General features: G+C 39.7%; 1 protein-coding gene across 1 annotated transcript; it reads left to right on the forward strand.

Annotated features, from left to right (window-relative positions):
• Positions 1-99620: 99620 nt before the first annotated feature.
• On the forward strand, positions 99621-100025 carry LOC309387419 (large ribosomal subunit protein eL32-like; the record flags this gene model as incomplete). The annotated part of the gene is made up of 1 exon (XM_081943897.1): positions 99621-100025. The coding sequence occupies one exon, from the start codon at positions 99621-99623 to the stop codon at positions 100023-100025; it is 405 nt and encodes a 134-aa protein (XP_081800023.1).
• Positions 100026-144179: the final 44154 nt, after the last annotated feature.

Below are 144179 nucleotides of genomic sequence, written 5' to 3' on the forward strand. Positions count from 1 at the left end.
ACCTATCTCAGTGTATTCCTTCTAATCCATGGGTGAAATGCTACCAGTTCGGACTGGTTCATCTGAACCTGTAGTAAAAAAAATGCTACTGGTTCAGGTGGACCAGTATTTCCGACGATCAGCTGTGTTGTGCGATTTATATTAGCTAGAAAGCAGGATTTCCTGCTTTCTAGCTAATCTAAATTGTATGGCACAGTGGATTTCCTCCCCTCGCTATTAACTTACCTTTGCAGGTGCACTTGGTAGCAGGCTCCACCCACACGCCTGGATGTCAACTCGTCCCTTTTTGATGCTCTGTGCATGCACCGAAAATACTGTGCATGCACAGAGATGGTGTGTGCGAGCAAAGCGAGTAGCAAAGCTAATTTTACCCCTGGTCTAATCCATTCTTATCTAGTTGACTAACCAGGAGGTACTTTGTCTAACATTTTGATGAAATAAAGATATATTATTCTATTCCCATAGTCTATAATAAAATGAATCAGTAGAAGAGAAAGAGAAACAGAAAAGACAGAGATACAGTGATAGAACCAGAGAGTCTAGAAAGACTTCTTCCTGACAAATCTATGGTAGTGCCCATAATCATCACATTGTTTCAAGGTACTGCCTGTCTGCAACCTATTGTTAATTTTCTAGTTTTAAAATGTGTATGTATCAGTATCATTTGATTGGTATGTAATTCCATTGATCTTTTTCTCTTTTGCCAAACTTCAGGTTTTTATTTTACTAGGATTTCTCATGGATAACACATAAAGCTCAGCCAGATGACCAACAGATTCCTTTATTTCTCTAGAAAAACAATCTCATCCTGAAGATTTAAATTCCTTGACAATTATAAAAAAATATTTGCTGGCTATGTTACTCTCAGTCTCAAGATCCAGTTGTATCTCTGTTCTTCATAGTTATCTGTTCTGACACACACACCCCACACACGCCTGTGAATAAACCAGAACACGGGCTTGGCTGTTTGCCACTGTTTAATTACTGAGATAACGAATCCTTTGACTGAGAGCCCAGACAACTCACGTTCAAATGAAGCAACACAGATAGTCCAAACGAATAGTCACAGCTAGAATACACAGATAGATTTTCTTAACTGCTAATTTGAATGGTTGTTTCCTGCAAATGTCCCCTCCCAACGCCTCACTTATCATCTCTCTTGGGAGGGGCCAATCCACAACCATCTGTGCTTAATCATCTTCTGTGAGTCTGCCTATGGAGTTGCTGCTTCCGTTTCTCAGCCCTTCTAAATCTAGCATCAGGGACAAACTGCCTTTAATCCTTTCCACTGCTCCATGCCTCAGGCACCTCCTGATGGCCAACCAGCCTCTCTGGTCCCTGCTCTGAGTCTGAATCCTGCACAGGGTCCTCCACATCATCCAGGGCAGACTCATATGGTTCCTCGCTGTCCGAGTCCATCAGCAGCTCAACTGGATCCTGCTGGGCCACAACAATTATCTAATGAATATATGCCCTCTAACTAAATGAAACCCAGGCAAATAACAAATGAGTAGCTCTACTTTTTCATTGTTACATTTTGCTGTATTTATAGAGCAATTAGTATGATTCTTCTCTTTCCTTTCCTTTGAACATTTCCAAGGAAACCTTTTCTATATTCGTTTTGTTGCACTCCTCACCAACTGCACCTCATTTCAAACCTTAGCTTGTTCCTAACCTGTCCTTTATACTTCTTGTGTTTGTCCTTTTTTGTCTTCATTGAGCTCTTTTGCAAATCCATTTTTTTTTCTCAGCTGGAACTCTGAGTGAATATTCTTTATTGGGTTTCCCATCCATCTTGAACACCTTTTCCCATTAGCTTCCCCTGCCATGGAACCCTACTTTATCTTTGGATCTAACTTTATTAGAAATTATTTTTGGAGACTACCCTACTCATACGGCTACTGTCCGTTTTTACAATACAATACAATAGCAGAGTTGGAAGGGACCTTGGAGGTCTTCTAGTCCAACCCCCTGCCTAGGCAGGAAACCCTATACCGTTTCAGACAGATGGCTATCCAACATCTTCTTAAAGACTTCCAGTGTTGGGGCATTCACAACTTCTGGAGGCAAGCTGTTCCACTGATTAATTGTTCTAACTGTCAGGAAGTTTCTCCTCAGTTCTAAGTTGCTTCTCTCCTTGATTAGTTTCCATCCATTGCTTCTTGTTCTACCCTCAGGTGCCTTGGAGAATAGTTTGACTCCCTCTTCTTTGTGGCAACCCCTGAGATATTGGAACACTGCTATCATGTCTCCCCTAGTCCTTCTTTCTATTAAACTAGACATACCCAGTTTCTGCAACCGTTCTTCATATGTTTTAGTCTCCAGTCCCCTAATCGTCTTTGTTGCTCTTCTCTGCACTCTTTCTAGAGTCTCCACATCTTTTCTACATCGTGGTGACCAAAACTGAATGCAGTATTCCAAGTGTTGTTTTGTTTCCTTTAACATTAATACAACCAGCTGTACATTCTTATTTTTCCCAAAATTTGTGTCTCTGTGTGTTTGTGTGTTCAGTGTTTAATATGAAGCTAAAACTGTGCTTCTATCTCCCACTCAACACACATTTGGAAGTGGTATATATGTTTTTTTTTGAAAGACTCCTTTGTTGAGTGTTACTGAGCATGTGTGATGCTTTTACATTCATGGGAAGAATTTTGACAAATCTGATAATAAAGTCTCTGATCTTTTGTTTGCTTTTAAAATTGAAGATTCATGAAGAGTGGCAGCAACAGAGTTTGAATCTGAAGCTTCTTTCCTATTTTCTCTCAATGATTTCTCACATAGATAAACACTATATTTAGTCTCCACCATTCTGTAATCCCCAGAAAATCTAATTATTTGGCTTGGGTTTTTAAAACATGTTTTGAGTTAATTTAAAATCTGATATGCTTCTAAATTCTTAGTGAATTCCAAAAACTAGAATTCACGGAGTTATTTTTGATTGGCCCATATTCATTCAAAATGATGTTGATGTTGATTATCATCACCATCATCATTCATTGCCATGGCCACCACCACCACCACCACCATCATCATCTATTCCTTCAAATATTTATGTCCATGCCTATTGAGAACATAATTGACAAAATCATTGAGAATCATTCTCAGTGATTTTCACAGACATAGGCACTTTTTCTATAAATTCAGCCTTCTTCCTACATATCCAGCAGTTTTTTTCATTTGTATCCATTAGTCCTCTGGTCCATTAGTCTTCATTGCTTTCTTATCTATCAGCAAAAAAAGAGTAGATTACCTCATTACTGTTCAAACTTTATCTGTATCTTCAATTAATGTTCTTAAAATAATTACATTTGTTGTGTTTAGGTTCTAATTAAAACCAATTACCAAAACTAGAAGTCAAATAAGATAACATACACTTGTGATAGATTGCTGGGTGAGAACAACGTGATATGTTTCCATTAATGCTAAGTGATCAAAGCATGGATGATGGAGATCTATAAGGATGTGTGAGATTTACAGACATACTGTTATTTACGAATGTCGTTTTACAGTCTAAGCTTACACACGTCACTGTAGGAAAGGCTATTATATATTTGGCACATCCTAAGAAATGAAAGTGGTAAAGGTGCAAAATTGGGTGGAATAGCAAAAATCTAGCCAGGAGAGAAATACTTCAAAGAGACTGCAAGAGATTAGAAGCACTGTCAAGGAATAGCCAAGAAATTCAACTTCAAAGAAATACACAGGAATATTAAATCTGTCCATGGGAGGGAAGAATGTGTGCACAGCTATTAGATAATTGGCAATTTTGATAGAAAGACTAAATAGTAAATTACAGTTTGATTTTTTTCAGACATGCCAGGGATTTGGCAATCTCTAGAATTTCAGTTTAAATGAGAAACAAATCTTGTATTTCACTTCAAGATAGGGTGTTTCCTTCTAAGCCCTCTGAAAATCTAAGCCCTCTGACAACAATATAAATATCTTGTGACCATGGGATATTCTGACATAGAGTAGTTATATCTTGAGTGAAAAATACCCTATTCTCTCCTTCATGTTTTCACTACACCCAATAAATATTAAGATTACTTAATTTGATTCATAGATATCCAATTCACAGATCACAACCACTGTTCAGTATTGTCATGACCCTGAATATTACTATGGAAAAATTCTGATTTTTTAAAAAAATAACAATAGTAAAAACAATCTTAATATTGCTGCACTAGCAAATATTTCAATGAAATTTGTAGCAGTCATAACTACTATGGTGGGAAATGTGTCTGCCAATTATCAGACAGAAAGACTAAGGATGTTTACAAATGAGAGGACATGTCCATAAGGCAAGATTATGCCTCCCTCTGACTAAAACAAAGTTGGTTCTTGGGCTTTGAGGCAAAAGTATAAGGGATTAACTTCACAAAATAAATTGGAAGCTAGCAAATATCACTAATTTATTAATGGGCTAACTAACAACATTCACAAGCACATTCACACAGTCACTTAAAATAAGGGACATAGAAACAGTAGAGTAAATGAGTGTCTTTTCTTGTGAGACCAGTCTATCAGGACAACCTGGTCTACCCAAATATGGGACAAAGCATACTGCTTCCAGAGTAGTATGCTCCATTCCATATTTGGGTAGACCAGGTTGCCCTGATAGACTGGTCTTACCAGAAAAACACTAAATCTCTCCACTGGTATAACCAACAAAGTGAGGAGAGCCCATGGCTTAGAGGTTAATACATCTATCTAATATGCAAGTAGCTTGGGTTCGAATCCCAGAAGGGTATGGCTAGCTGATGAGAGCTAAATAGCTTGAAATAGATCTATAATAGTCTCCCTTGATTTCTTTATCGATAAATATAAATTCAACGAAAAAGTAGAGTGAATGGTAAAAATATTTTCCATAAGCCAAATCCATGACTAGTTTCCAAGTCACTGTAACTAGATCAATCAGTTGCAATCATTCTAAAGGTTACTGTGATTTGGAAACAGATCTGCTGAAGCTTGCATCTGATGCTACTCTCTTGTTACTATTTCTGAACGGTGCTTCAATTTAGTCTGCTGTTTTGTTTTATTTTCCCATCTCAGTTGTCTTGCTACCTCTATTTACATTATAACAAAATCCCAGAGACACAGATTGGGTGTCTTCATTCTCCAACGGGAATGCAGCAGGTTCAAATCTGCCTATTCTATCCTAGGTAAATTAACATATGCTCTAAATCACCCTAGGCTGCCTCAAGCTCTGGCTTTGATCAAATCTGATGGACCTTCCAGTATTAATGAGAATGCATACCTGACATCGCACACATCATCTTAGCCTCATTAGGTTCCTCCACAGTCCCAAGTGTAAGTAACTCATGATAAAGTGACAATGACATCTTTCATAACCTTTCTTAGATCATTATTATTTTTTCTTCTTCATTCTGACCTGACAAGAAATCAAGCCAAATAGGAGCTAAGTCAAAAGCAGCTCTGACTGATGCACTGAATTGAGAAGAAGTATAGACAAGTTGCTCAAGGGCAAATATAATGCAATATTGTTGTCAGCATGTTCATGTCCAGGTTTTATGTTTTATGTTTTTTTTAATTTTTTGTAGCTTTGGAGAGGTTTTTTTTTTTAGCAGATAATGAACCAGGAAGGATTGAGTTCCATTTCCCTTCCTCTATCTGCCTTTTGAAGGGGGAGTTGGAGGTTGATGACATGGATGCCCTGATGTGACTTTTTAAGGTGCTTGGAATTCTTGGAGAGTCCCTTCATGCTCTAGTTGCCAGTTGTTTTCCGGGCGCGATTCAAGGTACTAATTATGACCTTTAAAGTACCCATGGCTTAGGCCCAGGGTATCTGCGAGACCACCGACTGCCACCAGTAGCCTCCCACCATTCAGTGCGATCCCACAGAGCTGGCCTCCTCAGGATGCCATCAGCCAAACAGTGTCAGCTAGTGACCCCAGGGGGAGAGCCTTCTCTGTGGGAGCGCCTTCCTTCTGGAATGAGCTGCCCCCGGAGCTTCGCATAATCCCCGACCTCCGGTCCTTCCGATGCACCCTAAAAAGTTGGCTTTTCCAGCAAGCCAGCCTGGCCTGTTAATTTTATCTAATTTTTAAAATGTTAGTGTTATATTAATTTGGTTTGTTTCTTGGATTGTTTCTAATTTTCTTTTAAGTTTTGTAATATGTGTTTTTTAATGCTGTATGCTGCCCTGAGTCCTTTGGGAGAAGGGCGGCATATAAATCCAATAAAACAAACAAACAAACCCCAGAAAATGGGTTTCTAGCCAGCATGTGCAACATTCATTAAATTGAAGAATCTTAATACATTCAATATGAAAAGAAGGATTGCTGATTGATGAAAAGCATGACTTTCCCATGAACATAGAGTATGGATTGGTGTATATTCACTCCATCTTACTGTATTTGTTAGGAAGACAGTATTTTAGGCTTAAATTTTGGAAAGGATTAAAAATAAGACTTCCATTAAGTAATCATGGTGTATGTCATTATAGTACAATATTTTAGGGGTACATTTGAAGTGAAAACCATTCATTGAAGAATAAATTGCTTCACTGACAGAACTGGAGGCAAAGACAGACCTCCAGAAGGATGGAATTATAATACTTCTTTATAAACCTTATAAATAGAAATTACAGTATACACGTGATTGTATGTAGCAACCACATATTTCAAGAGGAGGAGGAGGAGGAGGAGGAGGAGGAGGAGGAGGAGGAGGAGGAGGAGGAGGAGGAGGAGAAGGAGAAGGAGAAGGAGAAGAAGAAGAAGAAGAAGAAGAAGAAGAAGAAGAAGAAGAAGAAGAAGAAGAAGAAGAAGAAGAAGAAGAAGTAGTAGTAGTAGTAGTAGTAGTAGTAGTAGTACCACCCAGTAGTAGTCTGGGTAGCTCATAATAATCAAATTAAAATACAATCAATAAAATATAAAAAATGGAAAGCATGAACACCACATAGAATGAAGTGCAGGATCTTATTCTCTCTCCCTCACCTGCCAGAACTCTGGATGAAGAACTAGGTCTCCAGCACTCTTTTAAACAACAGCAGAGTGGAGGCCATCTAGGTCTCCAGAAAAATCATATTCTACAGGGGAGGCCCTACAAGCGAAAGAACATACTTCTGGGATGCTGATAGATGACATTTTGAATGAAAGGAATACTGAGCATGTCGACCCTATGAGACTAAATTGGTCAGGCAGGTACTATGAGATACAGATCTATAAAATAGATATAAATATATAGATATAATGTGCCTAGTGAACTCAGTAAATCTATTAGTTATAAACTCTGAGGGAATAGGGGAGGACTGTCAATACAATGGAGTTTTGAAAAACAAAGTAGTTATTCCATGAACATAGTTTTTTCTCTTTTCTGTGGAGTTACTTTCTTTTGCTCGCTTTACAGGTAATCCTCAGGTTATAACAGCAATTGGGACCAGGAATTCCATCATTAAGCAATGTGGTTGTAAGTTGAAAAACCAGATAACCAAGCCACTTAGTGATGGCAGTTCCAGCAGCTTCCATTTCTGTTGTTAAATGAGGGCAATGTGGGTTATTAAACAAGGACCTCAAGGGATTATAATTTCCAAGTTTCTGCTGGCTTTCTCAATGAATTTGCTTGCAGAAAGGCAGCAGGGAACATTAGAAACCACAATTATGTGACTGTAACTCATTGCAAGTCGTAGTCATGAGCCAGACATCTAGATTACTATTGTGTGACTGAAGGATGCTACAACAGCCAGAATTCCAAGAGCCATTATAAATTCCCCTTATACAGTGCCTTTGTTATTTTGAACAGTCACTGGACAAATGGTTGCAATATGAGCATTATCTTTAACAGTATTCTTAGACCTTCTGAATATCCCATGGCTAAGCTTACACTACAGTTTTTTTCTGATAAAGTTTTTTTGTAACAGGGTAGTTGCCTGATTTGATACCGTATATCTGAGAATGGGTTTTGTTTTCTCTGGGAACATCCCTTTGGGTTAAGGACTATAAGTAGGGCCCACAAAATATCATTGCTGTTCCTGGAACAGAGACATTCTGTCCCCAATTTCCCCAATATACAGCATTGTAAATGTAAATCTCCCCAACATTCCCTTTCAGTGCACATTTTCCTGATAATCTTCCATTCTTATGGGCTGCCCAACAAATGTTGTCAGGTTGCACCTTTAAATGGTTGATATATGTGCACTCTTGCTTAGATGTTTCATCACATGCTCCTCATTTGCTGAACATCAGAGGGCAAGATTGAGAAAGAGGAAAAGAGCCAAAGTAATGGATAGCATTCTCTAGTACATTTTTTCTGGAAATATGGTTTTTGATAAAAAGGAAGGATAGCCTTTTCACCTCCTAAGGCATAATTTCTGCTTAAATGAATAGAGCAAATGGAACTTTATCTCTAGAAGGAACCTCATTATATCACAGAGTGAATTTTCAGCAGAACCTAATCAGGAATTATATCCATGAAGTCAAAATGATACATTAAAAGAGAGTAAGAGAATAATGTTTGATACGTTCTATAATGCAGTTTTCAGAAATAATGCCTATAAAATAAATTAAATGTAAAGTTTTCCTTAAGTTGAGCCAGTTGTCACATCCATATTGTTTTCCTGGCAAATTAGAGGAATTGACTGATTTTTATTTCCCACTAACCATCCCAAATTTCCAATTTAGTTCACAGCCCTGAAATGTTCTGGTAATTGCCAATTTCAGCATTAATTATCTTAGCTGATCTAAGCTGAAGCTAGGTTGGTTTGGTTTGGTACAGCTGTCTCAATGCCACACAATAGTGGATAACCAGAAAACAATCTGAAAAGCCAAATAAACTGCATTTTGGAGAAGAGCAGACACAGATGGTCCACGGACTACTCATAAATCAATTTGAAAGGTCAGCTGGCTTTCTTTTCTTTTGAATTGCCTTAGAAAAGAGTACCATTGCTAGATGGCTGGAATTCTGCATGTCTATTGGAACATTTTTTTCTTAAACACTACCTGTGATTAGATTTAAGTAAAGTTCACAAGTTTTGTTTTCATTCAGATGGCATCTGAAAAGATGCAGGATAGTGTACATTTTTCAAAACCTTATACAGGTAGTCCTTGACTTATGACCATAATTGAGCACACAATTTCAGTCATAAATTGTGATGGTCCCAAAGTGGATCACCACATGACTGTGCCCAATTTTATGATTATTTTTAGAATGGTCATTAGAATGAGCACTGTGGTCATTAAGAAAATCCATTGTTCAATTTTGCTGGAAACCAGAAGTAAAAGCCGGTTTTGGTCAAAAATATTATAAATCACTGTCACATGAAGACAGAGCACTGCAAATGATCATAAATATGGGCCAGTTGCTAAGCACTCAAAATGTAGTCACGTGACCAGGTTGTGGGAGGGGGGGGTATCAGGATGTCAGAATTTCAAAAGCAGGTTGTAAGTTCCAAGTTCTGTCATAACTTCAAATAGTTGCTAAGCAACCGGTCATAAGTTGAGGACTATGGATAAGCTTGTCCTCATAAAAAAAGCTCCTAAGTTGAACCTTTCATCCAATTTAGCACTCTCTTACAATACAAGAGGATCAACACGACCAGATATACTTAAAAATAACTACACATAGGAAGTTAATGACCTCCAAACACCTACATTTTTATTACCATCCTGTGAGAACAATCAACTAATTCCAGCATTTTTCTTCCTATTATTCCAAATGCTGTTCCTGCTGATGGTGCTATTAACAAAGTTAATTAGCAAAGAGGAACAAAGTTACCAACACAGCAATTCTTGTGAGAGAAGAAAGGCTGACCAACTGGAAAGATATCTTCTTAGGGTTTTGTACAAGGGCAATCTAAAATGAGGCCAAACTGTTGCTTTAAATCTTCATGGACTTTGCAGACTAAGTTTACAAGCTCACCACAAAAATTCTGTTGTGCTAAAAGCCACCCATTTTTTTCTCCATCAATGGCATGGACAAGGAGGAAGAGCAAAAGAAGGAAACACTGAAGATTTATTGATTGACTGATTGATTTGCATGACATTTTTCACTGAAAAATTCAAGGTTGTGTACACAGAACATTTTCCTCCTACCTTTTTCTACAACAGAAATCCTATGAGGAAGGTTGGCATCAGAGAGAGCAGTTGCTCCAAAGTCACCCAGTGAACTTCTGCAGCTGAGAGTAGACTAGAATTTGGATTCTTCACTGCTGGTCCAACATCTTAACCACTTCATCATTAACCACACTGACTCTCAGTAATGAAGACATTGGCTATGTCTCCCTACTATTATTGTACATATCACTAGAAGATTCACTCCCATGAGAATATATCCTTCAACAGGAAAAAAAGTGTTTTACAGTCTTATAGAGAATTTGTACTGGGGTGTGTGCATGTATATCTTTGTATTCAAGGATTTCTTCCTTTTCTTTTGTGATAACTAAACAATTGGTTGTAACCATGCTAAATGAATTTATACAAGGCAACGCATGAATTTAAACATATGGTGTCAATCATTTTTAAAAAGCAGTTATTCCTGAGTTAATAGTAGTTCCTGGAAGCCTTTTTGCAATCACTAAAGGAATAAACACTGAAACATCAAATAGTCCTTCAACATGCCAAAAAAGGCGCGTTGCTAAAAGCGTTCCATGGTTAGATGAAAGAACATATGGGCCTCTTTAAATACATTATGCTTCATTATCATATGTATGTTCTTATTCTGTTCTCTCACTGTATCTGCATTTTTATACACATGAAGGCACGCACGCATATAGAAACTACATGTTTTCACATATAACAGGGATGTCAAGTTGGCAGCCCATGGCCTGCATATGTCACGTGCCGGCCATGCCCACCCCAGCTCCGTGAATGGGATAAATGTTGAGAAACATCATGTGATGGCAAGGTGACATGGTGCGTTTGACACTCATGTGTTAGACTCTCTTGTTTAAACTGGTTAGGGGGTGAACTAGTAAAATCCATTTCCAGAATTTAACACTGTGTCAGGGTTCCAAGAAACACCCCCAACTCCAAGTCCTGAAGTTCCTCAAAGTTCCAATTTATTAGAGATGTCATGTTGACACATCTGGGAAAACCCAAATCTGAAAGCTTCCAGGTTTTCCCCACCCAGCTGAAAGTTCACAACCCTGTTCCACACCCACAAGTTCCTCACATGGTCCAATCCATTCTTCAGACTCAACTGGAGACAATTCCCAGTCACTCCCATCCAGGTGCAGACAATTTTCCTTGACTCCCAGAGTAAGGAATGTTGTTATGGCTAAATGTCCACCGCTCCAACAACAACCCCCCTCCCCAATTTCCCAGTGTAAAATATGTTACAGTCAGGAAGCTAAAAAGAAAAACGGCTTCCAAATCTGACAAAGTTCTGTTTATTTTAGCTAAAATGATGAATTTAATGTTCTGTTTGGATTGCATGTACCACAGACTTCAGTGAATTTCTTTCTACTGTATTTTATCACTACAGGTATCATCTTACAACCCCAACTGAGCCCAAAATGTCCATTGCTAATCATGACAGGTAAGTGTATTTTGCCCCATTTTATGAACTTACATGCCATAAATCATTGCAGCAGTTCGCTTACTACAGGGGTGTCCAAACTTGGGAACTTTAAGACTTGTGGACTTCAACTCCCAGAATTCCCCAGCCAGCCATGGGGAATTCTGGGAGTTGAAGTCCACAAGTCTTAAAGTTCCAAATTTGGACACTCCTGGCATAGTAGCACAGTTGTTAAGTGACTCTGGCTTCCCCACTGCCTTTGCTTGTCAGAAGGTTGCAAAAGGTGATCACGGGACATTAAACCCTCATAAGTACATGCCAGTTGCTAAGCATCCAAATTTTGATCACATGATGGTCACTAAATGGATGGTTGTAAATTGAGGACTACTTGTAATGGGGTAGTTTAAAAGATACAGAAAATAGCATAGCTGTTTTTCCTATCACTTGTTTGTTCCTGCTCTTGAAAAAATGGACCTATACTCACCCTGAAGGAAGCTGGCACCCAGTCAGCTCTTAGCTTCAAATGTGCATTTGAAATCTGCCTTGTATCCAACTTTCCCTAATCAATTCAGTTATCCTATTTTTCTTGTCTTAACTTTCTATTTTCTTTTTTCTAGCTTGTATTAATTTTTATTATTCCAATTGTAATTTTAATAACATTATTTAATAAATAACATAATGATCAGTCCTGAACCTGCTATTTCAGATCTTTCCACAGCAAAAATTGAATGTATGTATCATTTATTAAAGGGGGGAAAAAAGCTATAAGTAATTGATGAAAATCCATTTTAACAAGGTGCAGGCCAATTATAGGCTAACTGGATTTATAATGTATTATTTCTCTGTAACATTTTCTGAGGGAACCTAGTTGGCAGTGAAGAAATACGCTTTTGTGTTATACTAGTTCATTTCAGTAAAGCTTTTTTCCTCGGCTGTGTTCCAAACATATCTACCTCCATCTTTCTGTGCCAAATTGTCCAAAGGCAACTTCAATTTCTATAGCTTCATAAGCTTGTCTTCCATAAAAAAGACTTTGTTGTGTTGTTTTCTTACACAGAAAGTAATTGTCTGAAATGATAAACCCTTGAGGTAAAATGTTATTTGTTTATTCATTTTTCATTGAGAGCAAAAAGGAAGGAGAGAGAGAAAAAAATATAGAGTAACAGCTACCAGGCAGTTGCTACTGAAAACAAAAGGAATTGGAAATTGTTAAAAGGATAAAATGATTAAAACAGATAATGGCAAAGGAAAAATGGTGCATCATTGTAACAGACGTCAAGCTTAACCTGTTGTGTCACATCACATATTTTGGAGGAGTTGCATCATCTTCGCTACTTTTATTGTTATTTATTTATTCATTCATTACATTTTTTTCCCCAGACAGTCAAGGTGGTGTGTATGCTTGGCTACCTATCCTTGCTTTGTTTTCTTGCTTTTCATTCATTCATCTGATGTGAAAGCCTCTGTTAAGTCTATGTTTATTGCAGATTTTTAATACAGATTTTTACTTATTAAAGCAATAACTATGCTCAGGAAGTTTACGGGTCATACGTTTAGAGTTAGAATCTTGCAAACAACCTCATATTCAAGTGGCAAGCAGGAGCCATACAGTCATGCTTTAGATGAAAATTGCTCACTGGCCACTTTAGACAATGCAGAATTTTTATCCCCTACTGGCCTGCTTACCTGGGACTTCCACTTCTTCTCACTTACAACCTATGTGGTCCTGGCATTTTGATGGCAACTAGGATTGTAGCAGAGGTGGGTTGCTCCCATTTCCGCCTGGATCAGCCGAACTGGTAGTGGTGATGGCGGGAGGCTCCACCCACCCACCTGGACTCTTCTGCGCATGCGAGTACAAGAGAACCTGTAGCACCGGGATTTGAAACCGACCTCTGTATTGTAGGATTGTTGTTACTAAGTGAAGCAGTCATGTGACATTGTGCTTCATTACAAGTACAATTTAGGCAAAGGAAATTCCAATCCTAATTGTCATCATAACCTGAGGGCTAACTATAATGAGTATGCTGAACTGAACCTTGAAAGCAACTGGTAACCACTACAGGTAACACAAAATGATATATCATAAACTCTTCTTCTTCTTCCCAGCATTATTCCTGCGGTATGGGAGGGTCCATTTTGGGCTGACTGGATGGAGCTGATTTACTGATTGGATGCCCTTTCTGACACCAGATGGAGTTCACAGCACCTTAGAAGTTCTTTACACTCTAGGAGAGAAATATCTGCCACTACCTAGGATTGAACTCTCAACCTTCTGAGTGGGAGGTGATATTATTAGCTATGTGCTGTAATTGTTCTTGGTCAGTTGCATATTCTGGAGCAACTGCAAGAGTCTGTTTATCAAGTGGAAAAAGTGGAGGTTAGAGTCCTAAAAACCAAAGAGAAAAATGACCATAAAGAAATCAAATCTGCTGATATCTGTGGTGATTGGTTTGTGTCTGGAAATGGAAAGAGTGGAATACAGAAAGAGGAATTAAATGGAGGAGAACTCTACCCCAGATGGCAAGATACAGAAGAAAAAACAAAATAATTTATGGATTTAAAGAGAGAAATTTTATTAGCAACATCATTGATAACACCACTGACAATGAAAGATAAGCTGATCAAGGAAATAGAAGAAGGGCATCGAAATTACATGAGAGACTCAATAAGCAATGAGTTGCAAAGAGGATTCCATGCAAATTTGATTAAGGAGATGATTAGAGGACTGATACCACAAATGGCAGAAGACATAAGATTGTTTTGCGACTGGAAAGATACAGGTTGATAGATGAAAGTGTATAATCTAAAACTAGTGAAATTTAGTGAAATTTAGTGACAATAGATATGGTTAAATAAACAACTGATAATGATAATAATGAATGCATATGTATTGGTATGACAAGTAGTAATTGGATATGAATATTGAATGGTACCTATGAAAGCAAGATTAGACATTATTTGGTTATATATAAAGGTTAATAAAAAAGAACTAAGTTGAATTTAGCTAAGTTTTTATTATTAGGGGGGAAAATGCTACGATAATGGATAGAGTTAAATGAAGGAGGGATAATGATAACAATGTATATATATGTATGGGTACAACATAAGGAAATTGGATGTAAATTGTAAACAGTGATTTGGAAAGGAGGATTAAATTTTTTTGTTACTAAATATTATTGATGGTTAGTCAGAATAGGCCATAGTGTTATTGGAGGATATTAGAAATAACAAATGAAATGCCAGTATGTGGTCAGGTTTTAAATCTTGGTACATTTTATGATAAAGGACATTTAAAAAATTAAAGTCAAACGAAAATGGAGGTATGGTGATGGTAATATGTACAAAAATATCTGATTTAAAATACTTGAGTTAATACAAATTTTATGACAACAGTGGAAAAGATGCATGGAAGCTTTTTGTAACCAACTAATACACTTTCTATAGTATGTAAAGAAGGAGGATTCTTTGTGTTGTGTTTGTTTTGAAAATTTAAAATAAAAAACACTTTTAATAATAAGAGAGCCCATGCCGGGAGAGAGGAGGCAAGCTGGTTTGAATGCGGGCGAGCAGGTGATTTGGGGCCAGTGCTTCCTTCACTTGTTTAGGCAGGCAGAGAAAGAAAGGAGGTGTGCGATAAAGCACCCCCACCACCAAGGGCAAAGGGGAGAGCCTTCACCCTCTGCTATCGCTCACCTCCTTTCTTTCTCCACCCACCCGAACGATAAAAGGAAGCAGTAAACCACCCGCTTACCTGCATTCAAACCAGCCTGCCTCTCCACGTGGGCTCTCTGAAGGGGGAGGGAAGGTCTCTCCCAAGACCTTGCTTGTCCTGGCAGCACCCTGGCAATAGCAGCTGAGCGAGGGAAGGAGGAACTCTGGGAGTTAAAGTCCACAAGTCTTAAAGCTGTCAAGTTTGGGGGGGGGGGGGTTGTAAAGGGCTAGGGGTGCAAGGTCTTGTAACTTGACAGCTTTAAGACTTGCACACTTCAAATGCCAGAGTTCCTCAGCCAACATGACTGGAGGAGGAATTCTGGGAATTGAAATCCACAAGTCTTAAATCTGTCAAGTTTGAACACCTCTGGGGGTTTTTTTTTCTAAAGGGTTAGGGGTGCAAGGGTTTTGTAACTTGACAGCTTTAAGACTTGCATGCTTCAAATGCCAGAGTTTCTGAGCCAACATTTTGGTTGCTAAGCAAGAGTGTTGTTAAATTAGTTTCACCACATTTTACAAGTTGGCCACACCCACCCAGTCACATGATCGCCAAGCCACTCCCACCCGGTCACATGACCACTGAGCCATTCCCACAAAACAGGCCACACCTGCAGAATAGATTCTAAAAAAAATTGAAACCCACCACTGCCCTGTATAGAAATGGAAATCAGACAGAAAATGATTTCCTCACAGGAATATGATTCTTTTTCTCAATATACAAAGGTATAATTACATTTTGATTAGAATCATATTTCCTATGCTTACTTTAGAAGAGTGAAAAAAAGATCTAACTGAAAAGATTTTTAATATTTAGTTTAATCCGTAAACATAAAGCATTGTTGAAAGCAATAAGGTCAAATGTGAAATCTTCCAGCTATAGTAATTTTGTTTTGACATAGAACAATCAGTGTAACAGAACAATTGATCACACACACTCACCAAACATAAAACTCTCCTAACACCAATATATTGACTTAAGAAATATGTGTTATTATTAGAGGTGGTCATTTAAACAATTACAGATTGCTAAAAGAAGTTAATAATGTGAAAATACATGAATATGTTTAATGAATTTGAACAGCTGTATAAAAATTATGTTTAATTTGGTGTCATGTTACACCAGAATGATACATAATTTTGTCTATCTACTTGATCTCCAGAGGAAAAAATCAAATCAGATAAATATAAATGTAATATTAGACTTCCCACATTTTAGTGGAAATTTGACTATATTTTGTTAATTTGCAATCTGTTGGGCCGACATCTGATTGCATTTTTTAGGGCCATGAAAGCAAATATGATAGATTTTTTTGTACATCCAAGTATTTAAACCTAACATGGATCCAGTTCCATGCTGTTTGCATTATCTATATCCACATGTAATTAAATAGCCATTGACATAGCCAATGCCGGTTTCTTTAGTAATTCACACATCTTTGCTTTATGATCAAAAGACCTAAATCCCTGGCAAGTTTTAAGCATGTTTTGTCTTGCAGAAATTAATATTCTAAGAACAGAGACACGTTTATAGACATAACAGCTGTTAACTTTTTTTAAATCCATCACACACACACACACACACACACACACACACACACACAAACGCACACACACACACACACACAAATGGTTCTATGGGCACTATTTATTTAAATCTTGATGAGAATTCCTATCCTGTACTAATTTTCTTGTTATAATTAGATTTTGGGAACAATTCTTATCCAGAATAAATATTATGCAAATAGATGCAGTGTCAGCTAATATTTCCTAAACAAGGGGTAATGCTGGAAATCCAACCCTCTTTATAACAGATCTATCTCCTTCTCTCTTTCTCTTTCAATTTGAAATTTGTCAGCTTTGGAAGGGAATGCTGGACTTCCTGCAATATAAGATCACCATCATCATTATACAAATATTGAAATACAAAATCGCCCCTCCCCCAAACCCTACAATATCAACCAGAAAAAAATACAAAAATGTTTGCTATTCAGGGAAGGAAAAAAGTCTCTATATATTACAATAAATTAACTGTAACAAAAAAGGGGGAGTTGGCTAATTAACACAAAAGAGGAAAAGGAAAAATAGATTCCAGGTAATACAATATCCATAGGTATTGATTAAAATTAACTTTATTATTTAGTCTAGTAATACGCTCAGTTTTAATTGGTCATTTTAGTTTTCTCATTTTTAGAACATGAATATTTTCCAAAAGTAAGTCACAGGCTCATATCTTGAATCCATTCCTCAAAACAAGGAGAATAAGTTGCTTTCCATTTACGTCAAATTATCCTCTTTGCTATGCCCTAGGCTCAATACAAAATTCTTCTTGAGTAGTAAATTCTATCTTTTAGAAATATAGTTCCATATCTCATTAAGATTCTTAACTAGCTCAAAAAGGCCAGATAATATGAGTTTTAAAACCTTGATAATATGAGTTTTGAATATCTTACAACACTGCTAAAGCATATATAATGTTCAGCCTCTTTTTTAAAAAGTAAGCATTGTTTAAGGGGCACTAAAACTCTTTAATGTAATTTTTAAATTTTAAATCACCAGTATTTTTTTTTTAGATTTCTTAATAATTGGCCAAATCATTCTCCAAAACCTGATAACTCAGTTTCTTTACATATAGCTATAGACCTATCTAACAAGCTTTCATTCTTCTTGTTAATCTCTATATAAGTGTCTGTGTGTGTGTGGGTGTGTGGGTGTGGGTGTGTGCATATGTATGTTCCAACATAACTCTGGAATGCCTCAAGCTATTTCAATCAAACTTGGTACAAAGATGACTTACCCTCCGGAAGCAAATTTTGTGGGGATAAGATATACCTAGCACCCCTCAGGGGGGGCAGGGTGTTCTATTAATATACAGCCTGTTGTGCCTTAACATTGATTCTACTGTACTACCGTAAAATAGCTTCTACTGTGCAGCACAGTAGAGTTGCCATGATAACAGCTTCACAGTACTCCACAACAGAGATGGGTTGCTACTGGTTCACACCGGTTCAAGCAAACTGGCAGTGGAAACTGGGACTGAGCCGCCGAAACGGGAGGGATAGCAGGCTGGCCATGCCCTCAAATTGGTTCCCCAGTCACCCATGCTATTGCCGGCATGTTTTTTTACTCTGTTTTTAATGTTCTGTGTATGCACAGAAGAATTTGCAGGCAACTGCGCATGTGCGCGCAGCAAACCAGCAATTTGTTGCGCAGCAAAGCATGTGTGTAGCAAACTGACAGTAATGCTGGCAGCAATCCACCTGCTCCACAAGGGGGCTCCCTCTGGTAAGGAGGGAAATCCAACATTAGAAATTACATTTGGTCCGGGATTATTTTTGAGGACAAATGTATGGATTAGGATAAATAAATACCCGGGCAAGACTCAGTTTATCAGCTAGTTCTTTATAAAATTGGATGATTTGTGTCTATTCAAACACTGCATCTTTTACAGACCCTAAATTTTCAAATGTTTTAAACTATTCATGACCATGATGTTTGATTGTAACATGTTTCAGCTGTATCATAGTGCAAAGTGAATATCACAGGTAAGTCATATTAAAAAAAAAACTTTATTTAAAATAACCATTAGACAGCAACTGATCTCTTATTTGGACTAAGTGTTCCAATAAACTATTTCCCTTGTTATTTTCCAATTTACATTAATCTCAATGAATATTCATTTTAATAACATTAATCTTATTCCATATGCTTAATGGAAATTTTAATCATTGTGTTATGCCTACTGAAATTACATCTGCTCATTTACGCATATTTAATTCAACATACTGTGATATAGTGTGATATACTGAAACATTCATGACATTTTTTGCAACACAGGCCCATCAGAGTTCAAAAAATGTTTCAAAATATAATAGACACACTAGCTAATAACTCGAACCTTTGATGCAAGATGAAATATTTGAGAGAAGACAAATTTTCTTCCTTTGGCTTTGACATGCCTATCGATTGTGAAATTTCACATGTGATATCTATGCAGAAGTATAGAACTGCAGAATTAACTTTTGATTAAGTAGCGATGTTAAATCAAAGAAGTAAACATCATACACATTTATCAGGACCTGAACTGGTGAAGATCTGCCAACCATGAGAATACAATCTTGGCTACAACGACATTCTCCATTCATGGATTTGTTTAGATACACAATTTTCAATATCCCTACAAAGAACTGGAAAAGTGGAATATGTAAAAAGTGAGATGAAAAAGCTTATCAGTAAACTCACATGGAATTCCATTTATAAGAGAAGGCTTTAACCAACTTTAAGTAGTTGTAGAAAATGCAAATGATGATGAACACAAATTGGTTGGATGTTCCCCTCTATGGATATGTGAGGTGGCCATGCTTTGCCTGGATGGAGTGCTCAGAGTTGAGAGGACATGTCCTAAGACTTGATGAACCAGAGGAGGTCACCAGTGATCATTATACTGTCTTGCTTTAATTTTAGAATGAGTGGGGGTGGGAGTTGTTGCAACCAATTTTTGAAGAGTTTGTCACATAATCATTTATCAAACTAAGGCAGTATCTCAGAGCTTTTATAGACCTGATACATTCCCCCCTAACATTCTGTCCTAATCTAAGTAGCAGAAGTAATAGCAAGCAGCATGCCTTGTTCTTAATGTTATATCAATTTGTTTAAATTATTTCTCAGACTGGAACCCTATGCCCAATCTTCTGGATAACAAAAATACATCAGTACTTCCAATTGTATTATACCTAAAATGTAATACCATCCAGATGTGAAGTCTTGAAGCTATAGACAAAAGAAGGCAGAACTGGTCTCCACTGTAATAATGTAAAGTTTCCTGAATGTCTTCCACTGTTTAATTGTCTTTAAAATGGGCATTCTTTCTTCAATTTATCTAAAATTGTCAGATATAGTGTTGTTAGGGAATGGCCTAATTACTTCAAATTTAATTGCATGTGGATATAAGATCTCAAGGATGTAGATGGAAGTATACCTTGTGGCCTCCCATTGAAAATAATGATATCTGGAAAAACACTAGAAATCCAAGCAAAAGAAAACATAATTAAAACAAATGAACCAATGCATTTACTAAATGCTAAATTCATTTGCTAAATGCTAAATTCATTTGCTAAACAAAGAAGGAAGAACATGTTTTATTTTGTGTACATTTAGAATTGGTAATCATTCAGGTATTCACTGCAATTTCATGGAGGCAAGGTAAAAAATAGTACAGGTGGTTCTTGTCTTGGTGACTGTTCAAAGTCATGATTTTGACTGGTCCTTACACTTACAACCACTATGACATGCCTAGGATCATGTGATCAAACTCCAGCATGCATTGCAGCATTCCACCGTCACACATCACCATTTCCCAGCAGGTTTCCGACAAGCAAAATCAATGAGAGAAGCTTAATAACTGTTACACTTATTGCAGTTAACCTACTGTTTGTATCCCCACCCATAAATACTATGCCAATATATTCTTGATGTGTATGGAGGCTAACACTAGCCAAAGATCAAGCAGTGTAATTTTGCATTGTTTTGCATATAAATTAATATGCAAATGTAAGGTAGGAAGAATTCTTTATTGGAAACCTAACCATGGTTCTCAGAATTCTCAAGAATAGTAGCTACTAATATACATTAATATATACTGTATTTTTCCACTTCTAAGACACTCCCATCAGTGGTGGGTTGTGTTAGATATTAACTCTGCTATAGTTTCCAAACAGGTCCTCTGTTAAGGCAGGAACAGAGGTTGAATCCTATTGGTTGAGAGGTCTGACAGCTCCCAAAAAAAAGGGCTGCTGTCAGACGATGAAGTTGCTGGATTGTACAGACTTGTTGCATTACAATAAACAGCTGTTGTTGCATTAAGCCAGTGTCTGCCTTCTCACTACCCAATCTAACAGGTTGCCACCACTTTTTTAGTACCAGTTTGGGCATGATCCCATATGTGCAACACTTCTGCGCATGTGCAGAAGTTTCTGGGTGGGTGGGCAGAGCCTCCCACTACCACTACTACCATTTTGCCCAATCTTGGGCCAAACCGGGAGCAACCCACCTCTGCCCCGCATATATAAGATGCCCCTATGTTTCATGAAGTTTCTTGTAGTAAACACATTACAAGCCATCACTGTGAAGAAGCCATCTTGTTAGAGTGAGTAATACAACAAGAACAGGAAATGCACCACAGAAACAATAGAGATGAAACCTAGAGTAGGAAAAGTAACAACAAAATTATATTTACCACTTTCTAAATTATGCTGATCAAAACAAACAACATTTTGGCTACTCACTTTCATACTAAACAAATTTCTGGATCTAATATTTTTTTTTGGGGGGGTTATATTTGATATCTAATAGAACAAATTTGATGACATAATTCTTCTTTTCTGGGATTGTCCTCTTTTTTGCAATCAGAAGCAATCCATTATGAAGCATGGTAAAAATTCATATACATTTTTTTAAAAAAAATATTGCTACAAAATAGCAAATATTTTTACTAAATAGATCTAGCGATACAACAATGGTTAATATAGTCTATGACTGCAAGTCGCATCTGCAGAATAAATGTTACTCAAATTAGTGAAGGTAGATTTGATTCTCAGAGAGAGAGAGAGAGAGATTTGTCATGCACAGAATGAAACCAATTTCTTTTGTTATGGCTGATTCATCATTGGCTATGCCAATGACACTTATTGCTTGTCAGTATCAAGAACTCTCAAATACTGCAGAAGACTCACTAGAGAATATGGGGAGAGGATTATGAATTTTCTAAAGGCAAAGGAATTTTATAAACAGAAGGAAGGAAGGAAGGAAGGAAGGAAGGAAGGAAGGAAGGAAGGAAGGAAGGAAGGAAGGAAGGAAGGGTTTCAGAAGTATATATATTTAATGTATGTGTCAAACTGAAATTTCAAATTACTGTCAAAATCTTATCATATATAAAAAAACACTGGGTTATATAACAGAGAATTAATCTTAGCTTACCATTTTTCTTTTCTTTTTTTTAATATGAGCAGATTAAAATAGCTCAGTATCACAACAAAACTGAAAGTCAAGCTTCCCAGAGTTTGCAAGCCCTAATGATGACTAATTTGGCTTGTTATTTCACTTGTGCTCAAAGCAGCCATGTTTTTATCAGGAAAGGGTCAACCTGAAATGGCAATTTTCACTTTCATCTGTCAATGTCATGTATTCTAACCAGAGCTGAATGACATTTAAGCTTGGCTCATTCACCTGTGAAGTGAAAGTCAAGCCTGTTTCTGTGTGTCCTCTTAAAAACAAGAGAGACTTAAAAGGAAAATCCAATTCCACATAACAGGTCTTTAAAAGAATAAAAACAATCAAGCATCTCATTTTCTAATAAAATCTCCATCATTATGCCACTTAAAGGTGTTCATTTAGAGTAGTCCTCTCATAAAAATGCAGGCCTATAGCACACATAACCTCCAATTGTTTGGAGTCTATTGTCAGACTTGCCTGGGTGTCCCCTAATAGTTACAGAGAGCTGTATTACACCTGTGTTTATTGCCTACAGATTCATGCCTACAAGTTTAACATTTAACTGGCCAGCAATTGGATCCAGTGGACAATGAAGTAAGGTTGCCAAGCTGATGCAACAAAGCATATGAATCTGATACTCTGGAAAATAGCATTGTTTACATGTGTGGATGATCTTTGATAGAACCTTATGAGGCAATTTTGAGTGAGAAAAACATGGTTCAATGATGGGAGAAGGTTACTAATATGTGACCAAGAAATATACATTGAAACTATTGTAATGAGCAGGAAATAATAAACCATAGTTGCTGTTATGGAACTGCTACAGTGATAACATGAAGAGAGAAAAGGCAAGGTAAGTGCAATATTTAATAAAGTATTACGCTTTAATAACTTACATACATGATTTCTCAGGAGGAAGCATACAGAATTTGGATTAAAGGTTTGATGAAAAGAGCAATTTAAAACTTTCTCTTAAAACCATTTACATCATACAGGTTTTTTATCACTTTTGCTGAGGATCAGAGCAATCTCAGAGCAACCACCCCCCTCAGCTAAGATACTAAAATTACATTTTTGTTCAAATACAACAAGGAAAGAATTGTGTTTCCTGATTGAATAGAGAAAACAACACAAGCAAACTTTTTCCCCATTGGTTTCCTCATCATTTTTCACTCAGAATTCATTGAAAAATGTTCCGTCTTATTGTGTTGACTGCCATTACTCACAAATGTATCAAGACATTTCAGAAGGCAGTTTAAAAAAAGAAGAGGGGAAGCCAAAACACTATCTTGACACAATGACAATATTCATCACAAAGGAGATTCTCCATTTTTTAAATAGGTTGGGTGTAATTTTAAAGCCAATCCTAGATTATCTTTAAATGGAATCAGTTGGTTTTGGTAAGAAGTTTCTGATTTAGAAAAAGTATTTTTTGACATGTTATATATACACTTGCAACAATCCAATTTCCACATTGTCAGTTAATTTTTTATTCAGATGAACTCTATAGCAATTCATAAGGCAATTATGCTTGTACAAAATGATGTCAAATGTATGAAAGATTCTACTTACTCAAATTTTGAATTAATATACCACTGAGATGCAATACTCAAATAATGGCCAAATAGAAGCAAAAATAAACCAAATAGTTATTTAAAAAGATGGGCAAACTGAACTATACTATTAAGGTATTAATAGTCCTCAAAGGTGGAATTTTTACTCAGTTATGAACATTTTACGGGCTATAAAAGGGAATTTAGACCAGAACAAATACAAATGACAAGCAGCACAATACATTGCAACTGTGACAGAAAATTGGACTGTCTCTTCAGTGAGGAGAATCTAACTGACTATTAATTCTGCCTTTAGTTTTTATAAGTGGACATTAACCAAAATCTCAGCTGTTCATAATTTCAGCTGAATGCTTTATAATCAACAGTTTATCTGATACTAATGTTATACTAATGAGGGGGGGGAATCAATGTTCTGACCTACCTCTGATTTTCTAATAGAGAATTGTTAGATATTAACATATATCGGGATAAGTCTTCCCTCTGGTCCGCTCCTACAGCGGGAAACAGGTATCCCTCTGATTGGTCGAGGGGCGTGCCCAATCCCTATAAAAGGGGAACCCTCCGACTACCAAACAAGCTGGATCACTATTACTACTAATAAAGAGCTGTTAAGTCACTTCGTGTCCGCAGTCTGTCTCTCGTTGCCCAGATTTAACATTGGCGACGAAGGTGGGATTGAGAGACAGATAGGACGAAGAACGCTACCTCCAGAATCTCCGGATTTGATCCAGCCCAGGAATTCGGCAGCAATTCCGACAGCCATCTCAGATCACCGCAGCGCGGCAAATTCAAACAGAGAAGATGGCGATGCATGCTCCCCCCGCTCCTTTCGACCCAGAAAACGACGAATGGGAAGCCTTCATGATTCGTTTTGAGTGTTTCCTCGAAGCGAACGAATACACGGGGATCACCGATGCGAGGAAGAAAAACATCTTCCTCGGCTACTGCGGAAAAGAAGTCTTCAATACGGCCAGAGACCTCACCGCGCCTACTCCAATACAAGCAGTATCGTGGACAACGTTGCAACAGACTCTGCAAACCCATTACGCGCCAAAACCTTCCCGCCATGTCTGCCGCAAGGAGTTCAACATGAGGACTCAGAAGGCGGGAGAATCCGTTAATCAATATGTTGCAGCCCTACGAAAAGCAGCAGCTCACTGCGAATACAGGGATCTGGAAGAACACATCTTAGAGCGGCTCATCTGTGGGATAAGAGACATTTCGTTGCAAAAGAAGCTGTTGGCAAACCCGAGTTTAACCCTACAGACAGCGTTAAACGAAGCGAGAGCGTCAGAATCAGCGGAGAAATCATCGGTGACCATACAACGAGGGGCCAGCGTAAACCAGCCAGCACCGAGGCAAACCAGAGTTCACTACGAGAACACAAGCCCCGACTACGAGAATCCCGAGTTCGAGGACAGTCACCTAATGCAGAGCTGTCACGTGAGGCCTGGGGGGAGACCCGGATCCCGTTTGCCGCCCTGCGCAAGCTGCGGAGGGAATCACCCCAGGTCTACTTGTAGGTTCAGGAACGTTGTTTGTTCGCATTGCAACAAACTTGGGCACATCGCACGAGTGTGCCGGAGCGGAGTCCCTGCCTCACGGCAGCCACCCATGTACCGCCAACAGAAGCCCAACCCAGGGGCTTGGCGAAATCAAAAAGGGCGCCCAGAGAGAAATCCACAAGTGTTTACCCAGAGAGAAAATTTCCAAAGAGCTGAACGAGCGTATTCCCAGAGAGGCTACTCACAAGGAAGTGAGCGAGCGTATCCCCAGAGAGAATACACACAGAGAGCTGAAAGAGCGTTCTATCAAGACGCTCAACAAGAGTATCTTCAGGATGTTGACGATGAGATAGAGTTGACCCAGAGAGAGGAGTTGCGAACGTATCTCACCACGATACATCAGGTCCGCCCTAAGCGGCCCAAAAGGCTGAAAGTCACAGTCCTCTTGGAGGGCTCACCCTGCGAGCTAGAAGTTGACACAGGATCAACCCTGACGATCATTTCATGGGCATCCATGAAACAGGCTATCCCTAGCCTCAGAAAGAGCCAACTGCGTGCTCCAGACGTCCTGCTACGAGACTACCAGGGGAACCAAGTCCCCATCGTGGGCCAAGGCACATTCCGCATCCGTTTCAAGGACATCGAAGCCCAGCTGCCCGTGACCATCGCCAGCGCGCCATTGCAGAACCTTCTGGGGCTTGATTGGTTTGAAGCCCTGGGATTAGAAGTCACCGGAATCAACGCCGTGAGAAACAGCAGCGCTGAAAAGATTTTTAAGGAGTTCGAGGATGTGTTCAGCCCCGGTCTTGGTAAGTATGTGGGCAAACCAATATCATTTAATTTAGACCCAAATGTGGCGCCAATCCGACTTAAACCGAGACGAGTGCCTTTTGCACTCCGCCCAAAAATAGATAAGGAGATAGATAAGTTAGTGGAACAAGGGATCCTTGAGCCGGTAGATCACGCGCGCTGGGAAACACCTATCGTGACCCCAGTCAAACCAGACGGATCAGTCCGCATCTGCGCGGACTATAAGTGCACAATTAATGTCGCGCTACAACAGAGCGCATATCCTGTGCCAGTAGTACAGCACTTATTGCACTCGTTGGGGCCAGGAAAGGTATTTGCAAAGTTAGACATGGCACAAGCTTACCAGCAACTGCCAGTTGATAGCGCCACAGCGGAGGCCCAAACGATAGTGACGCATAGAGGAGCATTCAAATGCAACCGGCTACAATTCGGCGTTAGCATTGCCCCAGGATTGTTCCAGAGCGTCATGGAACGACTGTTGCAAGGGATACCGGGAGTCGTCCCCTATTTTGACGACATCTTGGTGTCAGCTGCAAACGAGGAGCAATTAAACAAAAGAGTCAGATCTGTTTTGGCCAGAATCAGAGAAAAGGGTCTCCGCCTTAAAAAAGAAAAATGCCAAATTAACGTGCCTAGCGTAGAATTCCTGGGTTATAGAATCGATGGTCAGGGAATACACCCCACTTCAAAGAAAATTAAGGCGATCCAGGACGCCCCCACACCACGAAATCAGACCGAGTTGCAGGCCTTCCTCGGATTACTTAACTTCTACAGCGTTTTTCTGAGACAGAAGGCGACCGTTGCTGAGCCACTACACCGTCTACTCCAGAGGAACGCACCATGGAAATGGGGACGATCCGAAGCTGCAGCTTTCGCCGGAGTAAAGCGTCTACTCACCACTGACTCATTGCTTGTTCAATACAGCCAGACCCTACCGCTGGTATTGACCTGCGACGCATCACCTTTCGGAGTTGGAGCAGTCCTCAGCCACAGGATGCCCGACGGAAAAGAAGCACCCATCGCGTTCTACTCCAGAACTCTTTCATCGGCCGAAAGAAATTACAGCCAAATGGACAGGGAAGCGCTGGCTGCCGTCGCGGGAGTAAAGCGTTTCCACGAATACCTCTACGGCCGCGATTTTGAACTGATCACAGATCATAAACCGCTGTTGGGACTTTTGGCGGGAAACCGCCCCACTCCGGTCTCCCTTTCTCCTCACATGACCAGGTGGACTGTTTTCCTGGCTGCATATTCATACAAATTGATACATCGACCGGGCTCCACTCTTGGACACGCAGACGCACTCAGCCGTTGCCCATTACCTGACATTCTGCCAGACCCCACTCCAGAAGTACCGGTATTGCTCATTGACTGTTTGGATTCGGGACCGGTTTCTTCCTACGATGTTGCAAGGTTCTCCTCTAAAGACAATGTAATAAAGCAAGTTCAAACTTGGGTTTGGAGGGGGTGGCCAAAGGGAAATGTGGGCCCGGAATTCAAAATGTTTTGGTCAAAACGAGACGAGCTCTCAGTACTACAAGGATGTTTGTTGTGGGGGGATCGAGTTGTTATTCCGTATGCTTTACGTAAAAATGTATTAGATGCTTTACATATGGGTCATCCGGGGATTGTTAGAATGAAGGCGTTAGCAAGAAGTTACGTGTGGTGGCCAAACATGGACAGAGAAATAGAGGAGTGGGTGGCCACTTGTGACCCATGCCAGGAATCGAGACCAGCACCCCCGGAAGCGCCCGCCACAGAATGGGAGAAACCCAAAGCACCCTGGTCGCGAATACACATCGACTTCGCAGGGCCATTCCAAGGTCAGACTTTCCTTATAGTTGTGGATGCATACTCAAAGTGGCTAGATGTAGTCCTAATGACTTCAACCACGGCAGAGGCAGTCATAAAGGTTCTACGGCGACTCTTCGCCACCCATGGCCTGCCAGATCTCCTCGTATCCGATAACGGGCCCCAATTCACGGCCATGCACTTTGAAACATTTTTAGCAGGGTTGGGAATCCCGCATGCCCTCATCGCGCCATTCCATCCAGCATCAAACGGACAGGCGGAGAGAATGGTGCGATTCGCAAAAGAGGCCCTCGCCAGGATGGGTCCAGGTGATTGGCAAACACGCATTGACCATTACCTCCTCATTCAACACATTACCCCGAGCGCAACGACGGGTAGGAGCCCCGCTGAACTACTCATGGGCCGTCGCCTACGGTCTCACCTAGACCGGCTCCACCCGAATTACTCTGCCACGGCTCCCCCAGACTCTACAAGTAAGGTCCGGTCTTTCAGAGTAGGGGATTCAGTATACGCTCACAACTACACGGGGGGAACATTATGGATGCCGGCAAAGGTCATAGGCATCACGGGTCCACGATCATATTTGCTAGAGCTAGAAGATGGGCGGAATTGGAAAAGGCACATCGATCAACTGCGGGGTCGCCTAACACACTCCAACCTTAGAAATGAAGACGAAAGTTTCCTGTCTACGGAAAGTCAGCCACAAGAAAACCCCAGCATAGGAAACAACGACGCCGGCGAGCCAAGCGTGGAACAAGACTACACACACGTAGCAGAGCAACCCCCAGACAGCGCAGCTGAACAAACTCCTGAACACCCGAGCAACGAAGGCACAAGACCTCCAGAACGGGAAATAGAAAAAGCACCCGATCCTGCAACTACTTCAAACCAACCCGCACCCAGTCCTGCAACCACTTCAAGCCAACCCGAACTACGACGTTCCTCCCGAGCAAGACAAACACCCACCTACCTAAAGGATTATGTTACCTACCGCAACGTCCTATCTAGGAGGGGAGGGGTGTTAGATATTAACATATATCGGGATAAGTCTTCCCTCTGGTCCGCTCCTACAGCGGGAAACAGGTATCCCTCTGATTGGTCGAGGGGCGTGCCCAATCCCTATAAAAGGGGAACCCTCCGACTACCAAACAAGCTGGATCACTATTACTACTAATAAAGAGCTGTTAAGTCACTTCGTGTCCGCAGTCTGTCTCTCGTTGCCCAGATTTAACAAGAATGATAAGTTTTCTGTTTAAAAGAATGCCTAAGAAACAATGTACGGCAGTTTACTGGTTGAACTCAGGCTGATTGACTATTTTCCTTCAGTCCAATCTAAATGACAAAGTTGCTATTTTCAAAATAAAATTAAGGGAGAGTCTCATCTGTGTGGCATTGAGTTCTCAATGCAAATGTATGCAAAATGTATGTATGTATGTATGTATGTATGTATGTATGTATGTATGTATGTACAGACAGACAGACAGACAGACAGACAGACAGAGATCTGATAGATAGAGACCACCCCAAAATAAAGTTGTCTATTCTCAGATAATTTCCAATTATGTTAAAGCATACTGGTCTATAACTAGTGTAATTCTTCCAATGCGTGTCCACTCAAAGCTCTGAGTAGCTTTTTCCAACTAAAAAACCTTGTAAATGATTCTCTCTTTTTTTATTCTTGAAACCAACAAGCAGATCTATCATGAGTGACATTCAGGATCCAGGACATGTTGAAAGCACTGGTCTTAAACAACAATAACGTTTTTGATAGCATTACCCTGAATGCGATTCTTACATTTTTGGATACTCAAGGAAATAAATTACTCCCTCCATTGGACTAATTTGGAACAATGGAGTAATTTATTTCCTTGAATAAAACTTGAGGGCTGAACTCAGGGTAATGCTATCAAATTCTCAAGGATTCGGCAAGGTATGCTACCTTCCAACTATCTACAGAACTGGGTTGTAGAAGTTCCTCAGTGGAGCATTTCTATTCAGAAATTTCATCATTTTGTGTTTTGGGCTCAAAGAGAACCAAACAGAGTTGGGCATGATTGTCTTCATGAATAAATATTGGGGAGACAGTTTGCAGAGGAAGAAGTGCTTTTTATGAGCTTTTATATGTTCTTAGTTGGTATTGTGGTACAGTAGATATTAGGGAGTCTGTGGAAAGTGTCCTTGTTGAAAGCAAACATTAAAGTACCAGTAGTAACTAACATAGGATGGGAAGTTGCAACCTGGGCTTCTTGACTTGTTACTGTTATCCCTTTCTGTCTGGTTGCATACTAAATAGGGAGTCTAGGTAACTGAGAGATCACTTCCTCCAACCTAAAAGCTCTCATTTTAATGCCACAACCATTGAAAACATCTATAATCTATTTCATCCTGGATGGTAGTGCTGACCTGTCATGAAAAAGGAATAGCAATAGCAATAGCACTTAGACTTATATACTGCTCATAGTGCTTTTACATCCCTCTCTAAATAGTTTACAGAGTCAGCAAATTGCCCCCAACAATCTGGGCCCTTATATAGAGAGTTTATCAAGATATTCTGTGATACACAAGAGTAGGGTCTGAAAGTAGAAAAGTGCTGTAGTTAAAATATATCAGAACCCCCCCCCCCTCTGATCAACAGACCCATCTGACAGTTTGCCAATATCTAATGTTTCCTGTGTCATATGGGTGGCTAGGATGGTGTAGGAATTATTATAATACCATTCACTGTACAACAGTCTATCTATTAAGACCAAATTTCATATAGTATAGTGCCGTCACCTATGACAAAATTATCTGGAGGGGGTTAGAAAGGTTATGCAAGAGGAAGATTTTGTTTCCCTTTACACAATTCACCAAGAAAGCTCTTAACGTCTTACAGTGAACCCAAACAATTCTCTAAATCTATCCAAATCCAGTTTTATTATTATTATTATTATTTATTCACATTTCTAAACCGCCCCCTCTCCCAAAAAGGGACTCGGGGCGGTGTACAGTCCACAATAAATCACAGATAAAATACAAATATAAATAGGGCTATAAATATATATGTATGTATTGATGGTATTGAATAAGATGGTATTGAATAAGATGAGATACTAGCATAAATCAGATTTACCTTGATTGGAATATTATCTCCTCTTTCTCCTAGGTAGTAAGTGTTTAATTAAGCACACAGTCCACTGTTGTATTTAGTATAGAAAAATATAAACCTAACAAGTCATCAAATATGCACACAGTGTTAGATCTGGGCAACGAGAGACAGACTGCGGACACGAAGTGACTTAACAGCTCTTTATTAGTAGTAATAGTGATCCAGCTTACTCTGAGGTCGGAGGGTTCCCCTTTTATAGGGAGTGGGCACGCCCCTCGACCAATCAGAGGAATACCTGTTTCCCGCTGTAGGAGCGGACCAGAGGGAAGACCTATCCCGATATATGTTAATATCTAACACCCCTCCCCTCCTAGATGGGACGTTACGGTAGGTGACATAGTCCTTTAGGTAGGTGGGTGTTTGTCTTGCTCGGGCGGAACGTCGTAGTTCAGGTTGGGTTGAAGTGTTTGCAGGATCGGGTGCATGTTGGTTCGAAGTAGTTGCAGGATCGGGTGCATTTCCTTTTTCCCGTTCTGGAGGTCTTTCGCTTTCGTTGCTTGGGCATTCAGGAGCTAGTTCGGCTGCGTTGACTGGGGGTTTTTCAGCTGCGTGCGTGTTGTCCTGTTCTATGCTTAGCTCGCCGGTGTCGTTGTTCCCTGCGATGGAGTTTTCCTGCGGTTGGCTCTCTGTAGACAGGAAACTTTCGCCTTCATCCCTGATGTTGGAGTGTGTAAGGCGACCTCGAAGTTGATCGATGTGCCTTTTCCAATTTCGCCCATCTTCTAGCTCCAGCAAATACGATCGAGGACCCGTGATGCCAATGACCCTTGCTGGCATCCACAATGTCCCCCCTGTGTAGTTGTGAGCATATACTGAGTCCCCTACTCTGAAAGACCGGACCTTACTTGTAGAGTCTGGGGGAGCCGTGGCAGAGTAATTCGGGTGGAGCCGGTCCAGGTGAGACCGTAGGCGGCGACCCATGAGTAGTTCAGCGGGGCTCCTACCCGTCGTTGCGCTTGGGGTAATGTGTTGAATGAGGAGGTAATGGTCAATGCGTGTTTGCCAATCACCTGGACCCATCCTAGCGAGGGCCTCTTTCGCGAATCGCACCATTCTCTCTGCCTGACCGTTGGATGCTGGATGGAATGGCGCGATGAGGGCATGCCTGATTCCCAAACCCGCTAAAAATGTTTCAAACTGCATGGCCGTGAATTGGGGCCCGTTATCGGATACTAAAAGATCTGGTAGACCGTGGGTGGCGAAGAGCCGCCGAAGAACCTTTATGACTGCCTCTGCCGTGGTTGACGTCATTAAGACTACATCTAGCCATTTAGAATAAGCATCTACAACTATGAGGAAGGTTTGACCCTGGAATGGTCCTGCAAAATCAATGTGAATACGTGACCAGGGTGCCTTGGGTTTCTCCCATTCTGTGGCGGGCGCTTCCGGGGGTGCTGGTCTCGACTCCTGACATGGGTCGCAAGTGGCCACCCACTCCTCTATTTCTTTGTCCATGTTTGGCCACCACACGTAACTTCTCGCTAACGCTTTCATTCTCACGATCCCCGGGTGACCCATATGCAAAGCATCTAATACATTTTTTCGTAGAGCATAAGGAATAACAACTCGATCCCCCCACAACAAACATCCCTGTAATACTGAGAGTTCGTCCCGTTTCGACCAAAACATTTTGAATTCCGGGTCCACATTTCCCTTCGGCCACCCCCTCCATACCCAAGTTTGCACTTGCTTTATTAAACTGTCTTTAGAGGAGAACCTTGCAACATCGTAGGAAGAAACCGGTCCCGAATCCAAACAGTCAATGAGCAATACCGGTACTTCTGGAGTGGGGTCTGGCAAAATGTCTGGTAATGGGCAACGGCTGAGCGCGTCTGCATGTCCTAGAGTGGAGCCCGGTCGATGAATTAACTTGTAGGAGTACGCAGCCAGGAAAACAGTCCACCTGGTCATGCGTGGAGAAAGGGAGACCGGAGTGGGGCGGTTTCCCGCCAAAAGTCCCAACAGCGGTTTGTGATCTGTGATCAGTTCAAAATCGCGGCCGTAGAGGTATTCATGGAAACGTTTTACACCCGCTACGGCAGCCAGCGCTTCTCTGTCCATTTGGCTGTAGTTCCTTTCGGCCGATGAAAGAGTTCTGGAGTAGAAAGCAATGGGTGCTTCTTTTCCGTCGGGCATCCTGTGGCTGAGGACTGCTCCAACTCCAAAAGGCGATGCGTCGCAGGTCAATACTAGCGGTAGAGTCTGACTGTATTGAACAAGTAGTGAGTCAGCGGTGAGCAGGCGCTTTACCCCGGCGAAAGCTGCAGCTTCGGCTCGTCCCCATTTCCATGGTGCGTTCCTCTGGAGTAGACGGTGTAGAGGCTCAGCAACGGTCGCCTTCTGTCTCAGAAAAACGCTGTAGAAGTTAAGTAATCCGAGGAAGGCCTGCAACTCGGTCTGATTCCGTGGTGTGGGGGCGTCCTGGATCGCCTTAATTTTCTTTGAAGTGGGGTGTATTCCCTGACCATCGATTCTATAACCCAGGAATTCTACACTAGGCACGTTAATTTGGCATTTTTCTTTTTTAAGGCGGAGACCCTTTTCTCTGATTCTGGCCAAAACAGATCTGACTCTTTTGTTTAATTGCTCCTCATTTGCAGCGGACACCAAGATGTCGTCAAAATAGGGGACGACTCCTGGTATCCCTTGCAAAAGCCGTTCCATGACGCTCTGGAACAATCCTGGGGCAATGCTTACGCCAAATTGTAGCCGGTTGCATTTGAATGCTCCTCTATGCGTCACTATAGTTTGGGCCTCCGCTGTGGCGCTATCCACTGGCAGTTGCTGGTAAGCTTGTGCCATGTCTAACTTTGCAAATATCTTTCCTGGCCCCAACGAGTGCAATAAGTGCTGTACTACAGGCACAGGATATGCGCTCTGTTGTAGCGCGACATTAATTGTGCACTTATAGTCCGCGCAGACGCGGACTGATCCGTCTGGTTTGACTGGGGTCACGATAGGTGTTTCCCAGCGCGCGTGATCTACCGGCTCAAGGATCCCTTGTTCCACTAACTTATCTATCTCCTTATCTATTTTTGGGCGGAGTGCAAAAGGCACTCGTCTCGGTTTAAGTCGGATTGGCGCCACATTTGGGTCTAAATTAAATGATATTGGTTTGCCCACATACTTACCAAGACCGGGGCTGAACACATCCTCGAACTCCTTAAAAATCTTTTCAGCGCTGCTGTTTCTCACGGCGTTGATTCCGGTGACTTCTAATCCCAGGGCTTCAAACCAATCAAGCCCCAGAAGGTTCTGCAATGGCGCGCTGGCGATGGTCACGGGCAGCTGGGCTTCGATGTCCTTGAAACGGATGCGGAATGTGCCTTGGCCCACGATGGGGACTTGGTTCCCCTGGTAGTCTCGTAGCAGGACGTCTGGAGCACGCAGTTGGCTCTTTCTGAGGCTAGGGATAGCCTGTTTCATGGATGCCCATGAAATGATCGTCAGGGTTGATCCTGTGTCAACTTCCAGCTCGCAGGGTGAGCCCTCCAAGAGGACTGTGACTTTCAGCCTTTTGGGCCGCTTAGGGCGGACCTGATGTATCGTGGTGAGATACGTTCGCAACTCCTCTCTCTGGGTCAACTCTATCTCATCGTCAACATCCTGAAAATACTCTTGTTGAGCGTCTTGATAGAACTCTCTTTCAGCTCTCTGTGTGTATTCTCTCTGGGGATACGCTCGCTCACTTCCTTGTGAGTAGTCTCTCTGGGCATACGCTCGTTCAGCTCTTTGGAAATTTTCTCTCTGGGTAAACACTTGTGGATTTCTCTCTGGGCGCCCTTTTTGATTTCGCCAAGCCCCTGGATTGGGCTTCTGTTGGCGGTACGTGGGTGGCTGCCGTGAGGCAGGGACTCCGCTCCGGCACACTCGTGCGATGTGCCCAAGTTTGTTGCAATGCGAACAAACAACGTTCCTGAACCTACAAGTAGACCTGGGGTGATTCCCTCCGCAGCTTGCGCAGGGCGGCAAACGGGATCCGGGTCTCCCCCCAGGCCTCACGTGACTGCTCTGCATTAGGTGACTGTCCTCGAACTCGGGATTCTCGTAGTCGGGGCTTGTGTCCTCGTAGTGAACTCTGGTTTGCCTCGGTGCTGGCTGGTTTACGCTGGCCCCTCGTTGTATGGTCACCGATGATTTCTCCGCTGATTCTGACGCTCTTGCTTCGTTTAACGCTGTCTGTAGGGTTAAACTCGGGTTTGCCAACAGCTTCTTTTGCAACGAAATGTCTCTTATCCCACAGATGAGCCGCTCTAGGATGTGTTCTTCCAGATCCCTGTATTCGCAGTGAGCTGCTGCTTTTCGTAGGGCTGCAACATATTGATTAACGGATTCTCCCGCCTTCTGAGTCCTCATGTTGAATTCCTTGCGGCAGACATGGCGGGAAGGTTTTGGCGCGTAATGGGTTTGCAGAGTCTGTTGCAACGTTGTCCACGATACTGCTTGTATTGGAGTAGGCGCGGTGAGGTCTCTGGCCGTGTTGAAGATTTCTTTTCCGCAGTAGCCGAGGAAGATGTTTTTCTTCCTCGCATCGGTGATCCCCGTGTATTCGTTCGCTTCGAGGAAACACTCGAAACGAATCATGAAGGCTTCCCATTCGTCGTTTTCTGGGTCGAAAGGAGCGGGGGGAGCATGCATCGCCATCTTCTCTGTTTGAATTTGCCGCGCTGCGGTGATCTGAGATGGCTGTCGGAATTTCTGCCGAATTCCTGGGCTGGATCAAATCCGGAGATTCTGGAGGTAGCGTTCTTCGTCCTATCTGTCTCTCAATCCCATCCTCGTCGCCAATGTTAGATCTGGGCAACGAGAGACAGACTGCGGACACAAAGTGACTTAACAGCTCTTTATTAGTAGTAATAGTGATCCAGCTTACTCTGAGGTTGGAGGGTTCCCCTTTTATAGGGAGTGGGCACGCCCCTCGACCAATCAGAGGAATACCTGTTTCCCGCTGTAGGAGCGGACCAGAGGGAAGACCTATCCCGATATATGTTAATATCTAACACACAGGTTTTGTTTTTTTTAGTTTAGAGACATGTTAAAATAATATATGGTTTGAATTAATAAACTTTTGTAATTTTGAAAACACATCTGAATTGATAGTGTTACCTGATGCTACCACTAAACAGGACAATGGAAGAATGATAACCATTTTTAAAGAGTTCAGCCTCTTTAAATTCCTATTACTATCAAAACACTAAACAATATATTTGTCTGCCCAGTAGTAAGCGCTATAAAGATCATTATGACTTTCTCCTATGAAAGTAAAGGGTAAATAGGTCTGTTGTTTTACAGATGCAATGCCTCTATCCCTGATGCATAAAATAACAAAAAGCAAGCTTTCTTCTCTCTCTATGTGTTGCTTTGTTTCAGCAGAAATAAGCTAAGAAGGGATTACTTCTTGTGAAGTATTGTTCAGGATTGTCCCAGTAGAATGAAAGTGGGTTTTCTCAGAAGAGCAGTTCTGTCTGAGAAAGTAATACCTTCAGTCTGAGTTGGTTTTGCACTCAGTGAAAACTGGGGGAGTAATGGAGGAAGTTATTTCACTGTCCCAAGAGAACAAGCTTTACTCTATTAAAAAAAGAGTGGTTCTATTGCACCAAAAACAACCACATGGTTCTCAAGATGTTTTCCCCCTTATTTAACAATGGTGGTTTTCTCCTTGATTTATATTATTTTTCACTACTCACTATTATATTATTGTTCACTATAATGAAACCGAAGAAAACTGCAGTGTAAAAGCATGGTGCCAAACCTGAGGTTCTGCAAAGAACATTCTCCTATAATTGATTCAGCCCACACATTTCTATTAAAATCTTCATTAGGAACACCATAAAAGTGATGTCTGAAACCAGCTTTGTGAAAGAGCATGTGGAAAATGCAGAACTCTTTGTTCTATGGTGCCCCAGATAACGATTTTACCTTAATCGAAATGCTTTGGGCTGAATAAATTACAGTTTACTTCACCTTAGATAATCTTTCTCCTTGCAGCACTGCCAGAGCATTGAAAGAATGGCACTGCGCAGGAAAGGAAAAGGGTAAGTAGTGTGGGGAAACAAGTGATTCCACATCTAAAATAAAGATGGCTGAAGAGTAAAGCCAATGCTAACTGGGAGAAATGGATATAGCCATAACTGGGAGATGAAATTACAGAACCATTGGGTTGAAAGGGGACCTTGCAGGATTTAGTCCAACAATTTAACTGGTGAAAGAATCATCAGACCATTCCAGACAAATGCCTGTCCAACATTTGTTTGTAAACTTCCAGTTCCAAAACTTCAACCATTACTTACCATCAAGAATCAATCAAGAATCCTTGTTTTAACTTTGGATCTCCCTCTGTGACTCTCTGAACTTGGTTGTTTTCCTAAAGATTTTTCATTACCAAAGTAGGTAACATCTTCAGTGCTAGAAGGGAGTGAGGTTTGCTCTCTGTTTATGTACAGTTTCTTGACCTGTAAATCTTGGTGAGGCTATTGTTTTCTTCTTGGTAGTTCTTTGATTAGGCTGTTCTTTACAACTTGATCATTTGTCTGGTTTTAATGGTGGTGTTAATCCCTGCTAATCCCTGATTGCTGATTTGGAAGTGATGTAACCTTTCTTTCTCCTTTTTAGCATATTTATGCCTCTGTTGAACAGTGTGTAAACAATAACCTTATCAAGAACTGTTAAGGAGAAAACAACACCCATTTAACACTAACAGTGACAGCCACTGTATATAAAAAGCAAACACATTGCATTTCCATTCTTGATGAAGATGTTACCTAATCTGGAAACGAAATATCTGCAAGCCAACAACCAAGCACAGGAAGCAGCAAAGGCTCCACAGTTCAACCCTGAGTTACATATATTATCTTGTATTGATCTCCCTTTCTGTAAAGCTTCCATCCAATGGTTCCTGTTTTATAATCAGGCACTGGAGAGAATAAATCCACACCCACTTCCCTATGGCAGTCCTTCAAGGATCATGTCTCCCTTTAGCCTTCTGATCCTTAGTTCACCGAGATACATTGACATTGTATCTCTATTGATGTAACACACGATTGCACTGGCTCTTTTGGCAGCTACAGCACACTGCTGATTCATGCTTAATCTGTGGTGTACCAGAGCACAGAGATGCTATTGCCTACCCAGGTATCTCTTGTCGAGGTCCATTTCCCACAGTGAGTGGAACCAATAGTCTGATCTGTAATAGTCCCAAAAGTTGAGACTTGTTTCAATTTCAGTCATGCATGCAGCTGTCAATTTTCAATATTTGACCTGGACTGAGCTCAATCATCTCCTTCCTATATAGCAGCAAACCTGCTGCTTTTTGAAGTCATCAACTGGAGCAGAACAAATCTTTCATACAGGAAAAAAAGTATTGACTGTTAACCTATTTTATTGTCTATATTTATAGCAGCAGTGTTGCCACACACAATCCAAAATGTTGGGAATAACTCTCATTAACACTTATTATTTCTATTTTCTTCTGTTACACATTTTTAAAAAATCCTTTTGTCAAAAAATGTTTTATAATCAGTACGAAAAGCAATGCCATTCAAGGGAGCACATCTTTCCAAATCTCAAAGTAAAACAAAAAAGTTTAAAAAAAAACCCTTTCAGGTAGATGACTTTTATCTTATCCTGTATTACACTGTAATATTCTAGTGATAGCTCAGCTGTCTGCATCTCATGTTTGAGGCCCATTGAACAATACTGAGTTTTCTAGTATAACATAATTACATGAACACCTGGACTAAAATAGTTCTGTCTTAATCACTCTGAAAATGTGCAGTGTTCAACAGCCCTGAAAATTTCTCATTTCTTACCTGTGGAGCGGTGCATTGGCACTCTGGACACTGATCCAAGACCCATCTAAAAAAAGCAGTTTTCAATATATAAGGTTATATCTTGTCCATAGGGTTATTTTCCCTCCTATTTTGTTCCTTATTAGAAGCACTAGTCTGTTGTAGAGGGTTACTTTTGACATTCAAAGCAAAAAAGAAAAACCATATCAAGGGTTTTTCATGCTTTAAAGGAAAATATTAATGGTTAAGAAGAATTTTATGTCTATATATGAAAAGGTCTCTTAGAGACTTAAGAATTGGAATCACTTAAGCAATTGCTTGTACATTGTGTTCTTTTAAGAAAAAATAAGATAATTATTGTTAACCAATAGTAACCATATTATAACCTTATCCTAACAGAAAACAGCACAGACACTTATTTCAGAAGCTCACCGTTATCTCTTTCCTTCTTCCAAGGTTTAATTCAGGAAAATTTGTAGAGGAAATCAAGGGTAGAATGATTAGTGAGGAAAGGGGAAAATCCTAATTTAACTTATATCAATTTTGAAGCCGAGGGATCAGGAATTCAAGGTATGTTCAAATAGGTTTTCAGTTTTCTCCAGGCTGCGGAGCCATGTAAGATAGCCAATAAATACCAAATAATATTACAAATAGGTATTTTTTTGGAAAAGCAATAATTTATTCTCAAATATTCATAAACAAGGTTGAAAAATGTTGTGACAGTCTAACTATGATTGTGTAAGCAGTTCCCGCAACAAATTCCACAATTGTATTGTGGGTCAGAGGAAGAGGTGCATTTATAGGCACTTCAAATAAGGAAAGAGGAAAGCTGGAGACTGTTTGGAAGTAAATCCCAAGTTTATAAATATTTATGACATTTCTTCTCGGTGAACATTGCAGCATGGAGATTTTAGGATAGTCACTATTTCACTGTATCCTATGCCAAAATGTCATTAGAAGTGGAACTACGACAAGGTATGCAAATCAATTCACTGCATTGACTGCAATTAAGTCATATAATATATTTAGTCAAGCCATTTGTTTTCTCATCTGAGGAAAGAAGTATCCAAGTACTTTTCTCTCTTCACCAATTGTGAAAGTGGGCTAATTTTAATTAGCTTGGATCCTCTTCGAGGAGAAGAGAACCAGTAAAACCAATAGGTATTAAGTCAGCCATGATTTTATTGCACTTAGATTCAAATTAATGAATTCTGCCTTTTAATAATATCAAAATTTGTTGCCTGAGGTAACCTCTTCACACTTTGTAATGTAGGACTGGCCTTGATAAGATATGCAGATTAGCTTGAACCTATTAAAGAATAAAGGGAGTAAAAATACAATAAATAGAATGAGATTATTCTATAGATTTTAAGAAGAATTTGTTGTCCCTATAAACTTACCATTCACATAGTTTTTATATATGCAAATTCCCTCATATACTGCAATGTATACTGGAAGGGATGAAAAAAAAATCAGTGAAACCTTCTGATATTCTGTATTTTCAAGAGGAAGCTTCTATGAAAGGTTTCAATTAAAATCCCATGAATAACTGCTTTCCCTCTGTGTAAGAGTAGATTTGCAATATGTTTAATCTTACCCAATTGCTTATATTTTCCTGCTGTTTCTTTGTTGTTTGCTAAACATACATTACCAATTTCTCTATTTCAGGTATTGCATTATAAACAATGAAGTTAAAATAAAATAATTGACACTCAAAATGAAAAGCTGTTAAAGATCTTGGGGATTTTTTAAAAAAATATATTCAATGCTCAAACAGCAGGCCAGTGACAATGAATATAATTTCAATGAACTGGGATGATTTTTATAGAGACAACCATTTTCTCAAGTAATGTGCTATAGACCTAAGCCAAAGATAATAACCATCACTTCACATTTTATCCGGAAATAAATTAGCTACTAGTGCAGACTTTTGGCATAGATATGATGTTTGTCCAGAAAACAACCTGACAGTACAAACTGATTCCAGGCAAGAAAAGGTAGCTGTATATAGAATATGTTATAGTAGTTTAGTTCAACATAGCATTAAAAAAAAAGAATGCATTCTTCCTAGGAAGACATTATCTGCATAAAAATATTAAAATGGGAAAGAAAGGAGATTCAGTTCTAGAAACACTCAGCTGGTGACAGGGGTGGGATTGAAAAAGGTTAGCAATCAGTTTTCTGCCTGGTTGCAGAGTGGGCATGGCCTACTCATCCGCCTGCACCATGGGGGGGGGGGATTTTCACCCTCTCCAGGCTCTGGAGGTTTTCCTTGAGCCTCCAGGAGGGCGAAAACGGCCTTCTCCGGGCTTTGGAGGCCCTCCAGAGGCTGGAAAGAGGCCCATTTTCGGACTTCCGGTATTTTCGGTAGACCCATTTTTCACCCTGCCCAGGCTCTAGAGGCTTTCCTCAAACTTCCAGGAGAGCAAAAATGGCCTTCCCTGGGCTCCAGAGGCCCTCCAGACGCCAGAAACAGTCCCATTTCCGGACTTCCGGGAGGTCCATTTTTCACCCTCCCAGAGCCTCCCTGCACTTATCTGGCATGATGAATGAGCCACATGGAGACTCCTGGGAGCGGAGGGTGTGGTGGAGCCAGCCGGTCCTTGCAACAACCGGTTCAGAGAACTGGATGCAAAATTAATATTCACCTGAACCGGTGCAAACCAGCTGAATCCCACCCCTGCCTGGTGTATATTTGCTTCCTTCTGGATACTATGGTCCTATTCAGAATTGTGAATTCCACTTCTCCTCCTTCTCTCCCCCACAAAACATCTCCATGAGGTGGGATGAGCTGAAAGTGACTGGCCCAAAGTCACCCAACTGGCTTTCATGTCTAAGGAAGGCCTAAAACTAATGTCTCCTGCTTTCTAGGCCAACATCTTCCCTACTATAGCAAATTAGCTCTCTAAAGAAATTAAAAGAAATTAGATATTCAATTAGGTGATCTAGATATTATGGTCATTGACATCCAAAACCACTGAGAGGTCCAAAAAAGCAATATCATAATATCTCTATAAATCCCATCAAGCCAACCAAGGCAGTCTCAAAATCATAGCACATTACAAACCAGGGGTGGGCTGCTATGGGTTTGCCTGGGTTCAAGAGAACCCATAACTAATGCTATGGTCGGTTCAGAGAACCTCCGAATCCACCCCTGGCTGGCCTCCCTCCCAGGAGTCTCCACACAGCCTGTTTGGATGCGAGGTAACTGCAGGGCCCGCCTAGAGGCTCGGGGAGTGGGAAAAATGGGCCTGCTGGAAGTTCTAGAAAGCCAGAAAGGGACCAGTTCCCAGCCTCTGGAGGGGAGCCAGGGGGGCGGAGCAGTTTTTGCCTTCCCAGAGGCTCGAGGAAAGCCTCTGGGGCTTGTGGAAGATAAAAATGCTCTCCCCACCATGGTGCAGGAGGCCGACTAGGCCATGCCCACCATGGCCCCACCCACCCAGCAACCGGGCAGGGAACCCATTGCTGAAATTTTGAAGCCCACCCCTGCTACAAACCCATACTGACATGCTTTCTTCAAGACAATATGCAGTTGAGAAGCCACTACTATCTCAACTATCTTCCCCAACGCAGAAGTCTAGAGTTTGTGCAATGATTGTCTAGCTTTACAGAATCTAATGAAGGCTTTTAAATAAACACCTTCTTTAAACCAGGAAACAGCTTGCCCTTCCTCCAAGAGGCATTTATAATATTAATTAAAGTAGCTCGAATATCAGCTAGCTTGAAAATAATATGCCAAGCTGGGTCTGGATCCAAAAGACAAGTAGAGGAGCATATTGCTTCAAGCATCATGGTTCTTTCCTTGGCTATCACAAATTGAAACTGATTCTCTCTAATCACAATATATGAGTTAACAGACCCTCTCTCTTCATAAGCTCTTCTCTTCCTCTTTCTTGCACTTACACACTTCTTTTATCTGAACCTTCTTTACTCTTAAAACCTTCATTCTGTGGACTGTAATATTTTGCTCTAAATTCTAACCTTTGAAGTGTCACAAAGCTAACAAACATTTGGGGTTACATTCCATATTGCAAAAACAATTCATCCAATGCAACCTTTTCTTCCACATCTTCTCCTCTGACATCTCTCAATTCTGAAGGTTCCCAAGCCATCCAGAGTTTTGAGGAGATCCAAGACAGAATTGAATAAATTTTTCTGTGTCTCAGAAAAAGTCAGAGTATCAAGTTTTTTTCTATCACACACTCAGTGCAAAGCATTGTATGGAAAAACACCACTCTAAAACAAATACCTGAGTCTGAAAGAATTTTTGCAGTGGGAAATAATACTATACTGCTATTTCTGAAGTACCCCTTACTTAAAATAAATTTAAGCTTCCTATATTTTCATTCTATTGAGAAATACTCTGAAGCTGGCCTGACTGAGGCCATTTTGAGACCTCAGTGACAATACTATTGTTACAATTAGATAGACAGGGCAATTGTTTAAAGAAAATAACATGTAAGTATCAACCTTTCTTTTAATATCCACCTCCCATTCACTAAGGAACCCACATCTGTAACATCTGTAACTACATCTACTTTTAACCACCTTGGACTGTCCCCCATTTGCTCCACTTTGGGAATATTTGAACATTTCCCCCCCCCCGCCCTCTTTCCAAGTACTATCTGGATACTAAAGCCTCCAGCTTTAGTATCCCATTAAGACCTTAGCCCTCCGGCTATTGACTTTTACTACCTGCACCCTTACCCAATTGGGCTTTAATATTCTATCAATTTATTCAAGGTTAGACCTGCTCCGCCTGCGGGAGGCCCCTCTCTCGCAGGTATGGCCCTTGGCTCTTACAAGGGCCTGCCTTGATGACGGGTTTGTGAACCCCGAGAGGTGGAAGAAACGGAAGCTGAGGGGATTTTTAGTCAAATGTTTTACATTGTTTTTAGGGGGTTCCAGGGAGGGGGGGTGGGTGGGTCAGACCAGGAGCGATGTGAGAGCCGTGCCTCCAGGTGTGGTCGCGAACAGAAGGGGCGGAAGGGAGGAGGAGGGGGAGGACACCATTCCTATACAGGGCTCTTTAATTCCAACGGTCGCAGGGAGGGGCAGATACGAGGACAGCTTAAGAACCTACAGTCGGTTGGGAGACCGTGGTTGCTGGTTACACCCGGTCGCTTGTACCAACCCCCGCGTTCTAGGTGGTCAAGAGTTACAGACCCAAGGCCTGAGGCTGCTGTTATGCAATGCGAGGTCCGTTGTTAACAAGGCCCCCCTCATTCACGATCTAATTTTAGAGGGGGAGCCGGACCTCGCAGGAATAACGGAGACCTGGTTGGGCCACGAGGGAGGTCTTCCCCTTGTCGAAATGTGCCCACCAGGCTACCGAGCATTTCACCAGCCCCGGGCCCAGGGAAGGGGCGGTGGGGTGGCAGCAATTATTCGGGAGGACTTAGAGCCGAGGGAGTCTACTGTGCCACAGACGTCCGAATGTGAATCCCTTGTTGTGAAATGGGGGCCTGGGAGACAGTTGGGCCTGCTGATAGTATACCTGGCTCCTCGCTATACATCAGCGGCCCTGCCTGAACTCCTCGAGCTGATCGCATCGGTGGTGGTTGAGACCCCCAAACTTTTAGTGATGGGGGATTTTAACCTGCCATTGATGGGAGAAGCATCAGAGGGGGTTCGGGAGTTCATGGCTTCCATGACAGCCATGGACCTGACTCAAATGATTCAGGGCCCGACACACGAGGGAGGACACACTCTGGACCTTGTTTTTGTCTCTGGCCAGTGGCTGAGTGATCTGGGAGGAGGGGACTTAACCATCACTGCCCTGTCATGGTCAGATCACTCACTCCTCCGTCTTGACTTCCCTGGTGCTACCTCCCGCTGCGGGGAGGCGGAACCGGAAAGTTCCAGATAGTTCCGCCCCAGGCGCCTGATGGAACCTGATTACAGGAGCTTGGGCCACCTCCTGTAACCTTGACCTGCCCCCGGGTAGAGGACCTGGTAGTTGCGTGGAATAATGCAACTACCGGGGCCTTGAACCGGGTGGCGCCTTTGCGGCCTCTCCGGCGGCAACGATCCACCCTAGCCCCTTGGTTTACCGAGGAGCTAAGGGTGATGAAGTGCCGCAAGAGACGTCTAGAGAGTCGTTGGAGATCCTCTCGCTCCAAATTTGATCGAACACAGGCACGAGCCCATTTAAGGACGTACCTTATGGCATTGAGAGTGGCCAAACGCCAATATTGTGCCACTCTCATTGCATCCGCGGAGAACCGCCCTGCCGCCCTGTTTCGGGTGTCCCGCTCCCTCTTGTTTCAGAGGCCGCGGGAGGCCCCCCTACAGGGCAGGGCAGAGGAATTTGGTAAATATCTGCAGGATAAAATCGCTCAAATCCGGAGAGATTGGGTTCCTGTCAGTGATCCAATGGAGACGTCCATGGCGAGTCTTGAGGTATCGATCTGGGAGGAGTTTGACTTGGTTGCCATCGAGGATTTGGACAGATTGCGTGGACGACTGCGACCCACCACATGTTTATTGGACCCGTGCCCCTCCTGGCTTGTACTGGCATCCTGGGAGGTTACACGAGACTGGCTCCTGGGCCTAGTGAATGCTTCGCTGAGCGAGGGGTCTCACCCGGCCGCCTTGAAAGAGGCGGTGGTGAGACCCTTGCTGAAGAAGCCTTCCCTGGACCCTTTGGAGCTGGCCAATTATCGTCCTGTCTCCAACCTTCCCTTTTTGACGAAGGTTGTAGAGAGTGTGGTGGCCTACCAGTTTCCACGACATCTGGAGGAAAATGATTATCTAGACCCGCGCCAGTCCGGCTTCCGCCCCGGTCACAGCACGGAGACGGCCTTGGTCGCGTTGGTGGATGATCTCTGGAGGGCCAGAGACAGAGGTTGTTCCTCTATCCTGGTCCTATTAGACCTCTCGGCGGCTTTTGATACCATCGACCATGGTATCCTGCTGCGCCGGCTGGAGGGGCTGGGGGTCCGGGGCACTGTTTTGCAGTGGTTCGGCTCCTACCTTTCTGACCGGACGCAGCGTGTGTTGGCAGGAGAAGAGAGGTCGACCCTACGCCCCCTTACTTGTGGGGTGCCACAGGGGTCGGTCCTCTCGCCACTCCTCTTCAACACATATATGAAGCCGCTGGGTGAGATCATCCGTGGTTTCGGGGTGGGATACCATCTGTACGCTGATGATACTCAGCTGTACTTTTCCACCCCAAACCACCCCAACGAGGCCATCGAAGTGATGTCCCGGTGTGTGGAAGCCGTACGGATCTGGATGGATGACAACCGACTCAAGCTCAACCCCTCCAAGACGGAGTGGCTGTGGGTACCAGCTCCCCGGTTCAGCCAATTAATTCCATCATTGGCCATTGGGGGCATTCAACTTGCCCCCATGGAGCGGGCGTGCAATTTGGGCGTCCTCCTGGATGCCCGGCTGTCCATGGATGACCATGTGACAGCCGTGGCAAGGGGGGCGTTCCACCAGGTCCGCCTGGTGCGCCAATTGCGCCCCCTACTGGACCGGGACGCCTTACACACAGTCACTCATGCGCTGGTGACGTCTCGCCTGGACTACTATAACGCTCTCTACATGGGGCTCCCCTTGAAATGCACCCGGAGGCTACAGTTGGTCCAGAACGCAGCCGCGCGGGTAATTATGGGGAGTACTAGGTACTCCCATGTGACACCGTTCCTGCGCGAGCTGCACTGGCTTCCTGTGGTCTATCGGGTGCGTTTCAAGGTTTTGATAATAATCTTTAAAGCGCTCCATGGCTCAGGACCTAGTTACTTGCGGGATCGTATGCTGCCCCATACATCCCTGCGACCAATCCGCTCGCACAGAGAGGGCCTCCTCCAGGTGCCGTCCACAAGACAGTGTCGGGGGGCGGCGCCTAGGAGTAGAGCCTTCTCTGTGGCGGGCCCAGCCCTGTGGAATGACCTCCCTCCGGATATTAGGAATACCTCTGACCTCCGCTCCTTTCGTATTAAGCTTAAGACCCACCTATTCCAAGCAGCTGGCCTCGCTCAACTTTGATCTAACCATATCGCTCCTGACGGGCTTTTACTGGGTATTTTAATTATATTTAATTATCTAGGGGTTTTTAAAGACTGTATTTTAATTGTTTTATTTATCAGCCGACCTCCTCCTTGTGTATGTCTCGGTATATGTCTCTGTTATATGTTTGTTTTGTCCATATTTATTTCATATGTTTCATTGTACGCCGCCCCGAGTCCTTCGGGAGAGGGTGCGGCTAAGAAATAAATATATTATTATTATTATTATTATTATTATTATTATTATTATTATTATTATTATTATTATTATTATTATTATTATTATTATTATTATTATTATTATTATTAAGGAAGCTTGGAACAATGTCAATTATGTAAAAATAAACTGTTCTTTATTTAATATTATATCCTATATTATACCCGCAATGCCAGCGGGCGACACCGAGGAGTAGGGCCTTCTCTGTGATGGGCCCAACCCTCTGGAATGACCTCCCCCCCGACATTAGAACCACTTCTGACCTCCGCTCCTTCCGGCAAAAACTGAAGACCCACCTGTTCCGATTAGCAGGCTTGGCATAATTCAACTGTCCCTCCTGGCAAATGTATTATATCTGGTTATTTTAGGGATTTTTTAATTCACTGTATCTGTTTTTAAGGGTTTAAACTTATAATATATTTGCTTTGTACAGTTCTTTTAACTGCATTTTAACCTCCTCCATGTCAACTGTTAACTGTACATATTTAATTTTATTGTATCTTGTTATATTTTGTATGAACTGTACACCGCCCCGAGTCCCTTTTGGGAGAGGGGGCGGTCTAGAAGCATTAAATATTATTATTATTATTATTATTATTATTATTATTATTATTATTATTATTATTATTATTATTATTATTATTATTATTATTATCTGCTAGTAACAAGCTAGGGAAAAAATGAACAAAGCAAATTTAAAAAGAAAACATGTAATCATATTTACATGTAAACAAATAAATGAATTTAGTTTACATTTGCAGACAATAACTTTACATATCTATGGAAACACATGGATATCCACAAAACACAGATAGCATTTTTTCACATAGAAATTAATGAGAAAAAATGATGGGACATATTAGCATTCCTATAATTAGTGGTGCAATTGCATGTTAAATAATCTATGCTACACTTTGTATTAGAAATCTATTTGGTAAAGGTGAGAAGGAATTGATAGTAAATCAATTGTTTAAATAATAAACACCAGGCTTATGATTCACTTTCTAATTTGAAGAGGGATTGTTTCAGCATTTCTTAAAAGGTCATTGGGTCTGATATTTTCACAGCTTATGGTTTATGGCAAAATATCTTATAGGATCTTCAGTTATTAAGACTGTTCAAATACTCCATTGCCTCAATTTCCCTGAAGAATTTCCCTCCTTTAAAAATAGAGAACAATTTTATGTCTTTTGGGGGGGGGGCAGAGTTTTTCCCAAAAAATTGGGAGGGAATTGCCATTTTTTTCCCATATTCATTTTAAGGTTGCTTCTTTTTTAAAAAAACAAACAAACTGGCTTCCAGATGTTATTCATGGTACTGACTGTCACCTTTAAGACCCTTCATGGATTCTGGATTATCTAAAGGAGCACCTTTTCTTCATATCCACCAGCCCATCCAACCATATGGAACAGAGTTAATTGCTGCCATCTCTCCAAAAATGCCATTTGTCAGGACCAAGGAGAAAGACTTTTGCACCTGTTGTCCCTATGCAGAAATTTCTTTTGGCAATTCAGTCCAAGAAACCTTTCCTTTCCCAAGTTTGAGAAGACAAGTTAAGACTTGATTTGTCCCTCTAGTTTGGAGTATGGCATGTTTTGAAGGTTGGGATGCATTGATGGATAGATGACTTTGTATATTTTCATCTATTGCAATGCTTTTTTGAGACTTTTGTGATTCTTCTTTTGGGGATGGGTTTATTTTTAATGAGATATTTTTAAACATGATTTTTATCTTATTGTTACTCTCCCAAACCAGAGGTAGTATTCAGTCAGTTCTGACAGGTTCTGGAGAACCGGTAGCGGAAAATTTGAGTAGTTTGGAGAACTGGCAAATAGGCTGGCTCCAGCCTTTCAGCCTGCCAGCTGATCTTCTTTTGTTGCTCTGAACAGGAGAACGGAGCTGGAAAGCAGGTTAGTGTGGTGGGGAGGGAATGGGGATTTTGCAGTAACCTTCTCCTGCCACACCCACAAAGCTACGTCCACAAAGCCACACCCACAGAACAGGTAGTAAAACATGTTGAATCCCACCACTGACCCGAACTTTTAAGAATGAAGGGCATACAGTTATTCCTTGTAAATAAATAAATACTTAGAATTTTTATTTATTAGTAAAATAAATATAGCAAAACCTCAGTACTGGCTATACAATATATACTATAGAAATATAAAGGAAATAGAGATAGAGGTTAACAGTGTGACAAAGAGGCCCCCAAATTAAGCATCTCGTCCTGATAGTTTTGTGAATCCATATCAAAGATCAATATGAATTGCGAGGTATGAATTACAAGAGAAGAGCAATATTCAGTGGGGAGGGGGGAGACAACAAATGGTGGGCTGAGTTATCATGCAAGCAATATATCACAGCTGAAGATATATCAATACTGCACATCCATACATACCATATTGATTTTTCTTTCCTTTTCTTTAGAAACTCAACAAATATATCATGGCTGATTATATAGTGATAAAATATTCAGTACTGCTATTATTTCAGTACAGTTTTTTTTATTTCCTTTCCTTTGTTTTCAGCCTGCAAGCCATGAGCTAGCCAGTTACTTCCACTCTTAGGCTGAAACATGGCATTCACAGTGTGAATTACATTGGATAAAAACTGAGTTTCTTTTTTCCTGTATTTTAGAAAGAATAAGCGGGTAAAACTTTTGGGAAGTTAAGACAAAAGGAATGACATTTGGAATGAGGGATCATTCAAGCCTGTTTCCCTGAAAATAACACCTCCCCCAATAATAAACCCAATTGGGGTATTGAGTGCATGCGCTAAAATAAGCCCTCCCCCCGAAAATAAGCTCTCCCTGAAATTATTACAACACAGCAGCAGCCATGAGGTGACCATGCTTGCCGGCTCCTGCACCTCAAAAATAATAAGACCTCTTCAAAAATAAAGTTAAGTGCTTATTTCGGGGATCAAAAAAAAGACCCTTTCTTATTTTCAGGGAAACACAGTAGTGTGTGGAACATGTTATACGGTTCATAGTAAAGAAGTGAGTCTAAAGGCCCTTTTTTCATCAGTCTTCTCAATGAAATCAGTAAAAAGGCTTCTAGTTCAGACTTTGCAAAGATGTCCACAGATGTTTCCTGGAAGCAGTGCATTTTATGGAGTAGAAAACAAGGAAGGAATAAAAAATAAACAGTGGCTTGAACCTATAAAAATGCCCTTAAAGTTACATTTTTAGTTTAACCATCCTACATTACTGCCTTTCATTGGATTTTTACAGATCCAAGAAGGTTCTGGAGCTATGAATTATAATTCATACAATTACTGTATATTCTAACATTAATTTTTTATATGGTCAGATATTTCCTGGTCATATGCAGTGTTTTCCACTGTATCTCATTGGTTCTCAACTTATTTGTCAGCTCTAGTTTTAAATGAATGGGTGGTGATAAATACAAGCATTAAGATCATGCAGTTAGCTCAGATTTACTCAGAGTGCAAATACTCCATTTATGTACTCTCTATTGATTTATTAGAGTGAGATCAGTCAGTACATTGCCATGATGCATAAGTGCCATAAATAACCATTTCCAAGTCTGTGGATCTACCACATAATTATAAAAGAATAATCCTTTCTATATAACAAGATAAAAAAGATCCAAGGTATTTAATGAGATGCTTCCATAAATATATCATGGCATAATAGATAAACTTTGTTTAATTAATCTAGAGTAAATTGCCTTTTACTTGTTTCATGTTCACAACCACTAGTGTGGGTTACAATAAGATTATAGGAAATTAAAAAAATAAACTACACAAAACACCTTTCACTTTTCTTAATTTATTCTTGTACTAGTTGGATACCCGTGCTCTGCTATGAAACTATGTGATTGGACTTGATAACTCGACACTTATAGCTTGAAAATTAATGAGTAGTTATGATCGGCCTCTCCTTTCCCCTTCTCTCCCTCAGCTTGCCCCACAGAAGCCTCTCCTCTCCTATCCCCCTAGTCTTCCTCAGTCTAAGTCCTTAGCATCAGAGCCTGTAGGCTCGATGAGTCATGCTCTAGCCACACCCATGCCCAAGTGGCAGTTGGAACAGGATTCTTTTCAGGTGGGGAGGGGAGGGGGGAGTAGAACATCCTTAGATTCAGAGTGTGTTAATCTATTGTATAAGAAATAATAATGATCTGATGGTCATTTCGAAAAATCCTTTCTTAGCGAGCACTTAGAAGCCTAGAGGAACATACATGCCAAATTTCAAGCTTGTAAGCTTTACGATTCTGGAGATTTTGTGATGATGCGTGAGTGGTATTTTGCTATAAGTGTGTGTGTGTGTGTGTGTGTGTGTGTGTGTGTGTGTGTGTGTTGGTGAGATGGGATAAGGCCTGGCATGATTACCCATCTTCACTTGTTAGTTTGTTGCTGAGATGAATTGAGAATCATGTTTTTTAAAAAAAAATGTTTTGTAAAACCAATGCCAAGATGAGAAGCTGAATTATTTCTTTATTTATTAAATGTATGTGCCACCCATTATTTATTAAATGTATGTGCTATTCACAGTGACCTTTGTACTCTTCTTTTCTTACAGATTCACAGTTTTTAATTAAGCAAGAAAAAAGGTGAAACCTGAAGTAAGATATCATGTATTATGGCACTTTCATGACATTCAATATATATTTAGTTCAGTGTTCCTTTTAAGAATTGTCAAATCTATCACTTTCCCTCTTTGTTCTATATTTGATTTTTTTCACTCTCAAAGTTTTCCCCCAGTTCCATTTAAGATAAAATAAATGAATGTTGATATATTGTTACTAATGGTGGATTGAGCAAAACTGACACCCACCAATGCAGATCAGAGATGATCACTATAGAAATCTATATTTTCACTAATCCACCTGTTTCACTGTACCCATAAGCACCATAAAATACAAATGGTTCTCGCTGCTGCCCAATGTTGTGTTTTTAAATGTGTTTCTTCCTATTTTCTACCACATCAGACTGCAACTGAGTTTCACAACAAAGAAAATGGCAAAAAAAGGATAACATGCAACACACAATCTCAATTACAGAGCTAACAGTACCACAAAAAAGATGGCTAATAGCAGGGCCTGGATGGACGTTGGTAAGGTGACCAACCGTCCTCCTTTAGGGAGGACAGTCCTTCTTTTGTAAGTTCTGTCCTCCCTCGAAAAGTGTCCTCCTACATGTCCTCCTTTTTTATATTTGAAGGCTAATCTGTTGCGCGTTATGTGACGTATTTTATTAAACAGTTTTTAATGGTGTTTTTTTTACTTCATCGCAAGTATATTGAACGGATAATGAATCTTGTGTTTAATGCTAGACATTAAAATAGATGACAATTGTCTCTTTGAAGAAATTAGAAGACTGAATGTATATTTAAATTCTGAAAAATTAATACAATGGGAAAATCAACATGTTGAAATTGATAAAAGATGGGTGGATATTTTCAGCCATTTCAAAAATGAACATATTCCATGTGAACATTTATTTATACTTGTTCAATTTACGTTGTGCTGCCCTGGAACTAATGCAGCAGTTGAAAGAGTTTTTTTCAATTGCCAATGATTTTTCGACAAGTGAGAAATCGAGATTGAATGTTGATACTCTAGCTGCAGCACTTGCCGTAAAATTCAATATGAAGGATATTTCTTGTTCAGATATTTCCAATATATTGTTAGAAGATGATACATTGACAAAAAATATTAATTCAATGGAAAAGTACTCATTTAAATAATAATTAACAGGCATGTAAGCATAATTACAATATAAAATGTTGCAAATGTTTTTATTATGCATATATCATATTTTAGTGTATTATTGTTGCAATGAATAAAATATTTCTTTTATTTACGATATATTTTTTCCAATTTATTTGTCCTCCTTTTCATTGTAAAAAAGTTGGTCACCTTAGCATTTTGGACAATAGAACGTGTTTTGTCCTCCTTTTCATTGTAAAAAAGTTGGTCACCTTAACGTTGGCCATTTTGAACTCATAACCAACAGGCCTGGAGGCCAATGTCTATGTGAACAAATATCCAACTATATAAAAATATTCTCTAAAATTCATCCTTAGATAACCAAATTTTACATTAGAAACAACTGCTAAATTCTCTGTAGGAATGATCCCAAAATTTTAGAGTCTTGATGGATTAAAGCCTTGCTTTTAATTTTTAATACTAACAGTATTTTAATACATAAAGTTCTCAATTTAAGACTACAATTGAGCCCAAAATTTTGATTGTTAAGTGAAACATTTGTTAAGTGAGTTTTGCCCCATTTTACAACCTTTTTTACCTCAGTTATTAAGTGAATTACTGCAGTTGTTTGTTTGTTTGTTTGTTTGTTTTATTTGGATTTATATGCCACCCTTCTCCAAAAGGACTCAGGGCGGCGTACAACATTAAAAGACACACATCCCAAAAGTTAAAAAAAAATTAAATCCATATCCCCCCCAAAAAAAAAACGAATTTAAAAGACAATATATTTAAAATAAGTTAAAATTAATACATTGATAAGTTAGTAACCCGGTTGTTAAACGAATCTGGCTTCCCCATTGATTTTGCTTGTCAAAGGGTCACAAAAGGTGATCACAAAACCTTGGGACATAGTAAAGGTCATAAATATGAAGCAGTTGCCAAGTATCTGAATGTTGATCACGTGATCGTGGAGATCTGTAAAGGTGGTAGCTGTGAAAAAAGGTCATAAGTTGCTTTTTCAGTGTTGTAAGTTTGAACAGTCACTAAATGAACTGTTGTTGAGGACTAACTGTATTTACATTAACAGCCAAGCAGATGAATTTTGGAATCGCCAGGCTGATCCCCTCAGAAAAGCGCTATCATTTCCTTTTTTAAAAAAAAATCCTGTTAATATTTGGTGACACTCCTATCAATAGTTTAAATCAGAGGTGTCAAACTTGGTTTCATTGAGGGCTGCATCAGGGTTGTTTTGTTGTTGTTGTTGTTGTTGTTGTTGTTGTTGATGTTGTTGTTGTTGTTGTTGTTTATTGGATTTATATGCCACCCTTCTCCCAAAGGACTCAGGGTGGTGTACAACATAAAAAACCCACATATTACAAAAGTTAAAAAGGAAATTAAATAAAGTATCCAAAAACAAACCCAATTAATATAACACTAGCATTTTAAAAATTAGATAAAATTAACAGACCAGGCCAGCTTGCTGGAAAAGCCAACTTTTTAGGGTGCGTCGGAATGACCAGAGGTTGGGGATTATGCGAAGCTCCAGGGGAAGCTCATTCCAGAGGGAAGGCACTCCCACAGAGAAGGCTCTCCCCCTGGGGGTCGCTAGCCGACACTGTCTGGCCGACGGCACCCTGAGGAGGCCAACTCTGTGGGATCGGACTGGACGGTGGGAGGCTATTGGTGGCAGTAGATGGTCTTGCAGGTACCCTGGGCCTAAGCCATGAAACACTTTAAAGGTCATAATTAGTACCTTGAATCGCACCCAGAAAACAACTGGCAACCAGTGCAGGCCGCCTAAAAGGGGTGTAACATGGGAGCACCTAGGTACTCCCATGATAACCCACGCAGCCTCATTCTGGACCAGCTGAAGCCTCTGGGTGCTCTTCAAGGGCAGCCCCATGTAGACAGTGTTGCAGTAGTCCAGGCAAGAAAGAAGAGGGCATGAGTGACTGTGCATAGAGTATCCCAATCCAGGAAGGGGTGCAACTGACGTACCAGGCAAACCTGGTAAAAGTCCCCCTTGGTCACGGCCGTCAGGTGTTCTTCTAAACTAAGCTGCGTGTCCAGGAGGATGCCTAGATTGCGGGCCCTCTCTGAGGGGGCTAAAAATTTTACCCCTATCATCAAAGATGGAACAAGATGCACAAATCGGGATGATGGAAACCACAGCCACTCAGTCTTGGAGGGATTGAGCTTGAGCCTGTTCCTCCCCATCCAGATCCGCACAGCCTCCAGGTATCGGGACATCACATCCAGGGCATCGTTTGGGTGGTTTGGGGTAGAGATGAAAGTTGGGTATCATCAGCATATTGATGATACCGTACCCCAAAACTATGGATGATCTTACCCAGCAGTTTCATATATATGTTGAACAGGAGGGGTGAGAGAACTGACCCCTGGGGCACCCCACAAGTGACGCGCCTCGGGGTCGATCCCTGTCCTCCAGTCAACACAAACTGTGACCAATCTGACAGGTAGGAAGAGAACCACCATAAAACGGTGCCCCCCACTCCCAACCCTCCCTAGTCGTTGCAATAGGATACCATGGTTGATGGTATTGAAAGCCACCAAGAGGTCTAATAGGACCAGGACAGAGGAGCAGCCCCAGTCCTGGGCCTGCCAGAGATCATCAACCAGCGCGACCAATGCCTTCTCCATGCTGTACCCCGGCCTGAAACCCGACTGAAACGGATCCAGGTAGGCAGCTTCATCCATGTACTGGGGAAGATGACATGCTACCACACTCTCGACAACCTTCACTACAAAGCAAAGGTTGTAGACCGGATGATAGTTGGCTAAAGAAGCTGGGTCCAGGAAAGGCTTCTTAAGGAGGAGCCTCACCACGGCCTCCTTCAAGACTGTGTATTGCTTATAGGAGGCTTTCAGAAAGCTCCGGGGCTGAGGAGAGCAGAACTGAGCCATCTTTTGCTCAAATTTGCCCCCACAGCCCCCATGAGCACTCAATAAGCTTCCTAAAGGCTATTCATGCCTCCCTTTTTTAAAAAAAATGGCTTGTTTTTGTGAAAAATGGGCCATTTTGGGGAGATTTGAAGAGTGCAAAAACTTTTTTAAAAATTTGCCTCTTCAAAACCTCGGTGCGTCTTATAGTCCAGTGCATCTTATACTCCGAAAAATATGGTACATATCAGTTTGAACTGGGATCTGAGGAGAATTAGTTGGAGACCAGATTTTAGTACTGTCTCAAGCTGAAGCCATCTGCTCTCAAAACAGATCAATAAAACCAAATACACTGCCAACCCAAGAGCAAATTTTGAGATGATATGCCTAGTTGTGCTCAGCAAGTTAATTTCAAGAAGCCATTTAACTACATGGAAAATTTCCTTTGAGCAGCGAGGGCAATTTCAGCATCCCAACATTGATGTATCTAAAGAGATGAGGAAGCTGAGAAGAATAATGTATCAAATCAGAGGTGGTATTCTGCCAGTTTGCACTGGTTCGGGCCAACCAGTAGTGGCAGTGGCACAAGGTTCCGATCACTCACCCAGATGTCATCACAGACCTTCTGTGCATGCACGCACTACCGCTACCAAACTGGTAGTGAAGCTAAGAGGATACCATTACTGTATCAAATATATATCTATCCAACTTCAGTAAGACAGTGCAGTCTATGAAATTTTGGCTTCTGGTATCTCACCAGTTTATGGTTTATCGTTACCGTTAACATCCACACCCTGATCTGTTCAATATCTTACTGTTCAATACTTACTCAATATCTTACTACTTGAGTTTTTCACAAAGTCTGTGCCTTTGCTTTCCTAACTCATTTGTTTTCCATTTTCATTTTAACTCAGATACATATCTATAAATCTATATTTATATATTTATATCTCTGTTCCAATTCAAAATGGGTACCATGCAGGAAAATCTCACAACAGTGTGGTTTTTCCTTTGTGCTGGCTTAGCTATTAATGACATTTCAAAGTCCTAGTCTTTGTGGAATAGAGGGATTGTCACAATGAAGAGAGATTTCAGAAAAGTTTGTGCATGTAATGAAATGGCAAAATAACAGCAATCCTATAGCAAACCACCCAGGTTCACTCAAACCCCCAAAGCAGAAAGGATAAATGAAAAGTATCATAACTGCAGTTGTCAACTTGCCTCATAAAAGAAAGTGGAATAACCTGAGCGTTAAATAATCAAATCTGACAGCCTAAGGCATGTTGTTTAAGACAAATCATTTATCTTTAAAGCTTATAACATTATTTACCATACTTTTTCTCCATGCCATAACAGGGCTAAGCATACCATCAATCAGAAAATCAACACAGTGAGACCTCAGGGAAATCACTCTGTTGAGGTGACCATTGATGTGACAGATTCATTAACATTAGCACTTGCTATCATCATGAAAATCTCAACCATATATATATATAGCTTAGTGGCTAAGACTCCTGCCTAAGATATAATACAGGCCAGGTTCAAATCCCAGTAAGGGTATGGCTAGCTGATGAGAGCTAATTAGCTCGAAATAGATCTATACTAGTCTCCCTTTATTTATTTATCAGTACAAATACAACACAAATATAAAAAGGCAACATTAAAAATAAAAATATGGTTTTCTGCCTGCATGGTCTTCTGTGATGAGCCAAAGGACAGAAAGAGGGAGTAGTGACCTTCCTCCCATATTTAGGCATACCAGGGGTTGTAACACAAATACATACCTATTTCCCTGGCTCAACTGATAAGGAGGCGAACCTGTGGCTTAGTGGCTAATACATCTGCCTAATATGTAATACAGTCCAGGTTCGAATCCCAGTAAGGGTATGGCTAGCTGATGAGAGCTAATTAGCTCGAAATAGATCTATACTAGTCTCCCTTTATTTATTTATCAGTACAAATACAACATATATATATATATATATATATATATATATATATATATATATATGTGTGTGTGTGTGTGTGTGTGTGTGTGTGTGTGTGCGTGTGTGTATTTGTGTTACAACCCCTGGTGTGCCCCTGGTATGTGTGTGTGTGTGTGTGTGTGTGTATATATATATATGTGTGCGTGTGTGTGTGTGCGTGTGTGTGTGTGTGCGTGTGTGCGTGTATGCGTGTATGCGTGTATATATGTATATATGTATATGTATATGTATATGTATTTGTGTTAGTGTTACAACCCCTGGTATGCCCAAATATGGGAGGGAGCTCACTACTCCCCCTTTCTGTCCTTCGGCTCATAACAGAAAACCATCCAGGCAGAAAACCATATTTTTATTTTTAATGTTGCCTTTTTATATTTGTGTTGTATTTGTGCTGATAAATAAATAAAGGGAGACTAGTATATGTCTATTTCAAGCTATTTAGCTCTCATCAGCTAGCCATACCCTTACTGGGATTCGAACCTGGACTGTATTACATATTAGGCAGATGTATTAGCCACTAAGCCACAGGCTCTCCTCCTTATCAGCTGAGCCAGGGAAATAGATATGTATTTGTGTTACAACCCCTGGTATGTCCAAATATGGGAGGGAGCTCACTCCTCCCCCTTTCTGTCCTTCGGCTTATTACAGAAGAGCATCTAGGCAGAAAACCATATTTTAATTTTTTATGTTGCCTTTGCACTATATCACACACACACACACACACACACACACACATCTCACACAACTTAAAGAAGAGGCAACTATGCCATCATACAATTGTATTTTATAAAGAAATATAGAGGTTCTGCACTGTTGTTTGGTTTTTGATGTTGCACCCCCCCCCCTTTTTTTTTTCTTTAGTGCATTTCAATGCAGAACAAGCTATCCATTGTTAATTAATACTTTGGGGACATAACATCTATTCACATATTGCCTTGAATCATAGATTAGTAATTTATTGTATTTATTTATAACTTACTGATTTTATTTCTTATTATCTAGCTTTCTTTCGTGGTGGAATACAAGATAGTATATCTATGGTTTTCTTGTGGCTCTTCTTCCAAGCTTCAACCAGGGCCAGGAGGTCTCCTTTAGCCTGTACAAGATTTATGTATCACTTAACACCAGGTCATCTTTCACCTGTTTTGGAAAGTAATAGTGGTTGGTGGCTCACAAAGTTTAAGAAGACAATTTCTTTCTCTGGTGCTCAAAATTAAATATTGACAAAGGGTGCATATAGAAAAGTAAGACGATGAAAGCAAGGCTGAACAAGTATAATTGCAATTACTTTACAGTAACATGGTTCAGTGTACTTAGGGTTACATGGAATAGTGAAAAAGAAACGCGGTTTGCTGCCAGGCAAATGTATTGGTAGTATGATATAGATTCCCACTGAAGTTATAATTAAGCAAACTAGACTGGGATTAATGTGTACTAATGTGCTGAAGCATAAGTGGAACATCAGCCCCAATCTTCCCTTTTTGGATTAACTCCATTATCTGATAATTGAGAATGCACATCTGCTTGATTCATGGACTAATTCTAGGGCATCTGGATAAAATAAAAAAAATAAATTAAATAAAAAAGTTAACAAAGCAGTCTTGTAACTTAGATTGCAACAATTATATTAAAGACTATAACAAAATTGAGCAAGTATTTCTATAAAAATCAGGTCAGAGAGAAATGACATTTGCTGAACTTATCTTTTGATCTATCTTGAAAAAAAATTAAATTCTCTTTATAAGAATAAAAGCATTCTGGTTATTGGAGTCTTTCAGAAAGCAGTGGAATGTTTTTGATAAGTACACTGTATAGATAATCATTATTGTGTTTCATAAAACAGGAACAAAAAAATTCTGCTGCAATTATCACATGGGTTTCGCGAATCTAAAAAATACTTCTGAAAAAATTGCTCTGATTGAGTAACAACATTTTGGAATACATCCACAGAGATGTAAGTATACATTATGACATTTGCACCTCAAGCATTAAGCTAATTTGAAACTGATTTGTTTTCCACATCAGAAATTTGTTATTCCATCCAAAAGATTCAGGTTAAATAAACTAAAGAGAAATAAACTGGTATCAATGCAGAAATAAAGAAGCATGAATTGAGATCATTGTAGTTGTGCATATTTGGAAATGAAGTATGAGTACAGAACCTTTCTATTGTTCATTAAAGCAGTTGTCTATTTCAGGCTCTATGGAAGCCTAAAAGTAGATGCTGCTGCTTTAAAATACAGACTTCTTAAAACTAAAGTAAAGGAATTTTTTTTTAGTCTCACACAGAAGCCTGGGGGTAAAAAAAAATAAGTAAGATGAAGGTGAATTAATGAACAGTGAGGAGGAACTGCAGTTTCAGGCAGTCTGACTACCTCTTCTTCACCATTTTCAAAGCAGATTCAACTCTAGTAATGACACACAAAATTGGATTAACATTGGGAATTGGATTAAATAGTAACTCAACATGCTAAGAGCTACAAGAGCAAAAATTGGACCATCTTTCTAAAGATGACAATGGGAGCAAACTCAATCTGTCCCAAAGCCAGTCGGATAGATGTACTTGCCCTGTGAAGAACAGAAGGATCTTCTAGGGTCCCAGTCTCCAGAGATCTAAGTATAATATAGACAGTTCAAGCATAAAAGTGCTTTTTCCCTTCCAACTACAAAGTACCAGAATGTCTGGCTACCTGGCTCTTTCTTTTTGCCTTCTTTCAGTTGCCTTCTGAAAACGATAGATTCAGTTTCATCTATCTGTACATATTTCTCATGGTTATTTTATCTCTTATTATCCTGCTCGCCACAGATAACAGACAATGTTCCAAAATAACAGAGAAAAATGTTATTGCCGGACAACATTAAAAAAAAACCCACCTCTGTTTGTCAGAGATGCAAAAGGGATGACCAATAGTGTTGAAAAAATAGTTGCTTCAAATCTTACCCTTCTGAATCTTCGATATGTTTTACAGTTGATGCTGCTACTTTTTCTGGCTAAGCAACATAAATTGCTTTCTTCTCCAGAACCTCCCATATTGACCTATTCTATGTTGACACCCACTATGGTAGATGCGTTAGGACACCGGTCCTCAAACTACAACCCGCGGACCAGATATGGCCCACCAATGCAAAGTATCTAGCCCGTGGAGTGGAGGGATTCACCCTGCAGCTCACCCCGCTCCTTATCATTGACCTTATCTTCTAGTGAGCATCCACTCAAGCTGCACTTCTGGTTAGTTATTTCACCAGTTGAGCTGCACCTCTGATCACACCACTGCTGCCAAAGGTAAGGTCGAAGGGTGCTGGGGAGGACCAACTGACTGAAGGGTGATCTTGCTCATGCAGCCACATGATCCAGGGCAAGTGGGCAAGTAGGGAAGAGACTGCTGCTGTCTTGAAAAGTAGCTCTGCTGCCAGCTTGTAAATTAGTGCTTTAAAAGACTTTAGAAACACTTTAAAAAGAGCCTTTGGGGATGTTTTTCACAGCCATATGATCCAGGGCCGATGGGTGAGTAGGGGAGGGGCAAGTACAGCAAGGACAAAGGCAAAATGGACTGCTAAATTGGCCACACCCAACCAATCACATAGCCACCTAGCCACACCCACCCACTCACGTGACCACCTAACCACGCCCATCCAGACCATCCAGCCCCCAACAGTCTGAGGGATCGTGAATAGAAGGACCCCTATTTTAAAAGTTTGAGGACCCCTGTGTTAGGATGTCAGCTCTCAGAATTTTCAGAAATATGAGCAGCTGAAGGAGTACCCAGACCATTAATCATGTTAATGTACATATTCTTTTCATTTCCATCTTGTTAAGAACTCAATTAAGACCAGATTGTTTCCTAATCAAAGTAATTTCAGATTGAGCATTTATAATTCTCAGCAATGGTCATTGTGACTGGGGAGTTAAAGTTCAGATATCTAAAAGTTGCCCACTTTGAATAGGTTTTCAGGTAGAATTCTGATGTTATGTTAAAATAGAGTCCAGTTTGTCCTTCATTTCACTATTCAACCAATGACAGGTCTTCCTAAAAAGAAACTCCCAGAAACTATGTCTGTTTCTCTGTGTCTCTGTCTTTCTTCTCTGTCTCTCTGTCTCTCTCTCTCTCTCCCTCTTTTCTGAGAAGAAAGGCACATGCTGTCCTTTCTTCACTGTAGCGTGCTCAGCATGGCTTGAATTTGTTCTGGATCTGCTCCGCCACTGCTTCTCCATTAAGAGGAGAACCTCTCTCAGAGTCTTCGGCTCAAACCTTCCCCACAGGACTACCCCCTTGGGTCTTGAGTGAAGCCACCACCTGCAGCTAGCCAGATCCTTTGGTCTCACATAGAGCTGTCATCCCTCTAAGTCTTCCCTTATACTAATGGCCTTGCCAAGTCTTTTTTCCTTCTTTCTTGACCAGGACCTGACAACTGCTCTGCACACTTAACTCTCTCTAGTGGTGGGTTGCAGGTGATATGCCCAGGTACGGGCGTAGTGGTGCCTGCCAGGAGCACCAGGTACCATTCTGGTATGGTGCTCCAGAAGGCCCACCCACTTACCATCCTCCTTACCTGTATTTGAGCTCTTTGATGCTTCCACTCACGGCTCGTACAGCACCGGCGTGATGCTCCGCCAGGCAGCTGGAGCATCACAAAGGTGTTGTGGAGGCATCACAGAGGCATTGTGAAAGTGCCGCGGAGGCATCGTGGAGGGTCACAGGAGGTAAGGACGCATACACGCACTGCATGTGTCTGTGCCCACTGCATGCATTCATGTGGTGGATGCCAGGTCCCATTGCGCCGTACTGGTTGCACTGGGATCTGGAACCCATCACTGACTCTCTCCAAACTTTCTCTCTAATCACTCCATTCACTCTGCACATACTTTTTCCTCTCTCCTCCTTCTTTCCTTTTCTTCTGTCTTGCTCCCATCTCTGAGGGAGATACACTCGGTGGGACCCATAAGAAGGGCTTTTTCCATGGTGGCTCTCTCTGTCTGGAACATCATCCCGACAGAGATTAGAATGGCCCCCACTCTAACACTCTTCTGGAAGGCGCTGAAGACATGGTTTTGCCAGCAGCCCTGGGGAACCCAGAGCAGGACGGAGCCCATTAAATGGCTCGTGTGATCTGCTGTCATGGGAGAGGGGGTGGGGGGTGATTTTATTATATTTTACTATAATTTATTTGATTCTTTTTATTACTTTTATTGTTTTAAACATGGTTTTATATTCTGTAAGTCACCTCGAGTCCCCATGGGCAAATAGGTGGCAATATTAGATAGATAGATAGATAGATAGATAGATAGATAGATAGATAGGTAGGTAGGTAGGTAGGTAGGTAGGTAGGTAGGTAGGTAGGTAGGTAGGTAGGTAGATAGATAGATGATAGATAGATAGATAGATAGATAGATAGATAGATAGATAGATAGATAGATAGATAGATGATAGATAGATGATAGATAGATGATAAATAGATAGATAGATAGATAGATAGATAGATAGATAGATAGATAGATAGATAGATAGATAGATAGATGGATGGATGGATGGATGGATGGATGGATGGATGGATGGATGGATGGATGGATGGATGGATGGATGCATGGATGCATGGATGCATGGATGCATGGATGGATGGATGGATGAGACTGGCAGCACGTCTTCCAGCAACTGAGAAGGTGAGCAACCCCCAGGGCTCTGTTCCCCAACACCTACAGACCAGGCTGGAGCAATGGGACTGCTTTTCTCAGCATCTTCCCACATCAGGCCTAGTTAGCACCAATCAGCTCATCAGCCTTGTCACAGCTCACCTGCTCTTCAAGGCCAAATTAGAGCTTCTTTTTTCTTCTTTTACTCATTGCAATGGCTAGCTCATGCCCTCAGAAATAGCAATAGCACTTAGACTTATATACCACTCCACAGTGTTTTACAGCCTTCTCTAAGAGGTTTACAGTGTCAGCATATTGCCCCCAACAATCTGCTTCCTCGTACAAGCCCCTAAAACCCATGTCCACAGCTTGACACAGCAATTGATCCCAAAATAATAGCCACCAATAGTTATCTTTGCAGGTACCAACATTTTAAACATAGGAATCATTCAATGGTGTCACAACTGCAGCAGAATGTTAGTAAAAACCCATTAAATAAAATATGGATGGAGCAATGGCATTCATAAATGTGAAGATTATATTTAGATTACACTGCAGGGAATATGTAACACTGGCTTTTGTTTCTTTCTTTTCCAACACTGAAAGGGACACAATATACTCCTATCAATCTGTTTTGCCTTAGCATTGGCATTTTAAAAATGTAGTTTATTAATGTATTTTTCATATAGTATCACATAAACATTTTCATGGGTGGGTTGATAAATGAATAGCTGAGCTGAGCATTCAGCCGGGGTTTGCAATTTTGAGGAATGTGAATTCAAAGCATGCAAATTAAAAGAGATTTTAATTTTGTTCAGGCTCTTGAGAATAAGGAATACCCCCTCCTTTAGCTTCAAAACTGAATTTCACATGGAAGATAAGACTCATTGGTATATAATCTAAACTAAAAATACCCAGCAGACCAAGAATGGCATGGGAAAGTGTCATATACACTCTGTTCGTTTCTAAATGCCTGCTAACACTGAAGCAGTATTCAATTCATTCTGAATAACATTCTGATAGAATTTTATTTGAAGAATTTTATAAGATGATTTGACATTCAACCCTGAAAAGTGTGCATTATATACTTACCTGCTCTTTAAATAGTATCTTTACTACATTATGTTGAATTAGATTGGTTGATAATAATGCTATATACAGTTGGGCTGTCCTGTATAATAAGAGGTCCAAAAGGGATAAAAATGCTTATATGGGATTATATCAAATCATCTGTGTTCACTGCAATTGTAAGATTTTGATAGGACTCATATAAACATCAGCGTATTTGTGGCATGTTATATTTGTGGCATGTTTGAGGGAAACAGGAGTCTGTTCAGACATTCAAAAGAAAAGGCTATTTAACCTGACTACTTTGAAAATGATTCCAAGGAAGAGCTTCAAATCTTACAGCAGAGTAAGCATAGCATATAATTGCTAGTAGTTAAAACACCCCCACTTTTTTGAAAACTTTGTATGAGCCTCAAATAAAATGAAAAAAGCCTGTTTTAAAAAGTGGATTGTTGAGTTGAATCCTTCAAGGAACAGTATTTTTTTTAAGCTTGCATAGAAATCCAAAAAAAGATGAACCGTTTTAATGAATGACAGCAATGTGCAGTGCCATTCAAACCACTTCAGTATTCAATATGTTTTCAAAACTTATGAAGAGAAAAAAAAATGAAAAGTTAAAAAGAAGACTATTCTGAAGAACCAAATAAAAGTATAATAAAAAGTAAAAATGTAAAGGTTTCTCTTGCACATATGTGCTAGTCGTTCCCAACTCTAGGGGCAGTGTTCATCTCCATTTCAAAGCCGAAGAGCCAGTGCTGTCCGAAGACATCTCTGTGGTCATGTGGCCAGCATGACTAAATGCCAAAGGCGCACGGAACGCTGTTACCTTCCCACCAAAGGTAGTCCCTATTTTTCTACTTCCATTTTTTACGTGCTTTCGAAAAGCTAGGTTGGCAGAAGCTGGGACAAGTAACGGGTGCTCATGCCATTACGCGGCGCTAGGGATTCGAACCGTTGAACTGCCGACCTTTCTGAACAACAAACTCAGCATCTTAGCCACTGAGCCACTGCGTCCCTTATTAACAAAAAGTAGTGTTCATAAAATTAATAATGGGCAGGATGCAAACACTTCTCTGTAACAGGGTTTCATTGGGGAATTTAATTGCAACTGTACAGTGAATCATTTAAAGAGGTTTGTCTAAAAGGCTCTTATGTTGAGATAAGTGAACTTAGAGCCCCTACAATTTATGATTGGCCTCCTCTAGGCATTACAGTGAGGGGGAAAAAGTTGGAAATTCATTTATACAGAGAGACTGAATTGTACAAATTTCCAGGAAAAAAAAAGTATATAAACTCATAGAATCATAGGGCTGGAGGTCTTTTAGTCCTATCCCCTGCCCAAGGCAGCAATTCCTATTGCCATTCTGGAAAAATGGTTTCTCATAATGCCAAAAGACAAGCTTAGTTGTTCTCATTGTCAGGGAATTCCTCTTTATTTCCAAGTTGAATCTTCCTCTGACGAGCTTCCATCCATTTTTTTCATATCCTGCCCTCAGGGGCTAAGGAGAGTAAATTGACATGCTATTCTCTATGACAGCCCTTCAAGAATTGGAAAATTGCTATCATGTATCCTTTAAAGCTTCTTTGTTAAGCTAAACATGTCTAGTTCCCTTAGCCCCATGATGGCGAACCTATGACACACATGTCACAGGTGGCACGCGGAGCCATATTTGCTAGCACGGCAGCCTCAGTTCTAGAGTGCATGCATGTGCTGGCCAACCAATTGTCATCCTTCTGGAGGGTCAGGGGAGGCAGTTTTCACCCTCCTCAGGCTTCAGGAAAGCTCCGGAGCCTGGGGAGGGCAAAAAACAGCCCCAAAAGGCAAATCGGAAGTTTGTTCCCAAACTTCCGGTTGGGCCGTTGGGCTGTTTTTTGCCCCTCTAGGCTTCAGGAAAATCTCCGGAGCCCGGGGAGGAACTTCCAGTTGACCCGTTGTTTTTTGCCCTCCCCAGGCTCCAAGGCTTTCCTGAAGACTGGGGAGGGCAAAAAATGGCCCAATGGCCCAACCAAAAGTTTGGGAATGCCTGCGGAGCCTGGGGAGGGTGAAAACACCCACCCGCAAAAGGGGGGAGTGCGCACATGCATGGGGGGTGTCGTGTACATATGCACAGGTGGGGGGATTGCATGCGCATTCACAGATGGGTGGGCATCACTGCTGGTTTTCAAAAAAAATTAGAACCTATTCAGTAGGTGTGGCCTGTTTTGTGGGAGTGGCTCACTGGTCATGTGACCGGGTGGGTGTGGCCAACTTGAAAAATGTGGTGAAACTCACTTAATGATGCTCTTGCTTAGCAACCAAAATGTTGGCTCAATTGCGGTAGGTTTTCCTTCTCATTCTTTCTTTGTTTCTTTGTTTCTTTCTTTCTTTCTTTCTTTCTTTCTTTCATCTCTCTCTCCCACTTTTTTCTTTCTTTTTCTTCTTTTTTCTTTCTTTCTTTCTTTCTTTCTTTCTCTTTCTCTCTTTCTTTTTCTTTCTCTTTCTGTCTATCTCTCTCTCTGTGTGTCTCTCTCTCTCTCTCTCTGTGGCTCTTTGTCTCTTTTACTGTCTCTCTCTCTGTGTCATTCTCTCTGTGTGTCTGTCTCTCTCCTCCCTCCCCCCATCTCTCTCTCTCTCTCTCTCTGTGTCTGTCTGTCTCTCTCTCTCTCTGTGTGTCTCTGTGTGTGTCTCTCTCTGTCTCTCTTTCCTCCCTTCCTCTCTCTTTGTCACTCTGTGTGTGTCTGTGTGTGTGTTTGTCTGTCTCTCACTCACTCACTCACTTAATCACTCACTCTGTATGTGTCTCTCTGTGTGTGTGTCTCCCTCCCTCCCCCTCCCTCCCCTTCTCTCTCTCTCTCTGTGTGTCTGTCCGTCTCTCTCTGATTTCCTCCCTCCCTCTCTCTCTGTCTCTCTCTCTTTGTGTGTGCTTCTCTCTGTCTGTCTATCTCTCCCTCCCTCTCCCTCTCTGTCTCTCTCTCTGTGTATCTTTCCATCTCTCTCTGATTCCCTCCCTCCCTCTCTGTCTCTCTCACTCTCTGTGCCTCTCTCTGTCTCTCTGTCTGTCTCTATCTGTCTTTCTCTCTCACTCACTCACACAGACACAGACACACACAGACACACACACACACATACACATACTGTGGTCACCTTGTTGAGTATTCCAATCAAATTTGAAACACTCAACAACTGGCCTGTATTTATGGTTTTTTGCAGCATTCTGCAGTCATAGGACCAAAATATATGGTTAAAAGTACCTGGTAGGGGTCGGGGTCCCTCTTGGTTTCCTTGTCTTCCCAGATGGGCTCTGGAGTCATAGCTGGCCATGCTTAGCCTTGCCACGGCTCCACACTGTGGAAAACATAGGCGCGCACACGCACCCCATACAATTACAACCCCAGAGACTTCTTAATGGAGGGAACTCACCCGGGCTTTTGCAGAAGCTTCCCACCAAAGCCTTCCGAGGGAGGAAGGGCCAGTTGGGAAAGGGGCCTTGGTTCTGCTCTTGGCTGTAATTGTGTGGGGCATGGGCACGCCTATGTTTTCCATGGCAGGGGGCCACGGCCGGAAGATGAGGAATGTGAGGGGACCAGCGGGGCCTCATCCTTCTGAAGAGGGCCTGTCCTCGAAGAGGGCAGATGTGGTGGCATCAGTCTTGAGATGTTCCCCGGAGTTCCCCAGGGAAAAATGCCATGGGGATGGCTTTTTAACCAGGCAGCTGTCAGAGAGAAAAGGGTAGCGCATGCCCATGGGCTTGTGCAACAGCCGAATCCTCGTCTTCCGTTCCTTCTTCAGCTACTACACAAGCCCATGTGATGTGCGCTGCCCTCTTCTCTCTGACAGCTGCCTCATTTCCAATGGAAGGGGTGGGGAATGCATGCATTTTCCTCCCTCTGCATGGATTTCCCACCCCCTATTGGTAACGAGATGACTGTTGGCGGGACAAACCTGGTGCAGACAGGTGGGGCAAGCAAACGGTGACTGGGCAGGCGGGCGAGCAGGCGGGCGAGCAAGAGAGCAGGTCATGGGTGGGAGCGTTCTGGTACGCAGTCTCCGGAAGAACGGGTACCGGAAGACACACTAAATTTGACAAATGGGTAAGCACGTACCAGGGCGTGCCCCCTGAAACCCACCCCTGGTTGGTATGCATGCACATGCAATAGTGTGCACACACAATTTTGGCACACCTCTAGAAAATGGTTAGCCATCAATGCCTTAGCCATTCCTTACATGATTTAGTCTCTAGACCCCTTACCATCTTTGTTGTTCTTCTCTGCACTATTTCAAGGGCCTCTGCATCTTTTTTGGATCATAGTGAACAGAACTGGGTGCAGTATTCCAAGTGTGGCCTCATTAGTGCAGTAGTACTAGAACTGCCTTGATCTTCCAATAATATATCAAATTATTGATTAATCCATAAATGCAATATCTTTAATGTAGTTTTCCACCCAGCAGGATTATAAAAGATCAGGGTTTTTTTGCAAAAAATTGTGTCAGGAATTTGCCTGATTTAGTGCATCTTCTGAGAAATAATCAGTGAAAGAGCTGACATTCTATACTTTTCAAGAGAACTGAAAAGGGTGCTTTGAGTGATTTCAATCACCCTATCAGAGTGTAAGGCTCACCATGCCATATGGTAAATTAGGGCCCTTTGGTGACTCAGAATTCAGCTTTGAAGATTTCAGAGGTCTCATTATTTCTTTGTAATAAGCTAGCAGCAGAGCTCAGAAACATAACTCAGTGAGTGCCGTAAAGTGAGTCTTATTAGCTGCAAGCTATATTATAGAAGTTATATTGGCTAAATACAACTTCTTGTATAAAATAAGTGTTTTATAATTTTGTAAACTTCCTAGAGTCATATGAATGGCATAAAATTTTAATAAATAAATTCTTCCTATACATTACAATTGAAGAGCAGAGATGCTGGCTTGCTTGAGCAGAGATAATACTGAGATGCTGGCTTTCACCTCCAGCATAGATTCCTTGATTTAAGATATATCAACGTGATGTGAAAGGCAGGGTCTGCTGCTGAGTTTGTACAGATGCATCAAGATGAATAAAAATCTATCTTTGGAAGGTCTCTTCACTATTGGATTTCCAAGGTTTTTCTGTTGAAATTGTCAGGAGTTCTTCCCTTCTTCTTGCAAGTCTTAAATTGAGCAAGAAGATCCAGGAGGCTTCTTGTATCTCCTTGGGGCTTCCTGTACAACTCAGATATCACTGTGGCTGAGTCTGTAAGTAGAGCAAAATGTTTCTCCCTACAAATGGGCTGTATTAATCATTCTTGCTGTTCAGCTGCATGTACCATGATAGACTGTCTATTATCTGCTCCCTTGAATTCTTGGCTTAGGCTATTATGTCTCCACTTTTTATAGACTGAAGAGCTTAATTCATCCACTTGATATACTGGATAATTTAATGCAGAGCCACTTTGCTATTAGCTGGCGCTAAAGTTTTAAATGTCCCAATAGAACTCACACCAGATGTTAGTGTGCTTTTAACTGCATTGAGTTTGTACAAGATTTCTTTCCCAAATGAGTGATATGGGAAAATTCCTTCCTTTATCTATTCCCCAAGATCCAGCTTAAATGAGTCTGACCTTGGAGATGGCTGATTGCAATGACTTCTCCTCTGCTAAGTGTCAATTTTATGAGCCCTTGTACTTTTCCAAATGCCAGCCGTTCCCTCCAATGAGGACAGCAAATGGAAAATACTAGTGTCCTTGAAAACCCTGACTGGAATATTTTGAAACCTCCTTAGGAAGCCTTAATTTTCATGAGCATTAATGGTGGAACCATACCATACACTTAAGTGTAAGCAGAATTCTGAGTGACTTCAATACCCTATGTGGTTCAGCAGCCACTTGACCCTTGTTAGATATTGTAATTCATGGTGATGCAGTGACCCAGGAGTTAAAGACACCGAGGGAACATTAGCAGCACTGGGTTTGAGACCTGAGTGCTATGTGATGGGGTAAGTTCCTGTTACTTTCCCCAGTTCCTGCCCAGTTTGAAAGCATGCAAATGTGAATAGATAGCAGTGTTGCAATGTTTGAGGGTGCTGACACAGACAGGAAGGAGTCAAGCTATTTTCCAAAGCACCTGAAAGCCAGACAAGGAATAATGGATGGAAAATGACCAAGAAGAGATTCAACCTAGAAATAATGAGGAACTTTCTGACAGTGAGAACAATCAACCAATAGAACAGCTGGCTTCGGAAGTTGTGGAGGCTTCGTCACTTGAGACTTTCAAGAAGAGATTGGACTGCCATTTGTCAGAAATGGTGTAGGGCAGTGATGGCGAACCATTTGTGGCTCATGTGCCAAAAGCAGGGGGAGCGCAGGGGGAGCGTGCATGGGCGTGCCACACCCATAATGCTATGTGCACGATCCCAGCATGCATGCACGCACTACCAGCACTCCCCCCATTTTTGGTATGCTTTTTTCACCCTCCCCAGGCTTCAGAGGCTTTATAGGAGCCTGGGCAGGGCGAAAATACCCTCCCCCTCCCCCCCGGAAGCCCTCCGGAGGCTTCAGGAGCTTCCTTGAAGCCTCCATAGCGTGAAAAACTGGCCCTATGGGCAAACCAGAAGTTCAGGAATGGACTTCTGGTTTGCTTGTAAGGCCGGCTTTAGCCCCCTGGAGCCTTCAGGAGGCTTCCCTGAAGGCTCTGGAGGGCAAAAAACAAACCTACGAGCAAACCGGAAGTGACTTCCAGTTTGTCCGTAGGAAGCCCCCTGAAGGCCCCTGAAGACTCTGGAGTGCTGAAACCAGCCCTACGAGCAACCCAGAAGTGACTTCTGATTTGCTCGTAGAGTCATTTTTTTGCCCTCCGGAGCCTTCAGGGAAGCCTCCTGAAGGCTCCTGAAGGCTCCGGAGGGCTAAAACCGACCCTACGAGCAATACGGAAGTACGTTCCTGAACTTGCAGTTTCCCCTTAGGGCTGGTTTTTCGCGCTCTGGAGGCTTCAGGAAAGCTCCTGAAGCCTCTGGAGGGTGAAAAATGGCCTCAAAAGAAGGCCGAAGTCAGCTGACAGAGCAATGCCTTGCGTGCCTGGACAAATGGCTCCACGTGCCACCTGTGGCATAGGTTCACCATCACAAGTGTAAGGTCTCCTGCTTGATTGGGGGGTTGGATTAGATGATTTATAAGGTCCCTTCTAACTCTGTTAATCTGTTAAAAATATAAGTACCACTTCGGTGGGAAGGGAACATCTTTCTGTATGCCTCAGCATGTTGTCCGCATGACAACAGAAATGTCTTCAAACAATTCTGGCTCTCTCAGCTAAGAAACAGAGATGAGCATCGCTCCTAGAGTTGGAATCAACTGAACAGAGAAAACTTTTACCTTTAGACACCATAATGCATTGGACAATGCAGTAGCAGAGTGAGGCACTGGATAATGGTTGTTTTATTATTCCAGGTACTGAGCTCCATATTTTGCTAGTAAGCAATAGTGTGATTCTGTTGGGCAGAAAAATGCATGAATTATTGCTGCCAAGAACAAAATGTATCTTTAACCCAGAGATACAAGGTGCCTCGCTATCAATATTTTTCTCCCAGGCTAGCCCTTCAGGTTTTACTGTTATAGCAACCTGGTACTTTTCTCTTAAATATTTTTCTTCCAACTTCAGCATATGCTTCTCCAAGAGATATTTCAGCTAATGCATATGATTATTACTGTCAGTAATTGATCTTGAATGGATATAATTGTGCATATAACGTGCTCTCTTTTTCTGTACTAAGCTCAAAAGCAAGGAGTTTTAGGTCGCTCTGCTTCCCCAGACTCTCATTGTCCCCTCAAGCGATGTCTGTTCTCCACTTTCCCAGTCAAGCTGGGACATTTCTCAGCAGCATGAAAGTAGACATTCAATGACTCATTGTTGTGTTTGAGATCTTAAGTGTCCTTTGGTGTCTTGGGATTCTTCCTTCAATATTTCTTGGATGTACTCCTATTTTGCTTTTCCACTTTATTTTAGTCTTGCTCTTTTCCAAACTTGCTGTTAATGTTCCCCATCGTATCACTCCAGCTTATTTTTGCCTCCTGGTCAGAGAAGAAATGAGAGATGTGAATGAAAACAAAGTAATAATAAAATTAAGAACATGTTTTTTAAAAGAAAAAGGGAAAAAAAACACCCTCAGATCAGAACTCTATAAAAGTGGCTGTTTTATTGCTGTCTTGAATCTTTGTCCACACTTCTTCTAGATCATATCTGAAGCATGTACAGAATTTCTCTGACAAGCATTACCATTCAGCCCCATTCTTCACCCACGTCATTCAAATGAAGTCATCCACATGTCAGCTGTTAATGTCCTCTGTTAAAAAATGTTTCAAGACCAAGATCTCTTGGCTTTCTATTGTTGAATCTGCATTGTACCTCTAGACATCCTTAGGGGAAGTGAGGTTGTTTGATCAATATCAGGAAAAAAATTCTCACTGAGATTGCTCATGTCAAACGTGGGGACAATTCAGAAGTTGTATAATCATATGGGATATTAATAAAGTTTTTTTTCCAGATATTACATTAACATTCCTCTGGACAGAAAAAGAGGGAGTTTATCCCAGTGCCATTTCACCATTTAATTAATTAGATAGTTGGTTAATTGGACAATTTTTATGCTATTTTTTTGGTTTTTGCAGTATGTACCATCAGCATGCAATATATCAGTGATGGCGAACCTTTTTTGGCTCACGTGCCACAAGTGGGGGGAGTGCAGGGGGGTCGTTTGCGGGCGTGCCGCACCCATAATGCAACGCACGACCCCGCGACCCCCACCTCATTTTTACATGCTTTTTTCGCCCTCCCCAGGCTCAAGGCTTTATAGGAGCCTGGGGAGGGCGAAAAGAGCCTCCCTCGCCCCCCCGGAGGCCCTCCGGAGGCTTCAGGGACTGTCCGGAGGCTTTCCTGAAGCCTTCGGAACGCTTAAAACCACCCTCCGAGCAAACCGGAAGTGACTTCCGGATTGCTCGGAGGGTCGTTTTAAGCGTTCCGAAGACTTCAGGGACCATCCGGACGGTCCCTGAAGCCTTCGGAGCGCTCAAAAGGATCCTCGCGTGCCCTGACAAATGGCTCCGCGTGCCACTTGTCGCACGCGTGCCATAGGTTCACCATCACTGCAATATATTGACATTCATGGGGATATTAGTCCCTGGCAAAATTTATCCGTCACACTAAGGTATATTTTGTTTTAATAATGGTGTGTTAAGCAAACCAGGAACAAACCAGAGTTAAATTTTGCAATAAAGCAAAATCATTGCTGTTTGTCTGGTCAGTTTCTGTTTTGTTCTCTTTTAGTTTCTCTTGGCTTTCTACAAAAGGCAACTTGTACAAATAAAAAAGCAACATTATAATCCAGGAAAATATGAATCTATTACTACATACTACATTGTTACTAAGGGATAGGTCATTGGCATCCTTCAGTCTCAAAAGACTATGGTGTCATGCTCTGGAAAAAGTCCTAAAGCAGCATCTGGTGTGGCTAAAAAGGCTAATTTGGGAGTGAGGGCAGATACATTCTGTCCCTGTGAGAGGTACAGAAGTGATAGGCACAGAAGATAAATCAACAGTATATCACAGTATGATTTACAATCCTAAAAAATATCTCTTCATTTATGATCTTGTATTTCTTGCTGAATCAAAGACAAAAACATCATATTGTAGGTTCATGTTCATACAATCTATTGGATAAGATGTATAAAATTAGAAACTCTAATAATATAGCTATTAATATTTCTTAAAGCTAGTTCAAATCAAATGAAATTATAGTTTATAAAATATAAAAGCTGTATGCTATGAGGTTATGAAAATATTAGAAAATTCACATTTCTAAATAATTATATTATAAAAAAAGGCATTAGAAAAGCATCTTTTCTTTATGTTTGTTTGAAACCAATAAAATATTTATGGAATCTACTGGTATCTTCAGTATTTAGAAGCAAAAAAATTAAACAGATTATTTAATCAAACAATTAATCATAATGATATAGGAAAAACTTTCAACATAACAAGCTATTAAATACAGTAGTCAACTAAAATAATAGTTGCATTAAAAAGACATTGTCAAACAATGGTTTGTGTATATATGAATGTATATAATATGAAATATGACTATTCTTTGTTGAAATGATTGTGTGTATATAGACACATATATTTTTATTAATGAAACACAATAAAATGAAAAATAATAAATGTTATTATAAAGAAAAAGTACCAGCAAATAAAACTAGAAAAAACAAAAATTCAGAGAATATATTCATAGATATATTGAAATCCATATTTCATTATAAAAGTTAATCTGAACTGATAAATTATCGGTATCTTGCTAATAACATCAAGTTTGTAAATTGTTGAGTAACAAGGGTTGTATATTGATTCTTACAACACTGAAGAAAAATATTTTCATGTATATGTGATATATAAGAGAATTTCCTTTACTTGCCAGATGCCAAATTCTATGCACATTAATAACGATATAGTTCAAGAGAGTATGAATACCTGAGAATATTACATCTTGTCTCACAGTTGAGTTAATGCATGTAATAACTTGTTCCTAAAAAGGAACAGTTAGAAGATATTATAAAAAGTATGTTTAAAGAAAGCATTAATCTGATTACATGTCTATCAGCATAATTTACCCAAGGACTTTCTATAAACACAAAATTTAGTCAGGGTTTTGGGGTTTTTTGGTGTGTGTTTTTTTTTTTTTGGTAGTGGTTGAATAGGGCACTATCTAAGATCTACTTTAGATATTGATGTTTGTTTGGGCAAAATGAGAACCACTAATTCTTTATTCTGATCAACCATTAAAGTTTATATATCAAACAGATTTATCAATAACAGAATTTCATGACGAGCAATTCTAGGCTTTTTAATGTCCCAGATTTTAATAATTGTTTATAGTAGTGTTGGAAGAAATGTCCATTTGGGTTCAGTTCCAAGTGGGGAGAAAGTGACTGGAAACAATGGTGGCTGTTTGAAAAGATGGTTTTGATGGTGGACAGGACCACATGGTTTGAGGTCCTGGGCAAAAAGTTCACATGAGTGAGAGATAGAGATAGATGTATACCTCTGTTGGGCTTTGAATTTGAGCTTGTATTCTGATTGGTTGTCAGACTCCCATGTGGCCATGCAGGGGCAACTCTGTAGGCTGTCCTGAATCCCAAGCTTGGTTGAGCTTTTCTGGGTGATGATGTAATGAAAGGGCCTTGGGCAATATCTACTATGGCTCTGCCTGAAAGAGGTAGATCTTTGTTATGTAGAATAGACTGGTCCAGGCCTTAATGGCCCATGGACAAAGGTGGAGGGCTGAGTTTCTTCCTCCCTTTTAGGGGAAACATTCTGCCCTTTTAATATTTCCTAAAATATCTCATTTTCCTAGGAGAGGGGTGGGTACTAACTTCTACATAAATTAGAAGTTTCCAGTTGAAAATGTTGCAGATCCAAATTGGGATATTAATATGTGGTTTAACTATAAATATTGCCATTAAACTATACTAGATAGATAATAATTGTCCTCTGGAATGAAGAATTGCTTTTTTAAAATCTATTATATAAGCCAAGCGGAAGTTTTGGCTTCTATCAACATTTTCCATCTGGTTACTTTTTGGAGAGAGATGTTTGTTTGTTTGTTTTTAATTTTGAAAGCGGGATTACCACATAGAGTCAATTTACAAAGAAGAAAGAGGACAAATGTCATCTCCTAGAAACATTATGCTACAAACAAATCAAGGTAATAGTGAGAAAAACTATCTAAAAACCTGTTTTATTTCAATCCCAAGAAAGTTCAAATAACATAAAGTGTATTTAAGATTATTGTAGAGGAGCCTAAGAAGGAGTGTTTGTACTGAGAGTCATTAAAAAATGTATTGGCCAATAGATGTACAAAATAGTATGAGTCAAAATTTAGAAAACCATATTCCCCCTCTTTAATATATACTACTCTATTTTTAAAAGATGTATTTGGAATTACAGTCTCATCCCATTTTTTTTAAAAAAGGCCCGTATTTTGAAAATATTTTGCAGGCATATGTACAGGAATTCCACATAAAATGTATAATATTCTATAATATTTTTATTATTATTTAAAATATTTTGTCCCAAAGGATAAGATTCAAATGTTGCCATTTATCAAGATCCAAAGAGATTCCATTAATATTTTAATGACATTTAAAATGATTAAGGAAAATTTAAGTCTTAATAAAATTGCCAAAATCTGAATCTGGATTGGTCCTGGATATTGTATTTTTTTAAGCCTTGTCATTTAGACAAGTAATTCACATGTGATCAACTTTGGACATTTTGCAGCCTTTCCAGCATTGAAGGAGATTTTAAAAAAAACTCTTTGCCAAACAGTGCTATAAATTTAATTTGACTTGCCAGGTTAGTTTTGCGATGAAAATACAAATTTTCCTCTTCATAATTGATTCACAGGGTATTGCTAGAACTGCAAAGCAAACTGAGAAAGGATTCATTTAAAACAACATCAGAAATAGAGTGGAGGTTATTAAGCCAATGATTTGATAAGACACAGAGAAAATGAACAGGAAACAAATGAAGCTTTCTTAATGAAAAGTTAAAACCTTTTTTCTTTTTTTTTTCTTTTTTCTTTAAAGTAAAAACTCAAGTTAGCATTCTATCTTATCTAAAGCTGTAAACCTTGGACTCTTAAGGAGTGAAGTAATTCTAATTTATCTGAGGAGGAAAATAGGAGCAATTAAATAGATATTTGCTGGAGAGTAGAAACATTAAACATCCTACTATTTTTTCTCCTATATGCTTTGTTGAAACAATGTTAGAATTAGGTATAAACTAAATAAGCTACAACTTAGGGCCTCACAGAATATCAATTTTCTGATTTTGCAACGGAGTTTATTCTTAGTTATATTAATAAAAAGGGATGATGATTACTTATTTTACAGCATTTTGTATATATTAATGTAAGTTAATAAGTTTAAAATTATTTTTAAAATCACATTTCAGTATTGTTTCCAGGATATACTATATTCTAATCTATGAAAGACATGAAGCTAATGAAACGATGACTATGTAATCAGTAAGTGCATTCATTTGAAAAGAATGTGTATTTTTCCACTCTAAATACTTGGTATGGATTAATTAAAAGGTGTGTATGTGTGTTTCCATATATGCATATTTTCCATACATACCCATATTCCTATTTTTGTACACTCATTAGTGAGACCTTCTGGTATAACTTTTTAATGAGGCAGGACCAACTTTATATAGCTTAAGGTCTCCCCAAGTCTCAGTCCTCTACCACCGCAAGCCCCATTATATTGTAAGTTATGAAATATTTGGAAAACTATGTAGAAATTTAAGAAAGGAAACAGAATGACATGGAGTTAAAATGGTCAAAAAGGCCATTTCGACCATTAACACTTTTATTTATTTTTATCCTGCCTTTTTTCATAAATAACTCAAGGTGGGAAATTAATATTCCTTGATCTTCTATTTTTCTCACAGTAACAATTCTGTGATTTGAGAGAGAGAGAGAGAGAGAGTCACTGTCCCAAAGTCATTCAGATAATACACATAGCATGAAAAATGCCAGTAGAAATGCAGACAGCCACAACATGATACACAACATACCTACCTACCTACCTACCTACCTACCTTCCTCTACACAGACAGACAGACAGACACACACACACACACACACACACACACACACACACACACACACACACACACACATATATATATATATATATATATATATATATATATATATATATATATATATATATATAAACTTGTTTAAAAAAACAGGTTCACCTATTGCAATTTTCTTTACTTGGTCCATGATAGAATGAATATATGATTTCTGTCCAATCATATATGTAGTACTACTTAAAATTGGAAAGTAGAAAGAAACCTAAAAATTAACACACACATGCTAGAAAAATATTCCACACATCTTCCAAATGTTCATCTTAGGATACAGATACAGGTGTAATTGCAGCTATCAGTTAATTGAAAATCGGTGCACTCAGCTAAAGAAATATACTAAATCTGACTTTGATTTTTTTGCTTTATCAAGCCTCATTGATGTCTGAGGGGAAAACGGCAGGATAAACGTGCATCCTTAAAATAACAATCTATCCAGGATTTTTCCATGTTTGTTTATGAAACTGGGGATAATTTCTTATTGTGACAAAATCTCATATTCTCAGTATTGCCTGGGTCACCATTAATTGTGTGTTTGTTGTTGTCCCTCTGTTGGGACTAGCACTGGGCAAAACTCCATCCAGCTGGCACTTTCCGGACTTAGAGTAAACACCATTTGCCAGTTTGATTTTGAACTGCATCAATATGCCCTTACTACCGGCTACCAGCACTGGGTTGTTGTTTTTCCCTTTTTGTTTTTACATTATCTAACAAGAAATGTGATATCAATTTCTTAAACAGAGACCTAAGAAGAATTTTTAAATTTTATCTTAGGGTAGCAAATAATATTTATGAGAAGAAAAGGAAAGTGCAATATACACAGGAAGAAATATACTTGTTATCATAAGTATACCTGTAAGGTTGCTTATAATATAAGCTTCTGGTTTTGACCTATACATGCTAAATATTATTAAACCACTCAAGTGAATATGGAGATCATGCTCAGGCATAATCTGGCTGGTTTGGGTTTAGCATATTGTCTGCACCTAGTCTAGTCATTGCAATATAAATATTTTATGCTTTATGGCAGGGGTGTCAAACTCACAGCCCACAGGCCAAATGTGTCATGATCTGGTCACATTCACCCCCAGTTTAGTGAAGGGGAAAAAAGTTGTGATGCATCACATTGTCATCATGAGTTTGACACCCCTGCTCTATGGTGATTAATGAATCTAAGCAACAATGGACTGATTTCTTTATTCATTTACAATATATGTATATCATACCATCAGGATTTCTGCCTGAGCAGGGAGTTGGAATAGAAGACCTTAAAGTCCCTTCCAACTATTTTATTTTGTTCTGTTCTGTTCTGTTCTGTTCTGTTCTGGTCTGGTCTGGTCTGGTCTGGTCTGGTCCGGTCCGGTCCGGTCCATTCCATTCCATTTCATTCTATTCTCAGTCAGCAGATACTGATTAAAACAAATCCCATTTTAGTATGATTCAACTGAAAACCACAGATTATTGCAAAACATGGCAAGGAGATGTTCGTGTATGCATCCATTTCCCTCTGTGCCCTCATCTGTCAAATCTCTTTTTAGGATTTTTTTCTTCAATCAAAGCAATTTTACCTTCACATCTAACATTAAAAGGAGAAATTGACATGATAAAAGCATATACTTGGAAAGAATGGCATCAAGATAATTAATATGTTTAGTATAAGGGTTTCTCAAGCAATTTACATTGTCAACTATACACTTAAGTGAAGATTGTGTGTGAAGTTATATATATTAAGGGAAGAGTTGATAGTTAATAAATACAGAGTTTTTGACACATTTTAACATATTAAACATTAACGATAGGAATAGCACTGTACAAACATGCAAAGTAAAATAGACTGGATTAATACTTAATTGCACATATCAATTTCCAAGGAGTATGGTGGGCTGAAGACAACTTTGCAAATGAGCAGACCTGACATTTGCAGATATTAATAAGGAGCAATTAGTAGATTGGTTCCTATGACTATTTCTGGATAAAAAGGAGGATGGGAGATTGTCCAAACTGTTTCTCATTATGGTTCTTCCCCTTGAAGCAACTGCAAAAGAGCAGTTTCTAGAAGGGAGGAAAGTAGTTTCCTGATGGGAAAGTGTAAATGGAGTCTTTTCAAATGAGTATGGAGATTATCTAGATCATAGTTGTCCCAAAGGAGCTTTTTCAGAAAGCAACTGTTTCTTTTTAGTAGTAGAAGTAGTAGTAGTAGTAGTAGTAGTAGTAGTAGTAGTAGTAGTAATAGTATGAGGAAGATGAGGAGGAGAAAGGAGGAGGAGGAGGAGGAGAAGGAGAAGAAGAAGAAAAAGAAGAAGAAAAAGAAGAAGAAGGAGGAGGAGGAGGAGGAGGAGGAGGAGGAGAAGAAGAAGAAGAAGAAGAAGAAGAAGAAGAAGAAGAAGAAGAAGAAGAAGAAGAAGAAGAAGAAGAAGAAGAAGAAGAAGAAGAAGAAGAAGAAGAAGAAGAAGAAGAAGAAGAAGAAATTTCACTTCTCATCCAAGAACTTTTTGGACAAAGGATAGGTACTGACCCTCACTATCACAACTGATGAAGGTTCTTGAGTGAGAAGCAAAATGTCATCTTCTTCCTCAAAAACAAAAGCCTTTTGAAAAAAAACCCTCCTTTGAGAGTCTTTCTAAAGGGCCTTAAGTTTACACACTTCCCTTGTTAGCCACTTTCAGAAATTGCCTATAACTGCTTCAAAGAAATTATATATCTTCAAATGGGCAAGATTGGAAATGTGCAGTTGTGTGCAGTTAGCCTGAATTGTCTTCATAATATTTAGAAATGTAAGAATTTAAGGAAAATGAAGCAAAATGAATGACAAGATTTTGGTTACAATGGTTTAAAATGGATTAAGGGCTCAAAAAATGAATATTGGATTTTGAATATTAAGACATTTATATTACTATTCTATGAATAAATGTATGTTTGTGGGACAGGAAAAAAGTTTTAGATATTGGAGAAATAGCAATGGTGTTTAGAGAAGCCCCACTGGGAATTGTGTTGGGACTTTTAATCAGCTATGTTGAGTCTTCTTGGGAACAAATTCCATCAAACAATTCCATCAGAATTGTAGAGGAAAGTAGAAAATTGGATGAGGCTTTTAAAAATAGGAAGGAAATAAATTGGAGGGCAATTGGAACAATTCCTTTTGGCTGGATTCATAAAACAGACTGCTTAAAATATTGAAGAAATTTGTAACAAGGTTCAATTTCTATTTGAATGGATATGTATAATACAAAGTTGGTTTATTTAACCAAGGTTAAAATGAGATATGTTGTCATTCTGGGTGAGTTTTCCTGGATTTACTGATATCTTAATAGAAAAAAATGTGCCATATTGTTTTGTTTACATGGTGTTTAAAGATTTTACTCTATCACTAATTTCTGTAACCTAATTTTTTCACTTCTAAATGCTCTTTATTTTAAAGTAAAGAAGATATGAATTTATGGTGAATTTATTTTTTTAAGGAGAAATGATTTCTTTTTTGCTATATAAAACTCTAGTCTTTTGTGCACATTAGAATGCATTAGATTAATTTATATATACAAAATATGGATTTGTTTATAGTTTTGAGTTGAGATATAGAATGCTTCTTTGAATGGATGGATTTGCTGCTAGTTAGGATGGATATGTGTGAGTGTGTGTGTGTGTGTGTGAGTGTGTGTGTACATACCCCCACACCTCCACACACATACGTTATTTGAATGTTGATATTTGTAATAGGAGAAATGTTGTGCATTGGAAGTTGTCTTTTATACAGAAGAAATGTTCTCTTTTTGTCGTGTTAAACTTTAGGTTTTATTTGTTTATGTAAGGATATCAGGACCTTTTTATGCCTGGAATTTTGCTTATAATTGAGAGTTGAGACATGGAATGTTGAGTTTTATATACGTTAACTAATGGTAATATTTTAGGTCTCATTTTGATCTTTTTGATGATAATTTGATAAGAACATGCTCCTTATTTGGCTATTACTAAAAAATAAGTTGTGGAATGAAGAGTGTTTTATTTGTTAATTAACAAGAGGTGAGGAGATTATGAAACTGTTTATAATTGTGATGAGGGTGGGAAGTCATTTTCCCAATTGGGAGAATTTTTGCTTCCTTTCACTCTTTTTTTTCTTTTTTAGAATCTATGTTACTTTTTATTGTTTTTTCTAAAAAAATCTAAGAAAATTGCACATCTCTAATGACTAATTTTTTTTTGTACTAACATGTCTTGTGCCTTTAACCCGTTCAGAATGCTCTGGCTTGCCAAGTTTTAGGAATTGCTGTCAAAATTACATATATAATACATAGCTAGCGAAAGAAATACTCACATATAGATTCTATTCAAAATGGAGGCTCTTTTAAGACTGCTGCATTCCCTCCGATTGTTTTCTTTTTAATTCCATCCAATTAGAAGCTAATCTTAAGTTTGCTGCAGGCTGGTAAATGTTGCATTTCACTGCAAACTAGTGGGGCATTTTCATCTCTTGTAATTACAAGACATAATTACTTTGACGCTTTCTTAAAACTTGGTGTTATTAAAGAATCTGTTAAAATACACAGCTTTTTCTTTTTTACAAAGTGAGCACTATTTTAATGTTCAAATAAAAGTTAGCTCCTAAGAGCAAAGGAAATGGACCAGAGTCTGAAAGTTTTTGCAGCATTTTTTTAAATGAAAGGCTTTTGTAATAATGTGATTATATAATGTAACACAATGTACATTTTTGTTACAGTAAGGATATTTATAGGAAATCAGTGTCTTCAGATTTTTTAATAAACTTATATGTAGATCAAAACTTATATGTAGATGACATAGTGTATGCTGATACATATTAAGGTCTGGAATAGCTTTAATTTTTAACACATAATGACATTTTCCAAAGAGACAGAAAGACATCTAACACTCTAAATGTACTCAGAAATTTCCCAGAGCAACTATATCTATATCATCATGTTTGTAATCTATTATGCACATTTCTCATGTGCTAAATGATGTCTTGGTCAAGCGCCAGGGAAATCAGGAGATTCAGGCAGTTCAAATTAGTATAAATATGTATTGCAAGCTTAAGTACTCTACAAGAATCTGAACCACTAACGATCAAAGGAAATTAGTGGGAGTTAAGATGGGCTGCACTTGTGGGTGTGCAGGGACTCAAGACTGATATGTTTGACCCCCTCCCTCAGACCGAGCCTGGTCATCTCCTACATCCTGCTATGCATAGATTTCAACATAATGATGAGTATCTTTTATAATCTTTCTCACATCAAAGAAACTTACTTACTTACTTACTTACTTATAAAAAGAATGAAAAAATGGAAAATGTTTGCACACCTTATTCTATAATACTTTAGGAAGAATATAAAACTCATAACTATAGATGAAAGATAATCAACATAAAAGAAGTAGGATGACTTTTTGTTGGTGGATCTGGAGAACATGGGGGAGGGGAGAGAATGGCTGGGATGAATTGAACAATTCAATATCATCCTCTGTTGTTTCTGCAAATCTGGTTAAATGGGTAATGCCCACCAAGCTCTATTGAAAGTCATAAATGCTTAACAGGAGAACTAGGAATTTATAACTACTAGAAATTGGTAAGGCATCACTTATAGTATCCATATTCTTTGTGACCTCTTCCAATAAGAATAAAGAGTCATCTTGCACTGAGTTACCACTTCATTGCAGACGTTTCTTTCCATATATAGTACATTCTCAGGAATCACCATTAGAATAGTCTATTTGTCTAAGCAATATCTCAAGTGAGATGTGAACTCATGTGTGATTCAAACTATTGATCCCTAAAAAGGCTAGTTGGAATGGATTCATATAATCTTTAAAATACACAATTGTTCTGAATTTAACCTATATGAATAGATTGGCAATACAATTCTGTTTTACTACCGTGTTTCCCTGAAAATAGGACATGTCCTGATACTAAGCCCAATCAGGCTTCTCCGGACATGGGCTAAAATAAGTCCCCCCCCCCAGATACCACTCCCAAACACTAAAATGACCCACAAAGGGAAATACCTTCTCGCGAGTTCAAGCTTCTCGTCGTTTTTTTAACAATGTGTTTCCCTGGACACAACAGCGAGGAACATGACGGAGCTGGAAAGGTAAGATGTGCATCTTGCTTCATGCCCACCCCACCTGCCACCTGTCAAAAAACACCACCACCACCACCCCGATAATAAGGCCAAACCATATTTCAGTGTCAAAAGAAAAAAAGACCCTATATCTTATTTTCAGGAAAACACATTACTGGCATCTCCTCAGACTCATATAACATTGTAGCAGACAGATATAGTAGGTACCCCATCAAATGTTGATAGCAGATGAGATAACAAGTAGAGTTTGACAATATTTGGACAAACTGCCAATATAGTATATAAAATCTCTTCTTTCAAATATCTTGAAATTATTGTTCAAACGCTATACCCCCCCCCCAAAAAAAAGATATCTTGGAAATTAATGGAAGAGAGTGTCTGGCATTATGTGCAAAAGCTCTGTCATTGTTCTGTAAGGACCATTGTTCTGTAAGGACAAAGCAATATCTATGTGCATTATAAATGATAAATATTATTTCTGTATTTTTATAAAACAATTTGGTAATGGATTTTAAGAGACTTCTTTTTATAGAAAAGCTTCAATATATCCTTTTGCTAAAGTGCATGAAACAGAAAGATGAAGGAGAAAAAATGTCTAAGCATAATAAATGTATAATGTAGTATGCTAGAAAAAATGTGTAAGTTGGTACACTGGAAAAAATATATGGTGATGTTTGACATTTTCATAAGGCATTTGCAGTGAAAGAAATGCATAGGAGTGAAACACAGATGTATAATCTCTCACATTTTCCCATCTATCCTAGGGACCTGATCATACTTTTGTCTTCTTTGCCCGCTCACCCACTCAACCAGCCACATCTCCACTGAGGAAAACTCTGAGAGAAGTTACTTAACATTTTATGCATGGAAGGATTAAGTATATTTGAAATTGATTGAGCTGATACAGTTTTGTCTATTTGCAAAACATGAGCTTGGCATCTATATTTGAATGTAAATTTGATCAACCAAATGTCAGCGTAGCATCCTAATGAAATTTCCACATGCCTTCTATTCATTATATAGAGCTGCTTTGAGAGTGAGTGGAGGGAGAAAAGAGAGAGAGGGAGAGATTAAATATAGAAGGGAAAATAAAAGGGAGAAAGAGGTGGAGAATTGGAAGAGAAATAGTATTTTGCAGATTGTGATTACTGGTAAAGTTATTCCCTGGAATGTACTTGGTTTCAATAACCCTGGTTTCACGGGTCTTTGACCATGTAATAAAGATGAATGAATCAATCAATGACTAATCCTGGCTCTTTAAAGGTAGACTCCAATGCTGTCAGATAAACAGTTCAAATAAATACCATTAAGTGTTGCTTATGTACTCACAGATTTTAGGATGCTAAGAAGATAGATTGCTTGGAGAGTGGGGGTTGGAGGGGGAGCACTTGATTAAGAATCATTTATGCCTATATTAAGTTTGCAATGCATTTCTCTTAGTTTGAGCCAAAGTAGATAATTACGTGCTCATTTAATACAGATGCTTTTCTCTCCCTATAAAGCTGAATAGAAGAAGTATGGTGGAGAGGTTCAGGAATTGGTCATTTGGCTGGAAATGGCTGAAGAACCTGGTATAGCCACTAACTGGCTGCAATGGGATCTAAGAACCTTTAAATTTCTTCAACTACTATAGATTTTACCAACTCATTTATGGTTGCTCCCTTGTCTCTGCTCCCTGCTCTACTATTCAAATCACTTTCTTTGATATTATAGTTGCATTGACTGAAAAGTGATCCAAACAGATTTGTACAGGGGAGTGAGGTTAAGAGGATACTGATATCATTTTTATTTTTTATATGCTCAACTTTAGTCTCTAACTATAACACCTATTCTCAATTCATTCTTCCAGGCCATTTATCAGCAAATCAGCATGAATCTGAACCGATTTTTTGTGTATATACAAGGAGAGACAGAACAGAGAACTCCAAGAATACAACAGAGTTCAACTCTGAGTTACATTTCTTGGTATACAAAAAAAAAACCACACACAAACAAATGCTACAGAATTTCAGGAAACTTAGCATTTTGGCAAATTAACCATCAACAAATGAAGAGGGGAAAAAAAACCGCCCTTACAACATGCTTCCTAGCAGCCAACATCTAGATTAGCATGAAATAGCACCAAATCAGAACCTTAATTGAAGTAGCATCAAAGTAAAAACTACAGTCCAACCAAAACTGGCTGGGCAAAGTATTATATATAAACAGCCAGCAAACTCCACTTCCCCATGCACTGAAGTTACCTAGAATAATAAAATGTTTACAGGAAAACTCAACTGCAAACATACACAAACACACACACACACACACACACACACACAAGACTGTATGCAATCAACTATTAAAAATGAGACTATTTTGATAGCCCATTTGTAATTGGACTTTGATGAAGTGGGATAGAAAGAGTATTGATGCATTAGGAAGGACTCTAGAGAATACTGTTTACATCCAATATAAAAATAAAAATGGATCATCACACAAATCAACTCTGAGTTCTCACTGGTGGCATAAATGGCCAGGCTCAAATTATCCTACTTCAGATACATTACACAAAGGCATAATTTTCTGGATAAAATTTAAATGCTGGGGAAAATGAAGAGAAATAGAAGACAACAACTAAGTGAATCGACTCAGTTATGGTGGTAAACACTGCACCATTGGAAGATTTGAAAGACCAGGTTAGGGGACAGATCATCATGGGGGAAAATATATATGTTGTCACTGAATTAATCCCAATAGGGAGGCACAAATGGACCTTAAATATTTCCTGCAATTAAAGAAAAACCAGAAAGTCCAGTTGTTTCTTGAAAAAAGCACCTTTGGGTTTTCCTGTAATTTTGTGAAAAGGCACTGGGAAAATATAGGAATACCCAGATTCAAGTGTATTTTTAAGCCCCTCTAAGAAGCATTTTTTTATCAGAATTGGGAGATTTTCTTATAGCATAGGAAGAGAGATGTTATTCCATTCAGCATTTCTGGCCATGCTACAGCAAAATTTATTTCATGAATTTCATAAATCCAGTTCCACAGGAATCCATGATGACCCTGAAAAGACTTGACAGTCTCTACTTTTTTTTTAACTTTCATGTTTAACTGCAGAATCTGGATGTACAGTTTTTTTTTTTCTTAATATAAAACCTTACATTATTCTTGCCATCTATTTAAACACACAAAGAGCCCCTTGGACCTGTTTCCCACAGAAAAAAAAACCACTGGGAGTCACAAATCCCTTCCCGTGCCTGACTATTTCCTGAGAGCCCACAAAATTAACATATTTATTTGAATTAAAACTTCTCCTTTCTTCTGAAACTTTTCTTTTCTTGGATTTATCCATGATTGGCCTATTGGGGGTCAAAAAACTCAATGAATCGCATGCTGGCGGTGTCGCACTTTGGTGGTTGTGACATAGATTTTGAGCGATAGGGAGCCGCAGCAGAGCGATAAAAGAGCCACATGTGGCTCCAAAGCTGTGGGTTGCAGGCCCCATATTTAAACATATCCTTTCTTATCAGTCTGCAAAGGTGATAAAATAAGCTCTGAATATTTTTTTTTACAGGAGTGGAGAGGAGTGAGTAGGAAATCAATTTTCTTTTCTTTTTTAACAGAGTATTTAAACTGACTAACAATATAGAAAACTATGTGTTAAATAAATGTAGTCATGTGGTATTGCCTAATTATTCTTCTGAAACAAGGAAAAAATAGAAATGAATTTACATGCATTTTCAAATTAAGCCAAATAACACTTTCCATTAGTAAATCTTCCATATTGCATGTAATTGCCTACATAAATGAAAATGTAGACTTTAAATTAACTTTCTCAAGCTGATGGGGTTTTTTGATATAATTTATCAGCTAATTAAAGGGAAAAAATAAAAATAGGACAAGGCTAGCATTACATGCACACATCTCATGAATTAATAATTATCTTTGTTTTTATGCCAGCAAAAATGAACTTTTTTGATACTTTAAATTGTCATTCCATAGCACTTCAGTAAACCCAAGGATTATAATTTTATCCTCAGCATTCAAGTTTTCTTATCATTTTAACATAATAAACTAGACAAATCAGAGTCATAAAATTAATCATTGAGTGTTAATTTCATTATGTATACATTCCATTGCAAAACATGTCAACAATCATATTTTTCTTTAACAATAAATTCAAATAAGCATTCTGGCATAATTTTAATATTATCCAATTAATCACATCAGGTATTTTGTTATATACTTAATATTAAGTCCCCCATAGGGCACAACATTTAAGAAGGTGATTCATCTAGCAGGTCTACAGATCTTTTAAAGTTTCATATTTGCATTTTTCATTTAAAAAATTTATTTCTGGAACAATGAAGAATAGTTGCTGAATTAACTCAAATGGACTATTATAGACTCTGTAAGTACCCATTGAAACTCAAAAAATATTTGCAGGGATTATGATGCTGAAACCAAAATGTACAGGTAGTGCTCAACTTATATAATAGTTAAGTGACAGTTTGACATTGCAACAACATTGAAAAGCATGATTTATGATAGCCTTTCATGACCACTGCACCATCCCCATGACCACATGATCAAAATTCAGGCAGTTGGCAACTGTTGTGGCCTGAGGGCTATCAGATTCAGAAGAGGAGGAGGTTGAGGGAGACCCTGGGCCAGCTTCAGAGGCTTAAGGCCTTAAGAAGGAAACAGCACCAGAGACAGAGATGGGACCTTCTGTCCTCCCCCAGGTGGAAAGGCAGCTGCCTTTGGGGTCTTTGGGGCCTGAGGTGAGTGAGGAACAGACGGGGCCTATCCCAGATGCGTGTATGCGCAGAATGGAAAAGAGAGGAGGGAAAGGAAGACATAGATGATAGCCAGCCCCTCCTTGGTTGGGAAATAAATAGGAGGAGTTTGGAAGTGGCCAGTTGTTGCAGCCAACCATTCATTTCTAGGATACAGCAAGCAATTTGGATTTCTTGGCTAAACCCAGGTTTGTTGGAACTAATTATGGTTGATTTTTTTTTTTATCCATGTGAATAAAAGACTGTTACTGCACTGTCATAATAAGCGGATTGTTTTAATCACAAGTAAATGCCTTATCACTACTTGTGAAGACTGGGTCAGAACAGCAACTGACTCATTTATGACAGTTGCAGTGTCTCCAGATCACATGATCAGGTTTTGCAACCTTCTGACGAACAAAGTTAATGGGGAAATCAGATTCATTTAACCATGCTATTAATTTAACAACTGCGGTGATTCACTTTAACAACTGGCAAAAAGGTCATAAAATGGGGCAAAAGTCACATAACATCTGTCACGTTTAACAACAGAAATGTTGGGCTCAATTGTCATAAATTGAGGACTACATGTACAGGAGAAATAAAAATTCTTATTACTAATATAACACCAGAGATTTCAAATCTATTGCTTTTTCATGATCTGCTTTTTAAGCTGAAAAAGTGTGTGTGCGCGGGAACAAAACCTTAACGTCCTTACCATTTTTAATTCAAATGGAAATATTGCATTTTGATTTTGATTATTTCATAATATGCTTTGCAAGTAATAAGTTTCACAGTTGCTCCATGACGAAATTGTCAAAATGCCTGTCTCTTTGTCATTTGGGCTTTTAGTAGACTTTTTTGGGTTACTTGTCTTTTTATGAAATTTTGTCAAACAGTTATAAAGGCTGAACTCGCCGCTCCCTTCACCCCCTTTTGAAGGTAGTTGTGCCGTTACCTTCACTGTTTCCAAGGAGAAACTCATCTCTGTAATTTATTTAACTCTATGGCCATCTGAAGAAAAGAAAAAAGAATTCAAAACAGTTGCTGCAAAGAAACTCTACTAGCACAAAAGCCACCAAATTGAGGCTGCTAACATTTGTAAGACTACTAGATGGTAACATATGGCTTCCTAGATGTCATTGCTGCCACCTAGAGATCCTCTTAATATTTGCATTAGAATGGCAGTTTTACTGCAGCAGCCCCTCAATGGGGCCAGTTGGTGTTCAGTCTGAATTATGGCAATTGCAGTCCCTGATTGATCATTCTTGTGATTCTTGCCTTTCTCTTCCAGTCAGGCAGTGTGGGTAAGTCCATCTGTATTTTTCCTTTTAAGGACCAATCTTGTTCCTTTTCTTTGCTTTCCTAATATTTCCCCCTTTCTAAGTTCTCTTGTTTGACACTAATACAGACCTTTTCTTTTCTCCCCTGCTTCCCCATTGCTTTGATTTTACAACAATCGGTAAAAAATTGAGACAAAGCTTTTTATGTTTGCCCTCAACTGTGATGTTTATTCAACTACTACTCTGTCTAGCTTTGACTCCTGGAACTCTCTGGATGTCTTCCATTAAAAGTGCTATCTAGATGTAACCGTATTTTGAACAGGATATTCTAAACGAAGGCTGTGAAAAGCATTGGAAAGAGATCCTTCACAAAGTATTAGCATAAGCAGATCTTCTCCTTGAAAGATTAAAGCCTCATATCCTTTGGAGAACTTGTGCAGCTGCTTTAATGGTTTGCCCAGTTGTCTGCATGTCTATATAAGCATGCAAATCATATTCTTTGCTGGCAGCTATGGAATCTTCTGAAAGGTGTTCTTCTCTTCACACATCAAGGACAGATGTTTCATTCATACTCACATACTTTGCAAAGCATTTTGCAGATCTTTACTATACTTGCAATTTTGCACTTTCCATGGAGATGTGTGTATGTGTGTGTGTGTGTTTTGTATTTGTGCTGATAAATAAATAAAGGGAGACTAGTATAGATCTATTTCAAGCTATTTAGCTCTCATCAGCTAGCCATACCCTTACTGGGAATCGAACCAGGGCATACCAGGGGTTGTAACACAAATGCATACCTATTTCCCTGGCTTAGCTGATAAAGGAGGAGAGCCTGTGGCTTAGTGGCTAAAATAACTGCCTAACATGTAATACAGCCCTGGTTCGATTCCCAGTAAGGGTATGGCTGGTTAATGAGAGCTAAATAGCTTGAAATGGATCCATACTAGTCTCCCTTTATTTATTTATCAGCACAAATACAACATACACACACACACACACACACACACACACACACACATTCAGATTGGAGTTCCTGAAAGATAATTATTTGAGTCAGCATAGGGATCGTTCCATCCTTTCTAATTTTCTAGAAATACATTTTTTTCGTATGATTTCTTTTCCCTATTCTTGTTTCTGATATCCCCCAAACATAAAAAATAATGTTCCAAAAGGAGATGGAAAAAGTCCATCTCATTTGAATTAACTCTTCCCCCCCCCCCCCAAAAAAAATATAGTCTCTTCATGCTGTAAATAACACTTCATAGTAGTACCGGGATATTTAGTTGATTTCAATAAGCCTCACTAATTTGTTTCAGGTTTCATTCATCCTTTGCCTTGAAAGCGCTGTTGTCTGTGTAACCAGAGTTCCCAATAGAGTTGAATATATAGCGAGAATAGAAACCATTTTGTTGTAATTTGCTAGGGAGGGGAATGCTTTTTTTAGGCAATAGCATCAATCAAATCTGTAGGCAGAAAGCCCAGGCTGCCACTTATGAAGTATACCATTAGGCAAATGTTGTTTTGCTTGATAAATCACTCTTTGCCATTATTCATTGTACATTCTTGTACCATATTATACCTTTCCAAGCCCAGAAACTGCCAGATTTAACAACGCATCTGGAGGAGCCATATCCAATGAGTTATTGATATTGTTTTCCCCTCACAGGTAAGAACATCAAATGCCCATTTTACCATATGCATTAACATGAGGTACTGCCCTCTTTGAAAACAACTAGAAAAATATCCTATGAATCAAAGTCCGAGCCAGACATACCTGCAAATGTTAACAAACATTTAGGTGGGAATTACCCTGTCAAATTGCTAATGACCTCAAAGGAAGAGGTGTTTATGGCTCCAGACCATATTTACAGAAACTGATATAGATATTGACCAGGTTAACAGTATAAATGTCACTCAAAAAAAAAAAGAAACAGAAAGAAACAGGAAGAGAAGAGAAAAAAGGGAAGGAAAGGAAAGGAATGCTTTTAGTTTAGAAAAATTTCTGAACATCTACATGAACTGGAATAAGTAAATTATTAACTCTTCTTCAAGTTAAGCATCATTCCTGATGACTTCCTAATAATATATGGAAGTAATATCTCTCTCTCTCTCTCTCTCTCTCTCTCTCTCTCTCTCTCTCTCTCTCTCTCTCTCTCTCTCTCTCTCTCTCTTTCAGTCTGTCTGTCTCTGTCTCTGCCTCTGCCTCTGTCTCTCTGTCTCTCTGTCTCATTGTCTCTGTCTCTCTCTGTCTCTGTCTCTCTTTCTCTTTTCTCTGTCTGCCTGATACTCTCCCCCCCCCCCAATAGTTCCGAGATTTCCTTGTAGTTTCCAATTGATGGGCTAACCATGTCTGAACTGAACCTGTTTACCTTTTAAATGCCAGCCAAGGCCATGTATATGCTATTGTATAACTGAGTTGTCCCAGTCTGGCATACTCTTCCTTAAGATGGCTATATCAGAAGGTATCAGTCTTACAGATTTTCTGAAGCCTTGCTAGAATCTGTTGGCTTATCAGAAGGAAGGAACATGTTCATCTGATTCTCTGCGAAACAGGAGGCTGTGCTAGTTTTCACTAGAAAGGGAATTATTTGGGATCACCAACTAGCTGCAAATTTCTCTCCCACTCCTTCTTCTCCTTATTTTGCCTAATCCAAATTGTGCCTTTATATTCTCTACTCAAAGGAGCATAAATGACAGTCATTCTGTTGCACATTAATAATCTGGGCATACTAAATTAGTTGAGTAATTATTTAAGAAACACTAATGAAATGCCAAATCACTAAGCGTTGAAGACTAAATTCAATCTTTTCTCACAGCCTTCCAGAAAGAAAGAAAAGAAAGAGAAGTTTGCCATTTCTTGCATCAAAATGTTCCCTTGCATTACCATTGATGCAGTACAATCCCTGGTCTCTAGTATCAGCCAAATAACAAATAGTATGTGGGGGAAATATACGCTGGGAATAATATGTTCAAATGCAACCAAATGTAACCATTCCTTATTTCCAAAGGCTCCCACTCCGCACTTGCTTTCCACACTCATTGACCTTTGTCAACCGTCTCTCGCAAATACAAACCTAAAAATCTCTAGGCTAACTTTGTGGCATGCAGAAAATGCCTCAAATTAGACTATGCCCTGGATGACTGCCAATTTCTTCTGCCCCTGTCCTTCTTCGGCTTATGTCTCATTATCTGTAATTGGCTCTGGTTTGTTATACAATAGAGGCGCCGAGCCAACTGTAACACACATCTCTACTGCTGAATTTTTCTACATTCTATTTAACAATGCCCATGAAGATCTAGTCAAAGAGCTTGGGTCAAGGAATGCATGATATCTGATACGGAAAAGCAGGGAGGTACCCTTCTTGCTAAAATTTATATTCTTTCCTTTACTTATTTATTTATTTATTTTTCTTTCTGGAAAACCTTCTATCAGAAGAGTGGAATATTGTTTGGTTTCATCCTTGTAGTTCTTTGAGCTAAATAACAACAACAGCAAAACCCCTGAAGACAACTATGTACTATATACAGTTTGAGTGTGACTTGGGGGTCTATCTCTATATAATTTACATCTAATCTATATACTGTGTATGTGTATACATGCACATACACACACATACCACATGCACAAAATCATATCATAAACTAGGCTTATATAAACATGGTATTTGTATTGTTTTGTTAACTAGATTTAGCACTTAGGATTGGTGCAAGGACAGCCAAGTGTTATTCACAATGAAGAGGATTTTTCTATAACCTGTATTCTCTTCTTTGGGTTAGGAATGTCATGAGAAATTGGAGGGCTGTGTGAGAGAAATGTGGTTGTATCTTAACTGCAGGTGTTACTTATTTAGATTGTTCTTCAAATTAAACCCAGAACAGAAATAAAGGAATACAAGCAAAGAAAAATATAATGTAGACATTCTATAAAACTAGGCGGTTCTATTCAGAGAGGATTGAAATGCCAACCATAAGTAAAGATCCTGAACTAAACAAGAACATAGACTACACATAATCCATCCTGTGTCAGGAAGGTGATTGGGTTACTTTGGGCCAATTGTGCTCAGTCATACCTGGACTATGTAACAACCCATATTCAAAAAGAATGAAACTTGTATTCCCATGCTCTTTTCTCCATCTTGCAAACTGATTTTTCCCCTGCAGATGTTCCTATTTCTATATGAGAAAAAAAGAAAGAAAGAAAGAAAGAAAGAAAGATCTAAAGTAGAAAGACGAATTATTTAACAAAATTCACTTCTGCTCCACACTTGTCCAGTAACTCTTCCATTCCAGTAAGACTGCAGTGAAAATAGAGATATGACTAAGGACATTTTCTATCTATGTAGGTTCCACTTTGATGAAAGAGACATGTATCTTCACAGAGGGCTTATATTATTATTATTATTATTATTAAAGCAACTTTTACAGGAATGTAGTAGACATTTGTTAATGTTTTCTTTATGCAGTCAAAGATTTTTTTAAAAAAAAGACTACCCTTGGTTCAAAATGAGAAGCATTCATGTATCCGAACATTATGCACAATATGAATTAAATTATCTTAACTTGGGGGGGGGGGGGGAAGCAGACATAGATATTTCTTGGCAAAATGGTACCTTAAAGTAATGCACAAATGGTTCACTTTCTATTGCCATTAATAAGGTACCAACCGGTGATAAACCATTAAGAAAGAGATGCTATAACATGAATGGCCATCAGACAAAATTATCCCATCTCCAAAAGTCATCTGGAAGAAAAGAAATAGAGTCTTTGCTGTGAGGCATGATTACGGAGATTGGTTTTCTTTTTTCCTTTTCCTTTTTAAGTTTAAACGCATTAGCATTAAGTCAGATTCAAATTCCATTTCTTTTTGTTTTCTGGTTAACAAACTGTATATTCCCTTAAATGGTTCTTCATTCTTCTTCTTAAACGCTGAAAATGTATTTCAGATGAACATGCAGAAGTGAAAAAGAAGATCACTGACTGATTATAATGGAGAGTTTTCGCCTCTTGTATTGTGGGGGTCAAGAAGAGAAAGAAAATTCTTGTTAAATAATATATGCTTATTTCTAAATGAAAAAAAGCAGAACAACATGCTGATCGGAGAAGTTACTGAGAACTACAGAAGAGAAAATAGTTCCTAACTCAAATGTTCATCGGTTGTGGAAAGAAAGGAAAAGAGAATATATGAGCTATTATTAACAATAGCAATAGCACTCAGACTTCTATATATTGCTTTACAGCCCTCTCTGAGTGGCTTACAGAGTCAGCATATTGCGCCCAACAATCCACATTTTACCCATCTCAGAAGGATGGAAGGATGAGTCAACCTTGAGCCTGGTGAGATTCAATCTGCCAAACTGCTGGCAGCTGGTGATCAGCAGAAGTAGCCTTCAGCACTGCACTCTAACCACTGTGCCTCTGTGGCTCTCATTCCATTATTTCATTATTATCAATGAAATGTACAACAAAGTGAGGGGTCCTGGGTGCTCTCTAATCTTGATTGTTTTCTTGCAATTGACAAAGTTTTATCTGCTATGTTCCACATTAGGTGGAAGAAGTGCAGCGTAATGACTAATAATATAGTTGCCCTATATATGGTCACTGAGAAAACCCATTCATTCCAGGAGAAATGATCCCCATGCAAATGTGAGATCCTAAAATGTTTTTACAGCTTAACAAAAAGTGGGCATATCCTATATTTTATCTTTATGGCAGTAGACAGTTTCCTGGTCATATGTCTCATGTTTTTATGCACATCACCAATTGATCACAATCATCAGAATAGTTCTGATGATATTGCTTACCTTGACCTCCCATCTGTGACAGCTTAAACAAGGGGAACATGAAATCTTTGGCAGGCCACAGTGGAAAACTTGTGGTATCATCTTTAGCTGATTTATAACATTGAGCAGACTGATATGAAGAATGTAAAAAAAAACATTGCAGCAAATACTGATAGGCTCTGAAAGAGGTTGAAGGAAGAGTATGGATGCTGTTTAGCAAAGTATACTTATATTTTTCAGTGGCTAGAAAAATAGCAGTCAGGAAATTGGGTCTTTTCCAATTGGACATACAGAAGATTACATTGGGGATGGAGGGTGGGGGTAGAAAATAAGCTAATAGTCGAGTTAATTTATTGGCTGCTAGAAAATTAAATCTGGGCTACTCCTGAATTGCCACTCCATAATTTGAATCTTTTTACATAAATGAGCAAATAGTGATTGTTAAGTCTATCCCAGTTAGGACATTAGAGTTCAGCAGGAGAATGTAGTAACGAATAAGCCGTTGAATAGTCACTCACAGCCACCAAAGGTAAAACAAAGAATAGCTTTACTTGCATAACAAAAATAGGATAAATAGTGTCCAAACAGACTATAAGCAGTCTTAAAGTATGTACAGTCTATTTACACCTCGTTGAAGTTATAGTTACTCAACTCACAATTCACCATGTAGACAGGTAACTTAGTTACAATAACAGTCAGTAAAATCAGTAGCTATCCAGGGAGGGACCGTAATAGTTCCTTCCTCCTTATATGGCTGCTTAAAGCAATTAGCATCCAATTACATCTCTCTAGCATTTAAAGTAACAGATACATTTTTTACAATCATGGCTTATATACATTGCCAAGCCAAGACTAGGGTTACATCCCTAACAGTGATAACATAATATCAGCAAAGGTATACATCCAAACCTGTGCTCCCAAAAGCATCCTCTATTTTCACACATCAGTACATTATATATTTTTTTCCATTTTCGGTAATCACAATACTAACTATTCACATTGCATTCCCTTTCAGCAATAAATGAGGTGCGATGTGCATTTTTCTATTGAGTGGTTTTTATCTAGTGAAATCAACAGAGATGAACTTCCATGTTAATTCCTTAGCATACCTGCATCTCCAACGTCAGGATTCTCCAAGTGTGCATCTATCTATCTATCTATCTATCTATCTATCTATCTATCTATCTATCTATCCATCCATCCATCCATCCATCCATCTATCTATCTATCATTACTCTATTATCTCTCTCTCTTTCTTTCTTTCTTTCTTTCTTTCTTTCTTTCTTTCTTTCTGTGTCTCTCTCTGTGTCCCTCTCTCCATCCATCATCTCTATCTAGCATTTTCTTGCAAAGATCTCTGCAATGCAGAGATTACATCTTCCATTCTCTTGCTTCTGAATAAATGACTGATGTGAGCAACATCAACAGTTAATTCAAGTGGAGATTATCACATACTGCACCTGTTCCGTTTGTAAACACAGGTTGTCAACTATCTGAAAAAAATATGTCCATATTTTATGTATAGTATACCATGGCTGATCCTTATGCACAACAATAAAATGTTGTTATTCATTAGTTTGCACTCTATCCCATAGATATCAAGTGCACCCATTTTTCAGATTCACCATACATCAGCATTTATGGAATTGGGAGGAAGGAGTTTCAAATCTCATCTTAAGACGTACTGTTTATTAAGTGTTATCATCATCCAGTGGCTGTAGTTATTTGAAGGAGTTTTGTTGTGAAGAAAAAAATGAAGCTGGGACCTTTGAGTACTTGCTGAGCTCATTAAAGGAAGGATGGGATAAAATTAAACAAATACATATGAATAGAAAATATTAATATAAAAAGATATCCACCAAGGCAAACTTTTTCCATATGCTAACAATAGATATAAAGAGGATTATTCTTGCTAATTTTCCAGTTACCTCTGAGAACCCCTGCACAGAAATTAAATGCAATTAACAGCAGGTTATTCCTGCACACCTCCTTTGAGAAATGTGATAATAAGATATGTTACAAATTTAGCTTTAGAAGAACATAAAAGGAAACACAAGAAGCAAGGTTTCTCATTCACAGGTCAACAAGAGGCAATGACTATAAAGTCATTATAATATCCTGTTCTGCTACCACCGTATCTCTATTGTATGAGACATAATAGCTACTAGCACAGAGTGCAAGGTTTAAAAACTGTGGAGCCCTTGGTACTCTCTGAGCTTGGCTGCTTGCTTGTAGATATTTCATTATCCAAGTAGGTAACATTAGCAGTGCAAATAAGGGTGGGGTTTGCCCCAGGAGTGAAATCCACTTACCTTTGCTACCGGTTCACAAATGTGATTGCACGTGCCACCTCCATGCATGTGCGGGACCTTCCGCGCATGCATAGAGCATCAAAAATGGGACATGATGACGTCTGGGTGGGTGGGCGGAGCCTCTCGCCACCGCCACTACCAGTTTACCAAAACAGGATAGAACTGGTCGAATTTCACCCATGGTTTGCTCCCTGTTTATATCCAATAGCTTGTCCTGTCTATATTGTTGAGGATATGGTTAAAAAAAAAGATTTAAAAAATATGCTCAAAGGAGAAAAGGTTTGGCATCAACAATGGTGCTAGAACTTGCAGAGATGACAAAATTAACTTCTTTAATTAGAGAAAATATAATATCTGCATTTATGGCTGACTGGAAACTTCTCACAGACTTTTTGCATGAAGCATTAAAAATGCAATAATGATATGTGGTTTCAACGTAAAAATTCAATAATAGAAAAAACGATCTTTCTCTTTTTTTGTAGACATAGATTAAGAGCTAACTTTGTAATCAAATTTGCATTTGTTGCAAAGTAAATTGGTGGTTTCTATTTCTTTTCATCCTTTCTTTTCATGTGCCCTCTCTCTCTCTCTCTCTCTCTCTCTCTCTCTCTCTCTCTCTCTCTCTCTCTCTCGTCAATTAGAATAGAATAATTGATAATGTTATAATAAATACCTGATGGAAGTTGTTTTGAATTTGATTATCCAAACAATCTCCATATTCCATCCACTTCTGTCTTTCTTGGGCCCCTCCATCCTGCATACCATCTCTCATCTTTTATTGGCCCCTCCATTGGCCCCTCTGTTTGAAAGCATGCAAACTTGAGTGCATAAATATTTACTACTCAGGTGGGAAGATAACAGCATTCCATGAGTCTTTGGCATATAGCCATGTTGACCACGTGACCATGAAAAATGTCTTTAGACAACATTGGCTCCCTTGGCGAAGAAAAAGAGATGAGCACAATCTCCTAGAGTCAGACATGACTGGACAGGGAGACCTTTACCATCTTTTGAAATTATATCCTTTGGCTGAGAAGAAAGCCTTTCTCATTTAAAGTTATTAAAAGATATTCTGCCAGGTCTAAGAAGAAACTTTATTGGGCCATGAGCATCATCCACGTAGATGGGTCATTTGGACAGTTAGAAGCCAGAAGAAGGATCCTTGGGGCAGCCCTGAGAAGTAAAATGTGAGTGAGTCCCAATGGTGATAGTACTGGCAGAGTGATAAGCAAACAATAGGTGGAACTGAAGTTGCAAATGTTGTAGAATATCTCAAGTGCTGGCTTTTCAACAAGGGTTTGAAATCCAAGCCGAAGAATAAGTTTTTATTATCATTATTTTGCTTCTTTTACCCCTATATCCCTGCTTTGGCCTTGGAAGAAAATAAAGAGTTCTGGATAAAGGTCTGATAGTAGAAAGGGAAGGTGGGAATATTGTTAAAAAGATGACTAAAAAGTTCATCGGTGATCAATCTGATTGCTATGTCAAAATCAAGTGTAACTGGCACAAGCCAAGACGTATTGACAACATAGTTCACAGAAGATTTAAGGGGCAGATCTTGATGTCCAACATTGGCTATGGAAACAATAAGAAAACAGAACATATGCTGCCCTCAGCATTCTGGAAATTTCTTGTTCATAATGTCAAAGAGCTGGATGTGCTAATGATGTGCAACAAGTCATTTTGTGCAGAAATTGCTCATAATGTTTCATCCAAGAATCGGAAAATAACTGTGGAGAGACCAGCTCAGCTTGCTATCAAAGTTACCAATCCAAATGCCAGAATGCGCAGCAAAATAAAATGGATAGCTTGTCTTGAACAACTATATTTAATAAAGTATAACATTTGAGGGGGAAAAGAAATATTTCAGGGTGGCTAGACTGCTTTTAAATGTGACTACACTTTAAAAAACTATCTGGGAGACAACAAAGGAGGCGGGGGGGATGATATAACCAGGGCAGGGTGGGTTGGGGAATGAAAATGTAACCTTGGACATCGTGGTTTGTCCTGTCAAGGCCACGTATGTCTGTGTGCCAGTTCCATGTGTTGATTTATCTTAAGTCCATGCCTTATCACACTATTGACTAGTTTACTATTGATACTGATCCTGTTTTACAGCTAATTTGGGCAATCTGCAGAAACATGGATTCTAACTTTAAGAATCCTTAGAAATCTGGAGGAGACTCAAGTTGCAGAATACCCTTATTATCATTTACTTAATCTCTAATCAAATATAATGCTAAGAAAGCTTTTATATAGGAATATATATGCTACCTACCAAAAGACACTCAGCTACTAAAACATTTAGGCATGAAGCAGCTACTTTGTACCACTGCCTCGGAATACATATGAAAAAGTCTACTCCGTACGCCTTTTGTGCTGAACAGTCATTTATACGGAAAAGCAAATTAATATGAACAACAACATAATGAAACATTCTGCTTTATTATTGATGTCTTTTAATATCCTGTTGCCTGGTTTGAGTGTTAACTCATGCGTCTTCTTTTTTTTTCCTTTTTTTTTTTTTTTTGGCTTTCAACACCACTACTACTGCATCAACACGCTACCTAAATAACTGTAATTAAGCATTCTCTGTACTTGCTGATTACAGTATGCTGATGAAGATTCCCCCTGGATTTTAACAGCCTCTTTCATAACAACTACAATAATCAACTCATATTATAGTCCTTGTGCTTCTAAAAAAACCTCCTTAAATAATCTAAAATTTAAATTGTAGCGACTGTTGATTATTACAATCTAAAGTTCAACAGGAGCTTAATCAAAAAGATTTTCAAGTATAACATTGCTGACATCTATTAAACAATATCTATTCTGGAAAATAAATATTAAAGCTATTTATTCTTTTAATAAAATTCTATACCATTCTTCTTTTAATGCCTAAACTTGCTTTCCTTATTTAGGCTAGGAAATGACATTTTAATTTTGCTTTCTTGCAATTAATGCTCCATTTTCTAGAGTTTTTTTTAAAATAAAGTTCAATAGCATCTTCATTTAACAAAACAATCTAGTGACAATAAACAGCAATTGAAAAAGCGAAAGAGTGAAGAAAAAAATCCTTTAATATAAATGTTTGAAGTGCATTCAAGTAAAAATGTAATTGTGTGGTTTTCAAGAAAGCAAATTGATGGGGAGGGAGGGAAGAGGGAAAGCCTGAGAATACTACATAATGACTTAACTCGCTATCTGCTGCATTGGTGGATCTACTGAAACTGCCTTTATTTTTAACATGTCCAAATATTCGACAATCTTATTTTCCTAAAGTAGTATTTTTCATCAATCTTCCATTTTAGTCTTCATCAGGCATTAATCATTTTAATGTATGAATGTGCTCTCTGGCCCCAGCCTCTCCATCTCAAATTCCTTATATTAATGAGTAATGTCTGCAATGGGTTTTACACATTTTTAAAACCATCATAATGGCCACCATGAAAACCATGGGCTTATCCCACGTCATCTTAGATTTAACTTATATAAGGATCCATGTGCTTGATTTAGTTTTTGCCTCTGAGCAGTTGAATGGAGACAAGGCTGAAGGTCATTGTCATGTGTCATGGAATTATTTTCTGGTAGGCACGATATTTATTGGCATCACTAACTTTTGCAGAAGGATTGCCCTGGGACAGTGATGAGAGCCATGCCTAAGTGCTGTAGAATTTCAACAAGTGCTCGAGGATTTTTTCTGTAATTTGGCAGGCTAGGTGATCACTGGAATAAAGAGACAGCAAAGGCCCAGAAGCAAATTAGAGATAATCTCTCCTCTTGTGATAAACAACCCAAATTGATCTCACAATGCAATTATGTCCTAACTTTTAAATGACTAGGACTAGGGTATTTGGCCAATTTTTGTGCCGTTATAATAATAGTCAGAAATTACTGGACTTGAAAATACTCAAGGTATGCTAAACTTTTTACTGAGATGGGGGAGGGGAGGGGAGGAGGGAGGGAGAGAGAGAGAAAGAGAGAGAGAGAGAGAGGGAGAGAGGGAGAGAGCTCACGTAGGTATTGGACAAAATTATGAACAAGAATGTTCATAATATACAAAATATACAAAAATAGTAAAACTGCAATGCCTTTTCTACTATTTTAGAGATGGGGGGCATCTTAAGAATAGAAAAATGAAAAAAAATGACTCAGCAGAAATGTTAAATTCACTCCTTCCTAGAATGGCCAAATCTTCAACACATTTTATATCCCTTCCAGATTTTTAAAGCCCAAAGAATAGTCATATTGTATAATCTGCAGTGAAGGCCTATTATGTTTTAGTTGCAGTGTAAACTGTGATGGGAATCCAGGCAGGCCATTGGGCACATTCAGTCCTTTGATCTCTGCCCAGGCTAGCAGAGTTTTTGCCACCAAACACAATTCAGGCAATTCCACCTTAAGATTTGGAGAACTGTGCTTTGAGTTAAGTTTCATTGTAAAATTCTTTCTTTCATATTCATGTTGCTTTGCAGTTTTCAACATTGCACTTGGCCCTACCCATTTCCTAGTGTAGAAATCACTACAATTGTTGGGAAATTGCTAAATGTAGCTTTGTTTAACCTCAAAAGGTGCCCATTTCTGTTTTAAATATCCCTGTCTATCCATTACTGTCAGGAATCTTGTGCTGTTATCTGGGGAAAACATTAGTTGTGATGACTTTTTTAAAAAGAGGGCACCAAAAAGATATTTTTATTTTACAATTACAGAATTGCCTGAGTTTCAAATCTAGTCTTTAAGCAATGGGGAAAGGTGTAAGCATTAATGTAGCTCAATATCTAATCTATCACATTGTCTCTATTACTTTTGCTCTGGGTAAACTTGTGCCCCAAGTGTAGCTCATGATTATGAGCTGTGTAGAAAGATGCATCTGACCTTTGAAGTTCCAGGAAGCATTTATGTTTACCCACCATAGCATATCCATATGAATGGTCCAGTGCAAAAAAAAATACTGGTTATTTTTGCCCTTTAATTTCCCAAATGCAAGAGAAAGAAATAGCTGGGTAGAAGGAAAGCAATTGTAACTTATCCCTTGTCGAAGATCAGCAAACAGTGTGTCACAAGACCAATGTGAAGAAATAGAGTATGGATTTTCTACTGACATTTGTAAACTGTTTGTGTCAAAGTATTTTTCTAATATAGCAAAGGTTACAGTTTAACAAATTAAAGCATATGTTTCTTTCGAACCAACGCACTGGTCATTTGGGTTAATTTAAATGGTGTCTGTTTTTCTAATAAACTCATAACCAAACTCTCTCTTTGCATTATTCAGACAAATGCAATTTCTTTTCCAACAAAAATGAGCTCAATAGAAATACTGTAATAACCTACTTTTGAGCCCATTATTTTTATCTGGTCAAATAAGTGAACATATCCTATTAGCAATGCAATACATACATATATATGTATATATATATATATACACACACACAACAGTAATAGCTTCTACCAGCATTTGGGACTGAGATCTTCAGGCAGTAGTAAATGTAAGTTGATACATTTTACAACTAGCAATAGACAATTCTCTCTTCATCATTTAACTACTGTCTAATCTTTTATCAGTTTTATTGACAAAGATTTTCAATGACCCTATCTTGTATATATTTATTTTCTGTTTTTAAGTTCTTTCAAAATGAATGCCAGTGTGATCAACAGATCTTACGCTATGCAATAGGTCCAAAAAGTATGTACAGTATATGTATGCACTTATATATGTACATCAGGCATGAAATCCCCTTACCTTCACTACCGGTTTAGAATGGGGGAGCGTGCACAGTGTTTGTGTGCATGTGCAGAGTGTCTGTAATGACATCTGGGTGGGTGGGCAGAGCCTCCTACTGCTGCGGCTACTGGTTCACCTGAACCGTGGCGAACTGGCAGAATACCACCTCAGATGTACATATGTACACACTTATGTACACTAAGAAGCAAACAGTACCAATACAGCTGCATAACTACAGTTGCTTTCCTGCTGGCAAATCCTACAAAAAAATTAGAAAGATCAAACTAAGTACTTGTGTTCTAAGAGAGTCTTCATTATCTAAAAATGACAAACAGGTTTGTTTATTGAATTCCTTTGAATATTGAAGCATTTGTTGGAAAAGGGAGACTAGGCTTTCCATTCCTTTCGTGCCAAAAGCTACTGGATTCCCACAAAAAACAATCCCATGATTTTCAGGCAGAATTGTTGAGCAGCAATGGATGAACCATTGGAACACATGAAGGGTCAGGTTTGGAAAGATCCAAGTGATCACTTAGAGTTGACACTGACTTAATTGCACATAATTGTAATCATTTGAGATGGGCATATTTTCAATAGATTGGATTTTTAAAAAATAATATATTTGATAGAAAATACAAAGTAGACTATTACAACTAGTATAGCTTCATTAAGACTTGACAAATTACCCAATGCCAAATTTAAAATATTAATGTGATTCAAAGTATCAAGTGAGTTTAACGTAAACCATAGATTTTTAAAAAAAAATCAATTTGTCAATTCAATTTGGAAAAAAAATGTTTTCCAAAATGTAAATTGACTTGGACCCATTCAAATTGACATGAAATGTAAAATTGATTGCGCTGTTTGATATGTCAAATCCAGCCAGAAATTCAATTTGAATGACTAATTTGCTTGAAGGGCCCTTGAAATCAAATCTTTGAATTGAATCTTTGTTCAGCTCTATTTTAGACTGTTAAAGCATACAAGAAATGTTTCTTTTCGGGAATAATGTTTTAAAGGACTCAAACAGAACATGTTAATAATGGAAATTTCAGTACACCTTGCACAATTGACCACAAATATTGTGATCCTATTTACAGCAAATTCTAGGTCATACTTGTTAGCAAACTTTATTATGACACATTATTTTCTAATAACACAGTTAAAGTTTAAAAACTTCTATAAATTATTGAATTGAAATAATATGCCTTGCCTTCATGGAACTGTTTCAGATAACTATATCCCAGCCTAACGATCAAAACCGGAATACTTCTGTTTATCAGTTATGGGAAAACAATGTCTCACTGTACATTTTATAGAGGCATCAGATCAACCACTAGTTAAAAGAGTTTCTGTTGCTTCTCCTGAACTTTCTGGATTCTTTTGTTAGAATTTGTTTTGTTGAGTCTGAATTAGTTGTCTGTTCATTTCTGGGCTAAAGTCAAAGTGTTAGTGATAACCTGAAAATGACTTGGAAGTTGAAAATTGGATATCTAAAGACATTGCTTTCCTTGAATAAGTTTACCCTTACATATCCCAACTTTGTCTTAGTATGTCATTGGCAAGACTGGGCCTCTATTTAAAACCTAGAATATATAATGAGAGTTTTCAGTAATCATGGTTATAGGACAAAAAATAATCTCTACCAATCAAAGGCCTGCTTGTCAAAGGCCTGCTTTATCATTCATTCTCATCTTCTTTCGGGAAGTAAAGCTGGATGGCAGGGAAGAAGAATGAATATTTCCTTCAACCTAAGTGAAAAACAGACAAGAAATGAAGGAAGGAAGGAAGGAAGGAAGGAAGGAAGGAAGGAAGGAAGGAAGGAAGGAAGGAAGGAAGGAAGGAATAAAACTATACAGATGTTTTACACTTTTTCTCCCAGTCCCTATTTGACTTTCATGAGTTGCTTTTTTCTTTGCACCTGGAGAATAATGGGTTATAGACCTATAAACTAGGTCCATATGCGTATTTTTGGTTTTTCATATTGTAGTTATTTTCCACTATTTTATTTTTTTGGTCCAATATGCAAAACAGATTGTTGCGGGAAAATAAAATTTCAGGGTTGAAAGGAGAGCTTTTGTACTTCTCCTTGAATACTCTCTTTTAGCTTTTATGTTAACTTGCCACAATGTGCATTATCTATACAATGCTATTTTGGGTCCAGAAGGGAGCTTTTGCTTGAGCCTTTGAGCCTCTCTTCTCCTTTTCGTCAGTTCCAAGGATCTTTCACCTGTCAGCTCTGGCCAGCTCAGAGGCCTGGAGCTGCCATTCAGGGGGGAGAAGACTGGGCCAGCTGCAAAAATGGAAGAAATTCATGCTAACAATCCATGATTAATTGGGGGATTTTGCTCTGGGTCACAAGGTGCTGGGTGTGCACATATGTGTGGTGCGGCTTATCTTAATTACTAATGTAGCTATGAAAGGTGGTGGGAAGGGCAGGGTGGCAGCTCTGACAATTTATTCATTGCCTTAGTGCTTTGTTGGTCAGTTCATGCCGGAGGAAGAATACAAACTGCATTTACAAACCGTTTCTGTGTTTGGCTGGTTTCATTAACCCTTCAGAACCTGACAGTTTGTCAGAGCTTGCACCATGGCTGAAGGTACAGTGCTTGGGTTGGTGGATGTATAACACCTCTCCTGCGCGAGCTGCACTGGCTACCTGTGGCTTTTCGGGTGCGTTTCAAGGTGTTGGTTATCACCTTTAAAGCGCTCCACGGCACAGGACCTAGCTACCTGCGGGATCGCATCCTACCCCATACATCCCTGCGACCAATTTGCTCTCACAGGGAGCGGGTGCCGTCCACTAGGCAATGCCAGTGGGCGGCGCCCAGGAGTAGGGCCTTCTCTGTGATGGGCCCGACCCTCTGAAATGACCTCTCCCCCGACATCAGAACTACTACCGATCTCCGCTTCTTCCGCAAGAAACTCAAGACCCACCTGTTCCAATTAGCTGGCCTGGCCCAACCGTAGTTTTAATTTCAATTCTCCTGGCCGGCATTTCAAATTTTAAGGGGTTGTCCTTTTAACTTGTTTTAATTTTTATTATCACTGTACAGACCCAATATTTAATTTGTTTTTAATAAGGGGTATTTAATATTGTTATTGTATATACGGTTTTAGCTTCTGTCTGTACACCGCCCCGAGTCCCCATGGGGAGAGGGGGCGGTCTATAAATTTAATAAATGAAATGAATGAAATGAATGAAATGAAATGCATCTTGGGTTCATAGCAAGGACTGTAGGGCACCCCACCTGGTAGCGAGATTCCACCGCAGACATCCCACAAAACCAGGGGAAAGGGGTCCTTCAATTCCTAAGTAACTGCAATTCATAGCTCCCCAGATGCTTTCTCCATGGTAGGGGGGGCGCATGTCATCTCCGGCCAGCTCAGAGGCCTGGAGCTGCCTTTCAGGGGGGAGAAGACTTGGCCGGCTGCCAAGACTCACCGTCCTACCTACAAAAATGGAAGAAATTCATGCTAACAATCCATGCTCTGGGTCACAAGTTGCTGGGTGTGCACATATGTGGGGTGTGGCTTATCTTAATTACTAATGTAGCTATAAAAGATGGTGGGAAGCACAGAGTGGCAGCTCTGACAATTTATTCATTGCCTTAGCGCTTTGTTGGTCAGTTCGTGCCAGAGGAAGAATACAAACTGCATTTACAAACCGTTTCTGTGTTTGGCTGGTTTCATTAACCCTTCGGAACCTGACATCACCATCATTATTCTAGGGCTGTTTCATTTAAACAGTACAAAATTACTATGATGATTCTCTGGGCTAATATTATGATGGTTGAAAGAATAATCATGTGTTGACATACTGTGACAGCATCGGTACTGTAACTAATTCAACATGGTAAAACTGTTCTGTCATTCAGGGTCTTGGCTAAAAGCAGTAAAATGTAAGGGGCAACTGTTTTTTATAAACACAACATTTCAATAAATACCAACTGCATGTGCATTGGGTTGCATGATAAAACTGCAAGAGAATTCCTCATTAATTTTGTCAATGCCAAGCAAAATATAGTAGGTTTTGAATACTAAAGATGCAATAAATAAGCATGAGTTGTCTGACTCTGGGGGACAATGACCACCTATTGTTTACTTATTTAATTTCCAGTTAATCCTGCTTGCAAACTGTAATTTATTTGTGTTTCACTCTGATGGTGGAAATTCTTGGGGTGGAGAAGAATGGAAACCCTAACCCTGGAAGATGATATGACTGGCTAGCTGGGATCCTGAACAGGAGAATTTCATGTTGTTGCAGCTAAATCCATTTCTGGAGTTCTATTATTTATAGCATGTGCTATAAAACATTTTAGTCTTATTTGTATTTTTGGCTGGAAAGCCATTATAAGAAGATAAGAGCTGCTTATCAATAATGTCCACTTTCTTCAGACTTCCATAAGCAACTGAAGTTTGAATGAATATCATGAGAAAAGTTTCCATCACTTAGAGGAAAATAAGTCAGAGTTAACCCCGTAACAAGTTATTTCTGGTTCTGGCAGTGAATGAAAAAAAATATTTCATTTTATTTTAAAAAATGAATAGTATACATGTATATGTATATGTATATGTATATGTATATGTATATGTATATACATACATACATACATACATACATACATACATACATATATATGTATGTATGTATGTACACACACACACACACACACACACACACACACACACACACACACACACACATATATATATATATATATATATATATATATATATATATATATATATATATACACATACACATACACATACACATACATACATACATACATACATACACACACACACACACACACACACACACATATCCACCCAGCCCCCCAAGGGCAAAACAAACTCACAAAGGGATCAACTTTGACACCCTTAATCTAGAATTTTATATTTTGGGAAACATATTACTTTGTGAAGTAGAATGTGTGTTTACATTTGTTTATTTATGTCATAATTAAAATAAGGCATAACATATGTGAAACAGATTTGAAGAGGTGATTTGTTCATATCATCATTAAAATTTTGCATGGATAGAGTTTCCATTTTTTTAATAGTTACAGACATAGATGTATAGCTATCTGGAGTGCAAGTGAAATGGAGAACACTCTTTTCAGGATTTTTTTTTATATGAATGTAAAACAGCAGTTGGAAGGTAAAGTAAAGGAATCCTTGCAGATTTTATTCCACTAGTCATTATTGATTATAGCTGACAGCACTCCTCTCCATTTCAAGGCCATTGAGCCAGTCTGAAGAAATTTCCAGAGTCATGTGGCCAGCATGACAGTACAGAGTGCTGTTACCTTGCCACTGAAGTGGTACCTATTTATCTACTCACATTTGCATGCTTTCCAACTGCTAGGTTGGCAGGAGCTGGGGCAAGGATGGGAGCTTACCCTGTCACATGGCACTTGGGTCTCAAACCTGGACTTTCGCTTTCCAGCCAACAATTGGAAGATCTGTGTGTAATCCAGAAGGATAAGCTTTTCTACCAATCTGCAAAACGTTTGGAGAAGTCACACTCCAGTTTATAATAGATATTCTTGAGACAGTGACATGGGTTCATATGCACAATCCTTCTCAAAAATTGGCCTGCCAACAATTTAGTTCAGAATAAATATTTCTGATATCCTTGTCATATTAAATGAAGAGAACTGAATGTGTGGTATTATTGTATTAATAGTATTATTTCTTTCATGCAAACAATTTAGAAATTTTAGAGCTTGGATGAATTTATGAAGCAGCTGCCCCTAAAATGCAATCTGTTCCTGTGCATCGTAACTACAGTGTAGTTCCATGAAACATATCTATCTTCATTTTTTTTCTACCAACAAAAGCTATGGAATAAAGGATGCCAACTGTAATGACTAAATCTGATCATTCAAAAGTGAATTACTAAGTATAATGAGAAGGCATAGATTTAATTTGCTTTTAACCATAAAACAAGACTGGACATCATCCAGAATTCAGATTTATTAATATTCAAAACTACTGTCAGAGCTCATGTGTACATGGGATGTTAATCATGCATTTTGTTAATCTAACATAATATCCAACATAATTTATCAGGACATCAAAATAATAGCTTTTACTCCATTCCCCCATCTCAATGAGGACATGCACAATAGATTCAGAAGCTATACATGCACTCTATTAGAGCTAATTGAAAATAGATGATACAATTAACCTGCTTCTTTGGAAAAAAGCATTAACACTTAATGTAAAATTCTAATCACAATAAAAGAGGTTAACATTGGAAGGAAATGTGGTGTATAATTCAAATTTATGTTCTTTACTTTCTTAGAAACATTTTTTTAAAGTGGCAAGTATGCTCTGTGCTTATAAAATACAGAAAACCATCTTACTATTCCTTCCATTTGTCCCCCCCCCCCAACCAGGAATATGACATTTTAGTCCTTTCCAAGATATGTAAGGGCACAGACTCATGGCATTTAGACAAACATAGCAGAAATGAACAGGTGGTTATGGTGTAAATGATTTATAAAAGCAATCTATTTACAATTCATACTGTAATGTTATGAAAATTGGAGATGAAGGCTATATAGGGATGCATACCAATAACACCCTCAAACGATAAATGAAATCTGTTACAAACCTAGCCTCTTGATTATGATTGCCTTTTAATCTTGTCACCTGCCAAGAAAAGACCAATTTGTAATTATCTGTAGAGTCAAGGTATATCAATTTGCCACTCCTATAAACTGAACAGTTACGTTTACTGGATCCTACCTCCCCCCCCCCCAAAAAAAAGGCTGGAAATAAGCTTTTTAGAGCAGATTGGTTTGATTTTCAGATAGCAGATTAAAGCTGCATTTAATTTTCATCCATCAACATTTATGCTTCTGGGAAGTGACTTAAACCTGCATATTCTACACTTTATGCTTATCTGTTTTATGCTATGCTACTTTATGTCACTGTTCCCAATTATTTCAATCTTGTTTCCTTCCCTCCTCTTTTTTTTCCTGCTACTCCTTTGCCAGTTTTCTTTTTTTTTTTATTATTCTCTATTAAATGATCCCATCAAGGCAGGGATTGCCTTGTAGATATGATGATGTCATGATATCGTGTAAGCAGCCAGGTTGTGTTCCTGATGAGATTGTTAATTGTTAGATCTGGGCAACGAGAGACAGACTGCGGACACGAAGTGACTTAACAGCTCTTTATTAGTAGTAGTAGTGATCCAGCTTGCTCTGTGGTCGGAGGGTTCCCCTTTTATAGGGATCAGGTACGCCCCTCGACCAATCAGAACGATACCTGTTTCCCGCTGTAGCAGCGGACCAGAGGGGAGACTTACTACGATATATGCTAATATCTAACACCCCTCCCCTCCTAGATGGAACGTTGCGGTAGGTAACATAGTCTTTTAGGTATGTGGGTGTTTGTCTTGCTCGGGAGGAGCGTCGTAGTTCGGGTTGGTTAGAAGTGGTTGCAGGATCGGATGTTTTTCCAGTTTCACGTTCGGTGGTTTTTGTGCCTTCGTTGCTAGGGCGTTCTGGAGTCTGCTCGGTTGCGTTGTCTGGGGTTTGCTCTGCTTCGTGCGTGTTTTCTTGTTCCAAGCTTGGTTCGCAGGTGTCGTAGTTTTCTATGATGGGGCTCTCGCGTGGTTGACTTTCTGTAGGCAGGGAACTCTCGTCTTCGTTTCAAAGGTCTGAGTGTGCTAGGCGACCCCGAAGTTGATCGATGTGCCTTTTCCAGTTCCGCCCATCTTCTAGTTCTAGCAAATACGATCGTGGACCCGTGAAGCCAATGACCTTTGCCGGCATCCACAATGTTCCCCCTGCATAGTTGTGGGCGTATACTGAATCCCCTACGCTGAAAGACCGAATTTTACTTGCGGAGTCTGGGGGAGCTGTGGCAGAGTAATTTGGGTGAAGACGGTCCAGGTGAGACCGTAGACGGCGGCCCATGAGTAGTTCAGCAGGACTCCTACCCGTCGTTGCGCTTGGGGTAATATGCTGAATTAGGAGGTAATGGTCAATGCGTGTTTGCCAATCACCTGGACCCATCCTAGCGAGGGCCTCTTTTGCGAATCGCACCATTCTCTCCGCCTGTCCGTTTGATGCCGGATGGAATGGCGCGACGAGGGCATGCCAAATTCCCTGACCTGCTAAAAACGTTTCGAAATGCATGGCCGTGAATTGGGGCCCGTTATCGGAGACTAGGAGGTCGGGCAGGCCATGAGTGGCGAAAAGTCGCCGTAGAACCTTAATGACTGCCTCTGCCGTGGTTGAAGTCATTAGGACTACATCTAGCCATTTAGAGTATGCATCCACAATTATAAGGAAAGTCTGACCTTGGAATGGCCCTGCGAAATCGATGTGTATTCGCGACCAGGGTGCTTTAGGTTTCTCCCATTCTGTTGCGGGCGCTTCCGGGGGTGCTGGTCTCGATTCCTGGCATGGGTCGCAAGTGGCCACCCACTCTTCTATTTCTTTGTCCATGTTTGGCCACCAAACGTAACTTCTTGCTAACGCCTTCATTCTAACAATCCCCGGATGACCCACATGTAAAGCCTCTAATACATTTCTACGTAAAACATACGGAATAACAACTCGATCCCCCCACAATAAACAACCTTGTAACACTGAGAGTTCGTCCCGTTTTGACCAAAACATTTTGAATTCCGGGCCCACATTTCCTTTTGGCCACCCCCTCCAAACCCAAGTTTGAACTTGCTTTATTACATTGTCTTTAGAGGAGAATCTTGCAACGTCGTATGAAGAAACCGGTCCCGAGTCCAAACAGTCAATGAGTAATACCGGTACTTCGGGAGTGGGGTCTGGCAGAATGTCAGGTAATGGGCAACGGCTGAGTGCGTCTGCGTGTCCTAGAGTGGAGCCCGGTCGATGAATCAATTTGTATGAATACGCAGCCAGGAAAACAGTCCACCTGGTCATGCGTGGAGAAAGGGAGATCGGGGTGGGGCGGTTTCCCGCCAAAAGTCCCAACAACGGTTTGTGATCTGTAATTAGTTCAAAATCACGGCCGTAGAGGTATTCGTGGAAACGCTTTACTCCAGCTACAGCAGCCAGCGCTTCCCGGTCCATTTGGCTGTAATTCCTTTCGGCCGATGAAAGAGTTCTGGAGTAGAAAGCGATGGGTGCTTCTTTTCCGTCGGGCATCCTGTGGCTGAGGACTGCTCCAACCCCGAAGGGTGATGCGTCGCAGGTCAATACCAGCGGTAGGGTCTGGCTGTATTGGACAAGCAGTGAGTCAGTGGTGAGCAGGCGCTTTACCCCGGCAAAAGCTGCAGCTTCGGCTCGTCCCCATTTCCATGGTGCGTTCCTCTGGAGTAGACGGTGTAGTGGCTCAGCAACGGTCGCCTTCTGCCTCAGAAAAACGCTGTAGAAATTAAGTAATCCGAGGAAAGCCTGCAACTCGGTCTGGTTTCGTGGTGTGGGGGCGTCCTGGATCGCCTTAATTTTCTTTGAAGTGGGGTGTATTCCCTGACCATCGATTCTATAACCCAGGAATTCTACGCTAGGCACGTTGATTTGGCATTTTTCCTTTTTAAGGCGGAGACCCTTTTCTCTGATTCTGGCCAAAACAGTTCTGACTCTTTTATTTAATTGCTCCTCGTTTGCAGCGGACACCAAGATGTCGTCAAAATAGGGGACGACTCCCGGTATCCCTTGCAAAAGTCGTTCCATGACGCTCTGGAACAATCCTGGGGCAATGCTCACGCCGAATTGTAGCCGGTTGCATTTGAATGCTCCTCTATGCGTCACTATAGTTTGGGCCTCCGCTGTGGCGCTATCAACTGGCAGTTGCTGGTAAGCTTGTGCCATGTCTAACTTAGCAAATACCTTTCCTGGCCCCAACGAGTGCAATAAGTGCTGTACTACAGGCACAGGATATGCGCTCTGTTGTAGCGCGACATTAATTGTGCATTTATAGTCCGCGCAGATGCGGACTGATCCGTCTGGTTTGACTGGGGTCACGATGGGTGTTTCCCAACGCGCGTGATCCACCGGCTCAAGGATTCCTTGCTCCACTAACTTATCTATTTCCTTATCTATTTTTGGGCGGAGTGCAAAAGGCACTCGTCTCGGTTTAAGTCGGATCGGCGCCACTTTGGGGTCTAAATTGAATGATATTGGTTTACCCACATACTTGCCAAGACCGGGGCTGAACACATCCTCGAACTCCTTAAAAATCTGATCAGCGCTGCTGTTTCTTACGGCGTTGATTCCGGTGACTTCTAACCCCAAGGCTTCAAACCAATCAAGCCCCAGAAGGTTCTGTAATGGTGCGCTGGCGATGGTCACGGGCAGCTGTGCTTCGATGTCCTTGAAACGGATGTGGAATGTGCCTTGGCCCACGATGGGGACTTGGTTCCCCTGGTAGTCGCGCAGTAGGACGTCTGGAGCGCGGAGTTGGCTCTTTCTGAGGCTAGGGATAGCCTGTTTCATGGATGCCCATGAAATAATCGTCAGGGTTGATCCAGTGTCAACTTCTAGCTCGCAGGGTGAGCCCTCCAAGAGGACTGTGACTCTCAGCCTTTTTGGTCGCTTAGGGCGGACCTGATGTATTGTGGTGAGATACGTTCGCAACTCCTCTCTCTGGGTCAACTCTATCTCATCGTCTACATCCTGAAAATACTCTCGTTGAGCCTCTTGATAGAACGCTCTTTCAGCTCTTTGTGTGTATTCTCTCTGGGGATACGCTCGCTCAGCTCCTTGTGAGTAATCTCTCTGGGGATACGCTCGCTCAGCTCTTTGGGAATTTTCTCTCTGGGTATATACTTGTGGATTTCTCTCTGGGCGCCCTTTCTGATTCCGCCAATCCCCTGGGTTGGGCTTCTGTTGGCGGTACATAGGTGGCTGCCATGAGGCAGGGACTCCGCTCCGGCACACTCGTGCGATGTGCCCAAGTTTGTTGCAGTGCGAACAAACAACGTTCCTGAACCTACAAGTAGACCTGGGGTGATTCCCTCCGCAACTTGCGCAGGGCGGCAAACGGGATCCGGGTCTCCCCCCAGGCCTCATGTGACTGCTCCGCATCATGTGACTGTCCTCGAACTCGGGATTCTCGTAGTCAGGGCTTGTGTCCTCGTAGTGTACTCTGATTTGCCTCGGTCCTGGCTGGTTTACGTTGGCCCCTCGTTGTATGGTCACCGATGAGTTCTCTGCTGACTCTGACGCTCTTGCTTCGTTCAGCGCTATCTGTAGGGTTAAATTCGGATTTGCCAACAGCTTCTTTTGTAGAGAAATGTCTCTTAACCCACAGATGAGCTGCGCTAAGATGTGCTCGTCCAGATCCCTGTACTCGCAGTGAGTTGCTGCCTTTCGTAGGGCTGCAACGTATTGATTGATGGATTCTCCCGCCTTCTGGTTCCTCATGTTGAATTCCTTGCGGCAGACATGGCGGGAAGGTTTTGGCGCGTAATGAGTTTGCAGGGCCTGTTGCAACGCCGCCCACGATACTGCCTGTATTGGAGTAGGCGCGGTGAGGTCTCTGGCCGTATTGAAAACTTCCTTTCCACAGTAGCCGAGGAAGATGTTTTTCTTCCTCGCGTCGGTGATCCCCGTGTATTCGTTCGCTTCGAGGAAACACTCGAAACGAATCATGAAGGCTTCCCATTCGTCGTTTGCTGGGTCGAAAGGAGCGGGGGGAGCATGCATCGCCATCTTCTCTGTTTGAAATTGCCGCGCTGCGGTGATCTGAGATGGCTGCCGGAATTTCTGCTGAATTCCTGGGCTGGATCAAATCCGGAGATTCTGGAGGTAGCGTTCTTCGTCCTATCTGCCCCTCGATCCCACCCTCGTCGCCAATGTTAGATCTGGGCAACGAGAGACAGACTGCGGACACGAAGTGACTTAACAGCTCTTTATTAGTAGTAGTAGTGATCCAGCTTGCTCTGTGGTCAGAGGGTTCCCCTTTTATAGGGATCGGGTACGCCCCTCGACCAATCAGAACGATACCTGTTTCCCGCTGTAGCAGCGGACCAGAGGGGAGACTTACTACGATATATGCTAATATCTAACATTAATGGCAAACAGAAATGTAATGTTTAGAGTCTGAACGAGTTGCAATTATCACACGCTTTTCATTGACAGGCATTGTATACCAGAATGCAGCACTGCAAATCAGGAAGTGAGGCCTTAGTTATCTTGGAAACAGAAGCACATTGTCCCTTTCTTTCCAACAACCCTACCTGCATGATTCATAAATATTCTCATCTTATTTTATAACTGTACATTATACTTTTATTGCTATTTTTAAAAGATAAAAAGGCTTCATTGTTTTGGATCAGCACTTTCAATGTTTGTTACGTAGTGATGGATAATGAAATAATCAAGTAGCCTCAGATATAACTAAACTACCCAGTACTTCATAACTTCGTCAGTGTGAGGAAAAGACTCAGTCTCTTAATAAATAAGGCTCTTTTTCTCTCACAGTTCCAGTGGTGGGATTCATTTCATTCGCACCGGCTCAAGTGAACTGATTGTTAAATTATTCTCTCTCTCTCACACACACACACACCCTATCAACATGTATCCTGGGTGCTGTGCTGCACTGCAATGGAGAAACGGGAAACAGAGCCGCCGGTTTGAGGGAAGGAGAAGGCCGCTTTCCCTCTTCCTTCTTCCTGCTCCACCTCCTTCCCTTGTACCTATGATCCACATCGATAGCAGGGGGGGTTAATTTAACAACCGGTTTACCAGGGGTCAGGTTGGCCATCACGGGAGGCTCATGTGCGGTGGAGCTGGAGGATGGGAATGGGCCATGCCTCCCAAGACAGTCAACCTGACTGTCACATTCTGAGCATGCTCACCACATTCTGTATTTGGCAGGAAACAGCTAGAAGCTGATTGGCTAGCTGTCTGACAGCTCGGTATAAAAGGGAGATATCATTCAGGAACCTCAGCTGTTGCCTGCCTCTGAGCCGGTTCTTTCTGTTAGCTTGTTACTGTTATTGGAATAAACTTGTTAGCCTTTATTCCTGTTTGTGCCTCAGTTATTCTGGCAAACACCCAGAGTTCTCAGTACAAAACACTGACCCTGAGTAAACTGGTTGTTAAATTATTTGAATCCCACCCCTGCACAGTTCTATGAATCACAGTCCATTAGAATCCAGAGTATATGTGAAATGGGTAATTGTATAACAGAACAGAATAGAATCCCAATAGACCAATGTTATATATACCGTATTTTTCGGAGTATAAGACGCACCTTTTTCCCTCAAAAAAGGGAAAATCTGGGTGTGAATACAGCATTTTTTGCCTCACGAAACCCTGCCTCCTTCACCAAAATAGCTTGTAGGAGGCTTGTAGAGTGCTCCTGGGAGCTGAGGAGGGCAGAAATGAGCAAACAACGGGCCAATTTTTGCTCAATTCCCCCCCCCCCCCATCCCTTTAGGAGCCCTCCTAAAGGCTTATCCATGCCCTTTTTTGACAAACAATGGGCCCGTTTTTGCGAAAAGGGGCCATTTTTTGCTCACCCCCCCCCCTTGGAGCACTCTACAAGCCTCCTAAAGGCTATTCATGCCTTTTTTTTGAAAAAAAAACAGGCCCATTTGTACGAAAGCCCTTTTCGTACTTTTCGCCCTTTTCGGATAAACAATGACAAAACCACACATAAAATATAGTTACAGAATAACAGAATAAAAGAATAAAAGAAAAACAGAATTGGAAGGGACTGGAGGATCCTGTAGTCCATACTCCTGCTCAAGCAGGAGACCCTATTCCCATGATGGCAAACCTATGGCATGAGCTGGGCTTTGAAGACCAGCTGGCCAGTGCACATGGTATAGGACAGTGATGGTTAACCTTTTCGGCACCTCATGCTGAAACTGGAGCACGCGTGCATGTGCTGGAGCACCGGAACCCAGAAGAGAGCAGCTGGCCAATGCGCATGCATGTGAAGCAATCCGGAAGAGAGCAGCTGGCTAATGTGCATGCATGTGCTGGAACCCAGAAGAGAGCAGCTGGCCAATGCACATGCATGTGATGGAACCCGGAAGAGAGCAGATGGCCAGTGCGCATGCATGTGACAGAACCTGGAAGAGAGCAGCTGGCCAGTGTGCATGCATGTGACGGAACCTGGAAGAGAGCAGCTGGCCAGTGCGCATGCATGTGACAGAACCTGGAAGAGAGCAGCTGGCCAGTGCGCATGCATGTGATGGACTCCGGAAGAGAGCAGCTGGCCAGTGCACATGCATATGATGGGGCCTGGAAGAGAACAGATGTCCAGTGTCCGTGCGTGTGACGGGACCCGGAAGTTTACAGCTGGGCAGTGTGCATACATGTAACAGGACCCAGAAGAGAACAGGTGGCCAATGTACATGCATGTGATGGAACCCGGAAGAGCAGGTGGCTTCTATGCGCAGGCACACCTGCCAACTGTTCTCTTCTGGGTTCTGCTGCTCTAGTGCATGTGCACATGATTCAGTTTCGGCATGTGGTGCTGAAATGGAAATGGTTAATCATCTCTGCCCTATACCATTTCAGACAAGCAGAATAAAATATTTTGTGATATCAGTTTATTTGAGCAATTTAGTTTTTTTAAACAAAGCAGGCAGATCAACTGACGCAGCAATGCTATTCTCTGAGAAGAGTCATTCCAGTTCAAGAGCCAAAAAGCAAAATCGGTGTCCCAAGATGGCTCCAGGTGCCCAATCTGAAGGTCTCCGTTCCTCTCTCAATTCAAATTAAATCACAGAAGCAGAAAAGTGATCTAATAACAGTCTGTGGGACTTCTACTGCAGATACATGGCTAGCTACCCATCAACTTAATGAGCCATTGGCAAGCACATTGAAGTTGCCAAGATACACTAAGCCTACTGAGAGTTAATAGATGCACCAGATACGATGCTTCTGATGTATCTACGTAGCTATTTATCTCTACTTTTAAAGTTTGGAGTGCACTTTCTTTTCTATATTTGGTAAATGGGTTAGATCTTTGTTCCTATTTGGGAGGTCAAAGCAATCTACCAAGCATGGGATTTACACTCTTTATTTCTTTTACAGCTTTAGCATCTGGTCAAGATCCGATTCCTGCCAATCCTGCAGTTGTTGCAAACCTTGGACACAGCCTCCTAAATGAACTTTTAGCATATATTTGAAGAAGAACTATCCTGGTGACGGTGGTTCACCTGAGAGGAAAGCAGTGATGGTCTCCCCTGTGGCTTCTGAGCAGAATTTCTTCCTCAGTGCCATCAAGGATAATTGCATTCAGATCACCACCATTAGGTCAGATGAGTTGGCAGGAGCTGATATTGGAATTCTTGGGAACATGGCACATGGCTTGACATGAAAAAGACCACCGGTCTGACTATGTCAGTGCTCATTGCACATCAGTACAGATGGATCATTGCTCTTAGTTTCAAACTGTGCAGCATTTGAGACAAGAGACCTTCCCATACTATTTAGAAATTGGACCAGGAACAAAGTAATCTAATCAAAATACAGAATGGGGTCCATACCCTTAAAATCTCTGGATGGTCATCTCTTAATCACTTTCCACATTTATTTAAGGGAATAAGCAGCAGTTACTTACACAGCAAACGTATTCAGTGGAACCAATCTATAGTGTTGGATTCGCTATTAATTGAAGAGGTGTGAGGAAGCTGAGGTAAGAAGAACAGCTATTTATTCGGTAGAACGAAAACAACAAACTATGCACAGAGGTTCAGCACTTCGCCTTGCTTGATAGCTATTAATACTAGAGCTGTCAAGCAGGGTGACCAATAGGAATGCTTAGACAGCCCGCGCTCAGCCAGCCGCACTTTAGCCAATCAGGCGGGGCTGAGCTGTTGCTGGGTGTCAGTCATAAGTTGAGGACTTGCGGCCGGTCGTAAGTCGAGGACTTTAGGACCGATCGCAAGTCGAGGACTTAGCATATAGAGTAACATGTGATTGAAATAAGTTTTTTGTCAGGACAACCTGGTCAACCCAATTATGGGACGGTATGCTCCATCCCATAGTTGGGTAGACCAGGTTACCCTGACAAAAAACAAGCTTTTCCCTGGTATAGCCAACAAAGGGAGGAGAGACTGTGGTTTAGAGCTTAATACATCTAACCTAGTATGCAAGTACCCTGGGTTCAAATCCCAGAAGAGTATGGCTAGCTCGGAGATGGCTAACCTTTTTCGTCACCGTATGCCAATCTGCATGCTGGAAATGGCACACAAAGCCATCCGTGAATGTGCAGCCTCACCGGCCTTTGTGCGAGTGGGAGCACAAAACCCAGAAGAGCAGCATTCCATCGTAGATGCGCACACCAGCACCTAGGTTTCTGGTTTCCGGCATGAGGGCGCTCCCGACGAACAGCTGGCCATCACGTATGCATGCAACGGAAACCCGGAAGTGCACCAGAACACTGCTCTTCCAGATTTCGGTGCTCCCTTGTATCCAAAGGCCAGCTGGCTGGCCCGCGTGTGTGCACAGGAACATGAAAGAGGAGCCGGCAAGGCTGTGTGTCCCCATGCAGGATGTGTCCTCCGGCACGTGTGCCATAGGTTTGCCACCAAGGGGCTAGCTGATAAGAACTAAATAGCTTGAAATAGATGTATACGGGTCTCCCTTTATTTCTTTGTCAGTAAAACATAAATTTAACACATGTGATTGAAATCTTAATTTGGGGGAGGAGGGGGTTGTCAGATTTGTTGAATGCACAGTGTACCTTTCCTTTGCCTATCATAATTCAGGGTAATATAGGCAATGCTCAGAAGATTGCAGCAGACATCTAGACAGGTTGGGCAGCCCAATCTTAACTTGCTCACGTCTTAAAAGCTGCAGCGTTCATAACAAAAGACAAGGACACTATGGCCATTACTCTATGCAAAGGCAACTATCTCTAAAAGTAAATAAAGTCCCCAGTGATGACAGATAGGCTTTTTTCCCCCCTTTCACACTGACAGATAGCCATTCTCTGAATTTTCTCTATATCCCCTGAACACATTCTATTTCATCAGCCTGATAAGCAGAAGTGATAGCAGATAGAAATCTGTGTCAACACAAAAGTAAATTAAAAATGTGGGCCTTTCATCCGATATAATCTTTTATATGATGCAATTTCTTTGGCTAATGTTCTCTAGTTTACTTCAAAATGTTACAGAAAAAAGTGTCCATGATAGATTATAAAGCAAGCAAGGAAAACAATGTGCATGGATACTGTATCTATGAGGGTAATAATAAAGTGGATGCCCTACTATTTATTAGAAATGTTATTTGTCATTTTTATAGAAATTGCATCTTGTCACTAGATGGTTTTAAGCCAAAGGATCCAAAACTCCATTAATATTAGAGAGCTGGGGCAGTTCACGTCTGATGAATTTTTCAATTCAGAATAATGGAGCTGGAAGGGACCTTGGAGGTCTTCTAATCCAACCCCCTGCTCAAGCAGGAGAATCTATAACATTTCAGACAAATGGCTGCCCAGCCTCTTCTTAAAAACCTCCAGTGATGAAGCACCTACAACATCTGAAGGCAATCTGTTCCACTGGTTAATTATCTTCACTGTTAGAATGTTTCTCCTTAATTCCAAAAATTCCTTAATTTCTCTCCTTGATTAGTTTCCATCCATTGTTTCTTCTCCTGCCCTCTTGTGCTTTGGAAAATAAATTGACCCCCTCCTCTTTGTGACAGCTTTTCAAATACTGGAATACTGCTATCATGCTCCCGCTAGTCTTTCTTTTCCCTATACTACCTATACCCAATTCTTGCAACCGTTCTTCATATGTATTATTCTCCAGGCTGTTAATCATCTTAGTTGCTCTTCCTTGCACTTTTTCCAAAGTTTCCACATCTTTTTCGTAATTTATTTGAAGATTTTTTTTTTTGAAAATTAAAATCATTGCTGAATAAGATGTGCATCCTACATTGTGGGTTTAGTCTGGATTAAAAGAAATAAATCAAGGAAAGTTTTGTTAAGGGACTGAGATCCAATAAGAAAATTCGTAACGAAAATGCGGAGCTTCAAACAGCAACATAATAAAACATTTCTCTTTGTCTATTGCGAGGTAATGTACCTTTCCTGAAATAGGTACATTTCTAATGAAAAATCAAACTTCAATTTCTACTCAATCTTTCATGATAATCGTGACAGATCTACCCTTCATGATTCATGTGTTAAGTTTTATAAATATCAATGCCTCATTTCTAAATCATGAAAAAAATGTACTATTTAGCATTCAGAGTTGCAGAGTAGTCTATAAACTACAAAGAAGGGACCAAGGCCTACCTGTGGCACTAAAAGTCTCTAAAATTCACCAGTTTAGTCTACAGCTACAGTAGCTACAGTGTAGTCTACAGCTATTCAGAGAGACAAAAATTCTTTGATGAAATCTGCAGTCATCTGCAGTCGTTTCGCGAAGAAGACTGAAGTGACATAAAAGCTGTAGCTGCAAAACCTCTTAGCATCACTGCTAATTTTGATTTTCGTTGAAGCCATGCACCTTTATGGTTCCATTTTTCCCAGGAAAAGTGACAAACAATAATGCCAAATGCAAATCTCTTGGATGACACCAGGGTGTGAATTATACTGATGTTAAAAGTACAGCCAGGTTTCCTTCACTGCCACATTTCAAAAGGGCAGATAAGTGGATCTATTGTAAATCTGGTTTTGGTTGAAGATTACTGGGTCTGAAAAAAACCTAATTACAAACCGAATATTAGTATCTATATAAGTGCAGTATTGCAGGCTAACTCTGACCACAATCTGGAGTTCGATCTTGGCAGAGTTGGGTTGACAGTTTTCTACCCTTCCAAGGTCAATAAAATGAGGACCCAGATTGTTGGGGCAATATGCAAATAATGCTTACATTGTAAACCACCCAGAGAATGCTGCAAAGCACTATGTGACAGTATATAAACCTAAATGCTATTTCTATTATCAAAATAAGGGCTCGATTAAGGCTCAAGAAGTAAACTGCAGCAGTAGCAGGTAGTGACATTGTGACAGACCAAAAACAAGACAAATATACAGCACAAATGGATGGTGGAAAAGACCTTTTCTAACCCCATTCCCTATTTTTCTGGGCTCAATGCAATTGTATTTTCTACAACCTTCCTTAAGCCATCTCTGGTTGAAATCATTTAATTACTTGATTTGTGTATTTGGAGATATATATATATCCTGTATACATAAAGTATACCGTTTTTCGAGACTTTAAGAGTTTGCAAGTGAATCACTTATTTAGATCAACTTATCCTTTTGCTAGAGATTTTGACTTTTCATGCATGTCAGTTGTTCTATCTGAAAACTTTCTGCTTTATTGGCCTGAAGCCTGTTTAGAAGCATTCAGGTGTGCTGAAACAAAGAATATGAAAAAAATGGATATGTGATATTCTGTACCCATTTTCCAAATGGATTTTTTTTTAAAAAAAAAAAGTCTCATCAGTCAATTGCTTTTACCTTTACAATGAAAAAATCGCTGCTTTTGTTTAGCTGTATATGTGCGTACAGGGGAAGTGTGGGAAGTGATTGCTATATGTATGCTGGCAAAGAGTTATCGATCATAGTGTTCTGGAAACAAAGATAAAATTGCCTTTTTGTTTCAATAAATCTTGTTGAAGTGAAAAAAAAATTGTGAAGGCCGCATACAGCATTTTAATTTAAAAGTGAACTTTGATCAGTAAGTTTCGTAAACAGAAATTAGCCATCTTAAAATGTAATAAATTTCCATTCTGAACTATCCTCCAACATATTTTTTCAAGAGTATGTTCGATATTTTCTCAAGAGTAGAAACAATGTTTTTTGGTGTTTTGCTTTGTTTTTTAAGACTCAGCAGATTTCTGCTTTGCCCAAGACATTAGAAAGCTGCTTCCAGTCACAACATAGAACAGAGACTGAGATATATGAAATCTGAAGTGAAATAAGGAATCTTCCTAAGAATTGTCTGCATTTGTGGAATCGGATAATTGGTTTAGTGCAGGGGTGGGTTCCTGCCAGTTCTAACCTCTTCTATAGAATAAGTTCCACAAATCTACAGTGCCATTTAGAACCGGTTCCAGCTCCCTCCGCCCGCCCGTCCACACATCATCAAGATGAAGAGGAGGAATTCTGGGAGTTGAAGTCCACAAGTCTTAAAACTGTCAAGTTTGAACACCCCTGGGGTTTTTTTCTAAAGGGTTAGGGGTGCAAGAGTCTTGTAACTTGACAGCTTTAAGACTTGTGTGTTTCAAATGCCAGAGCTCCTGAGCCAACATTTTGGTTGCTAAGCAAGAGCATTGTTAAGTGAGTTTCACCACATTTTACAAGTTGGCAACGCCCACCCAGTCACATGACTGTCAAGCCACTCTCACTCAGTCACATGGGTGGCAAGCCACTCCCACCCAGTCACATGGCCAGCAAGCCACTCCCACAAAGCAGGCCACACCTGCAGAGTTTAGTGTAGGATTAATCATTCTATTAATCTCCCGATCTATTGGACTACAACCTCCATAAACTAATCACTTAATATGTTGCCTGAGCTTGTGCAAACCATGAATAAGAATCAGAATAGAGCTGGAAGGGATCTTGGAGGTCTTCTAGTCCAGCCCCCTGCTCAAGCAGGAGACCTGTGGTCTGTGGACCATTGGGAACTGTGATGTCATCACAGAAAATTCATAAAGGCTTGATGTTATGATGTTAAATCTTGAGTTAAGTCTTGGGGGGGGGTCTGTGGCCATGGTCCGTGGCCACAAAAGGGGATCTATGATAAAGTTTGAAAACCACTGCCTTAAATCATCCAAATCCATCCCACTATTTCTTCAAGTTCTCTCAAGCACAGGTCACTTAGGAGAGTTTTATTAAGTCTCAGGATTTAAGGCTGTGTGCTTCTATATGCCTAGTATGCATTCTTCTACTGGGTCCTGAGCCCACTAAGTATTACAAATTTTGAGAGTCATGGAAGCATTTGAACACTTCATTATGCCATGTACCAAAGCACTAACTAAATTTTTTTCAGTCAATGTTGGCAGCTATGTTACAGATAGATTTAACTGTGAAGTGTGACACTACTATGAACAGTAGGGACACAAGCTTAAAAATTGCCTGTTAGTAGTGTTTTCATAATTAAATCTTTTTAAATTCCATACTAAACCAATCTGATCCTGATATCATAAACAATGTGCTGTGCTATTTGGAATTTAGCCATCCACTGGATGTTATATTTCTTTTATATTATAACACATTTTTCGGAAGATTACATTATTTAAAATATACTTTTAAATATCTATTTTAGTTTTATTTCAAGCCAAATTAGTGCAAAATGAAAGAGAATTATGAATTATGAAGCAATGGGTGGAAACTAATCAAGGAGAGAAGCAACTTAGAACTGAGGAGAAATTTCCTGACAGTGAGAACAATTAATCAGTGGAACAGCTTGCCTCCAGAAGTTGTGAATGCCCCAACACTGGAAGTCTTTAAGAAGATGTTGGATAGCTATTTGTCTGAAACGGTATAGGGTTTCCTGCCTAGGCAGGGGGTTGGACTAGAAGACCTCCAAGGTCCCTTCCAACTCTACTATTGTATTGTATTGTATTGTATTGTATTGTATTGTATTGAATTAAAACAGGAGAACTTTATATCAATTGGAAACTATTAACATGATGTGTACTTCCTTTTCAGAATTATAGAACAATAATGTCCATACGAACACCTTCCAGAGAAATAATTATAAGTGGACAGAATTACAATAATTCTATGAAATAAACTGGTAGAATTCAAAGCTAATACAATATTCCTTACAGTGAATGCGTGATGATACTGTTTTTCGGTTTACACATGAGCAGAAAATGCTTGGAATGATTAAATATTTCATATATTCATATTCATATGAGATTAATTTAAGCAGATCCTTATAAAAAGTGTTGAATAAATCCAGACATTAATAGAGATTTGGTTCTTGATGCAATACAAGGAAGTCCTAATAAATTTGATAAGGTCAGTCTCTACGTTTTTGATAAGGGCATTGTCTACACCCCCATATTTGGCCTTTAATATGACTTGCCTATTACAGTTTTGGTTCTGTAACACATCATATTCATTTAAAAAAAGCTAATGTAACTGTAATGAAACAAACCTAAGGTCATATTTTTCCTTACTTTTTAGGAACTGAATATTGTCGCTTCAATTTCAGCAAGAACCCCAAGCTGGCTAAAATTAGAAAAAATCAGCACTAAAGATTATGAGAAAGTATAAGGAATAATGCAATACAATGGAAAGATAAGTGACAAATGAAGAGGAAAGAGGAGGAAATTCTTAGATTCAATTATAATGTAGGAAAGCCAAGGAATAGAGTATAGGCACTTGATGGAGTTTCAAAACAAATTTTTTATTGGTTTTAGGAAAAATAATCAGGAAAAGGGATGGTGGATAAAGTTACAAATTTTGACAGTTACATTATGCAGGAAATGGCTCTCCCCCCATTCTCATAACTTTCATTTATTAATACATTAAATTGTTGCTACTTAATAGTATTTTGTCAGCATATAACCTTTTATCTTCAAATAATTTCAATCATTTTATATCAAACAGATTTTCTAGTTCATTTTTGTGATCTGAGTTTTCTCGATGTTGCCTCTTCTCCCCCCTCCAGCAGGGCTCCGGCACCTCCCGTGTCCTGTATGTCCCGTGTAGTGTCATCAGGTTTATCTAGGAGGGCTTTGTTTTTTTCCATGAAGGCCTCAGATGGAGTTTCAGATGTATAGTTAATCCTACATTTCAGTGACAAATAAATCAGTCTTTTATTCTCTCTGGAGCTGGTAAATATTTACTAGGTAAAATGTTGCATTACATTTCTTCGATATAATGCATTGGGTAGTATTCTAAAGATGTTTCATGGGTACCATTCTGGACAGCAATATTATTCACTCTATTTACATTTAAATAAATGTACTTATTTATTTGGAGTTTTTAGTATCAGGATCAATGAAGGTTTTAGTATCAGGATCAATAGTTGACAATATATCATCCAAATGACCTATTTAATAGTGTTTCATTAAGGTGAAAGGAAATTTTGTTAATTAACCTCAGAGCAAGACAGCTTACTTCAAATGAGAAGCTTCATATAAAGTTCAATGACCTGAGCTGTTATGGATTTCTTTATGGTGATTCCTCACTACCCATACTAAGAATGTTCAGGGAAGTAAGTTTATTTCAAAGAAAATTAGAACTTTTCATTCTTCCAAGAGAATTTAACCCAAAGAATGAAAAATTGTCTAAAAAAAGTAAAATACTGAAGTAACACAAAGAACTGCTATCAAAAGTTGATACCATATACTAATATCAAAATTCTAATCATTTAAGTTCTTAGGTTAATCCCACACCAATAGGCATAGTTGGCACAGCCATGGAGGTCTAGGATGAAAACCATTGTTACATTTTTGCACAAGCTTCTCTTTCTTTCTGTGCCCTCCCCATCCTGTGTGTCTTTGCCATCACTACAGAAATGTATATTTTCAACAACCAGCAGCCAAAAATAGGAGGAGGTAAATTGTTTTTGTTGTTGTTGTTGTTGTTGTTGTTGTTGTTGTTGTTGTTACATCTGATTTCTATCTAAAGCTCAGATACAAGCCATTAAGAGGGTCCTTGGAGAGGTTATTTGCAAAACTATATATGAGTCGAAAGGGACATGGTGGATCAGTGGCTAAGACACTGAGCTTGTAGATAAGGTCAGCAGTTCAGCAGTTCAAATCCCTAGTGCCATGTAATGGAGTGAGCTCTTGTTACTTGTCCCAGCCTATGCCAATCTAGTAGCTCGAAAGCATGTAAAAAAATGTAAATAGAAAAATAAGGACCACTTTGGTGGGAAGGTAACGGCACTCCGTGCGCCTTCAGTGTGTAGTCATGCTGGCCACATGACCACAGAGAAGTCTTCGGACAGCGCTGGCTTTTCGATTTGAAACTGAGATGAGCATCGCCCCCTAGAGTCAGGAACAACTAGCACGTATGTGCAGGGGAACTTTTACCTTTACTTTCATATAAGTATGAATTAAAACAAATTCTTCATGAGATTCAGTGGGAACAAATGTGGCTTCTACCAAGATTATGGACAAAACAAGTGGTAGCTAGAACTAACACCAACTGTATTTTTGCCCAATTATTTGATATAATTCAGAATCTTTAAAAAGCCTAGTGTTACCGCCTAAAAATTCAGTTGCTAGGATTTGTCTGTTGTTTTATGTTTTGACTCTTCTGCCATTGCTAGACATAGATTAGTCCTTGGCATGGTTAGTCATTGTTGTTGAAATTGTTAGGATTTGCTTACGTTTCACTGCTTTGTTCTTTCTAATGGGAAGAAGTAGTGTTGTTTTATTGTTGTCTTTGCTTTGGGGGCTATAAGATGTTGGCAATGCAGCAGCTTAATGCTCCCTTATTTGCTCTGCCCTTTCATTCTTCCAGAAAAAGTAACAGAAATATCAAATCTTGAATGATCAAACCTGATGTAATAGACTGTGGGTTAATAGACTCTGGATTAATACCTATGTAAATGAATCATAACACTAAAGGAATGTGTATTTGATAAATGTACAAATCCTATGATTTATTTAGTGTTTTAACCTTTGTTGAGGACTAAATATTGTCTTGTACTTTAGAAATAAACACAGCAGTGGGAAAATGCTTCTGGTTGTTTATCATGATTTGACATGATATAAATTATACCATAAAGAGCTGGTGTAAGAGAATTGCTTTTCTGTCCAACCTTCAACTTCATACTACTGAAGACAGATATTAACAAGTATTCATCTGATTAGAAACAAACCAGGGGGTGGGTTATTAAAATTCACTTTGGGCGGGTTTTTTATATGGACTCCACACAGATCATAAAATAAATAAATATATCCAAAAATCAACACCTTTAAAAGCTGCAATTGAAACTTTCACAAGTAAAAATTGCATTATAGCTAAGCAAATGATGCCTGTAGGGAGAAGGTGGGGAAGTGTGAAGAGATAGGCACTAAGAACTGACAATCAACAGGCCATTATATTATTAAGTGAACATGCATAGTATTATGCCCAATATGGAGCAGTAGGAATAATAACCCTTCCTGTTGTGATGCCTAGGAGACAGGCATTGCCAGACATTAACTTTTGCACATTAAAGCTCAATTTTAAAATCTACCGAATAGATGACTCAGTTAGAAGAAGAAAGAGAGAAATAGAAGTTGGTTTATCCTTGGAGTCACCTACAAGCCTCTTGATTGCATAATGGGTGCAATCTTTCAATAGGCAAGGGCCACATGTTTGGAAGAACTGAGTGCCCCACTCTGAGTAGACTCACTACAATCAGATGAGCAGGGTTGAATATGGAGAGGTGTTTTCTTTGTTTATTAAACATGTTGTATCCCTAGCTGATCTTGGTTAATCTTGAAAAAAGCTAAGCGGGGCCAGAGTTAGTTAGTGTTTAGAAGGGATTCCCCCTAAAAAAAATTCAGAACTGTAAGTCAGAGCAGATAATCAAAACATGATATTTAGTGGCAAGCCGCTTCCATATTCTTGCTAAGAAAATCCTAGAAACATGTAAGAATAAAGATTGATTTGAGGGAGTGTTTCACTTCTTTTCCTTATGTTCGGACTTACACTATAGTTCACGGGTGTCAAAACCCGTAGCATCACATTGCTGTCACATGACGTATCACAGAGTTTTTTTCCCTTCATGGAGCTGGGGTGGGTGTGGCCTGTGTGTGACGTATCTGTCCCTCGGGCTGCCAATTTGACACCCCTGCTGTATTTACTTTCAAATTCAGAAGATTGGGTAGTTGAAATATAACATCTCAGTAACTGTGATCAGAGGAGTGGTGGGGGGTTAAAGCTTACAAAAATGATTAGGATGGACAAATGATTCTCTAATGGTTCTTCCTGCTGCTAAACTATGATAGTCCTTTTCATAGACATCTTAAACTGTTGAGCATTCTACTGTTACATGTTCAAGCAACATGACCAGATTTGCTACCTTGCCACCTTCTTTCTAGTATGTAAATCTTCCTACAGCCACATTGTCCTTCTGGCAAAACTAATCAAAGAAACACTTTGATGAGTCTAAGTAACCCACAAGCAGTGGTGGGTTTCAATTTTTTTTAGAACTTCTTCTGTAGGTGTGGCCTGCTTTGTGGGAGTGGCTTGCTGGCCATGTGAGTGGGTGGGCGTGGCCAACTTGTAAAATATGGTGAAACTCACTTAACAACACTCTTGCTTAGCAACCAAAATGTTGGCTCAGAAACTCTGGCATTGAAGTGTACAAGTCTTAAAGCTGTCAAGTTACAAGACCCTTGCACCTCTAAACCTTTAGAAAAAGAAACCCCAGTGATGTTCAAACTTGACAGCTTTAAGACTTGTGGACTTCAACTCCCAGAATTCTTCCTCTTGCTCTTCATCCTGATGATGTGCGGACGGGCAGGGGGGAGGAGCTGGAACCAGTTCTATACAGCACTGTAGATTTGTGGAACCTCTTTTATAGAAAAGGTTAGAACTGGCAGGAACACACCCCTGCCCACAAGTCATAAAGTTTTGCCCGCAGGAAGGACACCAAATACTCCTTGCTGGCTAACAGGTAGAGGAGAGGAGAGAACTTCTGACAAAGCTTGCACAGCTGATAGGTTGCCTATTTCAGGCTAAAATTCTGATAAAATAAGATCAATAGACGTCTTATGACAGATTAGATTTCTTCAGATACCAAAAGAAAATGCTGAAGTGAACAGAAAGTTGTGTCTGTTGGCGAATTCAGTTACCTCGTTGCATCAAAATGCTGTTATACTCACCACTGCAACCAATATATTATGAAGGCTCAATGTCCTGTATGGAAAGATTTTGAAAATATTAAAACTCTTGGTTTTTAGTGGAATTCCATGTTGGACTGTAAAATAAATGTTTTCCTACTATCTTAGCTTTCAGAACCATGACTCATGGTCCATGAGGAACTTCAGCAAATTGCAGTTACTGCTGCATTTTTTTCAATATTAAATCAAGATCCACAAGATCAATGGCTCTCTGTCATAATAGGATAAAATGCGATAAATGTGTTTCACAAACATTTTTGCTAATTTCTTTGCAGACAGTAACCCTTAGCAAGCGATGAAATGCGCCTGTTTGGAAAACAAATCAATAATTGTCCAGATTACTCTATTCCCGCTGCTGTCTGGGAACTCAATAGTCCATTGGGATCTCCTTCCATGGTCGGCTAGGTGTTCATCATTGCGCAAGTCGCACAGCTTTTTACGTAATCTTCCACCTCCGATTTCATCTTTGGCCACCAAAATTGACGCCTGGCGAGATGGAGCATTTTTAGGAATCCAAAGTGGCCTCCTAGTTTTACATCATGGCTTCGCTGTAGAACGTCCACCCTCAACCTCACAGGAATGTCCAGTTTGGAACCCTTCCAGGCTAAGCCACTGTTCATCGTTAGAATGTCCTTGTTATTGTTGAACCACAGGTCTCCTGGGAGTGCTAATTTCAGAGCTGTTGTCAGCTCATCCTGGCTTCAGGTGGTGACCTGGCCCACCTTTTGGTGGGAGGAAGAAATTATGGGGTGAAAAACTTCTTACTTCTTACTGCTGTACTGTGGTTTTCTCAACAAAGCATCCGCCAACAAGTTCTTTCCTGCAGAGATGTGTTTAATTTCGAATTGGAACCTTTGGAAATATTGTGCCCAGCAAACTTATTTGGGGGATAATCTTCAATGGGCTTTGAGAGCTTCGAGATTTTTATGATCAGTCCAGATCTCGAACGGCATATCCTCCCCCCTTCCAGGTGATGTCTCCACGTGAGCATGCTCCACCTGATCGCGAATGCTTCTTTCTCCCAAATGGCCCATCTCCTTTCAGTAGTGGTGAATTTCTTGGAGCTGTAAGCACATGGTAAGAGGTGGCCTTCTTTATTCTTTTGCAGTAGTACTGCAGCTATCGCTACATCAGTGGCAGCCATCTGTATTATGAATGGTTGCTCTTGGTCGGGATGTTGCAGTATGGATTCTTGGGGCAAAGAGCTGTTTTAATTTCTCAAAGGCTTTTTGACAGTCCATTGTTTACTTTAGGGGTTGGTTTGCTTTTGGCTTTGTTGGGGAAGGCCCCATTTTTTTTAAATAAAGTTTTTATTTTTAAACAAACATAAAACAAACAGACATAAACACACACAATATAAAAACCATCCTCCAATTACTTACAGTGTGTCAATTGGTTACAAAGCTTCTGTGCCTCCTCACAACAGTCCCCATTTGCAATTTACATAAAAGCTCATATCATCAATCCAAGATATATGCATACAATTATTATGATTATTAAACATTCATTTGACTATAGCTATTATTACATCCTTTTTATATGAAATATTCTAAATTTAAAATAAGTTTATATTATGGCATTTCATTACATCATCCTGAAATCATCCAATAGTATTACATCTTTATATTCTATTCTATAAAGAATTGTTTATCTTTTATAACAAAGCTTTTCAGCATCCTTTCCATAGTCCTCACTTACAATTTGTATAAAATTTCATATTATCAATCTAGTATATGTGTGTGTGTGTGTGTGTGTGCGCGCGCGTGCATTATTATCGTTGTTAATCATTTATTTGACTATAAATGCTGTTACTTTATTTTATACATAATACTCTACTTTAACTAAGTTTAACTTAATTTTTATTATAACACTTCATTTCACCATCCTGTATCCTTCCAGTAGTAGTGCAATCATATATCTCTTGCCATTCATAGTATTTGTATTCTAATTGTTTTCTTGATAAATCTTATGTGGACTTCTCTTGGCAACTTGTTGTTCATTGCATATCTTGTAAAGACTTGAAACCCTCCATCGGTTCTTTCCATCAGCCTGACTTTAGTTATCACCAATGCTTCTGCCAGAATTTCTCTCATTGTTTGTGCCAGATTTTCTCCCTTTTCTTCTTCCATGTTTTGAAGTCTAAGATAGAGTCCCAGTTCGTTAATCTCTCCTTTCAACATTCCATTCCTGTCATTTCCAACCACACTCAATTTGCTGTCAATGTCAACAATTTTCTTATCACTTTGTTCATATTTTTCTTCAATTTTTTGAACTCTATCCTCAAATTTCATCATCGTTTTGTAAATATTCTCAACTCTTCCCTCTATTTTTTCTGTTCTTTGTTCTGTATTCTCAAGTCTCTTTTTAATGTTCTCTATACTTATTTGTGCTTTTTGGATTTCTAACATAATCATTTTCAAAGTTAGTTCCTTTTCTTCTTCATATTGTGCCATTTTTCCACGTTGTAAACATTGCCGCTAAAACATCCAAGGCTTTTTGTTAAGTTTCAAACAAATTCACTATAATCTTTCAAGTCAAGGCTTTCTCTTCACTCCAGTCCAGCTACTGATAGTACTCCAGAAGAGCACCTGCATAAACAATCTGTACTCTTCACACTGACCCTTTCAATAAACAAAGTCAGGAGCCTTGAGATATAAGATATAAGTCAAATGTTCAAAGGAAATAGTGTTTCTAAGCTTCCAGCCTCTAGGTGGCAGTGTTACTTCTTTTTCCTCTGCTTTTACCCCTCTCTTTAAGTTCTGAACTTTAGGAGAAAAAAATGCTAAAAGGAACAATCCAGCCGAGCATTGAAAAAAGAAAAGAAAGAGATTCTTAATCCACAAATACAAAAAATGAGGAAAAATAGAAGAAGGAAAAAAGAGACCATTCCAATTTAAAAATTAAGAGGCATTTGTAAAAGTTCCATCCATTAAAAAAAAATTAAAGATAGAAAGATAACACACTAATTTTAATTCAGGCTAATTCGCTGCTTGCTCTCTTCTGTCTTGAATTTTAATTTTACTCTGTCTTTTGGGGTGTTCTCTTCTTTAGTAGTAAAATTTATCTCACCATTTTGACACACTCTCTCTCCTGCTTTTCTTCAGAGGGCTGTCCCAACCTTCTGCAGCTTCAATAGCTGCTTCTCTTTCACCAGAAAAAAGGGTGTCTCCTAGATCAATCAGGGACTTTGCAATGTCCCAGAGATCAGCAGGATGTGCCCTTCTCTATCACCGTCTCTACAGGATGGTTTAGATCCGAAAGGACCATCCAGCAGCAGAAATATCGACAGCAATCATGGAGTTCCAAGATTGCATGTCATGTCGTAGCGACATCAGCCAGGAAGGCCCCATTTTTAATAGATCAGTCAATGGGAGGGCAACTTCCGCAAAAGTCAGAATGAACTGTTTATAGAAATTGGCAAATCTAAGGAAGCTTTGTAGCTGTCTGCGAGTACTTGGAGGTTTCTAGTCTAACTCAGCTTTCACTTTTCCTGGATCCATTTCTATTCCCTCGTTTGAGATGTGATAACCCAAGTAATTGAATGAGGCCTTGTGGCTCACACTTCGACAACTTTGCTTATAGTTTGGCGGCCAGAAGTTTTTTCAGGACTTGCCATACAGCTTCACATGTTCTTCTAGGGTTTCAGAGAAGATCAAGATGTCATCGAGATAAATGAGCACTCCGCAGTACAGGTGCTCATGTAGCACCTCATGTATGTACTGCATGAAGACTGTGGGTGCTCCTTGTAGCCCAAATGGCATGAATTTGTATTGAAAACTGCCAGGGGGGGGTGTTAAAAGTGGTCTTCCACTCATCTCCCTCTTTGATTCATATGCAGTAATACGCCTCAAGTCCAGCTTGGTGAAGAGCTTGACTTTTGCCAAGTGGTTCAACATATCTTTCATGAGGGGAAGGGGATAAGTGTTCTTTTTGCATACCACATTCAAGGCTCTCAGATCAACACAGAAATGAACCGCGCCATCTGTGCTTTTCTCTGAAAAGCACTGAGGTTGCTACTTTTGACTGGTTCAAATTGATGTTGATGTACTTATTCAATTCAACCATCTCTTTGGGAGTCATGGAGTACATTTTTGGCTTTGGTAAGGTAGCCCCAGGTTTGAAGTCTATTGCGCAAACTGTGGGATGGTGAGGGGAAAGATAGTTGCCATCTTTCTCACTGAACACCTCCACCAAGTCCCAGTAGTCGTTTGGTATTTGTTGGATCTTTGGGGTTTTGGTGTCTGCTGCAGGTTCTGGAAGGTCAGGGCTGTTGGGTTCAATTGTTACTGGGTGGCCTTTTGGCTCCACCAGTGGTAACGTCCCAAAGCTGATAATCAATTTTCTAATGCCGGCCTCCCACTTTATTGTGGGAGGTGCCCACTTGTCTAGTCATGCAAGCCCCAAGATAATTGATTCCTGCATTCTTGGAGCCACAAATGAATTCATAGTGGCGGCCTATCATTAACTTTACCAACTTGGTAATTTTCATGGCTGCCCCCCACAATCAGTGTTCCATCCACTTGCTCAAAGGGAATGGGATGGTTTAGGGGTCTTGTGCATATGCCTAGCTGCTGATCAAGCATTGGATGCAGCCGGTGTCCACAATTGCCCCAACTTCTCCCTCCACTCCCGTTTCTGGCACTTGGAGGTTGCATTTTATAGTAAAGGGGTGGATGGGTGCACTCATCATTGGGTCACCTTCGGCATTACCCTCCTGCGAGGTGTCCCAATTGGTTGGACTATTCATCAGCTTAGGTGGGATCCGCTTTCTGAGGTTGTTGGCCCAGATGACTCTTTGTGGTGGCTTCTGGGCCCTTCTCTTTACTGCGCTAGCGGTTGGTGCGCACATCTGTGGCTTTGGGGCTGGAGCCAAGCAATCTAATGCTTTGTGGCCAACTTGACAGCAATGGAATCCAATTGCGTTTCTAAACTTAGGAACTGCCTTATCACATTGTTCCACTATCCATCCTACAGCTTTCCCCCATTCATCCTTTCTTCCATTGTTGATAACATTTCTCTGTCAGAAGGTGGGAAAAGAATCTGTTGGGGCATTGCAGGTGAGACTGAACTCAGTGGAGGGGTCAATCCCTGGGTTGGCCACTGTCCAGTTTTCTGACATGGTGCCATCTGCTGAGGGAGAGCAGGTGCCCACTGGAATCTCTCCTGTCCATGATCTGGGAAGACTGCCCATTCCAGGGTTGCTTGATTCACAGGTTGCAGCCCAAACATCAGTTGCTGGGTAGGAGGAGATATGGCCCAAGCCCCTTCCTGCTGGCTGGGTTGAATTCCCCATGTTGGTGGCCAGGAATGCCTCCACTGGCATCTCTCCCATCCATGACCTGGGAAGAAAGCCTAATCTGGTGGTTCTTGATTCACAGGTTGCAGCCCAAACATTGATGGCTGCTTAGTGAGACATGTTGGCCAAATCCCTTCCTGCTGGCTGGGTTGAATCCCCATGTTGATAGGGGATCAACTGCAGGGTAATGGGTCATTGCCGAGCCTTTGCTGGGAAGGAGGGTGAGCATCCACTGACGTTTGGATGCACAAGTTGGTCTGGGAGGCTCCAATCATCTTGTCCTCTGCAGCCGTGTGTAGAATTAGCCTTTCCAGGCCCCTCTGGCTACGACTGTATCTTCCCAAATGCTATAAATCTTCAATTTTACTCCTCCACAAATTCCTTTACACTTTGCAGAGAAGCAACTCATCAGCTTCTTTTCTCAAGGCTCTATCTTAATTCTTCGCTGATATTTTACGCTGACCGGATCAGGTCAGTGTTGGGAGTCAGCACCCCTCACCAGCACCCCGTGCCAGGGTTACTGGTGATTAAGTTTAAGGGAGATTCGGGTTAATGTCAGCGTTCCAAATATCATCCAAAATTAAATCAGAGTCCAAGGCGTTTCCTCAAACTTCCATTTTTTAAGAAAATACAGAAGATGACCTTGGCACTCTAGACAGTGCCAAGGACAGACAGACTGTCTAGACAGCCTAGACAGACATTGTTTTAGCTTAATTATCTTAGCAATAGAAAAAATGGCTTGCCAGAAATTATCCTGGGCATCAGTAGTAGATTATTATCATATTAAAAGGTTGTGCATGAAGTCTAATGGATATTATTCAGTTCTTGATTGCATGATGGCGAAATACTGTTTTTGCTATACGTTTCCTAACCATGAGTCCAGGGCCTTCCTTCTTTGTTTTACTAAATGATGTGCTTTTCTTACTGTAAGGTTCAATTCCAATTTCAGTTTGCTGATGCCTAATGTTTAGTTGATTCACTTCTTTTTCCATTATGATAAGCTTTCTCATGTCTACGTATGTTTCTTACATTCTTACATATTCTTTCTCTAAGTTTCTCTTCGTGGCTTTGGGTGGTGGTTTTTTTTAACACATAGCAACATCAGAAACTAGATAACTCAAAAGCTTTAATTTAGTCACCATTATTTTGAAAGATCCTCAGCACTTCCCCAATAACACATTGAGTGCCATCTGACCTGAGGCCCACCATCTGGCATTGTATCATCAATCAGTTTATATTTTCCATCCATGTGGCTTCCTCATTAAATCACAAGAATGGTTTACAATTGTCTGTAATGATGTTTCTGATGCTCTCACCAAAGTGATCTTTCACCTCTAGCATTTTCCTATATCACTGCTACCCAGTATAGGTCTTTGGTTGTTTAAATTGGACAGGTAACATGACCTTCATGCTTTTGAGAACATGGCACTGAAATCTGCATAACAGTTATGAATTCTTCAATGTTTTTAAATCACATATTCATTTTGAAAATTGACAACAGTTACATACATTACTCACAGGGAAGGATTTAGACTAATTCAGCTACCTATTAGAGAATAATGTGAATAATGTACTCTTTCAATGAGTTCATATTTCTTAGTATTTCAACTACATTTTCTCCATGTTTCTCAACACTCACACAGCAACTTAAACCTCAAATGGATTGGTTTACATTCTGTATGAATAAGAATGTCATTATAATCAGGGAGCCAAGATATTAGAGTGCCAAGGTCATCTTCTCTATTTTCTAAAAGAAAGAGAAGAATTGAGTTAATCCATCTGCCTCGTTGATAAACATTTCAAATACTTATGGATGCATAATCTGCTAAATACAATAATTTGAAAAGTGCACAAATTGTGTTGGAATTTCTATGGAATAATTCCATAATATCAGCCTTATTAAATCATTAACCTCCTTCAATGAAGCAGTATTTCTAGAGTGGAGAGGTTGGGTAATATAAATTTAGTATTAGATTAAAAAATATAGAAAACAATGGAAAATAATTTCAGCTGATCCTGAAAGTCACTATTTTTGAGAAGGAGAATTCTGAGGACTTAGTTAAATTGAGATGCAGCCAAATGAAAGTTCATCAGAAGACTCAATATTCATCCCATGGATTAAACATAAATCAAGCATTAGCATTTGTTACTTAACTCTTTCAATTCTAAAACATACAAGTCAAATGTTTTTCAAAGTTACATTGGCACCCAAAAAGGTGGCCTACAACTGTTTTTCACACTTACCACATTTGCAGCATCACCATGGTCATGGGATCAAAATTCAGATCCTTGGCAACTGACTCATATTTATGATGGTTGTAATGCCCTGGTCTCATGTGATCACTTTTTGTGACTTTCTGATAAGCAAAGTCAGTGGGGAACCCAGGTTCACTTAACAACCATGTTACTAATTTAACTTAAGTGATTAACTTAAAAACCATGGCAAGCAAGCTCCTAAAGTGGGGCAAAATTCACTTAACAACTGTCTTGCTTAGCAACAGAAATTTTGTGCTCAATTGTGGTCATAAGCCAAGGACTTCCAAAGTACTTCCAAAGCAATTCTGCATATCACCTCTATTTTTAGCATTTTTTTCTTTTCCACATCTCTGACATAAGGATCTGTCTTACTAACAGTTTTCCCATTTGCGTTCTTTCATAGCACCCTTTCACGTTTCCAGTTGTCTTTATTTTCTTTAGTTCTAAAATACTTCCAGCATAGTATGATCTAGAGGCTTGGCCTGCAGTCTAATTCCATCCCATCATTGCTCAATCTTAGCCAATCAATAGGTAAAAGCAAAAATGTGCTAGCCAATCAGTGCTCATTTTCTCTGATTCAATCTAGCCAATTCCTTAGCTAACATATCCAGTGTTCCCAGCCCTTTATAAGTTAACAAACCTTGCTTCACTTTCACTTCTTTCAAAGAAGCGAATAAGTTTTCAGTGTCCTCATTCCACCCCCCAAAATCTATTTATGCATTTGGTCACATATATTAGTATTCATTGATCTGGTAGTTTGCAAAAACTTCTTCCTGACAGTGTGCAAAGACTGTTCATTTTAAAATTGAAAAGGAGTGCCCTGAGAAACATAAAAGCTTTCGCTTTACCATGGCCCCAAGATCTGTATTGCAGGACTGCGAAGCAACTCCCTATAAGAGGAGCATGTCATCAAATTTGCTCTGGAGGACATTTTCAAACAGCAGTGATCACAGAACCGATTAATAAAGTGGGCTAAACACAAATTTAAGTTGAAGCTTAGAGGCATGCAGGGTGTACTTCCAATAGAAAAGCATACATCTCCTGGAAGAGGTGGGGGGGACGGGACACAGAATGTTCCAGAAGACACCAGAACATTCCATGACTAAATCAGGGGAGTTTGCACACACTTTAACTACGAAATAAAGTCACCAAGTAAAGACTTAACCAGTCTCGAGAGCAAGGTTTAGAAAGAAAAATGCAAGCTATTTTTCAGGTATTGTCCAGGAAATTATTTTTATAAATTGTCCTAACATGAGTCATGATTTCAGAAGCCTCTCTTGAGAGTAGAGACAGCAATTCAAGGTGGCAAGTGGCAAATGTAGTAGCATGACATTACAATGCATGCTACTTTGCTCCTGTTCTGTGAACACTGCTATATTACACATACATATGGAAAAAACCAGCAATGATGTTTTGATCATTTTAAAGAAAGTCTTCAATCCTGCACTTCCCAAGAGAAAAAGGGTGATAACAGAACAGAATAACAGAGTTGGAAGAGACCTTTGAGGTCTTCTAGTCCAATCCACTGCTCAGGCAGGAAACTCTATACCATTTCAGACAAATGGTTGTCCAATCTCTTCTTAAAAACTTCCAGGGTTGGGGCATTCACAACTTCTGGAGGCAAGCTGTTCCACTGGTTAATTGTTCTAACTGTCAGGAAATTTCTCCTTAGTTCTAATTGCTTCTCTCTTTGATTAGTTTCCATCCATTGCTTTTTGTCCTCAGGTGCTTTGGAGAATAGTTTGACTCTCTCATCTTTGTGGCAACCCCTGATATATTGGAACACTGCCATCATATTTCCCCAAGTCCTTCTTTTCATTAAACTAGATATATCCAGTTCCAGCAACCATTCTTTATACGTTTTAGTCTCCAGTCCCCTAATCATCTTTGTTGCTCTTCTCTGCACTCTTTCTGGAGTGTCAACATCTTTTCCACATCCTGGCAACCAAAACTGGATGCAGTATTCCAAGGTTTTAAAAATGGTATTAACACTTCATGTGATCTTGATTCTATCCCTCTGTTAATGCAACCTAGAACTGTGTTGACTTTTTTTGGCAGCTGTAGCACATTGCTGGCTCATATTTAAGTGATTGCCCACTAGGACTCCAAGATCCTTCTCACAGTTACTACTGGAGGTTCTCATAAAAAAGATTATACAGGTAAATTACTTTAAGTACTTACAATCATAATTGAGCCTAGCAATTACAATCGTAAGTCATGACAGTCATAAAACAAGTCATCATATCTCTGACCGATTTTATGAACTTCTTTTGCAGCAGTTATTCAATGAACATGGCAGTTAAGCAAATGCCACAGTCAGTTAAGTAAATACTGTGGTTGTTAAGCAAATCTATGGTTTGCTATGACTGGAAATCAGCAAAAACATTATAAATTGCAAACACGTGACCATGGGACACTGCAAAAGCCATTAGTGTGATCACCTGACAGTGGGGTGGCAGCCATTAGAACTTCAAAACCATGTTGTAAGTAGTGAATGGTTGCTAAATGGCCAGTCATAAATTGAGAACTACCTATATAAGCCTCAACAGGATTATAAATACCATGAATTACATCTTTGATCGTTATTGCTGCATGGACAAGGATACATACTACCACTTTATTTAGGACTGTGGTCTATTGTTTATCCATCTCCCGGATATTAAAGCAATCCTGTCTATTTTCACCATCCCTTATTTTCTCTCCTTTCTCCCCTTTCCCTTGGTTCAATGGGGATATCATATATATTTCAGAAAATCAACAACAATAAACGAGAATATTTGCTTCTATAAATTTTGTGTTGGCAGTAGATTTCACCTCCTAAAAATATGTTTCCTATAGAAAAAAAATCCTTTATGAGAATGATTAAAGCCATTGATTAAAGCCATTGATTAACATTCTGCTTCTCACGTAATTGATTGTTTATTTGCCCCAAATTCAGGTAAAGAAAAAGAAGTCATTATAAACATTGACTTATATTTTACTGTTATTGTTATTATAAAGAGGAAAGTTTTTTAAAAAAACCTACTAGAGAGATGATAACATTGCTTGAACTTTTGCTTTTCAATATTTGGGCAGAGAGGTAAGGTACAAAATGTAAATTTAGGTCTTGCATTTCAGCTTTGCAATTCTGATATAGATGGTATAGTTGCCCGTCATTGATTTTGACATCCATATTCTCCTAGACCAATACCCCACCTGAACAGTTTTGAGAAGTGATCCAGTTGTATTTAGATCTGAAAACCAGCAATTCCCTACACCCCCTTCCCTTAAATAATACATATAATAGCAAGACATTCCAATCTGACATCTCTTTTTACCTGTCTGTGGTATTCTACCAGAATAAAAAATAACCCAGTTGCAGTGGTTAACATCTATACATTCATATTGTAATTGATATATCTCTTTATGCAGCCTTAAGATTTCGATTCTCCACAATGGCCCTTATAAACCAGTTGTGTGTGATTGTTAGATGCCATGAAATGAAATACTTTTGAGAATTACCTTTCCATCTTTTAGAGGTGGCTCAGCTGGCTCTCAAGTTTCTTGTTGTTGTTGTTGTTGTTTTGTAAATAGAGAGAGCCTTTTGTCCATGGAAAAGCAATTTTGTCTCCAATCTGTCCTAAGCGCTTGCTTTGTATCTTATTTCAATCTTAATGTTTATTAATCAGTTCTGAGAGGTTGCACCCCATTGTAGTGTGCCTTAAATGAAGCTGTAAATATGAACTACAGCACGGTTCCCTAAGCATCAGCAAAATTAATAGCAAAGACTGAAATGTCTCTCTTTCCAGTTAAGTATAAGAATGTAGTGTAATGCCCTAGAGCATTTGATGAGAAAGGTGTATAAACTTGAGAAGAATTAAAAAACCTATTTCTCTGGAGCACCAGTATTTTTTGTGCTGCTATTTTTTTGCTTTATTATAACTTTTTGGAAAGTAGTTTCCCCTTTTCTAAATAACTCTGCCCAATTACTGATAAACAACAAACATTCATCCTCTCCCACAAATGTGGTCCGTGGCAATTGCTTTGTGTTTGTTGTCATTCGGCTTTCATGAGTTGGAATACATAAAAAGTAAACAAAGGTACTCAGGAGTTGATAGCAAGGCCATCATTTGCTATTGGGATTCTGCTGACATTTACAAACCATTTAAACTTTGTTCTTCGGGTTTATAACATCAGCCGCAGCACAATCTTTGTAGTGCATCATTGCCTTCAGTGTGCCTATAATGGAACGCACATGAATAACTGGCGGCAAATTAGAATTTCCTATTTATGATTTATCGATGTGCCAGCTGTAAATATTAAAAGGGGTAAAAAAAACACTCTCTCTGCATTAAACTGCACCTAAAGTATTGCAAAATGTCAAGGTGACTCTTTTTTTAAAAGCAAAATATTTTTCTGTGAACCATAGGGCAACGATTTTGGTAGTATTTCTCCATGAATAAAATAAAAAAGTCTATTAAAAAACAACCTTTTCATTTACGATATGCAAGATTTATCCGGTATTTAATTCCAAGGATGCTAAAACCTGTTGTTTCTTGGGGGGGGGGGGGATAGTGGTTATGGAAACAAAACAATATTTCAGGGCTCTGTGTGTTTTGCATGATTTAAGCTTTCAGCCGATTTACAATCAAAAGGAAGAAAAAGTCTATATTTAATTATTTGAAATAAATTTAACACTTGGGAATGGTGTACACTCATATTCTTTTTTTTAAAGAAAGAGATGCAGTGATTGCCTGTCAGTGCTGAGCATTTTTCATCGTAAAACTGTTGGGCAGTAATTATGCTACTTCGGCAGCGGGGTTTTTAATGCAGTGATTATTTTCTCTTTATTTTTATTTAATGTTTAGTGTGATTCTTCAGTTTTTGTCTTAGGAAATACATTTCTAGGTGGTAATCAGATCGGGCCAGGGTATGTAAATGAAGAAACATGCCTGATAAAGTCCTCATGCAAATACTATGGCATATATACTTGGGTTAGATATTTGGATGCAAAAACATGATTGTGGCATTTTCAAAATGCCACTATTGTGAGTGTGTTGTTTTGGCATTATTGAAGTTTGTGGGGGAGGCTGTTATTTTCAGGGTTGACAGCATTTGATTTAGACTAATGACAACAACAACAACAAAATTAAAATTATGGGAACCCTTCTTTTCATTGTTATGATCAGCCAGTCACTGCCTCCTCTAGGATATTGCATTCCATTCTTCCTTCCACTGAACATAGGTAATGGTACCATGGCAAAACTCTCCTAGGGACTCTTGAAATCTGCTCCTCCCGACACTGATGAATTACTCTCCTGAAAGATAACACGCATGGTAGTTTCACCTCCAGATCTAAGAGCACAAGCAAGAATACTTAATGAAAGTATTGGGGCAACGGTGGGTATATCTGAAATTTGCTTTGCCCTAGAAGTTAATAATAGTGTACAAATATTCTACCTAATTCATAACTGATATATCCTTTATGAATGTATCAATTCGACACTAAAATTAGCATTAGTTGCTACTTCTGAATATATTTAAGAATTATTCTAAATTGATAAGGGTTTTGTTAGGTTACACAAAAGGATTCACTTTTCTACCTTGTTTCCCACAGGGACCAACCATATACTTCTTGAATGCCAACAACCAAGATCAAAAGCTAATAATACAAATCTTAGAGACACTTCATTTTAATGACAGTTTGACTGAAGGGAAGTAGTCTTTTGTCCTTCATAGTACTAGGGCCATGATGATTTACCTGGTAGGGGATATAAGCAAAAGAACTGGAAATGTTAATGCAGCAGCAAAGCATTGACCAGAATACATCAATATGTCTACAATACCAAGAGCTGAACCAAGGTGAAGCATGCCACTTCACACTGACCTAGAATTTCTTTACTCCCCCTTTTTCTTCTATAATGACATCTGTTCAGGGCTATGATGATGCCAAAATAATGAAATGTGTACTGTGGTATTCTTTTTTACTTTCATCCCAACATTGCATACTAG

The sequence above is a fragment of the Natrix helvetica genome, assembly GCF_964273705.1.
Source record: "Natrix helvetica genome assembly, chromosome: 2".
Taxonomy (NCBI): domain Eukaryota; kingdom Metazoa; phylum Chordata; class Lepidosauria; order Squamata; family Natricidae; genus Natrix; species Natrix helvetica.